We start from the raw sequence: 144179 nt of genomic DNA, 5'->3' as shown, positions 1-144179 counted from the left end.
CCTTTTGCCTGTACAACCACAGAAAGAGCTTTCACTTCGGGTAACCTTTTAGGAAATGTTTATTGATATTTTTTTCCTATCTGTGGTGTCAGCAATCATTGTTCACTTTTTCCCTTAAAAAAAATAAAAACCTATATAAAGAAAAAAGTCAGGTGGACTTGAAAAGCCCACTGTACATTCTTACTGAAGATGAACAACAGAGTTTAACTGAACTTTCACTGCTGTGAAAGTCACTTTGTAAAATGAGCTATTTCCCCAGGCCCACATTTTCCAATATTTTCTTTATAATGTATTTGAGTTTTTTTCTTGCCGACTGGCCACGTTGCCAAAGTCTTGTAGCTGTTAAAACTGAGATTTTGTTATAGCCCATCTGAAATACTGTAAATACTGTGAAGTCTTAAGAGGTGAGATGAGGGACTTTTAAGGGAATTTAGGTGTTAAGAATTATACATTGGTAGCATGTGGATGTTTTCACAGATTATAATGCACATTACTTGTTGGGTTATTCTAATGTAACTAATAAGGGTGTAAAACTATTGCAAGGCCAATATCAAAAAACAGTGATTCTAGAATTTTCTTCCTTATCAATCCAGGTATAGATGAAGGGGATATACATGTACTCTCGTTATAGAAAGCACTACGAAGAGGAGGATAAAGATGACTGGACATTTGAATCTTTTGCAATGTATTTACAATTGGTAGACCGAACCAGCTGTCTCCCAGGCAACCACAGCTCAGTCGCCCCAAACAGTTTAGTCAGAGAAAAACAAGATCAAATTAATTATCTCGTAGTGATGCATATAAACCTGAATCTACATGTCATCCTCCTTCAGAAAGAGCTTGTTGGCTGTTTCTATAAGCAATGAGCACCCAAATAATCTGATTCAGGCTATCTGAGATACTGAGATAACAAAACCAAGAAAGAAAAACAAGCAAGTTTCTGTTGGATTTGTATTTAATTTTTAAAATCAGAAATAGATTTCTTGTACCTAGGGAAAAAGAAATACAACCTCCAAGATTCTAAATACTTGGGTAAGTCATATCAAAGGTTTTATTAATTAAGTACTTCTGAATAAGTAGCATAAAACTGAAGAAATACAAAGCCGCAGAGAGAATGCCACTTCACAGGAGTCCAGAACACACATAAATGGGTGATCACTTGGGCCTACTGAAGTTGCTGCTGTATGGTAAAACTCATCTGCTTTTTATGTAGACCACTCCTAAAATGTGCGAGGACACCTTCAAGGACTTGGCCATCTTATTACATTTGTTTGCAAAACCTGTCCTTCAGAGGGGTTGCCCGTTGCTTCAAAGTCTGAAGGTGTTTTTTTTGTTTGTTTGTTTGTTTGTTTTTTCTTTTCTTTTTTTTTTTTCCAGTAGCTATATTCTATAGCCACATAAACTCATGGCAATTTGAGAATATTTGAAATAAGGAAATGAAATTTTCCTTAAATGGGAATTTACTGAGAGTAATGAAAATTGGAAAAATCAAAGCTACACATCAGCAACCATCTTTCATTAAAAATAAATACTGGCTCCTGCCCAGCATAGGGTGGATCTCTCTTTACTTGCACAGCTTTTTCTGCCTTCTTTTATGAAAGAAGGGTACCACTGAGATCAAACAGAGTACTATTTTTAAGGGTTGTAATTCATAAAAGGCAAGAGAATGCTGGCATTTGAATTTCACTGCCCTGCTCTCCAAACACAATATTTCTTTGTATGACAGGAGTTCATCTGTTCAAAATTGGTAATGTGAGGAATTTGCTTTTACTCACAATTGTCAGAGTTTCTGGTCCAGTTATGGAACATACTAAAGTACAGCTATGAATGAAACAGTCATTTGTAACATGGACAAAAGCTCCAGCTCAATAACAGGGGAAAAAAAAAAAAAAGAGGAAGAGGGAAGAACACCTCTACAAGTAGAGTTCAACCTCTACTAGCTGTTAAAGCAGTAGCAATTATATATTTGTACGTTCTTTCAGGGAACTATTCTTCCCATTTTTCAACAAATACTCTTTCCAATGTTCAGCAAAGCAAAGAGGAAGAATAAAAAGGTAGAAATGGCAAGCAAGAGGTGATGGTACTGAGATAGTATAAGAATTTTATAGAATGCAATAATACAATACAGTAACTACTTTCCTAACATTTTCCCAAATGATAGAGGAAAAATACCAGATTCTGAGCAACCTGATAGTGGCTAGGATGTTGCAAAGTGACTCAGTAGTAAACTCACACAGGCTAAGAATACCCAAAGACTTTTAATGTGAGGTGAATGTAGGATATTATTAAGTAGATTTAAACAAATATTTACATTAATATAATAAGCAATTATCTGTGACAAACTTTCTATCCTAATTTGTATTAAATAAGGGACAACACATGAAAACTTTTAGCTGTTCTGATTTGGCCAAGAGAAATGTTAGAACAAATTACACAAAAACATTTTCCAGTCTTTTCCATTCCATATCTTCTAACCAAAGTTTTATTGCATTTTGGATTCTGCAGACATTTAGGACAAATTTCCTAAAGACTCTTTAGTATCAACACTAATCTATTTTGTTGTATAAACTGTTCCAGAGAACATGTTGTACTGGGTCTGGCTGGAATGTTAACTTTCCCGGCAGCAGCCCATACAGTGCCGTACTCTGTACTTGTAGCTGGAACAGCAGTGTTATCACACCAGTGTTGTGTCTACTGCTGAGCAGCAGTGGCACAGCATTGGGCCTTTCTCTAACCCTGCTAGGGGGTGGGCAAAAAAGTGAGGAGAGAAACATCACTAGGGCAGCTGACCTAAACCAATCAAAGGGATATTCCATACCATGTGGTGTCACACTCAGCAATAAAAGGTGGAAACAGGAAGAAGAGGGGAGGGGTGGGCTCTCGTCGAGAAGACGTCGGTCCTCCTCTCGAACACCGGCTGCGTGCGTTGAGGCCTTGCTTCAAGGACGTGGTCAATCATCGCTCATTTGTGGGAAGTAGAGAGTAATTTCTTTCCTCTGCACTTCCATATCGCTTTCATTTATTTTGTTTGTTTGTTTTCCTCCCTTTTTCCCCTTTCCCTTTTACTTCCCCTTAGTTAAATTGTTTAGTTCATGGTAGTCTTTATTTAATTATTATAATTATTTCCCTTTAATTAAATTATCCTTATCTCAACCCGTGAGTTGTTCTTTGCTTTACTTCTCCCCCTCCTTATCTAAAGGAGGGGGAGTGAGAGAGCGGTTGTGGGGTTTAGCTGCCCAGCACGGTAAAACCACCACAGTCCTTTTTGGCGCCCAACGTGGGGCTCGAAGGGTTGAGATAACAATAGAATTGATTAAACGCATACAACTAACACGCTTGCTAGTAACCATGTTCCTTGCCCTGTTAATAATAGCTTTGTTCATATGTCATGCAATCCGTGTCATATTCTCCTTTCTTCTATATATCCGATCCGACAAAGTGCTACAATCTGTGTTCACTTTTTTTAATTCGTTGTGCTGCCAAGCACTGACCTTGGTTTTACTCTGGAATTCAGGCTCTGCGCTGTTATCATTTGGGTCCCATGGAAACTATCTTTCAGAGAATATTCAGAACTACACTGCCTTCCTTTTCTCATCTGGACACCAGTTTATTAATAATATCAGGAATGGTACCTTTCCCTTCTTTCACAGTGGGCTAATTACAACAGTTTGGGAGTATTTTGAAGATCCATCTGTAACCCATGTATTGCTATTTCTAATTCTGCATAACAGGTTTCATTTTCTCTCTAAGATTAGTCAATTGTTTAGAAAACTTATTTGGGAATCTGTCCCGAAACAGTCTCGTGGTGAGTGGCACGGTGTGTGGGATGATGTTAGCAGATACCTGTCACGAGTGTCTCCTCCAATAGTTTTGAACTTCACCCCTGAGCAAGTGCTAAATCCTAAAAACTTGGTAGAATGTTTGAGAGTTGTATGTCCTGATCCTGATAATGCCGGAGAACAACAGCTTGCAGCATTGTGCTGGGTCCTGGTTTATTCCTATCAAACACTGTTTAACATCATCCAGCAATTTGAAGAGAGGGAGGAAGTCTCTGAATCTGATGACCAAGTAACACATGCTGTGGCTGACCCAGAGGACCAACCAACTATGGTATCAGTTGCCCCCATAGTCAAGTCAAAACAATGGAAACGGAGGTCAGCTCGTTTAGTAAGGGAAGAAGGCTCTCCTAAGAAGGAGGGAGAAGGGGAATTGGCAGGCACCTCTAAAGCAGAGCCATCACAAAAACAGCAGGAAGATGAGACGGAAATCATAAAGGAATCAGAAATCACTCGATCCATATCCCTGAGTGAGATGCGAGAAATACCAAAGGATTATGGTCGACGCCCAGGTGAACACATCCTCACTTGGCTGCTCCGATGCTGGGATGCTGGGGCCAATAGCATACAATTAGAAGGCAATGAAGCCAAGCAGCTGGGATCCCTCTCTAGTGAAAGGGTAATCGACAAAGTAATTGGGAGAGGAGCACAGGCCCTCAGCCTCTGGAGACAACTCCTGGCAGCTATCAAAGAAAGATATCCCCATAAGGAAGATATTGTATATCACATAGGCAAGTGGACCACTGTGGATAAAGGTCTCCAGCATCTGCGGGAATTAGCTGTGCAGGAGATGATTTATAGTGATTTGGACAATGCCCAGACACCTCAAGACCCCGATGAAGTCCAGTGCACAACATCCATGTGGCGTAAATTTGTGCGGAGTGCACCATCAGCACATGCCAGTACCCTGGCAGCAATTCGCTGGGACGAGGGGACGGGACCAACAATGTATGATGTGTCCTGCCAGCTTCAACAATATGAAGACAATCTCTCTGCTCCGCTACAGCCCTGTGTCTCAGCTGTGGAGAAACTGTCTAAAGGACTTGACAAGCTCGTGGAGAAAGTATATTCCCCCTCATCTAGACAGAGTGATACTTCAGCCACTAAGAATCAGCATTCGCCTGCTCAAGAGAGAGAGTACCCAAGACGTACACCACGTGGCACCTTGTGGTTTTATCTGCGTGACCAGGGGGAAGATATGAGAAAATGGGATGGTGTACCTACTTCAACCCTAGCTGCTCGGGTACGTGAACTGAAAGGAAATACAGCAGCAAGAAGAGGGGCTCCTAAGAGAAATGCTGCTCCAGTTTCTATTGGGCAGTACCCCAGAGGCAGTAGAAGAGCTGATGTTATTCTTGACCACGATGAAGGGACCTCTACCTCTCATTTGCCAGAATTTGTGCATTTGCAAGAATTAAGTGGCAGATGCTCCAGCCAGGACTAGAGGGGCCCTGCCTCTGGCCAGGTAGAGGAGAGGGATAACCGGATTTATTGGACTGTGTGGATCCGATGGCCTGGAACATCAGAACCACAGGAATACAAAGCTTTAGTGGACACTGGCGCACAATGTACCTTAATGCCATCAGGCTACCAAGGGACAGAACTCACCTGTATCTCTGGAGTGACAGGGGGATCCCAACAACTATCTGTACTGGAAGCTGAAGTGAGTCTAACTGGGAATGAGTGGCAAAAGCATCCCATTGTGACTGGCCCAGAGGCTCCGTGTATCCTTGGTATAGACTATCTCAAGAGAGGGTACTTCAAGGATCCAAAAGGATACCGGTGGGCTTTTGGCATAGCTGCTTTGAGCACAGAGAAGATTAGGCAGCTGTCTACCCTGCCTGGCCTTTCAGAAGACCCTTCTGTTGTAGGATTGCTGAAGGTTGAAGAACAACAGGTACCAATTGCTACTACAACAGTGCACCGACGGCAATATCGCACCAACCGAGACTCCCTGATTCCCATCCATGAGTTGGTTCACCGACTGGAGAGTCAGGGAGTAATCAGCAAGATTCGCTCACCCTTTAATAGTCCTATATGGCCAGTACGAAAGTCTAATGGCGAGTGGAGGCTAACAGTGGACTGTCGAGGCCTGAATGAAGTCACGCCACCACTGAGTGCTGCAGTGCCAGACATGCTAGAACTTCAGTACGAACTAGAGTCAAAGGCAGCCAAGTGGTACGCCACAATTGATAATGCTAATGCATTTTTCTCCATCCCTTTGGCAGCAGCATGCAGGCCGCAGTTTGCCTTCACTTGGAGGGGCATCCAATACACCTGGAATCGGCTGCCCCAGGGGTGGAAACACAGCCCTACCATTTGCCATGGACTGATCCAGTCTGCACTGGAGCAAGGGGGAGCTCCTGAGCACCTTCAGTACATTGACGACATCCTCGTGTGGGGCAGCACAGCAGAAGAAGTTTTTGAGAAAGGGAAGAAAATAATCCAAATTCTCCTGAAAGCTGGTTTTGCCATTAAAAAAAGCAAGGTCAAGGGGCCTACACAGGAAATCCAGTTCCTGGGGGTAAAATGGCAGGATGGACGTCGCCATATTCCAATGGATGTGATCAATAAAATAACAGCAATGTCTCCGCCAACTAGCAAAAAGGAAATGCAAGCTTTCCTAGGCCTCGTGGGATTCTGGAGAATGCATGTGCCAGGCTATAGTCAGCTTGTGAGTCCTCTATATCGAGTGACTCGAAAGAGAAACTATTTTGAGTGGGACCCTGAGCAACAACAGGCATTTGAACAAATCAAACAAGAAATAGCTCGTGCAGTAGCCCTTGGGCCTGTCCGTACTGGACCAGCTGTGCAAAATATACTGTACACTGCAGCTGGGGAGCATGGGCTCACCTGAAGCCTTTGGCAGAAAACCCCAGAAGAAACTCGAGGTCGACCTCTGGGCTTCTGGAGTCGGGGCTATCGAGGATCAGAAGCCAATTACACCCCAACTGAAAAAGAAATACTCACAGCATATGAGGGTGTTCGAGCTGCTTCAGAAGTTGTGGGTACAGAGGCACAGCTCCTCTTGGCACCGCGGCTACCTGTGTTACACTGGATGTTCAAAGAGAAAATTCCCACTACACACCATGCAACTGATGCTACATGGAGTAAGTGGATAGCGTTAATTACACAGCGGGCTCGAATGGGAAAACCCAATCGCCCAGGAATCCTGGAAGAGATTATGGACTGGCCGGAAGGCAGAGATTTCGGAGTGCCAACAGAAGAGGTAACCCGTGCTGAAGAGGCACCACCATACAATGAGTTGCCAGAAGACAGAAAGCAGTATGCGTTGTTTACTGACGGATCCTGCCGTGTGATAGGGAGCCATCGGAAATGGAAAGCTGCTGTGTGGAATCCCATACGACGAGTTGTGGAAGCCATGGAAGGGGAAGGTGAGTCGAGTCAGTATGCAGAAGTAAAAGCCATACAACTAGCCCTAGATATCGCCGAAAGAGAAAATTGGCCAGTATTGTATCTTTATACTGACTCATGGATGGTGGCAAATGCTCTGTGGGGGTGGCTGCAGCAATGGAAACAGAGCAACTGGCAGCGCAGAGGTAAGCCTATCTGGGCTGCTACCCTGTGGCAAGATATTGCTGCCCGGGTAGAAAACCTGGATGTTAAAGTACGTCATGTAGATGCCCACATGCCCAAGAGTCGCACTACTGAAGAACATCAGAACAACAAAGAAGTGGATCGAGCTTCGAAAATTGAAGTGGCTCAGGTGGACCTAGACTGGGAACGTAAGGGTGAGCTGTTTGTAGCTCGATGAGCCCATGAAACATCAGGACATCTGGGGAGAGATGCCACTTACAGATGGGCTCGTGATCGAGGGGTGGACTTGACCATTGAGGCCATCACACAGGTTACCCATGAGTGTGAGACCTGTGCTGCAATCAAGAAAGCCATGAAGGTAAAATCTCCCTGGAACAGGGGGAGATGGTTAGGGTTTCAATATGGTGAGGCCTGGCAAATTGACTATATCGGACCACTCCCAAAAACTCGCCAAGGCAAACGGTACATACTCACCATGGTAGAAGCAACTACTGGGTGGCTGGAAACATACCCTGTAAACCATGCCACAGCCCGAAACACTATCTTGGGCCTGGAAAGACAAGTATTGTGGCGTCATGGTACACCAGAGAGAATTGAATCTGACAATGGGAGTCATTTCCGAAACAATCTTGTTACCTCCTGGGCAAAGAGGCATGGTATTGAGTGGGTGTACCACATCCCTTACCACCCACAAGCCTCTGGGAAGGTTGAGAGGTACAATGGACTGTTAAAGACTATGTTACGAGCATTAGGTGCTGGGACGTGGAAACAATGGGACACAAATCTACCAGAAGCCACTTGGCTAGTTAACAACAGGGCGTCTGACAGCCGTGCTGGTCCTGCCGAAACAAAACCCCTACACACTGTGAAAGGAGCTAAGGTTCCCGTAGTGCATATAGGAAGGTGGATGGGGAAGGCAGTGTGGGTTGCTCCTGCCTCGGGAAAAGGCAAACCCACTCGTGGGATTGTCTTCGCCCAAGGACCAGGGTATACCTGGTGGGTCATGCAAAAGAATGGGGATATCAAGTGTGTGCCTCAAGGAGATTTGACATTGAGAGAAAACTAATCTATAATCTAAGTTATATGTTGTAGGAAGATGCTGTAGGATCAACGACAGGTCAACTTTGCAAGGAGCCGGGCAGTGCAACAAGGACTTGAGCTAAGCTGGTGCTGGTGTCCAGACATCCAACTCCGCCTGCCTTGAGTGGCCACTTTGGCAGATGAAGACCTAATCATCAACAGTTCTTATGAACATTTTCCAAGAAAGACCTATGGAATGAAAAGATACACCTGCCTATTAATCCTGTCCTGTTAAATCCTTGTCCTGTTAAAGGACAAGGGATAATGATGAGAATGCTTGTATGCTAAAGTATGGGGATCTGAGTGTGACACAAATGTTATGGAATAAGGGGTGGAGGTTGTACTGGGTCTGGCTGGAATGTTAACTTTCCCGGCAGCAGCCCATACAGTGCCGTACTCTGTACTTGTAGCTGGAACAGCAGTGTTATCACACCAGTGTTGTATCTACTGCTGAGCAGCAGTGGCACAGCATTGGGCCTTTCTCTAACCCTGCTAGGGGGTGGGCAAAAAAGTGAGGAGAGAAACATCACTAGGGCAGCTGACCTAAACCAATCAAAGGGATATTCCATACCATGTGGTGTCACACTCAGCAATAAAAGGTGGAAACAGGAAGAAGAGGGGAGGGGTGGGCTCTCGTCGAGAAGACGTCAGTCCTCCTCTTGAACACCGGCTGCGTGCGTTGAGGCCTTGCTTCAAGGACGTGGTCAATCATCGCTCATTTGTGGGAAGTAGAGAGTAATTTCTTTCCTCTGCACTTCCATATAGCTTTCATTTATTTTGTTTGTTTGTTTTCCTCCCTTTTTCCCCTTTCCCTTTTATTTCCCCTTAGTTAAATTGTTTAGTTCATGGTAGTCTTTATTTAATTATTATAATTATTTCCCTTTAATTAAATTATCCTTATCTCAACCCGTGAGTTGTTCTTTGCTTTACTTCTCCCCCTCCTTATCTAAAGGAGGGGGAGTGAGAGAGCGGTTGTGGGGTTTAGCTGCCCAGCACGGTAAAACCACCACACATGTGTTTTATGAAAATAGTAATGCCAAAATATGCCAAAAATGTTTAATGTTGGTATAAAATAATTTGGTATAAATTATAATTGTTTTGGTATATAATAATTATTTTGGTATAAAATAATTGTTTTATGAGTTTGTAAGGTTTATGCTAGTGATGCTGTGCCAGCATCTTCCTACATACAAAGATTTATATACTTATTAAATTGATGTAAGAGCAAATATTAATTATGCGGTGAATCAATGGGCTGACCGGCACCATGAATCATTTCATAATGGATGTCAATAGCAGTGGCAGGCCAAGTCTAGTATTGTCATAGCAGAGTACTGAAGATTATTCTGAAGTACACAGGAGCTCATTTTTCCTCATATGTGTAAAACCTGAGCTGATTCAGAAACTATAGTGTATGAAGAAAAAGAGGAGTAAGTGAAGAGGATGAATAGATGGAACATGATAAAGTACAATAAGTACAATGTTGCTATTCAGTGGGATTTAAAATGTATGTAAGTTTCTGATTAAGAAAACAAAAACAAAAACAAAAAACAAACATCAACAATAAAATACACAAAACACATTTTAAAACTAGTGCTGTGATAGAGGGATTGGAGTCAATGTCCTTATAGATATAGGAGAAATAGATTTTATTGGGAGGGAGAAAGCAATTTTATGACTTAGAGGTAAAGCATTGCTGTCTTTGTAAGCTTAGATACAAGTTAGATTCATGGGCACCTATGGGCAAGGAAGTGTATCACACAGTAAAGTTGATCACTTTACTGGGAGCCTGTTGCATTATTACATTGAAAAAAAAAAAAAAAAAAAGTAAAAACAGCAGCTAGAAAGAGTGAGAGGAGGAAAGAGAATCAATTGTATGACATGTTATTCATGTGTAGTTCTACCTGAGACTGGGGATAATACTGATGTGACAAAAAAGTTCTTAAGTGGAAAAGCTTCACTACTATAACTCAATACTGACTCAAAATTTACTTTGTAGAAGTTCCTCTTTATAATTTCCTTCTTTGCTCTTTTAAAGATGCTTTATTTTGTTTTACTGCATTTAATTAAACCTGATTTATAGAAAAGGCTGATGCTCTAATGAATTTTTTAATATAGGTCCTCCTAAAATAAATGAAATTTTCTTGGTTTCTTCAAATACCCAGGGTATAGGAAGCTTCTGGAGCTTAAGTCCATTCATGATATCAACAAGTAGAAGAGAGCACAGAGGTATCCCTTCCCAGTAGTGCATTTCCTAAAATTCAGATCAAGAAAGACTGAAAAAGTGATTTTGGCCATTACGCTAAGTGTAATGGAACAAGGTATTTTGTCCTTTCCACTCCATCACATTAAGAGAAGGGGAAAAATGGTGAAGGATGTGAAAGAGCAGACAGAGAAGACATTTTATTTATTCTAAACTTGCCATGGCTTTTAATATACAAACTATGTAATGCTACTCTGCACTGCTAAACTCGGCACCTTGTTAGTACTGCTGGTACTGTTCACATTTAAACAGGAGATTCCTATCAGGAAGATCTCTAGAGAATTTTAATCTCATGTCATAGGTACGAGTTTGTAGTGTGACAGGAAGGGTGACTGGGGACTCTGATTTGATTTCCCAAATATGTTGATATGAATTCTCATAACTAAAACTAAAGTGAAGGCACACCAGATGGCATTAAAAATAATATTGCCATTTGCTATAAATGTTTATGCTTTGTTATTGAAGACTACAGTCTTAGCTCAACTATTTAAGAGCATCCTGCCCTGAAAATTGACTGATACATGACGTTTTCCAGAGGGAAAATTCCTCTTCAGAAATACTTTTATCCATAATACTTCTATCCATCTCTGGAATAGAAGGCAACACTGGTAGAGATGAGTCAGTAAATTCTGAAGGCAGTGATTGAGCTGCTATTAGCAACTGGGGATTTGCTGCAGTACTTGCTCCTCTGTTACCTTACATTAACAGAGGATACCCAGGACTTTGCTGCAACACACAACTGCACTTCCTGCAAGGCAACCCAGAGAATTCTCATACCTGGGAGCGAGCTATCCTACTCCTCCCCAAAAGCTAATTAAATATTATGAAAAACAAAGAAAGAAACAAACAAAAATTGGATTTTAACCATTTTGTGTTCCTGAGTAAGAACTGGGGACTTACCTCAAAAGAGAAACAAAAACCAGAAATGGTTTCTGATACTTTCAATGCTTGGATAGTGTGTGCTTTTTTTTTTTTTTTTTCCTTTTGTAAACTTTAATGTTCAAGATGAGAAAAGTATTTAGTCTACAGAAATGAATTTGCAATTGAAATGTAATGTGCAGCAAAGAGAACGCTAATTTTAAGCAGTATTGGTTATTTATATGAAACAGCTAATCAGAAACTAAAAAAAAATAATAATAAATAAAAGGCATTGCATGACTTAGTTTAATAATACTTCATACGGAAAATGAAGCACTTGTAAAAAACTACTTCAAATGAGATTCATGGGCTCAGATGAGGGAAGGGATCGAACGTGTCAGTTGATAAAAAAAAAATCACAGGCAATTTGAAGATGGAAAGAGGAGAAAGAAAAAACTATTGGAACAAATAGATTACAGCTCTCAGAAAAATGCTTAAGGATTTACAAGATAAATGTTTAAATGTTGGCTAACTATGCCTGTTCAGGAGTTAAACAGCAGAGATCACATTAAAATTTACAGTTGGACTCCAAACCCCACCTTAGTCTGGGGTACTTATAAGGACCAATTTTTTTAAATTTTTTTTTTCTATTAGGCACTTGATAAATCTATAAGAAATGCTGTGCCAGGAGGGAGGAGAGACAGTGGTCATGCCTGTTTTCTTGATAAGAAAGGACATAAGTGGAAGCCCCTGGTTTGCTGTTGATGGTTAGGAATGTAGCCTCTTTTTCTGCTACTTTCCTTTCTGTTTTTTCTACAGTTATTTTTCTGTTGTCCAGCTTGAAGCTTTGAGCACTGACTTGGGATTTGGCTTGTGACTGGGGCTGGGGAAAGAGTCAGTCTTTTCTGTGTCCGGGCAGCCTGTGTACTCACTTGCTGTCAGTCTCTCAGCTGGAGGACTGCATCCACATTTAGTTGCTGTTCATCAGGGAAGACACAGAGCAAGTGCACAGATCTATCTGAGGGAAATCTTAAACCTCTAAAAAAAAAAAAATAAAATAAAAAAAGCTATACAACTGGGAGTGATTAAATGAAAGAGTAGGAAATTTTTTCAGCCTAAGGACTGAGGGCAGTAAGCAGCAACACAACTACATAAATGGTGCTAAATTTATTATCCACTGTCATGTCAGCTTAAAATGTGGAAGTAGAATTTCAAATACGACTGGAGATATTTTTTTTATTTTTTTATTTTTTTTTAAGCTGGAAAAAAAAAGGAACCATAGAAATGCAATTGGTAATTGTTAAGAACAAATTGATTTTTAAGAACAATTTAGATGATTTCTTGGAAGTGCACAGGTAGGTACAGCTGGGCTTGCCTTGATGCAACAGAATAAACTACACATGAGGAGATCCCTTCTTGCCTAGACTTCTGCTCTATTATGGCTCCAATGTTGATTTTTTTTGCTCTTATTGTTTTAAAGGAGGGGAAGACATTGGAACATTTTCCTCCTTCACTTTATCCTTTCTCAAAACAATGAGATGATTTATCTGGTCTTAAAGGAGATTTGTTTCTAATAAAATTTGAGAGGTTTGTTAAGTTTTAGCAGAAGTAATCCAATATCAAAAGATAACCATGCAGAAAGTTATGAAAATACATATTTGTTCAAGTGCATTGAAAATTTTCAGATGCATGCCACTGAGCAGGATATATTTTAGATGGGGACATAGATGATTTGAAAAAGCCCCCTTATCTTCCCCCAAAATGGATAGAGATATTTATGAGGCAATGAGAGTAAAGATACCTAGGCTTTTTTACTGAAATGTCTGCTGCCAGTAAGTGAGTTTGTGTGAACATAACTGCTCTCAAGTTGGCAGCTGCATCTGTCTATCCACTTACTGTACCAGCCATGGTCGTCTTGGAGCTATGAAGGAAGATGTATGGGTGGACTAGCAAAACGCTATCTTTTCTGATAATGAGGTGTAACAGCTTGCCTACAGAAATGCCTTTCTGTAGGGTGTTTGGACTGAAAACAAGCCAGACACATCAAAGGAACTGAATCCCTGACAAGACATTTGAAAAATAGGTCTGGGCATACAGAGGAACAAGAACCTAACAAACGGAGAAGTGAATGAAAGTCTAATGGATAATGCCTCCCTCTCTCCTCCCAAATGTTTTCAGAATGGACACTTATTTCTGGAATTCATTTACTGCTTTACTGAATGCTTTCTCTTAGAGGTGTTTCAGAAATGATATTTTCTCTTGAGTGTTCCCCCTACACAGCTGCCACTTTCTCTCTTTTGTTTGTTTTTAATGAATCTCTTTGAAAATACCTTCTGAGAATTAGATGGGTTTGTATAGTTTGTCACCTTCAAGAGCAAAATCTTTACATGTGACAGGAGAAGTAATAAAGGCTGAAGGCTTGGAGTTCGGAAGCTGGTATCATTTTATTTGTTATTTTCTTAAGAGACTTCAAAAACAGAACAAACAGAGCAAATTTATGCCTATAAATGGGCAAGAAAACTGGTAGGGAAGGTCTAGGAGCAGCAACTGACACTTCTCAAGATAGCTGTAGTAAAATTACCTGGTCAAGCAGCAGAAGTTAGAGTCATTTTTGGGTCATGCTCTAAAATGCACTGAAAATACTGAAGTGGTAGTAGTGAAATGAGGGATACATCTAAGTATGCTTCCCTCCTCAGAATTAAACATTAAAAATGTATTCCCCAGGACTTGGTTTCAAATCTCAGTTCCACTTAGCTGTGCTAGTTCCAGGAAAATTGATGGAAAGAACTTGAAAAACATATTAGGAAACTGACTTGCTATGATTTTTTGCAGTAGTTCTGACTGCAGATAAGCAACCAAGAAAACTGTCCTTATTAACCCAGTGTATTTTGCTGAGCTTCCATTTAGATTTTGGTGCATTCTCTTGTCAGCAACATGTACTCTTTGATGGGTTTGTGCTAATGTGTCAGAGCATTGTGCTTAATCAGTTGAGGTGATATGATGCAAAAAGTAAATAATTGAATTATAAGCTTTTTTTCACTAAATATTCTCAGTGCCTCCTTTCATCTCCCCCTGAAAGCATGCTCTATGCTTTTCATGAAATAGTTTTTAATTCATATCCATTCCACTGAAAAATGATATAGTCAACTTTCCAGAAATATATATATATATATATATATTTGACACTACTTATTAGTAATAATTTCTCCATCAGGTCCCTTTCTCCATCAGCAGTCATTTGTAATACCTGACTGTTACTGGGCACTTGGCCCAGAACTTCTTTTGGTCGTTTTCAGTGACCTGAATTTCAAACCTGAAGGCAGTAGAAGCTGTGGGGCTCAGCATCTATGAAAAACAAAGACAAAACTAGCTAATTGAACATAGTCTTCTTAGGTTGTTGCCTGGAAAAAAGTATTTCTATTTTGTCTCCAGAAACACTGCAGTGACTTGTCTTTCTCACTAAAGCTCCACTTTGTAGTGCAAGTTCCAAGCAAAACACCAGCAGATGCATGTCAGTACTCTCCTGCCCTTCCTAGGTCACTGGCAACCAAGTAATGTGATTTTAGTCCCTCTCTAAAGGATTCATACATAGTTGATTACAAAGGACTATTTTCCTGGACTGCAGCCAGAATGTAAGGCTTTCTGAAAGCCACTTTTCTATATGCATCTGAACTTTCCCAAAAGGTGAGGGCTGTGAGGTTAGCTGTTCATCTGCCAACTTCTATAGGACTGACTTACATGAACCCTAATGTGGGGGATTGGTCCTTTGAAACGAAAGGTTAATTAAATGTCTTATATTTTTGAGTCCTACCTTTTCCAACAATAGTGCTGAGTTAGCCTCATTGAGAATTTGAAACAAGGCAACTTGCCTGCAGCAGCATGTATTGTATATCTCCGTTATCTGTCAGGAGTCTAAGAGCCAGAATCTGTAATCCAGCTAAACCTATTTTATTCTATGTTCAAGTGCAAAGTAGCCTTCAAATTTGAAATACTCACACTGTGTGAGGCCAATTTGGGCAGGCTGAGATATTACAGAGGTTTGTTTTCTGTTAGCAAAACTCTTTTGCCTATTGTAGGAATTAAGGAGGGGATAATGTGGTTAAGACATTTTGGAGTACAACTTTTGTCTTGAAGATAGAGAACAAAAAAGCATAATAGATTTGAATTCAGCTGTGTTTATTTACATAATATGATAGCTGTGTTTATTTACATAATATGATAATATTTCGGAGAGAGAAGACTGAACTGGGTACTCCTTACAATTTGTTGCTTATTTAATCATAAGCCTCATTTGCTGAGGCCAAGCCTTTTGGCCAGGAGTGTAATTAAGTTTTCAGCAGTAAGTCTTTCAGAGAAATAGAGCAAACTCTCTATTCACTTTCAGGAGATTGGGAGTACTGTGGCACAGCTGAGAAATCAGCATTTCCTTTCCTAAATTTTTGTGGAGATTTTGCTCTGACATGAACAAAAATGAAAGCAAGCTTCTAAACTCTTAAGTTTTGATAAAAGTCATAACATCAGTCTTAGTCTTATGTCTCATTTTACGATGGTTGTAAGACTTTTTTGCCTCGTGCAAAAAATATTTCCACATACATGGTGAGATTTGTATCGCCACTGTACTGAGGGAACTCAACTGTTCATGTAAGAATTTGCACTGTTTACAGCACATTATAGCCTATTATAGGCTATATAGTCTATAGCCTAAGTCAGTCCTATTTACTGTGTGATGATTCAACAGATACACCGCAAACACCTGAAAAGTCTCTGCAGAGAGAAAAAAACTTTTTAGGGGTAAGTAGGAAAGACAGAGGAGGTTTCCCCAAGATAAGCTTTTCCTCATTGAGGAGTGAAATCCCTAAGTAACCTTATGATCTTAGTGTAAGTCAGTGCTGCTATTGTGAGATTGAATTAAGAATTCACGAGAAATCTGTGCCTTGCACTTCCCTACTCTAACTCAATGCCTTTCCTAATTTAATTCACGAATAAATTTTGTTTAACAAATTCTTCAAGGGGAAAAAAATGGTGTCTCACTGTTCTGGCTTAAGGAAACTAAAAATGTAAAGAAAATAAAAAACATTAGCATTTTCAAAATGAAACAATACAAGTTTTTATTCTGAAGACAGTTGAAAAGAACTTTTTCATGTGTTTATTTTCAGTAGTGCTTTGAAAAATGTGAAAATATTTATATGAAGTATTAAATACTTACACATACCAGTGAATTATAAGATTGCACATTATATGAAAGAACCTAATGTAAATAATTTACAGATCTTAGACAGGGACGATACTTGTCTAGCTGTTGTATTTGACTATGAATGCAATCTATATATTCGTCTATATTCACTCTCTTTATATTTCAACCTGAGTAATAGGTTGAAGAAAATTACCTTTGGGATTTGTATTAACTGCTTTGTTACACAAATTGTAAAAATTACCCTATTGACTGTTAGATTTTTCTTTTGTATTATTATTTATTTATTCATTTATTTATTTTTAAGACTACAAGTCCCTACAGCTGTATCTTTTGTTCTGAACAATAGTTTTGAAACATATATTACAATAGAAGACCTAGAGAAATTCGAAGAGCTAGAGAAATTCAATAGCAGAATTACAGTTTGGGGATAGATAATAAACTTCTAATTACGAATTCAATAAATATATTTCTATATGATATTTATATGCTGTTCTCCAGTTTAAGTAACTTTTAGTAGCTGTCATTTCTAATAAAAGTAACTTTGCAGGATAGAGCATGAGACACCTTTGATGTCTTAGTTTCCCAGATCCAAACTGAGAATTAGGTTGATATTTTTTCCTTTAGAGTCAGAGAACTGTTTATGTGCTTAATACTAAACTTCTATGTAAGTGTTTTCCTCAGTCATGATCTGCATAATTGAAACAGGATTGGCTGTCAAGAAAGCGCAAGGCTTATTTTAGCTTCTGTTGATCTTTAGAACGCAAGCAGCACTGATGCCATTGCTCTGCTGAGGCCTTCTTCTCCGCTGAGAAGAACAGGAAGACAGCCCTTCTTTTCTGCCACATGGAGCTTTTGGCATATGGCAAGTGCTGTATTAAAATGTAATGCAATTAGGGTTTGTATTTAACTTTAACCTATTTTTCCAGGCTCCCCTTTCTCATGTAGTGTGTTCTGGCCCTAATGATATCACCCTCCATAGACTAGCAATTAATTCATAGACATCTGACATGCCTTTAAAATCGATTTGACAGTATAAAAGAGGACATTTTTCTTCAATTGTGCTCTGCTTGATTTTTGAAGAATATGAAATATCAACTGACTGTCTTCCTTTCTCTGCTATAATAGCTGAAATCCTAAAAGAGGCACCAGCCCCAGTGAAATAATAGGGCTATATTTTCTACAGTAACCTCTTCAGAAAACAAAACAAAACAAAACAAAACAAAACAAAACAAAAATGGAGCTCATGAGCATGTTTTAATATATAGTGGGTAAATATAATTTCTAAACATTTTGACTTTTAACTAGAATACTGGATTCTCCATAGCCTCTCACATACTGGGTCTCTATATACTTTTTTGCAAGTGTGATTTGATTTGTGTGAATGCTCATAAAAAGCAAATTTTGATATGATACTAAGATTTGTGTAATCAAAACATGATTTTAACAAGTGGAAATAGTTTACAGAGGTCAGATCATGCAATCAGGAACAGAATCTAGTGTGAGTTTGATCACAACACAAGGACTGAATACTTGAACAGCTCACAGGTTGAAATCTACAACCTGTAATAAATTGACATAATGTTGGTAGCTTGGAGAGAAAAAGGATAAATCAATTAAGTGAATTATCACAATCTTTGTATATAGGTGTTCCATTCGTATCACCATCATGGAGTTTTCCTTGGGGACTTGTATGTTTAAATTACTGAATTGTTTCAGACTCCTAATGGCTACCACAGTTGGAGACTCAAAAAGGAGAAGCAGATAAAGAACAAAGCACTAATCCTGCAAGCTGGGAGGTTAGAAAGTTCCGCAGATTTCCATTTTCCAAAGAATAGAACAGATTGCAGACTATGGCAAGAACTTAGAAATTTATATGGTCTTTTACTGTGACTCAAATAATCCCATTATAAACTTGAGATATCCAAGATAAAACTTCAGACTATTAGAAAGTGCTGTGTGTGGAGGGTGAAGATTCAGGATACTACTCCAGCCAGAGACCTTGGGGTAGAAAGATATGTAGAGTCCAATCAAACTGTATTTAGCACTGTTAAATTACAATAGTGTGGAACAAATGTTATGACCTGCTGCTGACATTTTGTTCAACAGAAAAATGAAAACAAATGTCTGCTATGTTATAAAAGGATACCAAAACTTCAGGGAACAGCAGAATCATAAGAAAGATATGAAATAGCAAAAATACAGTATCAAAATGGGTTCAAAATGCTGCTTCATATTTCAGCAAGAAGAAACTGGCTGAAATAGTGGTGGGTGTTGTTAGGTTCTCCCAGTTGCTGGAGGTTGTCACCCCAAAAGGATAACTGCCACAGTGTAACATCTTGAGACAACTGTTTATGCTGTGTTGCTGCACTACACAACAGGGAATGTTCTGCTGCATCTTCCAAGCTTCAAGATGGTTTTAAGTGGAAAACAGATCAGGAATTTGGGCTGGTGAATACAAGACACAATGTGATCTGTTTACTATTAGTGAGACTTAATGACTCCATTCTGAGTCATGGGCTCAGTGGTAGATGTGGGGTTGGCATGCACCATCAGCAGGGCTGTTAAGAGGATAACTTGTGGTAGGAGTACAAACTTGTGGGGTTTCAGCCATTATGACAGTCTGCTGTTACAGTCCAACCTGTGTGGGAGCTCCTCATAGTTCAGTTGAGGTAAAGGCTATGTGTTGCATTGCATTTAAATGCTTTCTCTACAAATTTGCTGGTTCAGACATTGGGTATTCTAGCACACATAGGTTCATAAAGTTTTGTTTACCCTTCCTCCCCCTCCCATGAGCTTTATTAAAGCTCTGCGTGACTCTAATGTACCAAGAAAATGGAAATAAGCTTACACTGCCTAATTGATGTAATTGTGAATGGTTTTAGGACTGGCTTACTGTCTGTCTTCACCCCATGAGTAGTCCCAGGGGAAATCACAAAGGCTGCAGTATCTATTAAAAACTGCTTGTTTATTCAGGAGAATATGCAGAAAATATTAAATATTCCTCTGTAAAGGATAACAAGATTTCTCACATTTTTAATTAAACTGAAAACTTGTGTTTGAACAATAGACTAGTTTACTTGCTTGGATGCGTGCTCTTTTTAGTTATTTCTACTTATGCAAGAACCCTTTTCACACCTTCTATTTGCTCTCTCTAAGCAGTTTATTTTCAGTTTGATCTTCACTGACAGTTTCTTTGCTGTGTTTTCTGTGCACAAAGAGTAAAACATACATTTCATACTCAATGACTTTCATTTTAGATTAGGAAAACTAAAATACAAAGTGAGAACAAATATAAAATCTTTATGAGAGAGAAATGAGCAATCTGTAAGATCTGCAGTTTAAAAAACTCTGCAAAACCTTTCATCTTTCATCTTCTTACAATGCTGTCACTGGGTGACAGTCAAGTGGAGAGATTTTTCATTTTGTGGCAAAGAAAGGACAGATTTGTGTTTAAGGCATAGACTGAGTCTCAAAGGATTCTAGTTCAGTTTACATCTTTTGGTACAAGCTTTGCATATGTGTCAGTTTAGACTTCACCTTGCCTGTATCTTTTTTCTCTTTTCCTCTCCTCTGTAATATGTGGATCATAGCGTTTCTCAGTCGTCTTAGATGTTGTAATTTAAAAAATGCTCAGTTGCAATGGGATTTTGGGAATTTTGCTATAATCTGAAATTTAGGCCTGATAAGTGTTACACAATAACTCCAGTCAGGGATGCAGTTGTGCCTGGGCCTACTCCTTTTGGGATGGGTGGCTAAGATCATACTCAGTGTATGTTTCTATACTCTCACCTGAACTGTGGCTAAAGTTGGAAAACAAAGAGTTTTTTGAGACGAATTAAATGTGCCAAATATTTCTATTAGGAATATGAAATCTGCACAGCACAAAGAAAATGTTAAGCAAGTTTCAGTGATGTGAGAAGGATGAGGGTATGTTTATATTTGAGTGTGTTGCTATCTTTGATCTGTAAGCATAAGGGAATATTCATCTCTTTGGTGCTGCACAGACAGCACTGGGTATTTCCAGTCCAATGTCAGCAATGTTTGAAATGCAGGTCAATACTGTGAAACACTCTCATTGGAAGCTCATGTTGTCTTACATAAAGACAACTTATTTTGATGCTGTTCACATTTAGTTGTTGTTGTTTTATATCTTATCTGAATTTTACATTGTTAAACTCACAATGAAACCATGTTTCTTTTCAGTTAGGAGTAACATGCCTTTTTTAATTTTAACATTTTTTGTTTGTTTATTATTTTTATGTTGGAAGTATACAAATAACAAAAAATTGTACACCAGGAAACAATGCAAGCACTCTCATTCAGCCTTTTAGACTTATAATATCAGTGAAGTGAAGATTTCTGTGCTAGTAAAAGAGTGAATTAATGATGGTTCTACAAAGAAAACTTTTTTTATTCCAAATGATGGAACTAGGAAGACTTTTTTTTTTTTTTTTCCACATTAAGCAACCTTAAATGGCTCCTTGAAAGCCTTCTGATATTACCTGCTGACAGTTTTAATATCTGTAGGAAAGGAGAGCTGTGTCTCAAGATGACTTTTTGCTTCACCCAGACTCTGCAAAATAGGCTCAAGAGAAAAGGAATTCACCAAGTGAATGGAGAAAAGGATTAAAAAAAGACTTGAACAAATGCCCATTGCATTTACCACTGGCCCCATGAGTAGTACCACCAGACATCATCTTGATAGGGAGAATTGCTTGGCGGGGTGAACCAATATACTTGCTTTTTACTTGCAGATCATGAAGTCTATACAGTAAGAAAGCTCTGCACAGTTGTCCAAAAGTGCTGCAATTGCTGTCTGCTTGATTCTTTTGTCATTCTGTCCTAGAAGGTGTAGGAAATAAATCATTCTTCTACATTGTCAGGTGGGCTCCCTTTCACTTCTTTCTTCTCCTGTGAAAAATAGCTTTCAGAAATACATTTTCTGTTCATCATTGACTCCAAATGGGCATCTCAGTCTTAAAATGAGCCAGCCCAGGGGATGAGTAAAAACTTGCAGATCATCTATAAAGTATGCATCTCTGGTTTGTGGAGTAGAAAAAAGAATTTATCTGAAGAAAGCCTGTACAATGTAAATCAAGACACAATTTGTATTGCTAGCTGAGTGTGATTGCTTGAAGGAGGATTCAGGTCTTAGCTATTGTTTCTTGAAACAGAAAATCTCTTTTTAGATTGAAAATAGAAGGAATAGTGTAGTCTGCCTTTATAAATTACCCCCTAATCTGAAAAAATAAAAAAATAAAAGACAGAATTAAGGCTGCTTCTCCAAATGATGGCATTTTCTATGTTTCTCTCCTTAATGGTGTTTGGCAGTTTGCTAGACAGTTTGAAAACGCAAAAGAATGCTTCACTTGCTCTCAGAACATAACCAGGCAGCATGATATCTCACAAAGAATATTTAGATAATGTTTAAGAATCTCATAAAACAGATTAATTTATTGTTTACAATATTTGCTGCAAAATATTTAGTACAATAAAACTGTACTTATCTTAATATATCTTAATAAGGTCATATACCCAAATGGATTTTTTTTTATTTTAAGTGGTAAAATAAACATATTGTTGCCTTTTAAAGCTTATTATTTAACTTTATATAAAAAGTATGGCAAAGAGAAGATTGTATCACTGAACTGATAATTGTCTAAATTCTGCATGTACCTGTCCAACAATCTGGGAAGAGGGAAAAATACTTATTAGTTTATAAGCAAGGATCTTATTGATATAAGCTAGTTTATGAGCAAGGAGCTCATTGATAAGATCAAAAGGAAGAGGAAGGTTTATGAAATGTGGAAAAAGGGCCTGTCCTTGTGGGAAGAGTATAAAGGTGTTGTCAGGGCCTGCAGGGACGTGACAAGGAAGGCCCACCTAGAGATGAGGCTTGCAAAAGACATAAAAGATAATACGAAGGTTGTTTTTAAGTATATAAACAGTAAAAGGAAGACTGGGGATAATGGAGGTCCCTTGCTGAATGAGGGGAGTATCCTGGTAACGGGAGACACTGAGAAGATGGAGATACTGAATGCTTTCTTTGCTTCAGTCTTTGCTTCAAGGACTCCCCCCGGGACTCCTCAACCCTGGAGGGAGGAGAAAGGGTCTGGGAAGTGAAGATCTCCCCCCTTGTTGACAAGGGAGTGGTTCGGGAGCATCTGAGTGGGCTCAACACACACAAATCCATGGGTCCTGATGGGATGCATCCACGTGTGCTAAGGGAGTTGGCCGAGGTGATTGCCAAACCGCTCTCTATCATCTTTGAAAGGTCCTGGAGAACAGGAGAGGTGCCTGAATACTGGAGGATAGCCAATGTCACTCTAGTCTTCAAGAAGGGAAAGGAGGAGGATTCGGAAAACTACAGGCCAGTCAGTCTCACCTCTGGCCCTGGAAAGGTGTTGGAACAGCTTGTTCTGGATGACATCTCCAATTGGAAGAGAAGAAGGTTATGAGGAGTAGTCAGCATGGATTCAGCAAGGGGAAGTCACACTCAACCAACCTTATTGCCTTCTAAGATGGCATCACCAGCTGGGTAGATGAGGGAAGAGCAGTGGATGTCATCTACCTTGACTTTAGCAAGGCTTTCAATACTGTCTCTCATGACATCCTGCTAGCAAAGTGGAGAAAGTGTGGGATAGAGACAGTAAGGTGGGCTGAGAACTGGCTGACTGGCCGAGCTCAGAGGGTGGTGATCGGCAGCACAGAGTCTGGCTGGAGACCTGTGACTAGCGGTGCTCCCCAGGGGTCGGTGCTGGGTCCAGTCATGTTCAACATCTTCATCAATGACCTTGATGAGGGAATAGTGTCTGCCCTCAGCAAGTATGCCGATGACACAAAGCTGGGAGGAGTGGCTGACACGCCAGAAGGCTGTGCTGCCATTCAGTGAGACCTGGACAGGCTGGAGACATGGGCAGGAAGAAACAAAATGAGGTTTAAGAAGAGCAAGTGTAGAGTCCTGCACCTGGGAAGGAACAACCACACGTATCAGTATAGGCTGGGGGACGACCTGCTGGAGAGGAGCTCTGAGGAGAAGGAGCTGGGGGTCCTGGTGGACGACAGCTTGACCATGAGCCAGCAGTGTGCCCTGGTGGCCAAGAGGGCCAATGGGATCCTGGCGTGCATTGAAAGGAACGTGGCCAGCATGTCAAGGGAGGTGATCCTCCCCCTCTACTCTGCCCTGGTCAGGCCTCACCTGGAGTACTGTGTCCTGTTCTGGGCTCCCCGGTGCAAAAAAGACAGGGATCTCCTGGAAAGAGTCCAGTGGAAGGCCACAAAGATGATACGGGGCCTGGAGCATCTTCCTTATGAGGAAAGGCTGAGAGACCTGGGTCTATTCAGCCTGGAGAAAAGAAGACTGAGAGGGGATCTCATCGATGTGTACAAATACCCGAGGTGCAGGAGACAGAGGGATTTGGCCAACCTCTTTTCAGTGGTTTGCAGGGACAGGACAAGGGGCAATGGCCACAAGATAGAGCACAGGAAGTTCCGCACCAACATGCGAAAGAACTTTTTCATGGTGAGGGTGACGGAACACTGGAACAGGTTGCCCAGGGAGACTGTGGAGTCTTCTTCTCTGGAGATATTCAAGGCCTGTCTGGACGCCTATTTGGGCAGCCTGCTCTAAGGAACCTGCTTTGGCAGGGGGGTTGGACCCGATGATCTTTCGAGGGCCCTTCCAACCCCTTCAGTTCTGTGATTCTATGGTTATAAAAAAAACTTGTAATTCTCTCTTGCCTATCCCTTTTTATGCTAAGCTCTGCTTCCAACTACATACCTCCGTGAATTTGGGGATAGTCAATAAGATCCTTGACAAAATGCAGCAAGTCAAATCACAAAAGATGTTCCCATAGCTCTAGGCTAAGACTGGTCACAATATTCTCTTGTGTACTTGCGTGCTAGACCTCAGTGGGGATTTCTCTGGTACTCCCAAGATGGGCATGTAGGTTATAGAGATAATTACAAAATGTTACTAGGTACTTTATTAAAGAACATTTCTTTTTCTGTTTTCCAATGTACAAGAAGTAAATATTCTTACTGTGTTAATGTTGTATTGATAATGAATAACTTATATTTTTTATGTTTTGTAGAGATTTTTTTTTTTTCATAAAAATTAGTTGTTATAAACACACGTATTCTTTTCTACACACCTGCCTGAAAGCTTCTGTTGAGATCTCCAGCTGTCAAAATGAGTTAAAGCCATCCTGCTATTCATGGAAGGAGCTGGGAAGAGGTAGTAAATCTGTTACACAAGAAAGGACACGCCATAGCAGTGTAGAGTAGTAACCATGCTAAACAGTCTGCCCCTCAGAGTTTGACAGATTCAGTGTTTTCTCTATAAGAGTTCAAGAGGAAATGTGAAAATATAGATTCTGAAGTCCAGATAGATGACTAAGTGCTATGTTTTAAAGCGTTCTGAGTTACCTGGTGTTTTTTCTTCATAAACTTTAGTTCTTTAAACATACTTTAATTAACAGATAAAATTAGATTCATTAAAAAAAATAATAATTAGATTCATTAGATTCATTTAAAAAAAAAGATATTTAAGGGAACTTCAGAAAGAGGATTGATAATTGTTTCTGAACAAGATAAAACTAAATTATAGATAGAGCAAAACACAGGTGCTTTGCTCTAAAACATTCAGGATGGGGACATATTTATCGATTATTTTAAGTGTTGGGCAACACTCCAATGTTTCAGATTTTTGAATATCAATGTATTTCAAATTAAGGGAAAAGAAGAATGTAAACTTCGAATGGTGCTAAATCTTAAAAAAAAAAAAAAAAATAAAAGTAGCTAATGAGATTTTAAACTTCTGGTTTGCATTACCTTGCTGTATTTTCAGATATGTACTTCCTTTGTCTGGTTTCTTTTTATTTTCATTTCCTATTTAATTATTTTCATTTTTTTTTTCTTAACAGTAATAAATAGAGGACTTTATTTTAATTTTTAAACGCATATTATTCCTTCAAACTGATAGTAATTATTGAGCATCTTTAAAGACTGGTTGTTGAGACTGTTAAGAATAAAATGCATTCTTCTACTATAATTTGTATGTCTTTTTTATTAGTATTTTGAATGATATTTTGCCTGTTACCTATGAATTAAACAGAATTAAATAAATTAATAAGACTTTTGTTACTAAAATTGAAAACTGGTACTCTCCCTGTCTGTTTAAAAATGTTCATTGTACTGATGTTCCAGGTAATATCAGAATGTCAATCCACTTACTGGAACTGTGACAAGTTATTTAGGCAGGATAAGATTATTTAATTGTACCAATATTTGAGCTGACTTAGGAACTAGCGTACTTCTCATAGGATTGGTCATAATGCTCTTAGTGTACTGAGATTTCTTTCCTAAATTACTAATTTCTTAATCTGCTGAAATTTTAATGAGGACAAATAACAGGAATTAGGCTTCCAATGCATTTTTCTTTCCTTACCTGGAAATGTTAATTGAGAGTTATTTTTATTTTATTTTATTTTATTTTATTTTATTTTATTTTATTTTATTTTATTTTATTGTTCTTTTTTTTTTTTTTTTTTTTTTTTTGCATATTTTACAAGTTTGCCCAAATAGCACTTCTCAGTTCTGTGGCTATTTTTTTTTTTTTCTCCTAAAAATGGGGTGAAATAAGGGCCTTTATTGAAAAGGAGAATCTTCTTGCACTGTACTCTTCCTTTGCAGCACATATGAAAGGAGAAATCCTCCATGAGTTCAAGTCTACAGAGAGCTAGCACTTCCTGTGCCAAGGGGCCAGGCAGTGTGAGAGGGAAGATGGAAGGGGCAATAACATAATACTTAGTGTATTTGGCAAAATTCTCAAAAGAGTTTTTACAGTTATCTCAAATGTGCATGGGTTGTGAACTTCCACCTATTTACATAATCAACACCCATGTGTCTGCATTAACTGCTCATCTCTACAGAAGCATTATTGTTGCTTCTCCTTGTACAGATAGGAAAAACAAACTCTAGAGGGTAAATTATATGCTCGCACAATTAACTTGTTTCCAGCTTAACCCCTAGGAAATTTTACCATAACATATATTGCTTGTATCAGAAACAGTGTGGCCAGCAGGGCTAGGGAGGTGATCGTCCCCCTGTACTCAGCTCTGGTGAGGCCGCACCTCGAGTACTGTGTTCAGTTTTGGGCCCCTCGCTACAAGAAGGACATCAAGGTGCTCAAGCGGGTGCAGAGAAGGGCGACGAAGCTGGTGAGGGGCCTGGAGAACAAGTCCTACGAGGAGCGGCTGAGGGAGCTGGGCTTGTTCAGCCTGGAGAAGAGGAGGCTCAGGGGCGACCTTATCGCTCTCTGTAGGTACCTCAAGGGAGGCTGTAGCGAGGTGGGGGTTGGTCTGTTCTCCCACGTGCCTGGTGACAGGACGAGGGGGAATGGGCTTAAGTTGAGCCAGGGGAGTTTTAGGTTAGATGTTAGGAAGAACTTCATTACTGAAAGGGTTGTGAGGCATTGGAACAGGCTGCCCAGGGAAGTGGTGGAGTCACCATCCCTGGAAGTCTTTAAAAGACGTTTAGATGTAGAGCTTAGGGAAATGGTTTAGTGGGGACTGTTAGTGTTAGGTCAGAGGTTGGACTTGATGATCTTGAGGTCTCTTCCAACCTAGAAATTCTGTGAGTCTGTGATTCTGTGATTCTGTGATATCTTATTTCAGGCTTGGGATGAACTTCTGGACTTCTCAGAAAGGTCAGTGTTTTGTCCTTAAATTCCCTATAAAGGACAGAATCACAGACACACAAGTGTATTAACTGACTCTCAAATTCCAGAGCTCTGGAGCAGACCTATCCTGTTAATTATTGCTGGATGGGCTTCCTGTATTTTTGTTTACTTCAAAACTTCTAAAATATGCAGTTACAGAAATATGCTTACAGAAAGCCGCAGGATATTTAATGAGATTCTGAAATCTAAATTCCTTCATGGGTAGGGAAGAAGGCTCTGTGAAAGATTTTGGAAGGAAGTTGTTTTTGATTAAAACAGTCTCCTAAACTGGGAGTTCTACACTGTTATTTGGGGCTTCAATTTGTTTCTTTGCACGCAAATGGTAGGGTATGAGGTCAGCCAGAGCTGGAAGGAGGAATTACCCTACCTTTTCTTGAAAGTGAATGCTCTAAAGGACAGAAATCCCTAAAATGTTAATTTAATAAAAAACAGACTAATGTACTCGAACAAGATGACTCTTCAAATACCTTCTGGTTAACTTCTTATTGCATATTAGGAGTTTGCAAGGTGGTTTCTTTCACACATTTTTACTCTCTACTCTAGAGATTTTGGATGGATCTGTAATTTGAGCTAATGCATTTTGCAATGTACCATTCTCACAGGGAAGCTGTCTGTCTATCCAAATGTTCTATGTGATCTAGAGGAAAAACAGTCACTAATGCTCACTCAACTTCATAGCAAATTTTTACTTAGGATATCAGTACAGCAAATTTGGAAGTAAATTATTCTAACAAATCAAAACTAGAGCCATACTTGATATTCTGTGTATTTATTTATTATTTTTTTTAATACAGATGAATTTTTGCTGTAGTATTTTCATAAAATAATTCATAGAAATAATGGGGGAGAAACACTTTAATAGCTCATTGGCCATTTCTTAAGGTGCTTTTTCAGTGTCATTCTGTTGAGTGTTTTTGTTCTGCAATGCTACTATTTCTTCCATATCCCAAGTGTTTAAGCTGAACAACAAATATTTTGTCAATTCATTATAAATTCAGGATTTAGTGAACTAACTTCTCTCAGTTGTCAAGGTCTTCTATCAAGGGGAGTTCACACTTAGGCAGTATCTGTGATTTCTTGACATTGAGAGTCCCCTGAGAGCCACGCAGACTATGCTCAGCAAGTGTATATCATTCCAAAAGAGTTGCTGAAGACTCCTGAGAAGCCACCAAAGCTATTGGATACAGGGAAGGCAGCCAAAAAACGCTCCTGAATTGTTACTCAGGTTTTGAAGGAGTTCATGCAAGTTGTGGCTGAATAACCATTATTTTTGTTTGACAGAAATATTTGAGGAGCTAGAGCATCTGTAGAAGGCACCTTTGTGTACTTGACACCAGCAGGACTGCTGCTATACAGGAAGGGTACAGCTGTGGGGAGACTTAGGCTACAACTACATGTCACCAAGGTTTGCAGGCTGTGCAAAGAAGGGTGCTCTCCAGGGTACTAAAATTCAGTGTTGACAGACTGGGTCTTACTGAGAGCTGGCATTGATTCGGCAAAACCAGGTAAAGTAAAGGCAAGCTTGAACTTAGCAGTTTGTCTGTCTTACCTCTTACTAGCTTCCTAGTTTTCAGTCCATTAGCTATACAGGTTCACTTGAAGTTTCTTTAAAATTTTTCAATTTACAGTAATTTTTCAGAATTGATCTAGAATCACAGAAATCTGGGTGAAGCTGTGAGTACAGTGATTTGTGGGACAGAAACATTATGCACACAAGAAAGAGGAAGTGCTGCTAGACAAAGCAGGAAAGTTATCAAATTCATGTGGAAATTCAGAGAGTACGAAGGAATTGGAAAGGGCAAAAGGAAAATTCCTTTTTCTGTAAGAGATCTCACTGTAGCAGCATGTTAGGAAGCCCTGATATAAGTACAACAACTATCTCAGAAGCAGAATAACATATGAATCTGAATAGATGTGAAATTATAGAAGGGGAAATGCTATCTGTAATTGATGAAATTGTTCTAGTCTTTTGCTCCTAGTTTGAAGGGAAACACTGAATTAAATTTTTAGAATCTATGAATGTGCATTGTCTTTTAAATACAAGCACACATATTTATTTAGCAAAAACATGAGATTTTTTTTTTTCTTTAATCCAACAGTCTTCAGATAGGCTACATTCCCTTTAGCATGTCTATTTGACTTTCAAACAATTTGTAACACAAGCTACAATTTTTATAGATATCATATAAAAATATTAACTGGAAAGGTGTCTCTGTGCTTGTGTCTCACTTTAGGAATTAAATGAGAAGTTTTTGTATGTGTGTGTTTTGGGTAAATTAAAGTTAAGCTTCTCAAAGCAAAATGATTGAATCTGTAGCTAGGCTTATAGCACATCAGAAAATTCTAAAGAAAAATAGTGATGTCAAAAAAAAGAAAACTTCTATCTCATCAGATAGAGATTTCAATACGCTAGTGTCACAAAGCATGTGTCTGGGAAGATCAATATATCTAATGATTTTCATAATGGTTGAATTAAAGTTATATTAATGCTTCTTCATTTCTTATTTCCCCTTTTCTCATTTTGGTGAAGGATATGAATTTTATGTAAGTTGAAATGAGAAAATCTTATCCATCTTATCATACTGTCCTTTTTATTTTTCCTATGACAGAAGTAAACTTTTTTAATATCTGTTTTTTTTCTGAACTAATTTACCATTCTGAAATGAATCATTCAAGGGGGTTTGCTGGTGTGTAAGCAAAGCTTTTAGTTCATGTCTGTTATTCAACATCTTTTAAAGGTCATGAACTTTCTTTTACATATTCAACAGATATACTTTCCATTGTAAATCTTGAATTTAAAAGAAAAACATGCTAATGTGGAAGTAGCAAGTACAAATCTTCTAAAAAAGGAAGAAAGGCTTTTAATTTTTATAAATGAAACAATATATCTCTCATGGATATAATAAGCTGATTTACCTGTGAAGTTTTTCACAAGATTTAATTGAGTTCTGTTTACATAGCAATTGATTTTTTTTATGAAAGACAACACTTGCATTTAAAAATGCCACTTTTTCCCCTGGGTTTTAATTAAGTTTCATCTAGACAGTTCCTGTATTTTTACATTTTCTTCCATGTATTCCTTAGTTTATAACAGGCTTTCTTCTTCCAGCTGCAGAAGCCTATGATCAGGCTTCACTCTTTACCTAATTCTTATCTTGGACATCCCTATTCATCTGTAAATAACATTAACCTTCTCTAATAGTATCACCAAATTCTGGTTCTTTATGCACATAGATGAAACCTGACCCCTAAATATGCTCTAGTTGGTTCAGAGAACTGCAGCCTTCATTATTCTGGCCCTCACAATCACTGTCATTCTGTGGGTTGTATTGCCTCCTACCTTCTCTTCTTGGCTTGTTGCTTTGAGCGGCCTCTTTAGTCCCTTGGTGTACCTAATTCAGTAAATTATTTCTGTTGCTTCTCTAATTCAGTCCTCAGCTGCAGGCTTGATAGGGTACATTAGCTCAATATCAACCTTAGCTTTTGTGTCATATCATGCCTTAATTTCATTCCTCAACTACCATCTTCTCCCACAATGACTGCATTAGTTGGTTCTGCCTTTCCTCTGTTGCATGAGAAACACTCCAGCAAACCTGGAATTCTTTGTTTATCCTCTTTCAAATCCCACTTTACAGCTCTTCTTCATGATCCTACAAAACCAAGCTTTTGTGGTAAAACAGTTCTGTTTTTCCCCATTCTTTTAATGGTTCCATGTACAGTGATGCCAGCTACTAAAATCTGTGCAGTTAACAAAGCTTTCTTGTTCCATTACTGGTGTTATTCATTTGCTGGAGTTTTTTGTAACTATTCTTTCTTTTTTCCTTTTTCTATGTTTTTAGACTGAAGGGCTTTGGGGCATAGTGCAAAGGAGGTCCAAATATTTGTATGTTCAGTGTATGCCAAATATTTGCTGCTATGGATGTGTCATTGTAACTGTTACACACAGAATATTTGACCAGTTCATTCAAGTTACATAGATTTATGTGGCTGTGGAAAAACATGATAGAAATAAAATACTCATATATGGGGCAGGCAAGTGGATTGAAAAAGGAAACAAAACCACCTTGTGTGTGTGTTTGTATATCATGAGCTGGGAACAGTGCCTTTAGGAGGCTTTAGCACTTTGTACTGTACAGCATCAAAATTCTTTTATACGGACTAGTTAGAATATCATCTGTCATTTGTGGTTGCCACATTTTGATGACAGAACTGTTGCTGAGTTATGTTCTCTCTGAATATCAGCTTTTTATGTAGAAACTTAGGACTATATATTTTTGAAGATTTATAAAAGCTTTCAGGGTGTTCTCTATTGATTTGATATGTCATTATGTCATATATGACATAATCACTGGGATATGAATGCCTTGTCTTGGTTGGGGACATCTATATACTCTTGGAACACAAATAACTTTGCCATTAGTGTATGCTTTACAAAACTCTTAATGACCATCTGAATATCCACAGACATATCCCAGAGCTGTAGTAGCAGTCTGCAGTGTGATGAACACATTTTAACAATTCTGCTGAGTGAGGACTTTCTTCCCTAGAATGCAGCTGGAATGGGTTAATGTGTATGAGTGCACATATATATATAAATATGTGTGAATGTCTTTATAGTTCAGTTTCTGAGCAGTTTTATCCTGAATAATAACCCTTATGGTATTGTATATAACCCAAATAGTATTTTTTATGTAACCCAAATGGTATTTTGCTTGCTGTTTAGTTGCTTTGATGGCAGTCTAACTTTACAATACAAGGGTCATCTTTTGGTTCTGTGCTGAATAGCTAATGCAGTCTCTGTTCATAACACAAAACTTTTTGCTCAGAGAGCATTGCATTGTGCTTTGGTATCACATCCTTACTGGTAATTACATGTTTCTCCATGAAATGTCTTTTTGAGTCTCATGTATCTGCCCCAAGAGGAAATTACAAATCACCTAAATCAAAGTGGTAAAAGCCACTGTGTTGGGTCATGAATGAGGAAGGGCTTATGTGCTCTACTTTGTCTAGTGACAGATGGTGATAAATGGTCACTCAAATTCTTAACTACAGGGGTGGCATACTTTTCTGTAATTTTTAACTCATCTCCTTCCTTTCTGGAAGGAGGAGGCCACATTGATTGCTCTTTCCTCAGTACTACGTGCAATTCTGCCATGCCTCAGGCCTTCTACAGGCACATGCGGTCTGCTGGCTGAACTAGTGTTGAGTGACTGAATCCTTAGTTTCACTGGTCTTGACAGAAAAAAAAATAATCTAAAAATGTTAACTGAAATACACTTGACCTCAGCAAATTAAAGGGCTGATTTAGGCTGAGACTCATAGTGATCTGTATAAAAGCTATTTGGTAACAAGAAAAAGATACAGGTAAAAATTGAATTCTTACATGTTTAACATCAGCCACTCATTAAATGGAAGGAACTAACAAAAAGCTGTTATGTCAATGACCACTGGAAAAAAAAAAAATATTCGTTGAACAGTCTGGCAGCAGCTGAAATGCACTTCCATGTGAAAGATGATTGAAACTTATTCAGGGAATGGAGACACAAAGTGGAAAAGGAATAAGTTCTCTTTTTTTTTCTTGTGATGATTCCAACTCTTTTTTTTTTTTTTTTTTTTTTTTTTTTTTTAAGAATAAGATAATCTTAAAAATGCTTTAAAAGATTTAGTCTCCAACCATGAAAGTTACATGAGTGAGCCATTTGACTACAAAATAAGACAACACAGAGGGTTATGAGGATTATAATCAGTTATATTTAGGCGACTGATGAATCCAGCATCTTCAAGATGTCTACTCCTTCAAGTATGATTTTTAACAAACCAATTACAAGAAAACTGTGGAGTTGAGTGCAGCAGTTTTATTGGAAAAAGTCCACAGGTGTGTGCAATTCCTTTATTAAAAGGTTTTCAAATATATTGGACAAGGAGCAATTGATGTTCAGGTTATTCCTTTTTTGTACATTTTTATTTCAAAACTATACAAACATTGGAAAACTTCCTTTTTTTTTTTTTTTTTCTTTTCTTTTCTTTTCTTTTCTTTTCTTTTCTTTTCTTTTCTTTTCTTTTCTTTTCTTTTCTTTTCTTTTCTTTTCTTTTCTTTTCTTTTCTTCTTTTCTCCATTTTAGCTATTAGTAATTCTGTAATGATAATTAAATATCTCCCATTTCAATCTGCAAACCCACATTTCTGGAGGTGACATTTTACATCTTTGACAATAATTAAAAAAGAAGTCAGTCATATTTACATGTGCTTAAGGTTGCATAATTGAGCATCATAGAGGTTCTGAAAACCAGTGGGTAAGTGGGTTTCAAGATTCAGCCAGGTGGGCTGAATTTTTTAAATACACATAAACTGCATAAATATGACTTAGTAGCCAAGACACTCTTTGTTCTCTTTTATTTTCAAGGCTATCTATAAACTGTGTGCTAGCTATGGTGTTAGGGTTTGTTTAGTAAAGGTACTCACTGAGTGAAAAGCATCACTAGCAACAACTATTGCTGATCAATGACATGAATGGGCAGAGAGTTGTATGTAATACAAAACCTAGTATTTCAAAATGAACTTGAAGTCCTTATGTAAAAATGTCTACAATAAAAGCTATTTCCTGACTGGATTAAAGAGGGGAAAAAAAACAACCTTGTGTGAGGAAAATAGAGTTCAAAGAGTTCGACATGGGAAAAAACAATGGAAACACATGGATTAAATTTAGAAGCTGATCTTGCGATGTATAATTACTGGAAATTCAGTTGAAATATAGAAATGTTATCAATGGAAAATGAAGGCTACAACTGCAGCAGACGTATACTATGAGCTATTATATTGGCCATACAGATTTGTCTACATGTTATTTATTTGAATCCTTAAGGCTTCTCTAATGTCTTACATGAAAGTGCTGTCTGCTTGGGTCTTCCATGCATGAGGGAAAGGGGAAATTTTTCAAGGAAAAATGTTTTTAATCCACATTTAAATTACAATAGCACAGCCAGAGACACAAAATAAAAGACAATACTTTATGGTACCTTTGTTTCATTTATTTTGGCCCCCAGAAGATGCATGCACTAGACTTTATGTACTACAAGGTATTGAAATATTTACAGCATTGTACATGTGCTCTTAAAGGGATGGCAAAGGGAAAGGTCTATTTTTATTTTGGTGGGAGTAGAAGTTACTTTCCTAGCTTAATAATACCTATTCAAAGTGAGAGATGACTCTTCCAAAAAGAAAAGCCCACAGAGAATAAAGCTATAGCATAATTATAGCCAATGTTAACAAACTGTACAGTACTTTACCTGGGAATTCTCTCTGTCGCTTCTGTTTGAAATGGCAGTGCCAACTTAAGTGATGTTGCCATGCTCCCCTTGCCCTTTCTGCTCTGTTTCTCTATTCCATCAGGTATAGCTGTATATTACCTATTTATAAGATTTTTATTTCAAATTATTTCAACATGTTGAACAGACATTTAATTCACAACAACCTGATGGTAATTTTTGGACAAATGATATGACTGGTATTTACTGGGTAATGGCACTAAAGAATTCAGACCACTATAAAGCGCATCATAAATACTTCAAGTGGACTTAGGAAACCATCTCTCTAAGAAATTCAGTGAGTAAGGCTCATATCACTGATTTCCTTTTGCATTTAAAGGTAAAGATATGATACCCAATACACCAGGTTAAACAAACAGAAGGCAGTTGGGAAGAAGATGCGGGCATAGGAGTCCATTTTGGCAATGCGGATATGTATTCTTCCATGCCTCCATGCTCCTGTTCGACAATCCTCAAAGCAGCAAAAAAAACTAGCACAGTCCTTGCCATCAAGACACTCATACCCATATTCTTCATCCCTTTCTTGGAGGTGTGTAGCATTGTTCATTTGAATAGTAGCTGATCGAGGTCGGATGTCAATTGTAGGTGCCTAAGGTGAAGTGGCAAAAAAGAAAAAGATGGCAGGAGGGAGACACTCTGTTATTATCACCAGACCAACAGGGAGACAGACTAATGGGCAACATGTGAATGATGGTTCTGTGTGGGATACATGGCAAATTGCTAAGAAGTTCTAATGGTAATATTACCTTGAACTTGTTAAAATCAGTTGTGTCATACACTTTAATTTTACAGGAAAGCAGCACAAATCAATATCAAGTTAACAGTTGTGGACGATTAACTTTAATGCTGAAGTACTCAATAGAGGTTGAAGTAAACATTCAGGAACGTAATTGATGGTATTTTGAATGGATTTTGTTTTAGACTTTACATAGTTGCTTGGTACATGAAGGCAATTTGGGTGTTGCATGTGGACAGCACTGAAATAATCAATTGGAAATGCAGGATTATTTTTAATATAGGGATGGTTCATGTTTAGACATGGGCAAATATATATATGGAAAAAAAAAAGGCAAAAAGTGAGTCTTTTGAATAAGGTTAGGAGAATCTTGAAAAGACTCTACAACAGTTTGAATACATGCAGTTCACCATCTACTAATGTTCACCAACTAGAAGATTCAGTGTGTTCCAGATATTGTGTGGTAAGTATACATATACATATATTTGGAATGAATTGAGCAAATTAAACATTTAAAGTATGATTAAGCAGTTGGTGAACATTAGTATGAAAAGTCTTATAATTTCTTGGTGATAGATACTAGGGTAAAATTACAATAATTTGATTCCATGAGTATGTAAATTTCTTGGTTTTCATTTGATATGTTGGGTTGTGTTTTTTTGTTTTGTTTTGTTTTGTTTTGTGTTTTTGTTTTTTTTTGAGAAAATCTCTGCATTTCTGAATGAAGATAAGATTTAGATGTAGAACATAGATATATTTGCTTATTTGCTGAGAATGTGTTGATCCAGTGACAACATTAATAAACATATGCATCTTAAACCCTTTCAAAACTCTGACTTTTAAAAAATTATTTATTTATTTATTTATTTTCTTAAGAAACAGCATTTGATGATGACAATGAATTTTGTTCAGGTCAATATCAGACCAGATTTGGTTTTATAATTTGAAGCTAAATAGCAAAGTTTAAACAGAATGATCAGAGCTGAGTTCTAAAAGGGTGTAGTGCAGGCTTCTGGTGTAGCTGGTGGCATTGGATCCCATGGGCAATTGAGTAAGAGACAAGCAGAAATGTTTTCAACACATTAAACTCTCTTAATTCATGCGATCCAATAATGTTGGTCACTCTTGAACTTAGGGTAAGTTCAAAACTATAGTGAATCAGTATTTGGGCTGCTGAATCAACTCTACATATTATTTAGAAATACGTAATCATTCTACTTAATTAGGAAGTTGCCTTGGGTAGAATGGATGTCTAATTAAAAACAAACAAACAAACAATAGCACTCTCATGTAAGCTATAATAGTTAAATTCAGCAGTTGCATGCAGTGAATTTCCATTCCAAAAAACTTTATACCTTGAAGGAAAACATCCGAAGAAGCTTTCATTTTGTAGACAGAAAAGAGAATCAGAGGATTTTGTTTTAAATTAAAGAAAGAAAGAAAAGAAAGAAAGAGAAAAAAATAATATAAATTAAAAATATGTTTCTAAAACATAGTCAAAAAGAACTAAATTTATAGAAAGGTTGGGGTAATAGCCATTTCAACAGGTATCTATGATATAAAACCACATATTTTTGTCTTGTAACTGGCTTGTAGCTACATCTGGGCCAAAGACAGAACATCAAACTTCATTTGATCTTTTCATATTCCCGGTAGATTTCATTCTTTTATGTTGGACTGTTTTAAAAGAGGAAACTGATCACAATTTATGAATGCAAGTTTTAGAAAAAAATCTCTTTACCTGGGTGCTGAAGACTGTACTCTTAAGATTTCTAGACTCTGGATTTAGGATTTGGGCATCTGTTATATTTCTGTTTGTCCCTGGATGGTCACCGATAAGTAATGTAAAGAACAATCTCTAACTCAACTCATTTTGAGTTAATCTTTGCTCTTTTGCATATGGAAAACATAGGTGCACACAAAGAACCTGAGTCAGGCCAGAATGTGTCACCCTCCAGAAGTGTTTATTTCTTTTGACCAAAAGAGAGCCTATGATGAAATCCAAATTGAAAGTAAGGTGAAAATTCTTCCATTATGGATGCTTTGCTGGATGTTTACTCACTACAGTGTACATCTGCTATTCTTTTTTTTTTTTTGGTGACTTTCTCAAAAAGCTTCTAATGGTGAAATTATAAAAATAATGTTTAATAAAAGGGACTTTAATACATTTTGTTGTATTTGTTTATATTTGCTATATATTAGAACTAAGAGAGAATATCTTAAGAAGTCCTTGAAGATTTTAGCAGAGCAATTTTTTTCCTAGATGTCTGAAATGGATTTGAAAATATTCTTAATTAATATAAAACTATTGTGTCGTTTTACAGAGGCATATTTGGCTTTTTTGAAGAAGATTGGGTTACTTTTTTCCATCTAGTATTTTACGCTAATTCTTTTCACCTCACAGGTTCTAGACAACACACTTTTCTTGCCTTTTGCAATGGGTTGAAGTTTGTCCTGGCCAAGACAAGCACATATTTCTACCTATCTGGGAAAGATACCAGACCTCTACTGAGGGCATTTCCAGGATTTTTTTTTCACCGTGGCTATTATATGGGTGCATGCTACACAATAATAATCAAAAACAACAACAAAAAGAAAATATAAGTAACATTGCAAACTGTTGCCAAATCACCTTCAAAGAGAGAGAAATAGATGAAGGGAGAAAATACAAGAAAAAGAAGATAAGGAAACAATTAAAAGGAAACAGATACTTAAGGGGGAATTAGAAAAAAAGCACAGTCCATAGGTTGAATATAAAGGATTAAATGTGGTCCTGATACTAATAAAAACAGAATCACATCAATAATACAGACATAAGTTAATGGCAGAGAATATTACTAAAGCTAAAATAGAGAAACTGACAGTTCTTGCATAAAGGTCACAGCAAGAGCTCTTTCTATAACATGAATAAGGGTTTTGGTGGTAGTTGTGATTTGCAGAACAATTTGGCTAAAAGGGCCCTTATTCTAAGAAATTAGTTTCTCTGGCATCCACATAAGCTTTTCGTTATCAAGGTGAATGTTTTTATTCCTAGTAGTACAAAAGAATGGTATATATGTAATAGAGAACTCTCAAATGAAAGTACAGGTTTGAGGAGGGATGTAAACCTAGTTGAATATTATACCTTGCTGGTAAAAAGATACATACTGGATTTTTCTTCTTTTTGTCTTTATCCTTGCTTGGCTTTCTGTTGCTGACGAAGTAGTGCAAAGTTCCATATTCCACCAGTGCAGAGAAAACAAAAATAAAGCAGACTGATACAAAAAGATCCATTGCTGTCACATAGGATACTTTTGGAAGAGATTTACGAGCAATTGTACTTAAGGTGGTCATTGTCAGGACAGTAGTAATGCCTGGTAAATAGACAAAAAACAACAGAAATGTTATTACTTCCTGTAACAAAACAACTTTGCCAGTTGTCTCTGACTGTTTCTGAAGGATGCCTGGAGTTCTGACATACAGCAAAAATGTCAAACAGCACATCCCAAGCAGTGAAATGCGGATACAAGTGAAAGCTTCAAGGATTAACAGGGAGTGCAAATCATTTTTGCATAGTTACTGAGAGTGTTGCCCTGCAAAATATGTTCATTAGAGGGATTCTGGTTTTAAGAATTTCATTTATTTATTTATGTAGTTTAGGTTTTAGGCATCCTTAGTTTATTTTTAACTGAGAAATTGAGTTTTAGGGTTTGTGTACTTGTCTACTTAAACAGGGAGACGAGAACTTCTATCAGAGTGAGAAGTCATAGCAGAGAATAGAAATAGGTCTATTGCTTCAGTTCATTCTTCATTGTATTCTCAAGGCCCATCTAAAACTTTCCACGCTGTTAGGTTAAGTTTCATTTATTGAATTGATATGGGTAATGGTAACAGCGCCAGTAAGAAACACATTTACAGACATTATACGAGAGAGAAATTCATGAAAATTCTTAAGAAAGCTTCTAATGAAGATAAAAATTTAGGAGAGGTTGTGTATATATCTCCATGTGTGCCACATAAAGAAAGAAGACTCTTTCCTTTCTCCTCATTCAAATGCATTCTAAATGTATGCAAAAGATGCTAGCCCCAAATTCCCACACACATTCTTTGCTGCTGGTTATTTAAGTGGTTTGTAAATAAAGCTGGATGGGAGAGTCTCTCAGGGCTCTTTGTGGGGGCCATGCTGTGAGGTCAGATTTCTCGCAGTGCCAGAGTGTTTCTTCTGGCCTTTGTAAGCAATTGTAGTCTATAACTGAGAGCTACTATGACATGCCTCACCTTCCTTTCTCCTTTCAGAACATTATTCCCTGTACTGCCATGTGAAGAACATTAAAAATACATCAGAACATTTAAAATCCATCACATTTTTTTAGGGCAAATTTCATAACCACTGACTTCACCCCCTCAGAGGTATGGATAGACTAGTTCCTAACAGTGGCCAATCTGTATTGTGCATCTAAACAAACAAACAAAAAGAGCTGAATGCATTTATTAATTATCTACTTTTTTAAAACCTGATTTTATGACCTTGTTTTAGTGTGAAAAGGCAATAAAACATTTAAAACATTTTGTTATGGGGCCCACTGCTTCTCTACTCCTCAAGGAATATTCTTTCAAGGGAGCTCTTAAGCAAAATGCTGTCCTTTATTTTGTAATCCAGTGCTCTTTGCTGCATTTTTATGAAGAAATATAACTGCAAAATGAAAAACTAAAATGTTTTTTATTTGTGTGGCTTTAATTTGAGAAGTAAAAAATTGAGTGTTTCTACCTGCCTCCACAATCAGGTTTCCACGTTATTAATTCTTACAGATCCAACTGATTTGTACAAGCAAGTGAATTTGGTATCTCTTAGTTTATTTGTGCAAAAGCATGCTAACTGTGTAGAAATTGCTAATTTGGATTAATTGCACGTCACATTTACATGCATAGGATTTTAGATACCACCAAATTCAGTAGATTTTGTGGTCTGAAGGCTAGATTTGACTTTTGGTCCCTGAAGGTATTACACTCCTTCTTTTAACTGTCACACAGAGAGATTGTTTCATTCTTGGCATTTATTTTGTTTGTATTGCTGACCACTATCATATAGAAGTAGAACAAATAAAACTAATGCATTGTTGTGCCTAATCCAGAAGTGTTTTGGCATTTATAAAATACTACTGTTATCAGAAAAGGGGCAAAAGCTTTTATTAGAGGCAATCCACAATACTCCTAGTCTGCCATAGTAAAATGGAAGAGAGAGAAATATGCTTTAAGTTGCTGTTCCTTGGAAATTATTACATCTTTCTAAATGATGAGAACTTGTGAAAAAATTTCTTTTCTCTTATATTTAGAAACCTCTATAGAGGTGTTAACTGAACATCATAATGCTTGAACAAAAGCAGGAAGGTAAAACAACTCACCCAGTGATGTTCTGGCTGGAACTGCATCCTTGTTAATCCAGAAAGAGACCCAGGACAGCACAACAATAAGCGTGCAGGGAATGTAGGTCTGAATAGTGAAATAACCCATTCTCCTACTCAGGTTAAAGTAAACAGACATGACTACATAGTCTCCTGTAAAATAAAAACATATTGAGATAGGACAATATGTTTAAAAACAGGTCATAGAATTTCTAGGTGGTACGTAGGACTTTCCTATTCTATGTCTGAAGTTATGTAAGTCATACATGTAACTTCAATGTCAGATTGCAAAGGTAATCTTCCTTGCGTACATAGCACAGCAGGCTTCTTCCTTACCATGTCACTCGTCATAACGTGGAGATGCCTGCATAGTCCTCTTGCAGCAACTGACTGACTGATGGTGGTCTGGCACACCTCCAGTCACCACCCTGTCCCTGTTAGCATACTCTCAGCTCTGCTCTCAAATAATGCATGCTTTCAGATGTACTTTCTAAATTATTCAAGTCTCAACTATTTTTCAGGGCAAGGTTGTCTCAGTAATTAATTCTCAATTTGCCTGCAGATCTTCTTTTGTATTATCTCCTCTAAGAGGATTGGAACCCATGTTTACCCAAAATGTACCCAAAAAAAGACTAGGCTATGTATTACTCTGGAGTGCATACAACATAATTTGCATTCAAACATTCAATAGTTTTGTGATTCTATTCTCAGTTTCTTTTTCCCTGTAAAACTATTAAATAAGTTACATCTGGATTCAGGAATAAAGCAATGATTCAGGGTTTTGATGTATTTCTTCTAAACTAAAAAACAAACAAGCAAAAACAACAACAACAACAACAACAACAACAACAAAAAACAACTCTTAGATCTCATCTTTTCTTCAGATTACAGCACTCCTGGGAAATCTTGATTGCAAAAGAATTGCAAAACCCCAGGCTGCAAAAAAACTTCATTGCAATTCTGTGAAAAACAGTCCAGAGAGAAGTCTTGAACTGAAACAGAATAGGATTTGCAAATCCAGAATAAGATAATTTTCCACAGATATCAAAGAGACTCTGTGGGTAATGTGTATTCTGCTTAGATCAGTACCATTACTTAACAGTGAGTTTTCTGTTTTCAGGCATAATTAAAATTTTTATTTCCCCAGAATAATCCCTTTAAATCTAGTCACATAAGAAACTTCAGAGATTGTTTTTTAAGCTCGTGCTTTTTTTTTTTTTTTCCCCAGAGTGAATGTCCCTGTCCCAGGGATTAACTGGTTTATAATTTGTCATTATTATAAGAAAATCAGAAATTTAAACAAGAAAATGGTGTATGTGTGATTTACAAGGCAGTCTGGTTGAATATAAGAAACCAGCTTTAACAATTAGGTGTTGCCTGATTATCCCCTTAATTCACAGATAATCTTGTGTTTGTCCTTCATGTACAATAAACTTCAGCCATAAAACCGAAGCCAGACTCATTCTTCATCTCTGTAGATCATCTGTTAATTTCATAGAAAGTGAATATTTCATCAATTTGGGGAATTAAATTTTATTCATTCACCTTCATATATGCAATTTTAATAATTGGTATTTCAAATTTGTATGGTATTATTTCTTCCAGGTATCTTATGGTAGAGAGAACTTAAAGCAGTAGTTGTATTACTTCAAAGCAAAGTTTCAAAGAAAAGGCTGTTTTCATGTGCAGTGTTGTTATATTACATTAATGAGACAAAGAAGTACCAGAAGAAAAATGTGAAATATAAACCCAAATACATATGAGAATGTAAAAAGTTACAAAAGATAAGATCAGCATTGAAATAAAATTTGGCTGCTTTCTCTCTGCTTTTACTTCTTTTACTCAAGTTGTAAATTCTATAGACCATCTTGTGGAGTAGCTGAGCAGATACATTGGATCCTAGCTAACTACTTCTTTCCTATATTTTGTCCAAATTTTTTTGTCTTGTACTTGGACAGGTCTTTTTGTTGATTTTACCACTCTTGTAGGATCTTTTGCTCAAAAGAATAGAAAATATCAGGATCTATTACAGAAGCCAAAGCTTCATGTTAGAGCCACATCCAAAACTCAGCTGAAACCTGTGCTGAAAAATTCAGCAGATAAAAGCAGCTGACATAGACCAGGGTGTTCTGCCAAGGCTTATGTAGAGCCTCCATGTTCAGTAACACTGTATGCAACTCCAGTCAAATGCTGCTGCGAATAACACACAAATACGCACATGTATACAGAGAGACAGAGTAGCTTCAGTCCTTCCATTTTATAGACCATTTTCACAAACACTGTTTTACCGTGTTTTCTCTAGAAAACCTTATGCAGATTATCTTGGCTCCATGGAGACTTTTTTTTTGCATTTTTCCCTTAATAAAAGTAGTGTTTTTGCATAGTTAAGTTATCACAGTTATATTTTACAACTTTTTATACATTATTTAAAAAATATATATTTTTTTTCAAAATATAACAAGAACTTTAAAATATTAACTAACTTGTAAAGGCCTTGGTCCATTCAGCAGCAGTGAGACATTACTTTGAATTCTCTATTAGGTCAATGACATGCTTCCAATCCCTAATATTCTGTGATTCTGTGAGGATGATCTGTTTACACAGAGCAACAGCAGTATCCTGACATTTGCTACACAAATTGGAGACAGTCCAGGTGGAAGTGTTTTTCATATAAATGAACACAATTCCCACTGCTTTTTTATTTTTATTTTTTGTTTGTTTTGTTTTTAAACACTGGACTTCTTAACCAATTATGTTTAGAAATAGTATATCTCTATTAATATGTTCCAAAAGTTAAAAGTAATGCAATTGTTCTAGATTTTGTTTATCTCTCACTAATGTCATTGCAGTTACTTTTATGGAAGGTCTTTGTTTCCTAATGGATGCAAATATAAAAGTAACAACAATAAGTACCCACCACCACAAAAAAAAATAAAAAAAATAAATAAAATAAAAATCATCAAACCACTTCAGAGTGATATCCACAGGAAATGTTTTTATCAGCTCCTGGAAATTGCAGAGAAAGCCTACAGAATTATTCTTACAGACCTTATTTCTTATACCTTGTAGAATCTGGAACATTTTACTGAAAACTCAAGGAATGAAAAGAGATCGTAAGTACTCTAATAGGCTTTAATATGTCTATGAATGGAGAAGTAAAATCAAAGGAACTCAGAACCTCAGTGTCCAGTATAACTTGCCAGGCAGCGTGGAGGTGACCAGTCTGAAGAAGCATTTAAAGATATGTAAATTCTTTTAAATTAAATCTTGCTTTCTAATCTGAAAGCCTGCTGGAGCTGCAAACATTGTGTTGTGGAGTAAATTCTGATATTTTAGAGAATCTTACTAAAGAAAGGAATAAAGTTAATACCACAGAGGAATTTTATTTACTCCTTACCTTGCTTGGTTAGGATTTTGGGAAGTTGGATGTGCTGATGATTTTTCTCAATAATGAGCATGTGACAGGAAATGCCATGATGAGGCAATGCAATAATTCTTTAATGTACTGAATATCTCTTCTAGCCTTTAACTAATATTAAACTAATTGTAAACAAAGCAATAAGGAATACAGGAGTAAGTGGTGGGATGCTCCAGAGAATCATGGTGCTAGGTGTTGCCTAGTTTATGCAGGTGACGTAATGGTGTAACAGCAGGCCTTCTAGATGCTACACGGTTTTGAATAAGACAATCATTCTGGCAATAATAAAATATTTAACACTATAGAAGCACACAAATTAATTCAAGACCAAAGACATGCAGTTTATCACCTAATACCTGTTGTCATAAAACACACAGTAAAGTGTATTGAGTCCTTTGTGGAATATGGACTTGGCAGTACATTGCTTTAATCCCACTTGTCATGAGATAAAACCATTATCTCTTACAATGGAATCTTGCCCCGGCCCTGTTTTTATCCACCTTTGTTCTTTTCTGACTTTATTCATGGTCTTCTCTGCTCTTCACCTCAGACCAGTTTAAATGCTTGTTGTTATTTTCAGGTTGTCTCTGTGCCTGAGGTCATTTTCACTCCTGGTGTGGTGCCTACATGAAGCTGTCAAGCTAAGACTCAATTTTAGTCAAAAATGACCAGAGTTGATACTTAGCACAGTATTTGCCACTAGCCCTTATTTGGTAAGTTGATATATTTTTTTCTTTATTACTTCATCCTCTTTCCCTGAGCTGTAGCTCTTGTTTATGCACTTTTTTTTTTTTTTTTTTTTTTTTTTTTTCTACAGCAAGGGAGGTTCTCAGACTGCCAGATTGCTGTTTGGAGGACTGATAAATTTTTGGACTTCTCTAGAAATGACTGATAATGCAACCTGACTGTATCTTGGTAACACAGCATAACCAAGATAATCAAGTACTCAAGTACTTAATGTTTGGCACCATAATTAAAAAATTTTGGATTTAGATTTAGCCTTTCACTAGAGATCTTATCATCCTGCCCATTTCATGATGTATAGGCATCATTTTATAGGTCTTTTTTTTTTTTTTTTTTTTTTTTTGAGAAATACTCTATTGCCCTTGAAAAAAATAATCTTATGTTGAAGAGCATAACAAGTCATCCTTCATATATTTAGACATAGTCCCCCTACTCTGTACATGAATATGCATATATCCTCTGTTCATCTGTGTGAGTATATATATATAGATAGACATAGTCTGAAGGTATGATAATCAGTTGAGCAATTTCTTCAGAATTTTTAAACCAGAATGCAGTTCCTTGGGAAGATGCTATTCGGATCATACTTATATGCATGTATAAATACTCATCATATTTTCTACTAAATCCATATTCCTGCTAATTATGTTCAGATCAGGAGATGCAGGGCAGGATTCTGACTTGAGGCACAGCCTCCTCATGCTGCTGGTCTGAATGGGAAGCTGAAGGTTTCTCTTGGCAATAATCCTTGTTACATGTAGAGAAAGTGCATGGACCTTAAATCATATCTAGAGCAGAATATGGTTTGAAAGGGAGATGCATAACATCAGTATCCGGTGATTACAACATTAGTAAGCCCTTACAAAAGGTTGTATTTCAAAGGGCCTTGTGCCATTCTAATTTATTTCTAATTTATGCAGTCTCAAATCAGTCTGAGAACTTTAAGCTCTTCCATATACTTGTGCGATACAGTAATTTGAATACTTGATTCAGGCTCTGTTAGACATTAGGGGAAGTGAATTCATGATTTGAGGAACCATCTGTGCATATGTCCTGGCCTAAGTCCCAAAGGTTCAATAGAAGGGATTAGTCGTGCCAGGAAGCGTAGCTGGGGGGGGTGTACGCTGCACTTGGCTGATTTAATCAGCACAGTGGGTGTGATCCTTCACTGCATCCTGGTTGTGGAATTGCTTATACCTGTGCAAAGCAAATGGGAAATTATACCTATTAGTACTCTCCTTATGCCTGTTTAAGTGACTGTGCAAAGTGTGAGGTACTGGGGAAACAACTCTCTAATTTGTGCTCACAAGTGATTTGGAAGCTAGTACAAATGGTAGAGAAGAGAACAGCTTTCTAATATCCCAGGAAATTGGTGCCTTAATTATAGTTCAGGTAGCAACACTTACAGCCCAGATCATCTCACGCTTACTATTATAAGATTCTGTTTTCTCTTGTTTAAAACACCACTAGTTTTATATTATATAAAAAAAAAATGCAGAAAAGCTTCAGAAAAAATTGAATGTTTCATTTCTGTTAAACATAGTTTAACAGGAGTTTGTAACAGAGAAATTCAATTAGGCAAAGGGCTGGGCTTTTTATATGTTGGCATTTCTGTGAAAATGCTTCATGGCTAAGTTAACAGTTTGGAAAACAACAAATGTGTTCACAGACATAGGAAGTTCTTTGAGAAGTTATAACACTTAGTTTTGTCTAGCCCCATGCTACCTCTGTTTCATACCAGGCTACATGCTACCTTGAAGAGCACAACAAAAACAGATGCATGCTCACACAATGAAGTGTCTCTTTCCTTCTCAAACCTTATTTGTTCCTTTAGACAGTCCAATACGTGAAATCTCCAGAAATTCTCTGAGTGCTGAAAGCATATAGAGCATGAGGTCCTTGCCTCATATCACAGAATCACAGAATCACAGAATTTCTAGGTTGGAAGAGACCTCAAGGTCATCGAGTCCAACCTCCAACCTAACGCTAACAGCCCTCCACTAAACCATATCCCTAAGCTCTACATCTAAACGTCTTTTGATGCTGAATCTGCAGTGGAAGAGCTCTTCTCCCACAAAAACTGGAGGTATTCTATCCCAGGGTCTGAAAATGAGTTTCCTGGAGTATTTGACTACATTGAATATTTTTGCCTGCATATAATTTTATGAAAATATAGCTGTGTTTTAGTAATTCTAATAATACTTGTAATTTAACACGTTTCATCCTTGCTTGAAATGTAAAAATCTGTGGAGAAAACAAATTCTATACCAGAATATTGATGATGAATCAGTAACTGGCAGAAAAAATGCTACCAAGTATAATGTCTCTTAAAAATTTGAACTCTTCCTCTTCCAGGTGCATTTTGAAACCGTTTTTTTTTTGTTTGTTTGTTTATATATATATATATATAAACATATATATATATATAAACATATATATATATATAAGGACAGAAAAAGCAGTGGTATTATGAGCCAAAATCTCTCATAATTTTTCATATAGACCATAATTTGTTCTTTAAGGTCTGATCACTGGCAACTGGGACTTAACATAAGTCACTGTTTATGTAGTAAGTAACAGGCACAATTTTGTTTGTGCAGCCAATAGCAGCCACATGGTGCATACAGACCCAGACTTATACCAGCTGTCCAGATTCCATTTTTTTTTTTTTTTCTTAATTTAAATAGAAACCAAATAGAAAAGAGCAAGAACCTGTAAAAAAAAATTGTTTGGGAAACCATATGAAAATATAGATAGAAATGGAACCTTTTCTCAGTTAACTTATATAAACAAGTACATAAATACATGACTTGTTATATATGGAAAACCCTTTTTAGTTCATCTTTCTGGATGGACTGTATATAGGAAAAATGCAAACAAAAAAAATCGTGCCACAGGAGGGCACTGTCACCTCAGAATGGAAATGAGCAACGATTGTAAGTCTGCCAGTGGAAAACTGAATCTTAAAATTTTCTGATTATTCCTCTTATTGATTTATGTGGCCACTCGAATGGCCTGAATTCTATGGCTATATTAATACAGGAGCATTTACAAGAATATAACTAATTCTTGTATGATAGAAATATTAGCTAAGTAATATCACCTTTGTGCTACACATAATGAGTTTAAACTGCATAAATTGTTAATGAAGAACAACCATGGCAGCAGAATTTATTTTGTTTTGCTCATAAATAACTAATAGAAACATCACTGTTCTCTCTCTCTCTCTCTGTTAACATGGTCAAAGGTCTCATTTTCTGTTTGGTGGAGCTAACAGCTAACACTGTTTTTGTTTGGTTTTGTTTGTTTAAGAAAGAACAGATAAAACATAGTTTAATGGAAAATACATGTTTTCTTGTTTATAGTCATGATACATGGAAATACCATTTTAAAAGTAACAGTTCTATATATACCTCCTTTAAGCTAGGAGCTGTAGTTATAAACTGGTTGCCAGCAGCATTCTAGGTAAGATCAATCTCAGGAAAAAACAAAAAACAAAAAACAAACAACAACAACAACAACAACAACAAAAAAAACACAAGGGAAGGTCACTCATATTGTATTTGAAAGATCAATATTCAAACCCATGACAGACTGTGGGCTGTACAGTAGAGCTCTAATCTTGGATGAAAAATCATGTAAATAGTTTAAGATTGGTGTACGCGTTCTGATGCATCTTCACTTGGCTTTTGTCCTCATCTCTTTTCTTGCCTCGACAGAGCCTGTGTTTGGAATACTTTCTGGCATTTTTGTTTTGGTTGAAGGTAGCAAGTCAGCCTGAAACTGCAGTTCAATTATACATCTTGCACTGTTACTGTGATATAAGGAAAACATAATATTCCTTTCTGAATACATAATTTTCTATGAAATTTCTATCTAATATTCAGATTTAACCTACACAAATGACTCTCTTGTATAACATCTAAAATGACACATTTTGATGTTTTTTTTTCTTTCCACTGGATCAGGATGTTCTTAGGTCTGCCTAGTTCAGTACTAATGAAATAGAGCTTCTAAAATTGGTCATTTCTCACATGAGGAAATGCTGACATTAGCTTCTCCTTGTGGTATGTTTTTACATATGTCATAGTAAAATCATTTGGTCAAAGTCTTTGATCACAGTGTCACATAAGTGAATTTTCATTAAGATAAGACAAATTTAATCACAGTGCTGACTGTAAGCTGATATTTATAAGTTTTATCGGTGTCCACAGCCAGAAAGAAGAGACTCTGGGGAAAAGGCACAATCAGATACTGTACCCTAGATACCTAACCATAACACCTTCTCATTATCTCATCCATTGCCAGGTACCTTTTTCATTGTTACTTTAATTCAGTTTTTGTCCTTTCATTGACTCATTTTTGGACTGCATAAGTGCATACGCTTCAGAAAATAATTAAGTCTCTTTTCAAAACATTCTCTTTCCCTCTGAGGTTTAATAGTGAAATGCCAGTATTGTGTCATAGGAAATCATGATGTGAAATAAAATACTGTGAATATTTAGCCTTTGGGGCAAAGAAAAAAAGAAAGAAAATCTGTCATGGCATTGTATCTATTTGCTTGCAGTAGTCTTGAAGAACTCAGAAGCAGTCTCATTCTCTACCTGACTGCTGGCGCTTGCTCTGCCTGGGTGTTATGTAAAGGACAAGGCAATTCGTGGTCATCACTGATCCAACACGGCAGCTGTACTAAGTGACTTCCATCCCAATTCTAAGTATCCATTTCTAAGCTACGATTATAGCTTGATTATGTAATGGGGTAAAACAACATTAAGACTTTCACAAAGCTTGTACTGTAGTCCATTTATATAAGATTATCTGTGGGATTCAGATAGCTGCAAGCCTGGTTTTCAATTTATATTCCAAAAGATAGATCCTAACTACGTTGAACAGTAGGATGAAGGGCAGGAGATCTACTTTTTTTCTCTGTTTTTAAAGAGTAACTTTTATGTCTGTGAATACATCTGACATCAAACACCTTGATTTCCTTTAGGACCAGGGGGAAAGGGAGCTGAAATTAGTTTGCATTTGTGCGAAATGGCAACCCCAGCTGATGAAACTCCTGTAAAATGAAATGAATCATTATAGCTATCAAAGCAAATGAAATTTCTTTATGTATGACATGACTTTCTGCCCAATAGTTCTGACTTTTTTTTGGTCCTTGGCCACTCATTCCACTTGAAGTGCTGTTTTCTCAGTTTATTTGACAGAATGTGTTCTACTTCTCATTAGTTTCTAATTATAGGAGGAAAGAATGTAATGATGCTAGACAGTAATTAAAATCTTTTATTGTTGTTCCTACCTTCCCTTCGAATTCACAGAGATAAGCCTCACCCTAAGATATTTTTATAGCTGAAAAATATCAATATGTGGAAATGTCTTGAGGGACTGAAGGTAAACTTAAATGTATATGTTTCTAAGGCTCTCTCTGTGAATAGTTCAAATCTGAAAGAAAAATGAACTAAGCCTATTTTTATTTTTTTTCCTTGTTGAGGTAATTACAAAAAAACGATCCTTTTTGTTTGTCTTTGAAGACAGCTAAACTACTACACTGACATTATCAAACACAGGAAGATTTTTAGTGTGCAGGATTAGTGTTTAGATGTGGCAGCAGCATGATGTAATAGATTGCAGCTGCTGTGAAGGAGACATTATGCTCCAGTGCGTAAATAATCTGCAAATTAAAGAACTTTCTGCTCCTTTTCCTGCTCCCTTCTTCCCTAGGAAGCATCATCCCAGCATCCCATTTGGATCAGCATCCCATCAACCTATTTGATTTATTGTGGTACAAAACAGGATCAGATAGATGAGGAAATGTAAGGCTCACAGAAATCTCAGGGAAAATGAAAAAGCAAAGAGCGAGAATTTCCAGGTACCACAACCAGTTGGGATGCTGTTCTGTGCTGGCATCCTGTGTCCTTGGATCTTTTGGATGTCTGGTTGTTTTCTGAACAACCAAGTAAAGGCTGTCCCCTTCAAAAAACAAAACCAATAATAATAAATTAGACCTATAGCTTAGGGCTCCACATGGGTTTAAAGCAAAGATTTGATTAATTTGGAATATTTGAGTTATTATCAGTCTTATAATAAGGTTTTTTGTTTGTTTGTTTGTTTGTTTTTTGAGATGCAGGGAGATCATGTGATATGAGCAAATAAGAAATATGTTTTATCATATTCCATTTATTTCAAGGTATCGAGATGGTATACCCATTTTCTGGAAGTATCTGATCCTTTCTGCTCTTAAATACAGGAGATAGCTAGTTTGTTTCCATTCTTCTATGCATGAAGTACACAATAGACCTGGTACTTCAGATCAGTCACACTATCAGGATTATGAAACTGCTTGAAATAAGAATTGTCAAAGCTATGTACATTTTATGTTAAAAGTTTCAGCAGTTTTTATCAAGGAAAAAAGTACAGGATGCTTTTTTGTTGTTGTTGTTTTTTAACATTGGTGATAATGCACAATGTCTATACTCTGCCATGGGTCTATATTGGGACTTTCTAGACAACTGTGTGAAGGATTTGTGTGAAAATGGAGTGTGGGAAACTCCAGTGATAATAAGAATCATGTCAGATGTTAAAAAAAAAAAAAAAAAAAGTAGGAATGAAGTTCAAGAAAATGGAGCTTTGATGCCTAGATTATTTAGGCTTTAACAATTGCTAACATTAAGTACCTGTGAGAACAAAGCTAGAAGTGAATGGTCAGTTAAGAGAGACAGAGAGATTCCAAAGGGAGTCAGATCTTAGCTGAGCTAATTCCTGTCATAGTGACGTCTCTGCTCAGCTGACGTTAGACTTTGGAGCTCTGTTGTGGTCAAAGGATGAATCTATGGACAGAACCACTCCAATTTCAACAGGAAGACCCATGTGACATCATGCCACTTATGTGCCTACTGCAGACTTCCTGAAAGTCTTTCAGAAGTGGTTGAAAATTAGGTATAAGTAGATACATTCAATGAACTCCACAATAGAAGAAGAAAAAATATTTATTATGTCTAGTCTAAATAACAGACTTACAGATGAGTTAGCAAACTCCCTGAAATTATCAGTATTTCACAAACTTTGTGCATGTCCTGGTTGCTGAAGTGACTGCACAGGACTAATGCAGCTCATATAACAATGCTGCTTGGATTTGCTTTTACATCTTTCCAAATTGTCTTATGGGGCAAAGGCCATCCTGGAATTCCTCTGAAGGCCTTTTTTTCTGAGAGAATAGAAAAGGAATTTGAGGATACTGTACATTTAATCTTTGGTCTTAATGTTTCCAGTTATTTTCAGAACCAAGAGACAGTATTACATAACCTGAGGCTGCAATAAAACTTGATGTTTTCTTCTACTTCCTCTCCAGAGGAGAAAAGGCATGACTGCATGAAGGCAAAGTTTAGCAGGGAAGCTATGGTTTTCACAGATTCGTTCTGTCTTAACCCCCCCGCAGCAAAAGAAATATTTATAAAAGAAAGTCCCACTTGAACACCAGCGTCCTGCTTCCACTGAATGCACAGGCAGATCACTAGAAAGACAGTACGATAAACAAAGAGCCCAAGGGATGCTGGGAGGAAAACAACATGTTTTACTGCTCAACTTTCAACACTATATTTATTTTAGGATCTTAATTTAATTTATTTTTGGCTTTCTTTAAATATTTTAGAAGGTTCCAGCAGCACATATTTAGTTTTAACCCCCCAGGAAACAACTCTACGTAACCAAGAAAAGACTAAAACTCACCCGGGTGTGAGATACCGCAAGGCACAACATCAAGGAGCATAAGTAGCCCAGATCAAAAGCAACTTTCTTCAGAGCTCAGTGTGATCAGCTACCAAATGTCAGGGGCTTCAGAGAGCTAGGGTAGCTCAGTAATAAAAGAAGACCTTGAGCACAAGAAGCCAACACCGATACATATTAGAAAATAAATTGTCTCATTGAAAGACAACATAGCCCAAAAATATCTCAAGGAAGCAGGGTGGATTATTGGTTAGGACACTGAAGCAGTAGGCAAGATATTTTAGGTCTAGTCTCAAGTCTTTCCATGAACAGCTGTAGGGCTGTAGGACAACTATTTATCTTCTCCCAGCTCATCTTTCCTGTCAAGGAGGTTTTGGAACATTTGTGCACTATGTACTTCAACATCTGACAGATTCTGCTCTGAACTTAAGTGAAAATATTTAATGGGAGTGGCTGAGGGAGAAAAAATATTATTTGATGTCATTGCATAATATATGATTTATATTTTTTGTCTATTTATGCCTATTATATGATAATTTTTCTGTGCTTTTATACCCCCAATAAATTATTAATATATATATATATACATATTGTTATTGTCTTTCTGGTGACAATAAAGGTATCAGTATGCATAGGGTCATGCAAAGACACAAAATGAAATAAAATCAGAAATTCTGGCATTAAAAATACAAGCCAGTCAATTAATATTATTAGGATAGGTCTGATACTTTCTTCATTTCCCCATTTTTTTTTTCTTATGATAGAAAGAAAAAATAAAACTTCTCAGTTTTGCCATGTTCATTTCAGAGCTGCCAAAAAGATCAAGTTGAAATGTTTTAAAAAAGGTATTTGTACAACATGAAAGCAAGGTAGCATCTACAGATGATAATGAAAATTCATGTAACAGAATTTTGGAAAAGAATATAGACCCTCATATACTAGTTCTTGCAAGAAATAAGAATATTAAAGATGATGCATGATAGTTAAATTATTGCATTGTCATCTAGGACTCAATCCCTGAACCTTGTCTTGCCCATATTCAAGGTCTGAGTAACCACTAAATAATGTGACATCTGCAATGACTATGGTAATTCTGAACTTCCTGATATTTCTGATTCTTACACAGTACTCCTATAGGTGAATGGTAACCAAATCATACATTTGGAGGTTAATTAAAATTTAAGTAAATAAAATTTTGTATTAGAATTTCTCACTTTAAACTTCTATTTTTTTTTTCCTCTGTTGAATATTGACATAATATATATATGTATATAGCAAAAAGATAACTATATTGCTTACAAAAATGTGGTTTTATCTTAGAGATTCAATGTTGAAAAACTTGCAACGTTCTGCATGGAGTCCTCTCCATCAGCTTCCACTTCTACTTGTTGGCATATTAAATTCCTCAGTAACTATTATTTACCCTCATATTCCAATAAAGGCAGGAAGAGAGGATGTTCACAGACCTTGTTATACTGTGTTCTAATGCTAACTTATTGTTGAAGATTTTCTAGTATGAGTGTGTAGGAATTCCAGTGCATATCTTAGTATTCATTTGCATTAACAAGAAGTAGCTGAATCTGTTTCCTTGTTATATAAAAACAAAACAAAGACAAAACAAAACAAACAAACCAAACCAAACCAAAACAAAACAAACAAAAACAGAAAAGTAAATTGTCAATCCCAGCATAGGCTTTTTAGCATTATCCACAGTATGAACAGTATGCTTTATGCAGACTGGTCATCAGCAGAAAGTTAGCCCAAACTCCCCCTGTTCAAAGGTTTGTCCAGTTTATCCTGGGCATGCCTGTGTATGTAAGGGGAACGGAAGAAGTGAGAATGAGTTTGTGGGTTTTTGGTAGCTAGTTGTGAAATCAACTCATTAATGTTTTAAGAATTATAATAATGGTGTGGTATGGTATAATATTGCTCTTACTGCCCATATGCAGTAGTGTATGGTCTATTTGCATTCCAGGAAAGCAAACTTTGAGCTCTTACTGCTTATGCTGCATGACATCTTTCTCAGTCTGCAGCCAAATGTGATTGCTGTCAGGGTTCCCAGTATTGGTACTACTTGTTTGTGGGCTAGGTAATTTTTCTTTTGTGTTTCTTTCCAGTGCCACGTTATTGTCTGTGAAAAGAATGACTATATTTTTAAGACGTGGACACTGGTAGAATGACCCTCAGAAAGAGGTGACTGTAAGAAACACGTTTCTTAGACTGTCCAGTACAAGGAAGCTTCCCAGCTATGTGTACAACCTACAGAGCTACTTCAGTTTTGAGTCACTCCTCCAATGATGGTAGTGATAGGTTCCATATAGATTATTTTTGAGTCTTTTTTAAAGTCGCACAAAAGTGTATTTTGCTTTCTCCCTCCAAGGAAGCTAAGTTACATTTAACTCTTACAAGTAAATTGAGTTTGGTTGCATTTAACTTGTACAAATAAAATTAGAATTTAAAATTGGCCAATGGTTAGTCTATACTCTGAGAGTGGTCATTCTGAAGAGAATATATAATATATGCCAATATAGGCATATCTGCATATATGTATTTCAGCTTGCTTCAAAGCTCCCATCCAGAATATGGCTCATAAGACTTCATAACAAAGTAAACACTTTGGATTGTTTAGAGAGCACCTTCTGACTGAGAGAACAGGTGAGACTTGAAAGAAATCAATTACCTAAGCTGAAGCATAGGAATCATGAAAAATACGCTTCCTTTGTCTACTACAGAGATATACATTGCTCAGAAAATCAATACATTCTTCTTTATCTTGCATGGTCTGGGAATGGGAAAATGGGAATAATAGCGCACTCTGTCTCAGGGAATATAGACCTGTTGCCTATCTACTTTCTGAGTACGTGCTGTCTCACACAAGTAGGTTCTCTCCCACGAGCTGTAATTTTGTGCATCCTTATATGCAAATGTGCTATACTGGGGCAGGTTACTCCCCCTAATGTACATGTTTCAGGAAGGTATGCAACTGTCTCAAAATATTTGGTGACTACTTGGATTTAGAACTGTAGACTTATTAAGTTCTGTTCATGACAAATTAGAAAATATTGTTTATTTCTGTTATATCCTTGATTTCTTAAAATCCTACTCAGATTCACAATGGTTTTTATGAGAAGAATATGGATCTTTATTTAGGTTTACTTGTTAGGTTATTTAGGTTTACTTGTTTTTTGAGAGTAACTTTTTTATTGTCAACTTTTTGTAAACATCTTAACTTCCTTATAGCATCACTTATAGCATCCAAGTAAACCGTTTACCCCTGAAAACCATTTTTTCCAGTGAGAAATGTGGAAGAATTTGAGATGTTTTATTTCATATTCTTAAGTATATAAATCCATTATATTGCTGCAAGAGATTACTCCAAGTAATTTGGCTATTTGTTACTTCAGAGTTACATAACTATTAAAATAAGACATTCTGAATTGCATTTTTTATAACTACTTAGAACATTTCTTAAGTAAAAATATCACAAATGCATTTGTGTTCCAATTTGAGACAATCCTCTAGGAAATGCGACTGGGGACTAATGTTTGAGAGGTAAACAGAAGCATTGTCATTCTCCTGCTATCAATTTGCCTGAGCACAATGCCTGCTCTGCGAGCAGATTACAAATTGTTTCTAGTTTCTGGAGTGTTTTGTCTCACAGAAACCAGGTGCAAACCTTCAGCAATGTGGAAATTAATCTTGTTCACAATCACAGCTAATGTCACAGCAGAAACATACACTGACAAAAGGAGGTGTTGCAAATTAGTCCAAGGTGTGATTGGTGGGGACATGGAATAGAAACAACTAGCTCTAACAGGACAGTTATTTATGTGCTAAGAAAGGATATGGAAAATGTGTTTGGGTGTATTTTTAACTTATTGAGCTTTTTAGGGGGAAATTATTGGCATTAAGTAGAAAGCAAAATCTTTGGAGGAAAAAAAAAAAAACAAAAAAAGAAAACCTGTCAAACTCAGAATCTCTCCAGCTATCAGGAGGAAAAAAAAAAAAAAAAAAGTATTTTAAAATCAGAGAAAAAGAAATGAAGGCACTGAAGCAGAAGGAACTAGGTTATGGTTAAAATAGTAAATAAGTGTAGAGTTTAAAAAAGTTGGTGTTAGAGATAGAGACAAACTATGAAAAAAGGGAAATGGTAAGATGATCTAAAATTACACTTAATACCAAGTGCAAGAGTAAGGCCACAGATCTGCATGCAACAGGCCTGAAGAGAATAGGGATGAAGAGAATGTTTAGTTTGAAGATCATGCCTCAGAAGAAATAGCTATGAAACATGAATAATTTATAACTAGTATTGCCATTTGAAGTCAAACAGATCGAGCTTAGAATGTAAAAAAATAAAAATAAAAAAAATCTTTAGAGACTACAGATACCATCTTGAAATTTCAGTTATCAGCTTTGCAGGAATAAAGGTAGAGCTTCTAGGTGTGTGTAATCACCCTAGTCCAAATCCTACAAGGTATTTAAATGACTCACCCTTTTCAAGAGGAAACCTTTGAGGATCCATTTATTTCTCAAATAGATATATTCAGGATAGTGTTCACAGCTACAAAACAGGTTCCTCTGGGATTCCATTCCACATCGCAGTGTGAATACCATCATGTTGTATGTTTTCAGGCCATGAAGTGCAACCTCTTAATCTTTTTCAAAAATGTGGGGTTATAACACTGTGAATCCCATGGGTTATGTCTTTTTCAAACGTTGAAAGAGGAAAGTTTTAAAATGTTATGTCCTGCAAAGCTTTAAAAAATGACCTGGCAATATTGGATCTAAAACACTGTGTGGCATACAAAGAACGATGCATTTGGAGTGCCCCAGGACTGAGGTGTGGGAACTAGGGACTGAGAGTTGTCCTGTAGCCTGGACCATACCCTATGCATAAGTGATGAAGGTGCTGAAAACTAGCTAGATCTGTAAGGTCTCCTAGACTGGTTTTTAGAGGAACAGAAAGAGCAGTCAGGCATTGGAATGGGTTGCCCAGGGAAGTGATGGCATCATCGCCCCTGGGGGTGTTCACGGAAAGGTTGGACCTGGTGCTTAGGGACATGGTTTAGTGGGTGATTTTGGTGGTAGGGTGATGGTTGGACCAGACGATCTTGAAGGTCTTTTCCAACCTTAATGATTCTATGATTCTATTCTATGATTCTACAAACATCTGCTGTGTTTGTAGCTCCATACAAACAAAGCAAAGGCCGTGACAGGAGCTAGGCACCAAAAAAAGTTAATATGGCCAAAATAACTACCTAATGGTTTTTGCATTTATCTTTCTATGAAGGCTGCTATCATAAAAGATAAAGAGTTGAGATGCGAGGCTGGATGCAGAATTGATACACTGGTTGTTGATATCTCTCAGGTATAGCTCATTATAGAGATTCTCCATGAGGCAAAGTTGATCATCAAATTACTTCAGATGCCTCAGATTCCACAAGAGCAAAATAATGCAATTGTAAACAGTAACTTCTTACACTCAAGAAAATATTTGTTTTGAAAAGAGTTTTTTTTCCTGGAAAGGGGGGCTGGCGGTGATGGGGGACTGGAAATGGAAATGCCACCCAGTTTATCTTGAGAAGCTAACGTTCCCATCCGGCAAATACAGCACTCCTCTTCCCCAGTGCTGTATGCAGCAGTGGGGCTCCCTGTGGGTTTGGCTCTGCTGGCCCCATTCGCCAGCAACTTTGCCATTCATATCTGCATACAGCAGGTGGGAGAGAAAGAATAGCTGGTGCCAACAGAGCATTTAAAATACTTCAGTACAGTGACTATATATATATATATATATATATTAATGACTAGTTTTACCATGGAAATGACAGCAGTGTTGTTCCCAAACTACACGTCAAAGGGTTCCCAGCAAGATTAATCATAAAAGTTTTATTATTTCTAGTAGTAGTAGTTCAAAAGAAGATGACTGATGGTAGTTTTTGCAACCTGGTATATGAGGTAAGTTCCTTCCTGTTTCTTGATCCTAACAACAGTATGTGAATAACTTTTTAGGCAAAGCAAAGTGAATGTTTGAAAATATGAACACAGCCGTAAACTAAGTTCTCAAAGCAGCTCTTGGTGTGATAAAATTTGTTGTTTAGTTGTATTACCATGAGGTAGCAACACTGATTTTGGACTCCAATTTTACTATAAGAGAATTTATATCAAGAAGAAACAAAGCTTGTATCCCCCAAGTTTGTTTTCCCAAGAATTACAGAGCTGCCATATTAAAAATTATTAGTCCTATTTGCCCTTTTCTAAAAGGCTAATACTTCATTTCAATTTATTTTTATAAAGTGTCTTTTAAGTTTTGTGCTTGGGTGGTACCTGTGACACTCCATTTAGATAGGAAAATTAATTATTATCCTATATTTATCTTTGATTTTGGCTAGTGAATTTGGAATTTATTTGCCTTACTTAGTGAAGTGTGGACTCTCTACATGAAAAATCTTTAGCTTGTGCTGAATTTCCTCCTCTTAAGAGGTGCTAGAGTCAAATATTATTTTGAGAACTTTTGCTATGTATTATTTTTGTTCCCTCCTCAGGTGTGCTAGAGGATCTTCATACACTTGTTCAGTGACTATTAGAAAATTACTATTTCTTTAATTCACACACCAAAGACATATTGTTTATCTGAACTATACATAAGATGATTTCCACTTAAAAATATTAGGCTGAAAACTCGGTCTTCCAAAAGCCTCCCAGTAGTTTCCCGATTTCAGTTTAATTTCTGATGTTCTCATTGCAGTATTTTTGCTCATAGACCTTGAATCCCATCTGGGGCCTGAAATTGCAATGGCTTGTGAAATTTAATTAAAAATGAAACAAATAACAAGTAGGGCTTTTTTTAGAGCTTCAAATCTGGTACTGATTAAGCTTTTGGTGAAATTTAGAGATGCATATTGCCTTTTATCTTGTTCCTGTAAGAGAAATCAAGGCTATATTATCTCAGAACCTCATTGTTTATAATTCTGAATGCACTGATCAATTGTAACTATCAAGACAGAAGTTGCAAAGTGTCAAAAAAACATGTAGAGGGATCAGAAAGACTGTCTTATAATGCCACAATGCTGCTTTCTGCAGCTGCTCCATACATTTCTCCTGCCAAGAAAGGGTAAGACAAGAATTTGGTCTTGTTAGACTCTAGAGAAACTAAGAGAGCACCTGTGAGGAATGCTTCAGCTGCTTAAAAAGCTTAAATTAGGATTTACATGTCCATTAGGCAGTAGGGAATTCTGCCATGAGATACTAATCTGTAAGAAATCAGCCTTCTGCTCACAGAAATGTTCATTTTTCAGTTTTAATTCTCCCTAGACAAAATCTCCTATCACACTGTGAAACAAAAATCCATTTTAAACTTTTAAGAAGGTGACCATAAGGAAGAGTAGGGCCAGAATAAAAGAAAGAAAGAAATTGAGATTTTTTTTCTTCCCAGTTTATCAGCCTCATCAGCAAAGCATTATTTCCAAGGGGTATGGTTTATCCTGGAGCCACCTACTGAGGAAGGGGTGGACATTAAAGCTGGCAAACTCTGCAGGGGAATGTCTGCTTGTGGTTGCTTTTGTACTGAATTGTTTCAGAACTTAACCTCCAGGAGATGTGGTAACTAAATCATGAGGATGTAATGATTCATCCCCCTGCACAGAACAGGCACTACCACCTCAAATGGTGCACTGACCGAGCGATCTTAGATCAGCCAGCTGGTAGGAAGCTCAGGGACAGTCTTAGTCATTACCAAGCTCTGAAATAAGGCTACTGTGACTGCTGAGACTATGTCCACAAAGAAATTGCCCTGTCCTCTGGGGGATGGGAGGTTACCACCGTGCCTTTTCTCTCTGGGGCACTGGTGGGATTTGCTCTCCACACACAACATTCCACAAGTTGACAGAAATTTACTGTTTCTGTATTCCAGTATCCAGCATGTTGATGTTTTCCTTTTGCACTTTTCTTCAGACTTATTTTTCTTCTCTGACTTAGTTTTCACTATTTGCTAGTAATACATTCTCCCCGGAAAGTTCTCTGCTTTTCTCATCAACAGGGATGCATGCTGTCTGCGAATTGACAGATATTGCAGATATCCTATACCCATACTGAAAGACTTTTTTTCTGCATTATTGCTAAACCTACTTCTACTGTTTTCAACAATTCTGAGTTAAAAAAAAAAAAAAAAGCAAAATAAAAATTTTTGCTTTTCTTCAAATTCAATAATAGTTTTTTTTTTTTTTTTTTTTTTTTTTTTTTTTTTTTTTTTTCCCAGAAAGAAAACAAATGGTAACAGTTTTACAAGAACTCATTTCATAGAACAGATCCTTAGATCTGTTGCAAACATAGCTGGAGTGTGACATAGTGTTCTCATAAATTACCCAAGTTATTTATGTTATTTATTTAAGAAATTCAGTTCCAAGATGTTGGTGTTTTCAGTTATGATTTTTTTACCTATTTTTTATTATTTCTAATAGCAGAACAGTAGTTTGCTGCAGTGATATACAAAAGGGCATTTTAGTAAAGTACAAGAATGGTAGGAAGGATGTGGATTTATTTTGTTTTAATGGAAGTTACTAGATAACAGTAGAAAATAGTCTAGGAAGTTGTTACTAATTATTTATTGACTATATGTTTTTGTCTTTTGATTAACTAGAGAAGGGACATTAAGAAAGGTCAAATAGTTACTTCTATGTGTAATTTGAATGGGCAAAGTGTAAACTTGTTAGGATTTTCTGAGCACTACAAAGGAAAAGACTTTGTTGTTGATGTGTTTTTTTTTTTTGATATTTTTTTCTTGACCCATACAGTCACAGAAGATAAGCAACCCTATATGACTGTTACTAATAAAATACAACTCTTTAATTCCTCCTTATGCTCATATTCTCAAGGTTAAAAGAGAAGTGATGAGATTGAACCAACAAGAACACATTATTTGTAATAGTCAAGTTTTTTGACCATTTCATCAATTCTTAGAACTATATACAAGAACAAACAGTAATTTGACAACTTGTTTCATGATCATTCCTGATAATTAACACTGAGACACACAAAAGGTTTATGCATAATGTCTTGAAAAATATTTTAAGATTTTCCTATGTAGAGCATGATACAAGAAAGAATTATTACATAAATTTTATCCTGCAGCTCTTTGGCTTTAATTATGCAGTCTTTGAGAAAGTAGCAAAGAGCTTACTTAATAAACTGTATCGCTTGTAGAGATAAGTGTCATATTTATAGCTTCTGTAATGTGCATCAAAATGAGGACAATTATGTCTTGCTTAAAAAAAAGGCAATACTGAAGCACACTATTTACAAGTAAGAATTTATTTTACCAATACAAATGAGGGGGTTAATGTTTATTAAACAAAATGATAATGACAAATATACGAACATTACAACCATCCTTAGTGCTACGCTACAATGTTGCTCTGTGAGAATGTGCTGTCAACATTATAAAATTGTTCTATGGAATTGCAGACCACATGTATCTAAAAATATAAGTAGAACACTTACGATCATAAAGTCCTGTGGAGAGTGTTAGTTATTTCTACTTACTGCACATTTATTTAACGCCTTGGTTTATTTTCTTTTTGTTTCTCCTCTTTTATTTAACATACCAAATTACAAACTGAAGCTTACTAGTATTGTCTTTAAACTTAGTGGTGTTATATTAGTTTCATTTGCTTTTTAAGTCAGATATTTGGCTGGATTTGAGAATTATTAGCTCCCATTACTGACATCTGACTCTGATAGTCCTGTTTCACTGTCTTGTGTATCCTTCTTCCAATCAGACTTACAACTGTATCTATTCAAATACAGTGATAACCTCCCTCAACAAAACAGCACCTTAGATAAATAGGTTGCTGAAAATGCAATGTAATGCTATGAGAATGAGAAGCTAGAAAGTGTGCTTGCAAACTGAAGGGATTTAGCTGCACAAGAACAGCCTTTGAAGCATATGTTTATTATTTAGGACATGCATGTGCCCCAGGCAAATCCAAACTTATTTCAAATGAGCTATTCCTACACTCTATAAATTGTGAACATTAAACTGTCATCACCTTCAAACATCCTTCCTGAATTTGTTTTTCTTCCCTGAGAGAACAGGAAGGTAATAAGGAAAGTGAGATTAAAGGAAAAAAAAAAAAAAATTATCTGAAAATCATTGTACTAAAAACATATTTTCTGATCATAAAAAGGGTCTGGAAGTGAAGTACTGGTGAAAAAATCAAGCATCAGTGCTATGCTGACCAATTTACAGGTTACAAAGATTACTTCCTGACTTTATAGCTGAAAGGCTGAAGTGCTTGGGAAACCTCCAATTTATTACAGGATTGCTTGAAGTTTAATTATTCAAATAACACAATAAAACATTTGTTTAAATCTATAATTGAAACATACCTATTCACTATGAAGAAAATTACTAAAAATGCTTAAAAATAATTTATTGTGATGCTAAAATAATTGTACATTTATGTTTTTGACTGCTAAGCTATACAGTGATTTGTTATAATTAGATCTGGCATCAGTTGCAAAGAGTGGCATTACAGTGATTTTCTCTTGAGATATTGCAACAGTTTCTGTGAAAGTTAACCAGAGGATGAGGTATGATGATTTTATTACCAAACAAGAATTAAAAAAGAGACCTTGGGTGTTAATATTATTTGTGTAATCAGAGTAATCAGTACCTATGTAAATATATTCACAGATATACTACTGACATCACAGAAATTTGTGTACTAAGTTGCTTGTAGGAGATGCTTTAAGAGCAAGGATTACTCTATTTACTAGTTTTGTCATAAAATAAAATAAAATTAATAAAGTTTAAATAACATTGACAAAACAAAATTTGATGTAATATTAGCAAAATAAAAATTAAATAATATTAATAAAAATATTAATAACTATACATTGCTTTTAATTAATTTACTTTTTCCTAAAATATCAAATTATTTTCTTTCTCTCAAATAAACAAATATTTTTCTTAAATGTACTGTTGTATTATATCCCCCCAATTTTGTTCCTTAGAACAAAATTTCTTCCTTTAGCATCTGAGCTTTTGCAATTGTCATGCATTTGGTTTAGTGGAAATGCTGATAGGGTTCCATATTATCCCTTATTCTCTGGTTCCTTGCTGTAGTGGGTTTACGTGGCAAGGCTTTGGTAGCAGGGAGCCATAGGGGTGGTTTCTGTGAGAAAGATCTAGAAGCTGCCCCATGTTTGGGAAGGGCCCCATTGTTTTCCAGATCCGAGCCAATAAGCGATGTTGTTTTGCGCCTCTGTGAGAGCATATTTAAGACAGGGAAAAAACGCTGCGACACACAGCAGCCGGGAGAGTCAAGGGAGTGAGAGAACAGCCTTGCACATGCCAAGGTCAGTGTAGAGGGAGGGGGAGAGGTGCTCCAGGCGCCGGAGCAGAAGTCCCCTGTGGCCTGTGGTGAGGCCCATGGTGAAGCAGGATGTCCCCCTGCAGCCCATGGAGTACCACGGTGGAGCAGGGTTCCACGCTGCAGCCCGTGGAGGAGACCACGGTGGAGCAAGTGGCCCTGCACCGACGGAGGCTGCCGCCTGTGGAAGACCCCTGCCGGAGCAGATTCCGGGCTGGACCTGTAGCCCGTGGAGAGGAGCCCACGCAGGAGCAGGTGACCCGGCAGGAGCTGCTGCCCGTAGGGGAGCCAGGTTGGAGCAGTTTTCTCCTGAGGGATGGACCCCGTGGTACGGACCCATATCTGGAGCAGTTCTGGAAGAGCTGCTGCCTGTGGGAAGCCCACGCCGGATCAGTTCATCAAGGACTGCATCCCGTGGGTGGGACCCCACAGCACAGGGGACGAGAGTGACCGAGAAGGAGCGGCAGAGAAGAAGTGCTGTAGACTGACCATAACCCCCATTCCCCCGTTCCCCTGCGCCACTCGGGGGGAGGAGGTGGAAGAGGGTAGATGGGGGGGAAGGTGCTTTTGGTTTGCTTTTTCCTTTGTTTTCTCACTTCTCTCGCTTGTTAGTAATAGACAATAAATCTTACTATCTCCTTATGCCGAGTCTGTTTTGCCCGTTACAATAATTACTGCGTGATTTTCTCGTCCTTATCTCAATCTCTTGAGCCCTTTTCACATATTTTCTCCCCATTCCTTTTTGAGGAGGGGGAGTGAGAGAGCGGCTGTGGTGGAGCTCGGCTGCCCACTCGAGCGGAACCACGACACTTGCATTAATCCTTTTTATCCTTACCTAACCTTTCTAAAGCTCAGTTTACTTTGGAGCAAGCCATGCTTTCAGTATGGCAAATGTTCAGAAAGACAAACTTGCTTTCAGGAAGATAAATGACCCCCAGGAGTCTTTGTTCAATTGGGAAATCAAGAGGTTTCTGGCTCCAACAACCCTTTTCTTCAGGGACAGTCATGATTTCACTTTGCTGGGGTGACTCAATTGACATTACTGAGTCTAGGAAAACCAGGATTAAAAGAGCTGAATTACTGTCACTGGAATGTTAAGAAGGCTTTAAAATATTCTCAAAAGATAAAAAGCATCAAAGAGGCTTTCAACTCTATTTATATGATTAGTTGGTGAACTTATATGATTAGCAGGTGAACTTGATTGCCTAAACCTGAAGCTATATAGATACAAGTCTGAAGAAAAAACTCAGATTCTTTCAGTCCATAGGAATTTAAAATATTCTGATTCCATAAGAATAGTCTTTGTTTGTTTTGTTTTTCCACCCATTAAACCTCAAAGATCTAACCTGTCACTGTAACAGAAATAACCAAGCTAAGTCCTGGTGCTCCAGATCCTTTTTTGCATTAACACCCAAGCCCTTCACTCTCAGTTGCTACTTCCATGGCTTGGCAGTTCTCAGTGCTTAACCATCATGCTCTTTCCAAAGGGTCCTACAGCAGCTAACAATTTTAGGAAAATGCATTTCAAATGGGTGCAACTACGCTTGTTAAAGACATGGAAAAGTTCCTTTTTACTGTGGTCAAAACTGAACATAGAATAGAAAACAAGGCCAAAACTAGCTCTTAATAATAAGTATTACTTGAATCTACAAGCTTGCTTGTTGGACATGTCATTTCCATTGAATTCTCTGCTCCCCTGCCTATACTGTTAAGGTGCCATGGGTTGATTTGCTGTCACAAGGGTGGGTGTGTAGTCATTTCAAAAACTACATATCAGATGATGGAAAAAGTGGTGTTTGAATGGATAAAGGAAGTGGAAAGGCACCTGTTCAGATATTCTCAGGTCTCTAGAGGTGCTACCAAGAGCTGAAGTGGTTGGCATAGGAGAAGAGACATGAATGAAGTTGACTCGAATTCTTCACAGACATCCCAGGAGAGGACTCTGTCCCTCCTGCCTGTGCTCATTGCCCAGTTCCACAGAAAGCTTTCAGCTTGTCCCTGTCTTCTGGTCTGTCTCACAGCTGTGATATGGGGATAAATGGATCTAAGGGGTTCTGAGTTAGCAGTTCAGAAAAGGTGTGCGTGCATACGTAGGTTTTGGTTGTCTACACAACAGGAAGGAACCAAAAAGCCTGCTTACAGAATAAGCTCATTTATGCAGCCATGTGAATTCATCTATGAATACTCATTTGCCACACAATTAACCAATTTGGATGAGAAAAAGTGGAGAACACAATAGGTATGGGAGAGAGGGACTTGTACTACATCTCTACGTTTTGAAGACATCATCCTGAGAGGTAGACTGTTTTCAGCAATCTTTTCAGCGTAACTTCAGCAAACATTCATTAATTGCTATAGTTTGATGAATGACTGAACAGACATGAGTATCTGGCATATCTGAGAAATGTTTGTTATTTATATTTCTTATCCTTCATAAGTAATATGCAGGCATAGTTACCTTACCTGTTTTATTCCCTGACAGCAATATCAAACTTGTAAGTCACCACCAAAAACACTCCTCCTCCTCACAGATCATCTGTAACTATTCATAATGGTGGTATGTCAAAGTTAAATAACTCAGTTTATTCTGGATTTGCTTGTTTGTCTTTTTTCAAATAGTGATACACTAGGTATGGCACTGTGAAATAGTGGTTCATAAGAGTAGTTCTGCATTATTAAAACAAGGGAAAGTTTAAATGTCAAAAGAAAAAAGTAATTTACTCACTGGTGCTCTTTCCAGAGAGGTGACAAGAATATTTATATTAATAATAAAATCTTAACATTTGTGAAGGATATCTTAAGAATATTAAGGATATTAGCTTGGAGCTCTGGGTTTCCTTGGAAGCAGCAAGCATAAAAATAGGCCTTTCTGATTGTTGTGTCTGCCTGCTGCTTTAAATATTTCACTCTTCTACAGAGAGTATCAGAGAGCAAAAATGTGAAAGGTAATAATTTCATATAGCTTTTCAAAAAATTAGAATATTGAGATAAATACCCTCCAAAGCCATCAGGAGAACAACAAGGATACACAGGACAAGCTAAGACACTGTGGGTTGAGTTCTCTGACTTACAGCTTACATCATAGTTTTCTCTGCAAATTTAAACAAAGTATGTTTAAACTCAGCCAAAATCCAAATGTGGGTACAGGTATCTTGTGCTTATTCACTAGGTCAATATCTTTAGACAGGGAACAGTTTTTGAAAGGACCTCCCTGCAATGCCACATGCTGTATTCAGCCTGTATTGGGCCCTGGAACAGTGTGTTGGGCTGGCAAAGACTTCTAAGCATGGTGGAAATCCACCTATGGGCATGTTTTAATGCCAGGCCTATTTCCCAACAGGGGGAAATATCTTCAAATTTTTTATGCACTTGTCTCATCATATTTTGACTTATACAGAACTGAAAGAAAATAAAATGGAATTTACAAGTGTTGGCTCACCAGTCTCATGGATTCTGCTCGCCTTGTTAAATTGCTGTTTATTGATTATACTTATAATGCTGTGTATCTAACTAAAAATTCAGGACTGGCTCTGCGACTAAGGTATATGCCTGGTTTAAGAAAGGAAATACCCAGTCACAGAAATGGACTGGGAATAGCAGAAGCTCCATCTCTCCTAAATAATGACACATTTACAAACTTTGGCATAATACAGTATTCAATAGCAGGATGTCCATTCAAAAACACTGAATAATCAGTAGAACTGCATGTTGTGCATTAATTTTATGAAATTTGTTGAAACTTATTGATTGAAAGAGTTCTTTCCTTCTGGTCTGAGGTAGGATCGCTATATTTCTAGCCTGTCTCATATTTCATAAAACCTCTGATTTTAGCATTTCTACAATCTTCCTATGCGTCAGTGTAAATTATTATTATGGTTTTAAAAGAGTGTTTTACTCTCCTGCCTAAATCTTACTTGATGAAAAGCAGCTCATTATTTCTCCCCTAACCCTAAGTGAAGAACATGAGCATTAGCTCCTTGATCACTGGTTATTCTTTCTTCCAGGCTAGTCACATCCTTCCAAATGTTTGCATAGGTCATGTTCTCTAAACCCTTTACTTACTACCATCTCCTGCACTCCCCTCACTTTCTTACAAGGCTACACTTAAAGTCAAACACTTTTTTGAATTAAGAACAACAACTTCACATCAGTTTTTCACCTAGTAGAACAGATATTTCACTCAAATTTATATACAGCACTTGGGGCCATGAATCCCAGAAAAAAAAAAGTTTTTTTGCAACAGTATCACATTCTGTATCCTGGTGTATTTTTGGACTGTCTTTCTCTCTTGCTCTTTCTTGCTCTATCTTTCAGCAACTCCTGACTTTTTCATATGTGTGCATTTTATTATTTCCTTAATAGCATCTTTCACTCTTTATTTTAAGTAACAAATTTCAGATTTTTGAATTTTCCTATTTTATCTTTTTCACAAAGTGCTACATCTCCCTTTTTGGTAACACTCACTTGTGCATTCTGTATTGCAGATCTTGTACTTCTGCATCGCTTGTTGCATTGCAGTAATAATCAGAAAGATTAAAGCTTATCTTTCTTGTTAGTCAAATCAGAGGTGAGAGAGTTGTATAGAAAAACTTCCTTGAAGTGCCTCCTAAGCTATAGACATTTTTATTCTCTTACGTGATTTTGGCTACACTCTGTAATATTTTCATTTTGACATCCAAAGTAAAGAAAAGTGGTGGACTTGCTGCACTGTTTTCTAACCACATTTTTTCCCTGTTTTTAATCCATGGTGAATATGAAAGGTCAGAAATTGAATTTAAGATAGTTTTTAAAGAAAAGCCAAGAACTATCATTATTTGAATTACATGTGGTGTAATTTGAATTACATGTGGTGTGCAATACGAAAAGAAAATATTGAGGATGGGATGAGAATATTGAGGATAACTTGTGTTAGAGCTGTCATTTTTGTTTTTATCTTTATTATTATTGCTTGTTATATAATACAACTTGTTTTCTGTGTTAACTGTCCATTCTCTGCCACACTTACGTTTTAGATTTGTAACATGTAGAACACATATCTAATAGATAAGACACCTTTAAATAACCAAAGGCAATATCATGAACTCTGAACATGTAAAAGAAAAACAGCTAGGTGCCTCAGCATTAGGTTTGAGGTAGGATTTTGTAAAATACATAACAGATTGCTTTGTGAGGATTACTCATGAATGCATCCATCTAAACTTTGGAAACAAACAAACAAACAAACAAACAGAAAAACTACTTTTTTTGTCCCCAAGACTTTCCCATTAACTCGTTCATTTTTTATTGAAGAATCTCAGTACCATTCAGGGAACGGGACCTTACACTGTGAGCCAAAAGGTCACATGACAATTGGTAGTTTCTGAGTAACTGATCCAAGATATGGATCAATTTATGAATAATATGAAAATATTTAAAAAAAATATGAATATATAAAAATATTATCAAAATATGAATCATTTGAGCAATGATTACGAATGCAATTCAATAATACAATAAATCTTAAAGCCATCTCAGTTTATGTCAGGTCAACTGTAATATTTTACATAACTCAAATTATATATTTTAACATTCATTTTATTCCAGAGAATCTAAGCTTAATCACTGCTGTTTACACAACATAGGTGGTAATGCAAAGGCAATAAATATATACTGGTAATATATTGTTAATTGTAGAGACTATCTAATAATTTCAATTAAATGTCCATGGAGCAGCGACTTGAGAGTTAAATTTTCTTAGTGGTTTCTGTTATTATGGACAGCAGATTCCATTAGCTAAGTCATGTCTTATTGCTTGGTCTGTGACTTTCACAGAACATTAGTCACATTGGGATGTTCCGTGTGGAGAGCAACAAGCTGATGATTCTGGATGGCACACTTCAGAGAGACAGACAGAATGGTTTATCTTTTCCGTTTGCCTTATTTTTCCACCTTTGTCTTATTCTAGCTCCTTTTTGCTGCTGTTATCAGGGTTTTCTAACTAATAGGGGGCTGAATTCCAACATCTGGCCCTTTCAGTTAGTCTTATATTTCTGCACTGGTTGCAAAGGAAGAGCTGCAGACAAATGTCACTTCAACAAGTTCATCAGATATTAAGGAGCTTACACTCATCGGTTCTTGCTTCCCTCTGCCCTTAACTCAGCCCAGATCTTGAACATTCAGCTATGACATGACAGAAACGGAATAGCAGGGAATTTTTAGTGACCAAGTCTCAGCCATCCTTTCTGATTCTCTTCTCTGCTCCAGTCATTGAGACAGCGTAGCCCTCAAGGACTTGGACGTGTTAGTAACTGGGAGACAGTGAGAATCAAGAGTTTCTTTTAAAATGGAGTAAACATAGATATGGAAAGTTGACTCCAGTTTCAAATACCTTAATACTACCCCAGGCTCCTCCTGTTTTATAACTGTTCAGTCTCATACACTAACATCTTGTGTTCAGGTTTCACTGGGTTTTGTTGTCACCTAAATGTAGTCTGTGGAAGAGTTGATGGAATTACAGTACAGTCCTCTTTCTGACATCTCCTTAATCTCCTCCACTGCGCCTAAGCTCATATCTCTTCCAAAGCATCACCAGTGGGACTGTCATTAGTTTGTACCTAAACTCCATTATCCACAGCACTGCAATTAGTTGCATAAAGCCTTGTGACTAATTTTGGCTATTTGGGTATTCAAACTCTTGTGTAATCAGGCTGTACATAGGTTGCAAGTAAATCTAATAGCTTGGATTATTTTTCTTTTCTTTTGGGGCAGCTCTGTGTATGTCAGAGTAATTTTAGGTATTTTCTCAGCCCAATTTATTTTTTTTTTTACCTAAAAATAGAAATATTGTACTTAATATAGTTCCCAGCATGCCAATAAGGCATTTAGGTAAGCAACAAACAGTTTTTGGGCCCTGCCAGCTTTATCACAATATTTGTAGGAGGTAGAACACATTCATGACAATCTCTTCTTTTTTTTCCCTTCACTTTCTCATTATTTAGATTCTGCACCTGGATCAAATTTTCTTGCATATCTGCAGACATATAAACCAAAGAGTCAAGGAAAATCAAATTTAAGATAACCACTGGACAAGAAACATACACAGGGTTGTTTTCCAAGTTTTTGTACTCAGAGCTTTAGAGTAGGTCAGGATACTGAGTAGTTCTCATGAGCACTTCTTCTTAGGGGTTAAGGGATGTCTAGAGGGACTCTGCTTTAAAGGACACGCTAACTGCTAATCACTTATTTTTGTTTCAGCAAATTAAAAGGTATAGTGTGTGTCATCGTATTGAAAATTACTGGTACAACATGATGGTAGTGCTACAAGCTTGAATTGCTGTTCCCCGAAAAAAAAAAAGGCTTTCTTTGCATGGGAAACTATCTTTTTTTTCTTTCTGTGCTTCTCTGCTTATTTCCCAGTATGTGCTCACTTCACATTAAGAGAACATGAGAGTGCTTTTGATTCACCACCATAAGATGTGGATATGAAGCTTGTAGTATAAGATTTTATTGCTTTGTATTTCTGGTCAAAATAAGTTTATCAGAGAATCGCTTAAACAAAAATAAATAAATAAATAATAAGAAAAGGAGCAAATAAGGAGAACTTAAGTTACGGCTGACATAAATCTAGTGGTCAGCCAGTGCAGGATGAGATCTTAGACCATGTTTCAGTTTACTGGTGTCTTTTGTGCTGTGCCTGCTGCAGGGGCAGTCTGAGGTGTGATGCATTGCTGTTTATATTTTTGCTTTGAGATCAGCTCCACCATATCATGTGTAATGGTAGGTATTAGCAGCTATGGCTCCCATGCACGCTGCTATCTTGGCCTCTTTTGCAACTGTATTTTTATTTCCCTGGGAAAATGAGAAAGGTCGAATGCTTTCTTGAATAGTTGACTAAATATTTCCTTCAGATAAAATGCCAGAAGGGGTCACAAGGCAAATGTGGCTACTGCTTGGAGACTTCATTCTGTTTTTGCCCTGCTCCTAAGACCAAACATGTCATTGGTGCTTAATATCCAGTGATTCAGGAGTTAGAAGTTGAATTAATTCTCAAACTATTTGTTTGCACTCCAGTATAATGCACAGCAGGCTGCTCTCAGCTCTGGTGTTATCTCGCTCTCCTTTTGAATATAATAGTGATGCTGACCTTTTAGAAATAATTGTGTTATTCTTTCTAACAGATCGGGATATTTCTGTAGTCAAAATAAACACAAATGTCTGAATTTAAACCAATATATTTGCCAGAACAATAAAATATGGTGAAAGTCAAAAGAAACCTGAAAAGAAAAACTGCTTTCATTAAAGTAAGAAATCAAAGACAAGGGATACCATGCATGTACAAGAATATTAATATGTATTTCTTCTTTGCATCCTTTCTCATACTCAATGATTTCCTTTCCACTGACAAATACAACAATATATGTCTAGAATAATGTATTTTCCTGCTTAGCTAGTAGGGTTAAAATTGCCATTTTTATTAAAATCTAAGTCTTTCCTCATTTATCATTTTAAATTCCATTACTTGTTTCCAAGGAGACAAAAATATGCAGGAAAATCATCTGAGACTCTGGCTTGCAAGACTGTTCTCTTTAATGAGAGCTGAATGTGCCCTGTTTTAAGGAGAAAAATACACTTGGAGCTGCTGTAGTAAAGAGGATAGGACTTTGAATTTCATTTCTGTCCAAGCCTAACTTTCTGCTTCTAGGAGTTGGGAACAGAACCGTAAAATATTCAAACCAGTATCAGATTATTACTTGGAGGCTGTGCTGTTTTCTATGCCGAAGCAGGCTAGGAAGTACTTCGCTCACTCACTCCTTGCAGCAGTAGCTTTCTTCTGCCAGTTCTAAGCATTTCTTGGAGGACAATGCAAGAATGGACAATAGGCAACAACTTTTCTTTCTGTGAGTTTCTCTTCAGAAATACTAAACCCTGTATCTTTTCTGTGAAGTGCTAATGCCAAGTTCCAAACAGTCAGAGATTTCCTTCTTTCTAATTCTTTTAATACAATTGTAAATAAATTGTAATTTTTAAAATTATTTATTATATTTTATATTTTATTATTTTTATTATAACTATTATTATTATTTACAATTGTAAATTGTAAATAAATGTGATAATAAATAAATCAGTTGTCTTACCTGATGTGGTCTTCACTACCTCAGTTGTATTTCTTAATCCCGTAAAGGAGAACTGGTAAAGCCTCCAGGACCTTGTGTCCCCCACCTCCACTGAGCTGCGCTTCCATTGGTATATAATCTCTTCTCTTGGGTAGCCATCTTATTGCGAAGGAAAATACAGAATGCTTTGTTTCATAGTCATTGCTAGGATTTTAATGTATTCTGGGGAGTAAAAATACTATTTTCTATTTCTGGAAAAAACTGGAGAAGCATATCGCAAGTAAATTATATATATGTGTGTGTTATTTTCCTCAAGTTATTTAGTAGTGCCTTTTACTTGATGTCACATTTTAGTTATTATAAATTAAAATAGCATGTGAGGTAAATTTTTCAAAAATGAGTTTTTCACTTGTTTGCCCCACCCTTTATTTATAGTCAAAAACTCTTCAGCTGGACATAGAATTCATTCAACCTGAATGCAAAAAGCCAAACTCTTACCATTGCAATAGTAGAGCACCCATGTGCAAAAAAAAAGTGTCAGGCCACAAGGCTTTGATGCTGGAAATAAAAATGTCTACTTTTATGCTAAGATATAAGTATAAATATTAATCGCAGGGGTCCCAGAAGTCACACGTGTTTTGTATAACATTTTTTGTGAACATGTGTGATCCATATACTTCAAAATAATGTCAAAATAAAACTGAAAACTATCACATTATGTCTAGCTAAGAATATAACCTATCTAGCACTAAGTATACAAATATAATTTTTTAATAAATAGTTCAGCATGGGTCAGGAAAGAGTTATCTTTAAGCATGTTACTTACAGCTTGAAAATTCCAGGGGGCAGGAATGGGCATCCATTGGGAAGTTGTGCAACTGTAGCTGACACTCAGCATCAATTGTCAGCCTGAGGAGAAAGAGATCAGGTTATACAGAACACACCTGAGAAGTTTGTACTGAAAGCTATGTCATGGCAAGTAAAACAAGGGTGGTTACTAGGGTGGAATCTGACTATGAAATATGCATATATATAATGAATATAGAAAGCAAAAGTAAATTATTGATACGGATATATTAATTTGGCTATTCCAAATATAGGAAGATATGCTTATTGATAAGCAGGTTTGTTTTTGTTTGTTTGTTTGTTTGTTGTTGTTGTTGTTGTTTTTTTAGTTATTTTGGTCCTTACCATCTACTGTAAAGCAGAATGAGATATTAAAAGTTCTGTTCCTATGCATCTGAAATGGCAGAATTACTCATGACTGGCTAGTCCTTGAGTGGATACACAGGTTTTCTCCTGAGCAGTGACAAGTCTCTGTGTCACAACATGCCATAATGCACTAGGGAAATGTATTTTACATATATATATATATATATATATATATATATATATACACTATTTCAGAAATGATGTGTAAGAGTCCAATTTTAGACATCTGCATCCAAGATAGCCATCTCAGCCATCTTTACATCCAGTGGAAAGAAAGGTGCTCTGGGGATATACTTCATTGCATTCCAAAATAGACATCTGAATTAAATTGGAAGAGGAATGCACCAGGAAGGTTTTTCTCTCCACTGACTATCATTAAAGTCTCAATTATAACTCAAGTGATGTAGGTGCTATAGATATTCGTCACATAGACACATGTGCTTTTGGAAATCCAAAATTAGATTAGATGTATGCCATGCTAAAAGCTCCACAATTTTTCACCAAATCCCTTCCTTGCTTCTAGCTTACACGGATTCCAGTCCTGACATGAGCTGCATGATACATGGGCTGTAAGCAAATAACCCATAAGAAGAAAAGTCTGTGGACAGGAGGGAGGAGGGGGGGAGGGGAAGAGCAGTGATGTTTATTTGCTCCTTTTGTTCATATAAAAACTATATTTTTTTGTTTGTTTGTTGGTGTTTTTGTTGTTCTTTTTTTGTTGTTGTTGTTGTTGTTTTTTTTTTTTTTTTTTCCTCCTGGTTCCTCGGTGTCCAAATGAGCAACTCTGTGAGCTGAGCGTGCTTCCTGGTTCGTGCATGTCAGTGCTGTATGCAGATGTCTCCCTGAATCTCCCACTGGGTGGATGTGTGTGTGTGTGTGTGGATATGTGTGTTATAGAGGAATGCTGTGGCTGCTAGTCAACAAGTTAATATAGTCAAAAGGAAACTTTTCTACATTAGGGATTTAGGAACAAAACTCATTTCTCTTGATACTAAGGGATAATGTGTTTGTGACACAAAAGGAGACAGAATTCTGTGTGCTAAGAACATTGTCCATTCTTTCTCTTCTCATTTCTATCATCTTCAGTTTCATTTGAAGAAAATTATAATATGGAAAAAAAAAAAAAGTTCCTCCTTCAAGTGTCTTTTCTCTGATAAACAAATTTAACATGGTTAATGGGATGGAATCAGATTATGCTACTGTTTGTGTGTGTGTTTTTTTGTGTGTTTTTTTTTTTTTTTGGTGTTGTTGGTTTTTTTTTTTTTTTTTCCTTTTGTTTTCTCTTGTGGAATTGAGTAGATATTCCCTAGGACAAAGCACCACCAAGCTTTCAATATTGCCAAGCATGGAAACTTCACAACCTCACAACCTCCCTAGGCAACCTGTTTCATGGTGTGTCCACTTTCTCAGTAAGAAAGCTTCTTATGTTTAAACAGAATTTCCTGTATTTCCATTTGTGTTTTCCAGCTGGCTGGCACCCAGTCTGTTCTAATGCATAGGTTTATTCATCACCCAATACAGGGCTTTACATTTTCCTATGTTGAAGTCCATGAGATCCTTCTTGGCCCATTTCTCCAGTGTGTCGTGGTCCCTCTGAGTGTCAGCACAACCCTATGATACACCAAACACTTCTCCCAGTTTTGTATTACCTACAGACTTGCTGAGGATGCACTCTGTCCTATTGTTCAGGTAATTAATGAAGACGCGAAGGTGTTAAACAGTATTGACTCAGCACCAAACTGGGGACTACACCTCTAGTGGCTTCTTTCCTTCTTTCATGACAGTGCTCACAACCCTTTGCACCTGGCAGCTCATGAAGTTTTCCATCCACTTTGCTGCCCGGTATTTTAGCCTGTGCCTGGTTCTTCTCCACTGAGGGTGTGCCTCCCTTGCTCCAGGCTTTCCCACTCATCTTGGAAACCTGGGATTGCTGCAGGTTTGTCTTACCAGTAAAGACTGCAAGGCAAAGGCAACATTGTATTCCCAGGGAAGCTCATGGAGCAGATTATCTTGCGTGTAATCACACGGCACTTACAGGGCAAGCAGGCGATCAGGCCCAGTCAGCATGGGTTTATGAAAGGCAGGGCCTGCATGACGAACCTGATCTCCTTCTATGACAAAGTGACGCGCTTGGTAGATGAGGGAAAGGCTGTGGATATGGTCTACCTTGACTTCAGCAAGGCTTTTGACACTGTTTCCCACAGCATTCTCCTCAAGAAACTGTCTGCTCATGGCTTGGACTGGCGTACGCTTCGTTGGGTTAGAAACTGGCTGGATAGCTGGGCACAAAGAGTTGTGGTGAATGGAGTCAAATCCAGTTGGAGGCCGGTCACTAGTGGCGTTCCCCAAGGCTCGGAACTGGGGCCGGTCCTCTTTATATCTTTATCAATGATCTGGACGAGGGCATTGAGTGCACCCTCAGTAAATTTGTAGTTGACACCAAGTTAGGTGCGTGTGTCAATCTGCTCGGGGGTAGGAAGGTTCTGCACGAGGATCTGGATAGGCTGGACCGATGGGCTGAGGCCAACTGTATGAAGTTCAACAAGGGCAAGTGCCGGGTCCTGCACCTAGGGCACAACAACCCCAAGCAGAGCTACAGGCTGGGAGATGAATGGTTAGAAAGCTGCCTGGCAGAGAAGGACCTGGGAGTGATGGTTGATCGTCAGCTGAATATGAGCCAGCAGTGTGCTCAGGTGGCCAAGAAGGCCAACAGCATCCTGGCTTGCATAAGAAGCAGTGTGGCCAGCAGGGCTAGGGAAGTGATTGTCCCCATGTACTCGGCTCTGGTGAGGCCGCACCTCGAGTACTGTGTTCAGTTTTGGGCCCCTCGCTACAAGAAGGACATGGAGGTGCTCGAGCGAGTCCAGAGAAGGGCGATGAAGCTGGTGAGGGGTCTGGAGAACAAGTCTTACGAGGAGTGTCTGAGGGAGCTGGGCTTGTTCAGCTTGGAGAAGAGGAGGCTCAGGAGTGACCTTCCTTCCTTCCTCCCTTCCTCCCTTCCCCCTTTCCTCCTTTCCCCCCTTCCTTCCCCCCTTCCTTCTTTCCTCCCTTCCCCCCACCCTTTTCTCCTTTCTTTCCCCCTTCCTTTCCCCCTTTTTTCCCCCCTCCCATTCCCTTCTTCCTTCCCCCTTTCATTCTCCCCTTCCTTCCCCCCTTCCTCCCTTCCTCCCTGGGCTAAAGTTGCACCACGGGAGGTTTAGGTTGGTTGTTAGGAAGAGCTTCTTTACCAAAAAGGTTGTTAGGCATTGGAATGGGCTGCCCAGGGAAGTCGTTGAGTCACCATCCCTGGAGGTCTTTAAAAGACGTTTAGATGTAGAGCTTAGTGATATGGTTTAGTGGAGGACTTGTTAGTGTTAGGTCAGAGGTTGGACTAGGTGATCTTGAAGGTCTCTTCCAACCTAGATGATTCTGTGATTCTGTGTGATATTCCTTGCCTTTTCTGTGTCCCTTGAGACCAGGTCTCCATTCCCATTTGGCAGTTCACCCACATTTTTCCTAGTCTTCCATTTGTTGAGGATGTATGTGAAGAAACTCTTCTTTATGCTTTTATGTCCCTTGCTGGATTCAATTTCAGATGAACTTTGACTTTCCTAACTCTGTCTCTGAGAGCTTGGACAGTGTTCTTGGTCAACTGTTCCTGCTTCTGCCTCTTGTACATTTTCTTTCCACATTTGAGTTTTGTCAGGAGCTTTGAGTTGACACGTGAGACCTCCTTGCTTAATTTCCTGCTGGTCAGAATGGACTGCTCTTGAGCTTGGGGGAGCCAATAAAAAATCAGCCATCAGTCCTGGAGCCCTCTTCTCTTCAGCCAGGATTGCAGATTTGCAATGATACTATCACATTTCATTTCTGGATGAATCCTAATTGCTGCTTGCTGTGACTCATCTAGACAACTAAACATACATAAACATTGGCTAACTGTTTCTAAGATCTATCAAATATATCTCTTTCTAATGAGGGAAACAGTGGTTTGAAGAAAAAGGTTCCAAGTCCAAAGAGACATTGGTGTAGCAAAGTCCAATTTAACATTTCAAAAGTGAACCTGGGATATTCTTTATCAGGTTAACTTTGATTTGCACTGGATTTCAATTCCAATCACTCTCTTATATCTTCTGGTGATGCAATGTGTAATGAATGTAAAATAACTATGAAATAAGACTCCTTTTTGTAGTTCAAACATTTATAATATTAAAAGGTTGTCTTAAGGAAAGATTCAAAACTATTCATTGAAATGCTAATGAATATACTGTCCTGAAACTTTCTTTTTTTGCCACCCAGTAAAACAAAAGCAGAAAATCCATAACAATTTGAAAACGTAGTTTAAAATTCAGAAGGTCCTAAGCCTGATAATTTTGACTCTGTACTTTTATTTTAAATTATAAGGTCTCTTGAATAGACACCTCCTTTATCTACATTTTACTTACAGCCAAATATTACACCACATTAGAAAAAAAAATGCACCTAGGCTTTCCACATTTAGGAAATATATTATGATAATTGGGAATGTGCTTTTTAAATTAGTAAATGTTGCATATGCAACATTTAGATGTAGGCATGCATATAACAATTATTTACAAGACTTATAAGGAAAATCTATCTCAAAAGAAAAACTATTCAGGCAAGTGAGAAATCTGGAGATGAGCATACCAAGTTTAGTTTGTTAGGTATTGACCTAAGTCATAAATAATCAATCTTACAAAGAGAATCATTATTTTCATTAGATATTTGAGGAATTAAATATTTTCTCAGGTAGAACTTCATCTAGCTAAGCACTAATCAATTCAGAATATGAGGCTTCTGGTGTTTGCAGTACCTCATTTCTAACATCTATTTGATTCAAGGATATTTTGAATTTTTTAGTTTAACCTAATAAAAAGGTAAAAGACAGTATGGACCAAACTACTGGTAAACAATAGAACATACATGAAAATGAAGATGAATTACTATAACCATGCTTATATTCTTTTAGTATAGAAATGTAACTATTTGTGAAGGAAGACAGAAAAATCTATAGGTAGAAATGAAACCATTTTAATTTATCAATATCAAATATATCGCATTAAAAAAAAACACAAAAAACAAAAAACTTTCTTTCCTTTTTCAGGGTTGTCCACATAAGTAACAGGAAACAACACTGTTTTTTCCTTTGGATTAAGGTCAAGTGATTTTAATTCACAGGAGCCTTTTCTTTGGTTTTCCCTTGAGAAGTTGAAATTAAAGTCAGATGTAAATACCTCAGTGTGTACAACACTCTGCCGTCATTCCAGATCCTGAGCATCCTATTAGGAGTTGTTATCCAATGAGCATCAGCTTTCTTGGAATTTCGGAAAAATGTATCTGGTATCCAGATCTTCCCAACCATGTTGCTGTTTAATCTGAGCACTTTTATAGTGCTGTTGAACTTCAGACGTCTGTCATACCACGTTTGGGCGAAAAATATATCAATTGTATATTCCTGTTGTGTTAACCAGAAATACTGATGAAAACATAGCACTCAGCATTTCACATTACTCCTGATATGCTTTCCTTAACTTCATAAGAAAACAAACAAACAAATGTGAAATAGAGAAGAAGATACTAGAACTGATATATTTTTTTTTTTTTGTGATTTTTTGAGGAGATTCTTTATCAAAGATTGTTGTTAAACAAAACAAAACAAAATCATTTTTTGTTTGTTTTTGTTTTTGTTTCATTATTTTCCTGCTGACAGGTTGACCTAAAATAAAATAGAGTCATATTTGTATTTACCTTTCTGATTCCGTGTCCCCACACCTTAACCCACATCTGATCAGGTTAGAGAACAATTTACTTATTCCCTTGGATCTAGGACAGGTAAGATTTGAAGTGATTTGGCTAACCCAGTTGCCTGTGACCCTCCCCAGTTAATGTCAGAAGTGCTGAAGTCTTGCTTTCCCTGGTAGCCAGTCAGCAGCCAGTCAGCAGCCAGAAACAGCAAAAGAAATTGCAGAATGAAAAAGAGCGATGTAAAATTTCTTGCTACACTTGAAAACTATTAGAATGAAGAACACATTGTGGTGCTAAGGCTAAATCACTTTCCATCAGCTATATGAAGATAGAATTAAAGTTTTCTTTATGGAACTTTGCTTTTAGGATCTGAGCTTTTTACTTTTATCTCTTGGTGGCAGGAGTAGTAATATCACTGGTGAATGCCTTTGCTTGATTTGTAGCAATCTGGAAGGTCAGTCCTACAAGAGCTAAACTATCAGAAAGCACTGCAGAATACAGCACATGGATGTGCAAAAACTGTTATTATTCACAGCTCAGTTTTGCTGTCTCATATAGACTCATAGCTCATGCAGTCCTTACATCTATAGTAACAATAAGCTTTTAAATAATATAGGTATAACACAACATTAAAATTAATGGAAACCTTGTAATGCCAAAAATTCAACCTTGAACATTGTAGGAAAATGTGGCAATCATTTACCTACCATATTAATAGCATTCACTGGCCCAATGCTATTTACATACATGTCAGTGTGAATTACTGTTGGTTTAACTGTAAGAGAAACAACAAAAATCACCACCATGAATGAAGGTCAAAACCAACTGCAAGAGAATGAAACAAATTAAAAAGATTGTTTTAATACCTCTGTTATATGTCTATGGTTGCCTCACATTTAAATGTTCATATCCAATAGATAAATAGATAAATTTACAGAAATTTCTCCAGCTTGAAATTAGCTGAACACACTTTGAGACAAATTCTTATACAATATATTCTATCAGAACATATTTACTTATGATATGAGAACAAATACTGAGACCAGCGTCATTACTTTAGTGAGTCATATCTCAGTGAATATGTATATTTTGTGTCAAATCGCTGCAACACATCTGACAAAACACTATCAACGGAAGGAAATTTATTCCTCTTACAATTTGTTGCATCACCCATTTAACATTATAATGCTGAATGCAATGTGACTGCTGTTGCCTGCAGAGATGCCTGTATTTAAGTATCAATTTCATGAACCCAAAGTAATATTAATACTCACGGCTCTAAAGCAGGAACAAAAACAGTTGCTAGATTAATTTATTTTGAAATTACTGTAGCTTTATTGTTCTCAAATACCCTGACTAAAACATATTTTTTTCCTAGATGTTTTCTTATAAATGCTTACTTTTTCTCTGCTCTTTAATGTCTTGAATTCGAAGAGTAAGGCACAGTCCTCTGTTCTTTAGACTACTCGCATATGATGAAGGTTAAACATTCACGTTTTCACTCATCATAAAATGTCCTTGGTTTATAAGCCTCTATAAACTTGTTAGAAACAGTTTCTTTCATTAACCTTGCTGTTCTATGCATTCCTCTGCCTGCCTGCTTCATCTGTGAATTCTCTTTGTGTTTTCCTATAATCTTACTTCTGTGTCCTCTTCCACAGAGGTATTGTCTGGCTGTTCTGTACACACATAGGTCCTTCTCCTATCTACTCAGGAACCCTCATCTCTCAGATTCCTCAGTAATCAATAGAGAGGAATACCCTTGCAAAAGTTTTTTTTTTTTTTTTTTTTTTTTTTTTTTTTTTTTCCCAGTTAAATAAGACTTCTATTGTGAGTCTGAACTTGGGTGTATAGACTTTTATAAGTTGTGGGGGAAATCTATGGAAATCAAGTCAATCTGCTTGATTGCAGTTATTCTTTGTGAACCCTTCTTTCTCACTGTCTCATTTCCCAGTCACTTCTTGACCTGCTGAGCAGAGACCCAAGGGGACAGCTTGGAGCTGGGACAGGGAGGGTCAGGCTCAGTGTTAGGAAAAGGTTCTGCACTGAGATTGTTGTCAGTCACTGGGACAGGCTCCCCAGGACAGTGGTCACGGCCCCAAGTATGACAGGGTTAACCTTCAAGGTTACAAGTGTCCTGATTCAGCAAATCATGATGGTTTTGTTAGGTGTCTTAGGCTAGATTTAGCAACCTTAACAATTTATGTCAGGTTCCAAAATCATGGGTACTTTTTGTGCCAGTGATGTTTTACTACATCTTACTTTGTTTTCATAGCAACTTTCAATGGATTCTGCTACCTGTGTAGTATAATATGGTATGAAAAAGCTTTCTCTTCACCACTCAAAGTTGGACTAAAAAGAAAACCAACATACCTCCTATGTCAGGTCTCAACTTGTTGTCATATCCTTCTAGCAAGCCGTTTAAAATAAGAGTGACATCACTCTCATGAACTTTGGGAGTCAAAACCCAAGTCTTATTTGAAGTATAATCTTCATAATCATCATCTCCCTTTTGGGTGGAACTGTAAAAACAAATAAAAACAAAGAAATGCAAAGCCTTGAAAAAGATGAATTTACAGGCAACCTCTTTGGACACGGACAATACACATATAATTCTGGTTTTAGTAGTACTGTACAAAGCATTGAAAAGTAGCCTGCTTTATAAAAGGAGACTCACAGTAAAGATGTCACATAATAGTTGAGGTTACAGTTCACTTTAGCAAAGTTTCCTTTTAATACAATTGAGATCACACTGTCTATTTGAAGAAGCTTCAGTGTTTCTTACCTTTGGCATGTCTATTTTTTCTCTCACTGACTCAGGTTGGACCTCTTATAAAACAAATCTATTTGTCATTGTTATGTAACTCTCCACCAAAATATCCCTTAGTATGTACACAGTGTTGTTGCATTAGTTTCCTTTGGGAGAACAATTTGATGGAACACATTACTGACAAGGCCAATAATTAGATTCATTCAAACATACTGTCATACAGCTTTTCTCCATTCTGATGAACTTGAGCTTATTGTTCATTTTGGAAGTTCAGCATAAATTTTTGCCGGTGTTTTTGTTTTCACTTTTGCTAAGCAGAACCCAGAGAATAAAAATAGTCTACTTCTTTTTTTTCTCCCCCCCCCCCTTTTTTTTTTTTTTTTTTTTATCTTCTGCTACTGAGCAGTATCGCAACAGATCTAGTAAAATTCATCCATCTTAGTGTGGTAAAAGGGCAAGTTGGGCATCAGAAATGTGTAGACTAGCCTTAATGGATGTTTTACTTTCTTGAAATCTGTGCCTCCAGTTTCCTGAGGAAAACATAGAATCTAATTTACTGTATGGCATCAACAGAAATTTTCATTTGAGAATGTCGGTGGTAATCAAAGCTGAATGGTGCTAGGCAAATGTGAGGTTTTTATTTAATTTATTTATTTGCATAATATGCTAGTGCCCTCCTTTCCTGACCTGCTTCTATGACAAAGTTTAAACACTACTGGATATTGAAATTCTTAGTGATATTACAAATGTTTTAAGCAAGACAGTGGGTTTCGGTATGAGTAGGTTAAAAGCAGAAATTTTCATTAATATTCCTGTGTCAGCCTGAATCTCTACAGTCTCTCCTGTACAGCACAGAAGTGGGAAAGAGTGCAGAGAAGCAGATTTTATGGGGTCTGGAGCTCATGCTTGACACGTGATTGAAAACAGACATAGCAGACCATGCTTATGAGTGTGATAGAAAAGGAACAAGTAGTCCCAGATGCTAAGAGAACCATTATGCTAATACAGACCTTCTCTCAGTCGAGGTCTTGCATGTTCCTACCTACAGCACTATACTGATGCATCCTGATCAGACCTACCCAGCGTGGGTGGCCCGAGGGCTTTCCTGTGTTGAGCATTTGGAAGCTGTAAGCCAACTGCATAAATACAGTTTAATAAGGAAAGAGGCTTTTGTTTCTGTCTTCCCCATGAACCTAGCTTAACAGAAAAGAGCCACAGCACCTCTTCATATAGAGCTCTTTTTCCTAGGAGGTGCTGAAGGCACAGAGAACTTGGAAGCAGCATGGCACTGTGCATAAGACACTGGCAAGTGGGAATTAACAATGTGCATGAGAGAGCAAGTCTTGCATTACATTGAGTTGAGCTTGCTAGTGAAGCTAGATCGATTTATGCCCTCAATGCTTGTACCAAGTACCGCTGACTGCAGCCTCCAGGCATCACCTAACCCATCCTGCATCAGCATTAACATCTTGGAGCTTCAGCGTTCCACATCAAACAATAGGCAACCCAGCCTTCTCTCTTTGGCTGTACAGACTGAACCTGTAATGTATTACGGGCAATCGAAGGCTGAGTTTTAACAGGCAACGTGCTATATAGTATTCTGCTGGTACTAACAAATGGACCAGGATAATTAAATCAGTGAGGGAACTGTGTTTATTCAGCTGTCCAGGGTTCAGAGATCTACCTGCAATTCAAAGGAACATAACTGAAGCAGGGTTCTCCCTCCTGAAGGAAAGGAAATCCTTCTAAATAGAGTCATTGCAAACAGAAGGCATTAGATTATATGTTTTTAGTCTGCAGAGTAAATAAATAAATAAATAAAACCTTTATGTATAAAACCTTTACACCATACTCCTGTTGTAAAACCAGTTAAACATGCCTTTTCCAAGAAGAAATGTTTTTCTAAGTGGAAAAGAAAAAAAAACAAAACAAAACAAAAAACAAACAAAACAAAACAAAACAACAACAACAAAAAATAAATCAAATACCTCCTTTCACAGAGACAATGAGTCTGTGAATATACAGGTGCTGAAAAAACATCAAAAGCTAAGCAGCTAGTTAGTAGAGTCTGGTATACTGGACAGTGTGAAATCAGAAGGTGGAAAACCTTGTGCTTGTCTGGGACACTTCTCAAATCTACAACAACCTTATTAAATAGCAGCTTGAAGGCACTAAAACTTGCATTTCCCTTTTGTAACGATTTGTAGGAAAGAAATAGCTATCTGTTTGCTCATCTGCCATCCCAAGCCATTTTGGCACTCTATATCTCAAAACACAGCAAATGTTTTATGAGATTAGTGTGAAAGAGAGGGAAGGGAACAAGGCCAATGCAACTAGGGAAAAAGGTCACTGAATTCCATCTTTTATCTGAATTCCAAGTGGATCTTAAGTCAACATGGATATCCAGTTGCATAAATATCTGTGTCTATAAAATTGAATACCAGCAAAAGCAATCAGAGGTGCATCTATATCCAGATGGGCAGGGCTTTAGTTGTGCAAGTGCCATTAATACTAATGAAAATATAAGGATAAAGCCCTTTTCATCTCCTTAAGACTTTCAGATCAGTCTTTCTGATTATATGACCTAAATATTGCAAGTGCTTTTAATGTCCAGAAAAAAAAAAAAAAAAAAAAAAGATAATGCCCAGATTACACTTAAATATGTACTGAAATGTATTTTTATTTTTGACTGCTAGACATTTTCAGGTCTATCAATAGAGGTAAGCAAAACCACATCTGTTTACCTATTTGCAGATTATAGTACATTTTTTGAAAGTTAGCGTTTCAGACGCTGATGCAAAATCTCATTCTGAGATATTCCCACTTCTCACATTAGTGTTGTAACAAGATGTGTGCAAACCAATCTGCTGATATCAAGTTTTCCTATTTGTGAAACATGATTCAAGGGTGTCAGAATATGAACTTGAGACTTCAAATAGTAAAGAAATTAAAGGTTAGAAGGTACTTTTAAATTTAGAAGGTGCTTTTGAAGGTCATCTGGTCCAGTCCCTTCTCAGTTTGCAATATGGGCCTGCAAGAGCCTTTCATTGTAATTACTTATATAAAACCGTGATAATACCTGAAATTCAGGGGGGTTCTTTGAATGTGTCAAATTACTTGAAACATATCATCACAAAGCAGATAGAGGGCAGAAAAAATGTTAGTAAGTATTTATTGGTGCATTAGTTTTTATTTGTAGTATTTATTATTGCATTAGTATTAATTAGTGCATTAGTTTGGACCATGGGAAACTTCGTGGATGGATGACAGCACAAGACTGAGTTGCTTGCTTCATTCATTTTGTGATAAAATGCATAAGATCTATAAACTGGTAAATCACTATAATTGCATACAAATGTCATTCTGCCAGTAAGGTTTTTAAAATGGCAGGATCTAACAAGTTCTCATGTTTTTTAGCTTTCTCACTATATTAGTCCTACTTCTACATTAAATTAATTGTTCCTTGACTTCTATCATTTAAATAGCTCTTTGGAGTCCTCATTGGTAAAGAGTCGTGGTAAATGGAGCCAAGTCCAGTTGGAGGCCGGTCACTAGTGGCGTCCCCCAGGGCTCGGTACTGGGGCCGGTCCTCTTTAATATCTTCATCGATGATCTGGACGAGGGCATCGAGTGCACCCTCAGTAAGTTCGCAGATGACACCAAGTTAGGTGCGTGTGCCAATCTGCTTGAGGGTAGGAAAGCTCTGCAGGATGATCTGGATAGGCTGCACTGATGGGCTGAGGTCAACTGCATGAAGTTCAACAAGGCCAAGTGCCAGGTCCTGTACCTGGGGCGCAATAACCCCAAGCAGAGCTACACGCTGGGAGAGGAATGGTTGGAGAGCTGCCAGGCAGAGAAGGACCTGGGAGTGATGGTGGATAGTCGGCTGAATATGAGCCAGCAGTGTGCTCAGGTGGCCAAGAAGGCCAACGGCATCCTGGCTTGTATCAGGAACAGTGTGACCAGCAGGGCTAGGGAAGTGATCGTCCCCCTGTACTCAGCTCTGGTGAGGCCGCACCTCGAGTACTGTGTTCAGTTTTGGGCCCCTCGCTACAAGAAGGACATGGAGGTGCTTGAGCGGGTGCAGAGAAGGGCAATGAAGCTGGTGAGGGGCCTGGAGAACAAGTCTTACGAGGAGTGTCTGAGGGAGCTGGGCTTGTTCAGCCTGGAGAAGAGGAGGCTCAGGGGCGACCTTATCGCTCTCTATAGGTACCTCAAGGGAGGCTGTAGAGAGGTGGGGGTTGGTCTGTTCTCCCACGTGCCTGGTGACAGGACGAGGGGGAATGGGCTTAAGTTGAGCCAGGGGAGTTTTAGGTTAGATGTTAGGAAGAACTTCTTTACTGAAAGGGTTGTGAGGCATTGGAACAGGCTGCCCAGGGAAGTGGTGGAGTCACCATCCCTGGAAGTCTTTAAAAGACGTTTAGATGTAGAGCTTAGGGATATAGTTTAGTGGGGACTGTTAGTGTTAGGTCAGAGGTTGGACTCGATGATCTTGAGGTCTCTTCCAACCTAGAAATTCTGTGATTCTGTGATATAACTTTAGCACAAACTGGGATTACACCAGCTAAATGTTCAGGACCAGATTCTCCATATCTTTGCTAATGCACATCATCCATACTTTTTTTTTTTTTTTTTTTTTTTTTTTTTGCAATACCACCTGGGCAACATTTGGTCATCATTCATGCAGAAATTGTCATCTCTGGGCAGAGATACCTACTGTAGCTAGGAATGGGTTCTCCTACCAAGGAGTGAAAAACTATAGAGATGCACTATTTGATTGGCATAGTCTCTTTTACAGAATCCTCAGCATTAAAAACATTATTTCTATACTGGAAATATGTTAAAACTGTAGCAGATTAATTCAGTCAGTCTGAGAAGATCTCTGCTGTAAAATCACCGATACCTTAGGGAAAAAACAAGGTTTTTTGTTTGTTTGTTTGTTTGTTTGTTTGTTTATTCTCCTTATCTTCTTTTCTGAATCAGAAGACAGAGCAAAGCCTGCCAGTCAAAGGTTTCATTAATGTGTTGATATACTCTTCTCTTAGCAGTCCAAAACTGTGCGCGTCCATGTAACAGTTTTGAAATCTATTCCTCCTCTCAGTAGGATCAATATGATTTCTTTTCTTTTTTGCTTTCATTTCCCTGATGGTAAGATTTAGACCAATGCAAAAATAATCACCTTTTTAGTAAAATTCAGAAAACACATATATTAATGGTACTTAGCTGTCTTAAATGATTATCCTTTGGAGTCATTTGATCTAAATTCTTTAGTTCAAAATTCAAACTAGAGAATGGATTATCTTTTTCAAAACTACCATGTTTACTAACTTAAAGTCAGAATTATAACTGTTGATGATCTCTGCTGTTCCACAATATTTCTGCATCAAATACATTCTTATATAACTTTCAGAAGAACCATATGTAGCATTGGAAAGACACCACCATTTGTCAGTAAAGATGCACTTCTGATTGCTTAAAATTACTGGCAGCAGCAATAATTTTTTTCTCTAAACTGAGGGAAAGATTGGGCACATCTTGTTTCATTAGTGAGCAATCACCCACAAAGGATATTCCTCCAAAATAAGGTGAATATTAATCTATAGGAATATGATTTTCACAACTGGTTGCTTCATAACTTGGATAATGACATAAGCAGTAGAAGGGAAAAGATGCTTTTCTCTGAAGCAGAAACCTATCATGATTGCTCAGTCTTTCAATACTCAGATGTGAGCTCATGTATTCTGTTGGTCTAAATCTCTAAAATTCCAGTGACTTCAACCAAGACATGGTGATTTATACCTGCTGTGGTTCTGTCCTTTAATTTTCTAAATTTAGAAAATGAATTTTAACCATTTCCAAGTGTTCTGTTATGAAACTTCACACAAGAGTCAATTATCCCTGCTGGAATCTGCTGGCTACTGCACTGCTGTTTGCAAGCAGAATCACAGTGGTCACAGTGCCTAAAGAAAAAGACTTTTAGCAGTACTGAATAGCCAACAAGTAATTAGTTTAACTCCAACTAAAATTTATCTGTCCAAAAAAAAAAAAAAATCTGAATGATTTTATCTTTTATGCTAAGTAGGCTATAGAAGCTACAGAGCCCACAGGAGAGATTTAACAAATTACTCATGCATACAGTAAATCTCCACTTATAGCACAAATGCTTTCTACCTCTGAGTGAAGAGCTGAAACAAAGCTTGCTGCTTTACTTAACAGAATTGTTTAACTTAATGAACAGTCAAACTACATTCATTCTCTGCTGTACATAAAAAATTACTGTACTCTATGTTATACATTATTCATGATAATAATACTGTCACTGGGAGGGAAGGACATATTCCACGTTCCCACTGCAGATACAAAGATGCTCTATACATACAAGATATGTGTAGTGAATAGCACATTTTCAGGAGATTACAGTGTCTGTGGAAATCTAACTGTATCTATTCTCTCTCCTTTTGACTACTGATCATATTTTAAGTAAAAATATCTCATTTAAAACAGATTTATTTATTTTTCTCATGAAGCACTATGCTCGGTTTTCTCTCCCTGCTCACATCTGTTCTGTCCGTTTGTAGTGTTTAAACCCAAAAGTTGTGCTCAGGACCAGGCCTCCCATAGAATCACAGAATCATGTAGGTTGGAAAAGACCTTTAAGATCATCAAGTCTGACCATCAGCCTAACACCTCCAAGTCCATGTCCCTAAGCACCACATCTTCACGTCTCTTAAATATCTCCAGGAATGACAACTCCACCGCTTCCCTGAGCAACCTTTTCCACTACTCTTGGCCACCCTTTCTGTGAAGAAATTCTCCCTGATACCCAAACCTGCCCTGGAGCAACTTGAGGCTGTTTTCTTGCATCCTAACACTTGTTACCTGAGAAAAGAGACTGACATTGACCTCACTACAGTGGTACTTATTTCTGTTTTACTATTAAGTGTTCACTACAATACCCAACCATATTTTTTTTTTCATAATTGTAGATCATGTAAATGTGAAGATTATTCTCTTCCCAAGTAACATACTCATGAGTTCCCACATCTGAGACAGAAACTGAAGATAATGCTTTGCTTAGAGTAGAAGATAGAAAATCCAGTTAGCCATCTGAAGTTCCATAACAGGAAATGGAAACTGCATTGGAAGATTTGGGCTTAAAAATCAGAGAAAAGTGTTTACTTGTCCTGCTCCCTCCTCTTAGACCTCTGGCACCAGTGAGACCATGATTCTCTTATCTGGATGGAGTCTTATTCCAGAAGGACTAGACCGAACCATGAAATGCTGAGTCACATTGTTTCCAGAAAAGCTTGTTTCAGACTCAGCCTTTAGAGTTTATTAACTGTATTTTGGCCAGTTGTGTTAGTCATGGGGTGAAGGAGGCTAAAGAAGTTCACAACAGGGAGAAAAAAAATGGTTCTTACCCCTACTTAATGGTTTGGGTAGATTTTAGGTAGGTCACCTGTGGTTCACAGTTTATTTCCTATGCTACTGGTGCAGTTATCATTCCATGAAGTATTCTAATCATTTAAAATATTCAGAAACTGCTCACAAAATGATCAGACTAAAGTCTTGGAAGGCTAGTGTAACAGCAAATGCTGGTAACAGCAGTAAATGGCACAGATCTGTGTAGTCCCATTCACAGCCAGGAGTACTGCTTGAATTTTTTTATCCTTCCTAAGTCACAGAGGTACTGAGGCATACAAGGAAAAGTGATTAAAATAATACTACAGTTTTCACAAATAAATTGCTATAACCAAAACAAAATTAAGTAGGGACTGAGTACACAGGTCTCAGAGGGAGTATTTAGGACCCAGTATCTCTAGAACAGGAGAGATGAGTGCTCCCAGCAGATGACTTTTCAGTCTTTACAGTATGTGAAGACCCTAGATTGCCAGCAAACAAACAAGCATTTCTGAGAATTATGCCTACTTCAAGATTTAAAGGCTGGCTGGATTCTTTTGAATATTTACTTTGTTTTCTACTGAATAAGATGGTACCTTAAAACATAACACCTAAGTAACATAAATGGAGCAGATTATCTTGCGTGTTATCACACGGCACTTACAGGGCAAGCAGGCGATCAGGCCCAGTCAGCATGGGTTTATGAAAGGCAGGGCCTGCATGACGAACCTGATCTCCTTCTATGACAAAGTGACGCGCTTGGTAGATGAGGGAAAGGCTGTGGATGTGGTCTACCTTGACTTCAGCAAGGCTTTTGACACTGTTTCCCACAGCATTCTCCTCAAGAAACTGTCTGCTCATGGCTTGGACTGGCGTACGCTTCGTTGGGTTAGAAACTGGCTGGATAGCTGGGCACAAAGAGTTGTGGTGAATGGAGTCAAATCCAGTTGGAGGCCGGTCACTAGTGGCATTCCCCAGGGCTCGGAACTGGGGCCGGTCCTCTTTATATCTTTATCAATGATCTGGACGAGGGCATTGAGTGCACCCTCAGTAAGTTTGTAGATGACACCAAGTTAGGTGCGTGTGTCAATCTGCTCGGGGGTAGGAAGGTTCTGCACGAGGATCTGGATAGGCTGGACCAATGGGCTGAGGTCAACTGTATGAAGTTCAACAAGGCCAAGTGCCAGGTCCTGTACCTGGGGCACAACAACCCCAAGCAGAGCTACAGGCTAGGAGATGAGTGGTTGGAGAGCTGCCAGGCAGAGAAGGACCTGGGAGTGATGGTGGATAGTCGGCTGAATATGAGCCAGCAGTGTGCTCAGGTGGCCAAGAAGGCCAACAGCATCCTGGCTTGTATCAGAAACAGTGTGGCCAGCAGGGCTAGGGAGGTGATTGTCCCCATGTACTCGGCTCTGGTGAGGCCGCACCTCGAGTACTGTGTTCAGTTTTGGGCCCCTCGCTACAAGAAGGACATGGAGGTGCTCGAGCGAGTCTAGAGAAGGGCGATGAAGCTGGTGAGGGGTCTGGAGAACAAGTCTTACGAGGAGTGTCTGAGGGAGCTGGGCTTGTTCAGCTTGGAGAAAAGGAGACTCAGGGGCGACCTTATTGCTCTCTATAGGTACATTAAAGGAGGCTGTAGCGGGGTGGGGGTTGGTCTGTTCTCCCATGTGCCTGGTGACAGGACCAGAGGGAATGGGCTTAAGTTGAGCCAGGGGAGTTTTAGGTTGGATGTTAGGAAGAACTTCTTTACTGAAAGGGTTGTTAGGCATTGGAATAGGCTGCCCAGGGAAGTGGTGGAGTCACCATCCCTGGAAGTCTTCAAAAGACGTTTAGATGTAGAGCTTAGTGATATGGTTTAGTGGAGGACTTGTTAGTGTTAGGTCAGAGGTTGGACTCGATGATCTTGAGGTCTCTTCCAACCTAGAAATTCTGTGATTCTGTGATTCTGTGATCATGACGTATATTTTACACACCTTCTTCTAATCATTCAGCAACTCATATCATTCTTGTTGGCACTTGTCATCCATTTTGAGTAAAGCAATCCTATTCTTAAACCCTTTCACTGATGTCTTAAATATTACATGGCAATGAAGCTTTTTTAATAGTCACTGTAAAACAGACCAGTTTATCTCACAGTTATTCTGTATCTGCCCCAAGATGTGCACTCATATTAGCTAGTGCACCTGATCACATCATAAAGTTTAGCTTTTGGTAGTTATATTTAAAGCATCTATTTTCCATATTTACAGTTTCTGTAGAATTTGGCTATAGCTAGTGTGTACAGAGAAAGGTTGAAAATGAAAATTAATCTTAGTTTAAATTTTATTTGCTGCTTATAAGTTTTTGAAAATTATTATTTTTTTCTTTATTATTATTTTTTTAAAGAAAACTTTGGGGTCCATTTATTGAGAGTGTTATACATAAAAATTTTGGTTTATAGTATTTACTGTGTTTTCTAGTTTGCTCTACTGAAAAATTGCATTGTAATTTTTGCATTATGCAACTGATTGATTCAAGTTGTGAGTAAGCATGATAATGATTGTCACGTTTTAAATATTGATTGAAGTTGTGAGTAAGCATGATAATGATTGTCATGTTTTAAATATGTCTAGTATAAACAAAATGGGATTTTGACCAATTATCACTAAGATTACCAGAAGCAGAGATCAGTGTTAGTGGCCCTAAAAAGGAAACAAAATGGAATGCAGGCTGAAACATAGCATCTAGTCTGGGATCAGTTTATCCAGCAGAAAGGTGAGGCACATTGGCTAAATATATAGATAAAGGATTTCTATTGTCAGATATACTGGACTAGGATGATGTAGTGGACCAAAAGTGAATTATACCATGATATAAGACTTTTGGGTAAGGAGAGGAAATACATACCATCCCCAGAAAGGATAACAAAATGTAGAGGTATGAAACAAACTTTTATAACCAGTAAGAAAAAAGAGTGATAATTATAAAACCAAGCTCATATAATTCATTTTGAATGGCCTGAGCTAGAAGAGCAGCATTTATACTTGTAAGAACTCAGATGATTCAGATAAAGTTCTGTAATTTAAAATGATCATTTCAAATATTTTTTTTTATTATTTTTTGAGCTGAAATTTTTTATAAATATGTTTTATTTTGTTTACATGAGGTTATATAATCTACCCATTTCTCTTTTTACTGTAGTTATGGCTACACATTTAAGTGGCAAGTGAAGGACAAAATTAGGTAGAAATGAACAGAAACTGAGAAATAATTTCAGTATTTTTCTGCATCATAATCTTAGCTTGAATTTAGCTTTGACTTTATTTGAAATTATCTAGGCATATCTAATTGTAAAAAGCATAACCTTGGAATTATTTGAATCTCAGAAGGTTTATTTTTTGGTTTACCTCCCTCTTTCTCCCCCCTGCCCCTACCCCCTCCCCCCCCCCCCCGTTTTTTTTTTAATTTCTTTTAAAACTGTTTTATGTATCTCTGCATGTGAAATCTGAGGCTCATGGGGTATGATTGTTGCCTATTGCTATTACTCAGCTCCTGTAGATTTGTGCTATAGCTTGGAGAGCTCAAGAAATTAAGTTAACAACCATTACTGAAATGTGATCTGAATAGGTATTGTTTAGTGTGAGTTCTCACCATTTGTTCTGGCTGCATTTTTTTTGTATCTAATTTCATCTGCTACTATTATATATAATTTCTCTTCTCAAATAAGCTACTTTTTTTTTTTTTTTTTCCAGAAAAGATTACTTTAAAATCTCATTGTAAATTAATAGGAGAAGCATGGAGCTTAATGCTATTCTCAGTAAAATTAGGAAAACATGAATGCCCTGCAGCCACCTATTTAAACAATATTATCTCAAAAAAAAAAAAAAAAAGTTATTGCTCAATTAGGTTTGAAAAATAGAAGAATAAAGATTATTGTTCTGTAATACCTTGTAAGGTACTCATATTCATACTCTGTCATGATACTTGCACAATTTTTCTGTATTTTGCCATCATGATACTTTCACTTCTGGAATCAATCATTCATGATGCAGTCATATTTACATCATTATCTGCCACTATTTAGAAACAAACATGTAAAATGCTGGTAATTTCAGCATTTTTTTCTTACTGAATAACCCTCCTAAACTTTTTATTTAAGATTATTTATTTCTTTATGTATTTTTATTTTATATGTGAGCTTCAAAATTCAGGTGAAACTGAATATAATTCCTCATTAGACTGAAATGTATCAGGGAACGTTTTCATCTTCTATGTCTAAATACACAACAAAACACTGTAGTGTGGTGTTCCCCATGTTGGGCTGGGAGTCAGGAACATTGGATGCTAATCCCACTTAAAGGACTAGTGTGCTTCTTGCTCTACTGACTCAACTCATTTAAGAAATACTCAGCTAATAATATTCCACTGTATAGGGCACTTTCTGATTTGTGTCTGACAGCACTGTGATGAATATTATTAGAACAGCAAAGCTGTAAGCAATTATAACAACAGAAAAAAAAATCTTGCCATGCTTCACCTAGTGTTAGAATGGACTGCTTAGCTAAGATGAGGAAACAAATACCTCAAGCACAGCCTTCTCACCTTTGGAAAAAAAGCTTTTGTTGGACACACTTGTTTTTGTAATTAATGAATGGGAAAACCTGTTTATATGTGAAAACTAAACTTTTTATGTCATTCTTTCTTTCTTTGTGCGTGGTCTTAACAAGGTAACAATAAAAAAAAGAGTTTGACATGAAGATTATCACCACATCAGTGCTACATAATACCAAACTCTGAATAGCATATAATCCAGACAGAAATGACAGTGCAATTCGAACATAAAGAAACAGATCTTGAAAAGCTCTACACAGGTCACATAGTAATAATAATAATAATAATAATAATAATAATAATAATAATAATAATAATAATAATAATAAAGATTACAGTTCTCATTTTCTTACAAGGCTGAACTAGGGTGTTTCTATTATGGCTTACGTGCAGGAAAGTGAGAAGGAACTTATTTTACACAAGGAAAACATTTATTGGTGTTAAACTTATGTAAGCATGCATGGTTGAAGCATCTCTGTAGCCAAGGATATTACAGGTAATACTTGTTACTAGGAGCCCTCTCATCCAAATCAATGTCCTTCATTATAAGTTTTTACACTAGACCAGGTTTCTGACTAGGTTACTTTTTAAATCTGGGGGCATCCTGACCTTGTGTGAGAGCAATGGTGTTGAAGGATCTGGATTTTAGAATGTCGAAGACCTAAATAAACAGTTCATTTAGACACAGATACATGGAAATGAAATAAGTTTTCTAACAATCCATGGTGTCAATATTTTTCTTCTCTTCCTTTTAATGTGCAATTCATCAGTCAAGCTTAAGATATCAGTCAGAATTAAGGAATTCCATCCTGGTTCCTAGAATAGGCATTTGCATTCTGACAAGTTCTGTCCTCAGATTTGCTTATGCCAAATTGAATACTTTCTATGGCTTTCTCAGCAGAGTTCCTGCTAAAGCAAACTCTTTAGGTTTTCTGCAATTTCCACTTCTGCAAAATGATTAATTTAGCTAATTGAATCATCTTATTCAGATATGTTAACACAGTATTGTTGAATTCAAATTTGTTTCTGTCACTTGGAGAAACCTTTGGACTACAACTTCTACATGAATCTTGGAACCTAATTGCCTAGGAACCACATGATTTTCTTAATGTAAATGTGTTTTTTGCTGAAAGGTGTTGAGCAAGTTCTATCAACTGTTCTTGTAAGCATATATTATGTTTACAAAATAAATACATAAATCTGCGTAGTTATTTGTGTTTGGTGAAGACTAGGCATTACTGTAAATGGCCTTATTATGAAGGAATAAGCAATCATTATCTGTGTCTTACTGGAAATAAGGCTGCATTGCTGGGAATCACACTTCCATTGCTCTTAACAGCCACATTATAGCCCATAGCTTTGTTACGTCAGGTGTGTCAGTTAACCTTAGAATGACTGGGGAACCAGGCAACAATAAATTTAAAAACAATATGGGTTTATTTATTCATTCAGAATATATTCTCAATTCTCAATTCTTGCTTCTTTAAGATCATGGAAGTATCATTATGAACATGTTTGTCAGATAGAAAATGCGTCTTGAAGAGCGAGCTGAATGAACAGCAAGTAGTTGCTTGATACATGGCTCTTTAACTTACTTATCATGAAGCTAACTCATTCACAAAATGAGTATAAGCAAATAGTGAATATTAAACTTTTAGTTTTTAGCAATGCTTTTGATTTCACTTCAGTTTTTATGCACAGTAACCAGTTGTAACCCATGCAATCCCACTTAAACCAGCTTATACGTGTATCATGCAAGACGCTGTTTGCACTCATACTCAAAAAACAGGCTGTGCAGGGGTGGATGTGGAGTTTAGTCCTGATCACAGGTTAGATGTGTGATACATTAAGAATGTAAGTGGCAAGCTAAAGTCTTTGTGTCATCTGCATAGAAGAATAGTCAACAAGTGTGCCTGATTTTTTCCCTATGGAATGCATTAATTTCAATAAAAGGACTATATTGGTTTTGTTATGAAATTACGATAGAACCAGCCACAAGGAAAGTCCATCAGGATGGCTCAAGTCAGGGTCTCTTTAATTTTCTAGAATGTATGAACATACTAGCTTCTGGATAAGGATTGTTAGCACTTCTGCTGTCATATGCAGCTAGACAGGTATATATAACCTTTAGCCCTGTCAAGTGGCACCTGATTTTACAAATCTCTTCCTTCGTATTTGAGCTGGAATAAATTTTTACGCTCCCCCTCCCCCCCGCCAAAAAAAAACAAAAAAACAAGAAAGGGGGAAGGGGGGTCAGAGTGTAATACTATAATATGGTTAGAACTATATTTCAGTCTCTTATTAATAAATAAGAAATAGGCTGTCCCACTCAGAGGGAATGGCTGGTTGTGTTGCTTCCCATCACTGAAGGCAAGAAAAACTTCTGTTTCCAGTACCATGTGAGAAGAGAAACGTAACCTTTTCCCATTTTATAAGATGTCCAATGCTATTTTGCAGTGAAGACCTGGTACATTCTTCATATATTTTAAACATAAATTATTCAATGAAATAATAAAGAAGAAAAACTTGTAAAAATGTTGTTTCTTAAGCCCTTCCAGTTTTAAATCACTTTACAGAAGAAAATCATATCCACAAGCATTCACAGATCAATCTTCAGTATATATCAGAAGAAAGAGTGATTATCATTGCAGATCTGCAGCAGTGAGAGATGTAAACTAATTTTCTATTAGTGACTGTGAGCAAACAGTCACAAACAGAGAAAAAAAAAAGAGAGAAAAAAAAAAAAGAGGAAAAAAAAGGGGGGGGGTTTCTGGACTCATGTTCAAGCCTGTAGCTATTACTGCAGGGACTGGTTTTCAGAGAATTTTCAAAGCAGCCAGGTTTCATTGAGTAGGATCTGACACATATATAGCTGTGCAGAATTCCTTTCCTTCTTTGCACAGGAAGAAATTATTATGAACCCAAATTTCATTTCTGCAGGACTGCAGTTCAAAGCAAAGATACAAAGAATCCCTTGGTGAATCCCAAAGTGTCCCTTTGTCTTTTGGACAAACTCAAACTCAAACTCAAACCAAGTGCAAGGAAAGACATTTGGTTCAAGGGTTTAGAACAGTTGTTCCTCGACTTAAACAACAGAGGACTTCTGAAGGCAAAACTTTCTGGAGACCGTCCTGGTGATCTCACCCTGACACTGAAGAAATGAATAAATAATCTAAGGCTATCTCAGGCAGTCTCACTTTCATTAAAGGTCCTTTAAAGCTGTAATGTGAAAGAATGAGTATTCACTAGAGCCATCAAAGTATCCAGACTCCATGGGCATGGGAATCATCATTCTGTTGTGCTCAAAATCTTGTTTGTGGGCAAAAAGGAAACACACCTTACATAACAAGCCAAGAATTTATTGTGCTTATAATAGGAATCTGAACAGTCTGACAAGAATTTTTAGTAGTCCACGTGTAATTATGTAAAGAAATAATATGTTTTTGCAGAAAAAGATTCAATAATAATGATACAGTTAAAGTTGTTATATACCCAGTTTTTAGTTTTTATGCCACTTCCTGATGTTAGGCTCACCCTTTTCCTGCTCCTGAGGTTGGTGGTTTCATAATGGTGGTGGTGAGGTCTTACAGTGAGTTGCCACCATCTGGCATCTTTTGCTGGAAGAATGGTCATGTTGGTAGTTTCCTTCTTCTCACCCCAAGATCCACTTGGGATCATTTTTCTTTCTTTCCTAACATGTTTTTAAGTCTTTGTTCTTCCTTCACTGGCATGCAGCTCCACATTATATCCAAGCTTACTATATAAGTTGACCTTGTTAAATACTATTTCATGATTCTTTTTATTACCTTGAAACCATATTTATCCTACTCTTTGGCTCTACAGCCTGTTGTTAGCAATGCCAGCATACAGAAAAAGATGTAAAACATGTACTTTGGATATCTGTTACATTGAAAAAATCTTGCCATCAATTATATTCAGCTTTTTATGCAAGATTTTTTTTTTCTGAAAAAAATGCTGAACTGTTGATGATAATTAATAATAATAAGATTACTCAGCACTTTATTTTAATGAGAAGAAACTGAGTATGGATTCACTTAGCTGTTGTCTTATTTCTTTCTTCTTGTTTCTTCTATCAGTCTCCAATAAACAAAATGTAAGGCACATAATATGCAATTTTTACCTATCTCTCAAGTTTTTGACATTTGAGTGGGCTGGGTGTAATGATCATTGCAAAGCCTATCGCCCCATCCCTTATGTTTAAATGTGACTATTATCGCTAGTCAAAACACCAGGAAAATAGGAGAAATTTCTATTTCACACACATACAAACATATACTTCCTTCCTTCCTTCCTTCCTTCCTTCCTTCCTTCCTTCCTTTCTTCCTTCCTTCCTTCCTTCCTTCCTTCCTTCCTTCCTTCCTTCCTTCCTTCCTTCCTTCCTTCCTTCCTTCCTTCCTTCCTTCCTTCCTTCCTTCCTTCCTTCTTTTTTTCCAGAAATATTTTAACACACCTTTTTTCACTCCTTGACATAAATCAGCTTGGAGAAAAGGAGACTCAGGGGCGACCTTATTGCTCTCTATAGGTACATTAAAGGAGGCTGTAGCGAGGTGGGGATTGGTCTATTCTCTCATGTGCCTGCTCATAGGATGAGGGGGAATGGGCTAAAGTTGTGCCACGGGAGTTTTAGGTTGGATGTTAGGAAGAACTTCCTTACCCAAAGGGTTATTAGGCATTGGAATGCATTGCCCGAGGAAGTGGTGGAGTCACCATCCCTGGAGGTCTTTAAAAGATGTTTAGATGTAGAGCTTAGTGATATGGTTTAGTGGAGGACTTGTTAGTGTTATGTCAGAGGTAGGATTAGGTGATCTTGAAGGTCTCTTCCAACCTAGACAACTCTGTGATTCTGTGATTCTGTGATAAAGTAGGATTTTATTTTATAAATTCTCATTGCACTGATTATGATCAAGGAAGTCTCTCTTTGTAAAATTTTTAAATTTGTAAATTTTTAAAGGGAAAGCTGCTAGGAGCATATTTTAGAGTTAGAAGATAGGCATAGGGAAAGATGGATGCCTCATAATTCAAAAACAGGGCAGGAATCAGAACAATAACTGAGTATGAGCAGAAGCTAAGAAAGTTGTCTGAGTGAGTTTGATTAATGTGTGGAACTGGCTATGAGGGTCAGAAATAGCAGTAGATGTAACCATGACAATATTCCAAAAACATACTTAGGAAAAACTGTGTTGGGAACAAAGATGATAGGGTATAACTATTACTGATATATTTCTGAAATTCGTATAAGAGATAAAAACACATTAAGGTCTCAGAGATGCAGACTCAGGTAAATAGACTTTCAAAATATTTTTAGCAATAGAAAGGTACAGAGTGCAGAAGATATCGCAGAGAATGATGTTAAGTGGAGAAAGACCTACAGAAGTGAAAATGTATTCTTCAGTTTGAAAGATTACATAAGAGGATATATATATTTTTTTCTTCACTGTAGCTCTGTATTGTGGCTAAATCGAAAGATCCACTAAATGTGCTGCAGAGCATTTTTCACACATAAACCCAAACATCCATATGTTCAAGGCCACAAGTTCTAGCACCCAAGCAGGTTTCCCTGGTTCTTTCTGAGAGCCCTGTGGAGTGTTCACTGTGGCCATGACAGTGATAAGTTTTAAAACTCAACAGATGCAAAACCTAGCAGTGAAAGGCAACTGCTATCTGATTTTGCTGGCTCATTTTAAACTAGTCCATTCCCAGCTGTGAGGTCTCCATTTAAGAGCAGCAGATACAAATGGTGGCACTTATGGGCAATGTACTATTTGTGAGCACCTAAGCTAAGTCCGTGGAGATAATTAGGGTATCAGCACAAGCATCATATTTTCTAAGAATAAGATGCAGATGGGTTTAAGAACCCATTTTCTATGGGTGCAGAGAAGGCTCTTCAGTAAAAAAATGTAGAACACCTGACAACACGATGGTGCTTCAGAGATTATGTGTGTACTTTTCAAACTGCATGATCAAGATCTATTTAAAAACAGGAAGTCTTCTAGTGGCTTGAGCGGAAGCCAGCTGGGACCATCAGGTGAGGATGGAGACCTGAAAACCTGGAAAGAAGGGAAATCCTTAAAATTACCAGAACATGAGCAGAAACTAAGGAGGGATGGAGATGTTTTACTAATTATAACATATTTTCTACATGGCTAAATTCACATTCACTTTTACTTGCTAAAGTTCCAACAGCTTTTTATGAACTGTGGATTTTCGCAGAATATCTGATAGGGTACTGAGAAGAAATTTCACTGGAAGCCAGCAAAAGAAGACTTTTACATGCAGTTTGTTCTCCTGAATTCCTAGGGAATTTGGCAAATACACCTCAAAATATTTTCTTAAATGAAGAACAGGTGCTGTTCCAAGACTTAAAGTTTTCCAGGAGACATAACTGGAATACGTTTAACTGGCAACATTGGCATTTTTACATATCCCTGTCAGATTTCCTGGGATTATGCTCTTCATCCTGCTTAGTATTCTGGTTCCTGTTCAGAAAACCATATCCAGAAATACATAGCAGAAATACATAGGTAACAGCCACTGTTTCCTGAAGTGTCATTGGCAGACACAACATCTCCCTTAAAATAATATATTCTTCACATGCTCTTTAGAGTTTTTGCAGATAAACTAAAATAAGAAGTCCTATTTAAAATATGTACTATTTATGACTGAACATCATTTGATTATTAAGCTTCCATTTCTTTCATTAAATCTTTTTGATACTGTTTTATTGAGGAGCTCAGAGCATTGTGTGTTCAGGTAACAATTGCAGATAACAAATGTTTCTCATTCTTTAATCTGAATACATATTGTAGTGAATTTAATCACCTCTGCTGCTAATCTACTATAGTGAGAATAAAGAAATACTGCTATGGGTACCACAACACAAGAATTGATTTTACAGATGTAGTAGGTTTCCTTTCTTTTTTTTTTTCCTTCCTTAACAAATGTTGTAATTAAAGCTGCAAATTATTTTCAGTTCTAATACACTCTGAAGCTCTTCATACACTCAGAACATTTTCAAAGTTCTCATGTGAGCTACAATTCTTGGTTTCTGGCCGATGAATAATTGTTTTGCAAAATGTAAAATAAAGTCCACTTTTTGAAATCTGTAAGGCTAAAATTATTCCTATTCCCTTTTAAAATCATATCCATATAGGGTTTGTTTTCACACATATAATCCCTAGATGACTGAGTAGCGAATTATGGAACTCAAAAAAGTAACCATTATGGAGACAGAGAAAAGGGTTAAAAGTGGTTCAATATAAACAGCAAATAGTAACTTGGAAATGCTTCATTTTAGTATTGAGAAATTATATCTCTCTAGAAGCCATGTCAGCATAGAATCACAGCATGGCTGAGGTTGGAAGGGACCTCTGAAGTCCAACCCCTTTGCTGAGCAGGACCACCTAGAGCACATTGCCATGTTGAAAGACAAAAGGAACGCTGTCCTCACTGTGGGAAATAGAGGTATCTTAGCCTTACAAACTTTTTGACATCCAGGAGGCAGAATTGTGGATCTGTATCATGATAATCGGTAGAAGAGAAGAATATTTTCACGTTGCTAATTGTGGGATCTTAAAAATTGTGCTCAGAGCCTGATTAGATATGCTGGACCTGGAAGTTAAGAATTTGCTCCTAAATATTTGTGGTGACGTAATCTCATGTGCTGCACTAGAGATTCAGTAAGGTTTTAAGTCATTTTAAGCACATAATTTAAGTCTTTAAAGCTGCTTACTAAGGTTTTTGAGCTTTTACTATGGAAACAAGGGAGAGAAAATGAAAAAAGATATTAATGATGTAATGCTGTCTTTGCCCCAAAGAGTTTACAAATATCAATATAGGTTTATTTACTATAATGCACTCTTTGACATTAGTTAATTATTTTGGCCCAATAAAAGAGCAACAGTATTTGTGATTGTCCTCTAAGGACAATCCTCAAAGCATTTTACTACTGGCAAACTTCCCCTCTTCCAAATCCTCCCCTTCCAAGAAAATGGTGATACCTTTACTAACTTATGAAATGAAAGTGTAGTACACAAAGAGATTTGGGTTCACAAGCCTCACTGGCTGTAGAAGCAAAATGCATCATTTCAGTTATTTATATGAAAGCAAAAAGGTGTCTTTTCAGTCTTCAGGTTCACCTACTAAGACTGTTCCTGGCAATATAAATATTATTACACAGATAACATGTCTCATATCTTCCAAACCTTCTAATCACATCACCACTTCTTCAGCCAAAGTTGCTTACTGTGGTAATGGATTTGCTTTGCTTCTTTCTCCTTTTCCTGCATAACTGTGAGCTACCATCAACTTTCCCATTTGTTCTTATTCCACAGTGGCATGCTCCCTTCCCTCTAAAATATACTTACTAAAGGTATACACAGCCTAATTTCACTTAATAGAGAAGGTTGCCCTGCATTTTGTCTGTTAATTTGATCATAATAACTCACCCTTCTGAGTCCTTGCACTGGTTTCCTATCTGCAGTAATGCCAGTCTTCTTGTCAGTATGTTCAAAACACAGTCTAATTCCAGCCTTCATTTCCATATACCCTTCAGTTCTGCCTCCTATTCACAACAGTCTTTCTGGGCTGATAGCTAAAGCCCTTATTCTCAGTAGGAAGTCCCTTTAAGAGCTAACAGTGTTTCATCTACAGAGATTCAAACTGACAGTAAATTGAATTGTATATCAATTATTTGGTAGTATTCTTCATTCACTAACATCTGTCTGTTTGTTTGCCTTTAGTGTGGTATCTTTCTGGGCAATATTTTCTCAGCTGTTTTGAAAATATTGGTCTTTAGTACAGATCAGCATGAGCCAATGATCTACATATATACCTATATTATTGATTTTTATTTATTTACTTATTTTGGTCAGGGGATTATCTTTCTTCACATGGAGGCAGTTTGAGTGCCTAAATTTAGGTAGAATGGCTCTTTGGCCTATAAAAGCAGAAATCAGGATAGCAAAAGAGGAAAGATGATCAACCTTTATGAACCTAATGAACCTTAATTAACTGTGCTCCCTTGACTCCATCACTATTTGCTGTATACCCAGTTGAAGTTTTTTAACTGTTAATCTACTGTGTGAGGTCTTTTGTGCCTTCGTCAGTGCAAAAAAAGGAAGAGTATGTCCTATACCTCCCTTTTACAGGTTGCATGAGAAATGACTAAGTGACCAATCTCATAACTGACTTAGAAGAGCATAATTTAGACTGGTTTGGTAGCTTTCTCTGTCTTTACCAACCATATGCACGGACCATTGAGGGCCAGAAGTGCACCTAATAACATATTGAATAGTATATTGATTAGTTTAATAAGGTTTTCTAACAAACATTACCTCATTAATATTAATTGTTCTTAACTGTTTTTATCATTCTTCCTGTTTCTGTTTCTTTTTCCCTCTTCTCTTGAAAAATAATGAAATATTTTTATTTATTTTTTTTACAAGATGAATTAAGCAAAAGTGCAATTCAGTAGGTAATCCTCAATCTGTTGAAGCAGGCAGATTTCTGTTTCTATCTGAAGATATCTTACTACAGATTAACAAAAGCTTCATCTGACCAGAGCATGCTATTTGTGTTACACAATACAGCACTGAATCACTATTGAAGGAAAACATTTTCTGATGTCACCCAGTGTTTTCCAGGGAATTCTGTCAGAGAGTTATTCTGGGTATGCATGAGAACCTTTTTAAGACACATTTCTCATCAGTGTATAGAACCATAACTATTTTTCTGTTAAAAAAAAAATTAAAAAAAATTAAGATGATAAATGGCTCAGAGAACAGCTAGACTTTCATCTCAAGGTTTCACACCAAAGTCCAAGATGGCATTCAGTGAAAAATACAATTTCATATTTCATGATTACCTGCATCGTTTGGAATAAGCTAATGCAAGCACAAAAAGTAGATATCTTCTCTTTCCTTTCCTTAAAATGTTCATTGTTAGCCTTCATTCCTTTGAGACACTTTTCTTTCCATATATTGATGTTTTATTTATGGTAATAATCTGTATATGTTGGTTTAGGTTGAGTACAAGTGCTTTTTCTTTAATGTTTTGCTGTCTGTCTGTGAACAGATGAAAGTTATGTCTTGTAAGAGTAATATTTAGTTTCATATACAATGGCCAGATTTCACAGTTAGGCCTACGCATTGTGTTGTACATCACTGATTATGTGTGAAAATGTCCTTCAACTAAATCTGAAAAAATATAACTGAGCCTGTAGGTAAGAAAATATGACTTACACTTAAGTGAATTTCTTTCTTAAAGATAACCATTTGTTGCATTGGGATTCTTGCATAAATTAATGAAGTTCTACTACCTGCCATTGCTTTGGATATATAAGAGGTTAAACTAATGATTTTTCTGGGTCTGATCATATATCATGTCAGGTCTCTTGCATCTGACATGCCACTAGCAGAAATTAAAAGCAAAATATTGGGGAAAGAATGCTTTTCTGGTAAAATCTCTGCTTCCAGAAACATGCAGCTGGAGATTTCCTGTAACAAAATCTTGCCACTGAGTTCAATGCTCCTTGATGTACTTCTCTTGGTTTTGAACCTCTGTAAAACTTCAGGCTCTGCAGTTACCTCACTGGCTAGAAAAGTAAACTTTCCTTAATTTTTCACATAGCTAATGATAATTTATTCAGGCTTTTTATAGGAGAAAACAAATAATGCTTCTGTAGTGAACTTCCTTCTGGTTGCTTAGGACATCATATGAAAATTCATTATGCTGTTGAAGTAGTCATTTATATGGGAAGGTGTTTGCTAAATTTCTCTTCTGCTTATGCAGTCACTGAATTATTTCTCCTGATGGTTTTCAGCAGCATTAAAGCCTCCCATTTTTGAGAGTAGTTGTGTTAAAAATATTATCCAGTTATATAAATAAGAGGATATCATTGTGTGTCAGACTGAATATCCAATATTCAGTCTCATGAGACTCACATATTAATTTCCTGGCACAACTGTACAAATAACCCAGAATCACACTCGATGATTATCACCCTCAATAGCTGTCTTCAATTTATCACCTTCAGCCCTCTTCTTCAGCCACCTCAGTTTGTCTCAGCAAACTGGTAGGTGCTGGGACTTGTGAAAATATGTACCCACTATCTTCCTCTTCCAACTCTTCTATGAAAAAAGATGGAAAAAATGATAGTTTTTATATAAATTTCTCACATTGAAGTAGATGATTACACATTATGTTATAAATGAATTTCTAACCATATGACAAATTTAAATGTAAATATTATTTTCTTGTTTCCAAAGATAAAATTAAATGATATTTTCTCCACCTCCTGGCTTATAGCAAACCTTAATTTCCTCTTAATTGGAAAGGTCAAAATTGCAGGTTACTTCTGGACATAACAGGAGAAAAGATGGACTCAATTCAAACAACAACAAAGCTCCTACTGACTGCACTGGAGCTCTTCCGAGCCAGGAGCTCACCTAAATACCTGTAAAGATAATGTCTCTCTAGGTATATATGCTTGGAAGATTCAGACTCTCATGGCCTGATTTTTGTTAACATTATAATGATCTGGGCTACAATCCAGAATCAAATGGAAGAATGTAATATATACATTAAGTTTTAAGTCTTTAGAAGTCACTAATCATGTTGAGTCTAAAGTCTAAAATCAGTGAATTTAGAATGGACCATTTAAGCTGTTCCTTTTTCGTATCACTTTTATCCTTCAGCTAAAATAGCTCTTCACCTTTTCACCTGCTTTTTTGTGTTTGTTTGTTTGTTTGTTTCTTCATGCTATGGATATATTCACTATGGTTAATCATATTCCCTAAATTCATTAGTGCTCAGCAAGTTTAGTTTTAGTCTCAGTTAGTCTCAGTTAGTTTAGTCTCTTGAAATAGGCTCTTCCTTACCTCATAATAATATAATAATAATAGTTTTCTGACTATGGCAATGGATTTCTTTTTCCTGCAATTTGTGGTTCTTTCCTGTTACTTTCTGCAGGAATTTAGTCTTTTATGAAATGGACGTTACTTGTTCTAAATACACTTGCTCCACCTTTGCACACAGAAGCATGTCTCTACTTGCAGTAAAGTTACTTGGACACCTATTTCTATCATTAATTGTTACATCTATTCCAAAAAGAGATAAATATACATGCATCTTGGTCTTTTAGTGCTGCACAGTCTCCCTAGCTCTTGATCAGAACAAGAAAACAAGTTCTGCTCTTCAACAAAGAATATTGTTTATATCCAGAGTGTCAGGACAAAACCTTCGTGAGACTTAAGATCAATGTATGCTATAGTTTGTTGGCTGAAATGGCATGTTAGGTTTAAGCTGATCTTCAATACAGAATAAATTTCACCCTGGCAGACAAACAGAAAACAACAACAACAAACTGTTTATAGCTATTGTAAATCAGTTAGCTGGAATGTAGATTGAGAGCTTTCTGCAGAGTAAAAGCATTATACAGTGTAAGAAATACTTCTTGAAGATTCTTCTGGAGTTATAATTTAACTTTGGGCTATTTCCCAGTTCTTAGCTCTAAACACATTACATATAAGAATTCATACTCTGTAGGTCCTGGCTTTTCTCTCAGCGAGAGACTGACTTCATCTGGTCAAGTGTTAGTGAGAAGATTAAACTGGGTCCATGATATGAGGAGATTCCTAAGACTGCAGAGATGTTCAGCATTAGCTGCAGGATAGGATGTTGATTTCTCAGTAGACATCACAGGGAAAATGCAAAATCAAGCCTTACCATCCGTGTCAAAGGGAATTTATAGTGCAATAAATGTCCATAAGGAAAGTGCAACACTAGATAAACTATGAAGCATCAAAACTAAAAAGAAACTTCACTTCTAAAATCTTTGTGTGTGTGTGTGTATACCAAGCCCAAATCCATATTAAGCGAGCCTTCAGCTAGCAATGTACTCTCCCCTGCCATTCTGACATAACCTACTTGTTCTGTACAAGACTGAGTAGGGCTGCAAGTGCAGTAGTTTGTAAAGCAGCAGTTCAGACTGCATCAATGATGCCGACAACCACAGTACACTCTAGGTATTCTGTTGCATGTTTTCAAAGAACTAATGAACTATTATTTTAATACAAAGTCTATATCTGTGAATGTATAAACATTTTATAGTTAGAATGGCTGAACAAAACCAGGGAAAGGTATAGGGTGCTGAGCTAACTTAAAATGGGTTAGTGCATCTCCAAGTTGCAGGAAAGTGCCATTTGGGAGTCTGGACCTGGGTCCTTAGGATGCCTCTTCTTTGGAGATTACTTTTTATACATTTTATCTAATCTTCTAATAACTCATGCTTTTAAGTCATGATTCAGTGCTTTTTTGGAGCAAGTGGTGGTCATTACTAAGGTACTAAAGTGTTTAAGCATAGTGGGATGGAGACCTGCAATGAGTTTCCTGTGACCAGATACGTACTTCCTTTGCCTTCATACATTCACTCCTGTCAATCTTCTTTCCTTTTAAATTTTTGGACAATGTTACAGAGTTTCTTGACTTATAACAACTGAACAAATATATCCTCAACAGGAAAACAACATAATCACAATTCAAATCAACAAGATATTTTTTTTCCAGATAGCATTGAACTAGAACAGTTTAAATTCATGACCAAAGACATGGTTTAGATGGCCACTGAGAAGACACAACATGAATTGCATGGTAAATATTACAATTAAAGATTAGATTCATTTCTAAAGCTGCTGTTAGTTTGTTTATTTATTTATTTACTATTAACAAGTTTTATTTCTCAGATTTTCAAGGATTCAAACTTTTTGAAAGGCTTTCTAATATCACTTTGCATATTCATCAGAGTAATTTGGAATACATGAATATTAGTATGCAAGTTATGGTTATGTGGAATAGCCAAAAAACAGAAGTTAGTTAAAGGGTTTAATACACATTTCCAAACCATTATATACTTGAAAGTAGGGAGAAAATATCTACAATATTTTATGCTCCATTAAAATTACTAAATAGAATGTTATTTACTTGTTCTAGTCTGCTTTATACCATTGCTTTTTGCAGTCTTTTTATTAGAATCATAGCTGTTCCAAATTCCTTCTCTGAATCAGTATGAATGTATCACCATTACAGCTGATAACTGATAAAAGTCAGGAATGCAGTATGGCTATGAAAAACTCAAAGGCAATCTCACTCTCCTTGCTACCCCTGAATTTTTCAAGTAGAGTGAAGGTCCTGTGTCCATGCAGTCTCAGCTCTGCTGAAATACACGGTGGTATATAGGCCAGTCAGCACTAAATCTGCAATTTCATTGTACAAGGATAAAGTCATCATTTAACAGCATTTATATTCACAACTTCTGTTGTGGTGCTTCTTTACAAGGGACTATTCCTTGTTGAGAAATTGTCTCTTGCTCAGCAACATCATACTCCAGTAATGCTCCAGGTGACTTCCACAGGACCTCTGACTTTACAGAAGTGCTATGCACTGCATGAAAGAATTGGAAGCTAGTATATGAATAACTACATCTGCAAGGTTGATTCCAAACTGATGTTAGCAAACTTTACAGTAATTCTAAATGACTGTTCAGCTCAGGGATATTCATGCCCCTCTTAATCATTGTTATTATATCATGTACCACACGGTGCAAGAAACCAGCTGACACTGCTAGTGATTTACAGGAACAAAACAATTTTATTCATTTCCATGCTGTGTAATTTGCTAAGAAAAATATGCTCATTCATATATGCACCAAGGTATTTTAGAGTTAAAATGATTGTCTTGTGCTTTTTTTTTTTTTTTTCTCCTGATCATTCTTGACAGTTTTCAATTTTAGTTATTTAGTTGTAGCATAGAAACATTGTAGAAACGTTGTCATTCCACTACTTGGGCACTTCCAAGGAAAAAAAAAAAAAAGTAGCCACTGTCCCAGCATTACTCTGCACTGCGTGATTTTTGTTGTCAATGAGTTAGAGCTAAGGACTAGACAAAAATAACAAATAAAACCCATATGTAAACAGTACACAGGGTATAGCTTTCAATCTATCTGAAACTTTGCTGGTAAGTGAGCTTTAATAAATGCAATATTCATTAATTACTTATGTAGTATACAATAAGTTTAATCAAATATTATTTCCAATTAAACCCCATACTGATATGTGCAAATATTAAAGTATTCTATGTACATTTTTAAAATATTGTCTCAAACCCCGTATTATGGTGCACAGACATTTGGAATTTGGTTTGACTCATTTTCTATGAGTGTTTCAGTCAAAAGGGTGGGCTGCACAGTGCTGTTACACTGGTTTGAGTGATAGGATAATGGGGGAACTTAACTTTATGCAGTATTTGCAGCACAGTTAGGAACTTATGAAATTTTGAAAGAAACGCTTCCTAAAACTTTAGTGTGCAGAGTTGTAAAGATGTACTGTGTGAATGTTATGAAACTAATGATATAAAATCACTGTAAAGGTAATGTACCGCTGTGCTATAATGTGACATTTATTCTGAATTGATTCAAATCATGGTTTGTTGCTTTCAGTGATACCTGAATAGTGCCCTAACTTTCTTCTTCTTTCTCTGATCTTCCAAACTATCAACAATTGTGAAACAACTAATTTCTCCAGAGAATAACTTCTTTTTTTATATTTAAATAGGAAAAACCTCTGCACAAAATTAACAACCAATTTATGTTCAGCTACTTTGATAAGATTCTGCAAATAGTTTAACATCTGTGTGTACTGACTGTTTTCAACACATTTATTTACACACATAACATGGAGCGCATGTTAGTGTTCAGTTACATTGCCCTATAAGAATTTAAATGTCCAAGACAAGTGACACATAATACAATTATATTGCCCTCTATCTGATCTGTTTGATGAGTTTTTAAGAAAGAAAAGTTTTCATTGTGGCTATAAATAGACACCAAGTTCAACTTTCCTAACTCTCTCTTGGTCCATGATTTCCCAAAGGTAACATTAATTTTTCTTCCACAACAGGAAGAGAAAGGTGTCTTGATTATTAGAAATAAAATCATGTTTTCATGTTGACTCATTGAAAATATTTTTGTAAAGCACTAAAAATAATTTTCCTCTTTAATTGTAACTCCTTAATATTACTTCTCTGTCTGTTTTTCCTTAAAATATGATGTCAGGAAAGTTTCAGAGCAAACCATCTTGGCTATCAGATGGTTATGAACAGAAAACAGAACATTTTGCTGAGCTAAAAGTTTAATTTCTACTATGAAGAGTTTCTTTTAAAGCTTATGAAATAATTTTGGCAAAATTCTGTAGCTGAAAAGTGAGTGAAAATAAGCGAATTAAACTATCAGGGATCGTTTTAGTGGAAGTTTTACAGTAAAATAATCTGAGACTGTATCTGTGTAAAGTGAGCACTGTCCAGTGGGAAAGAAGGAAGAATTACACAGAGCAATACAAACACAGGTACAGTCACCTCAGCTGAAGTCCTTAGGTGAACTGCTTTCTTGAAATCCAATAAAAGCTCGTTTTCCATTGCTTTCTATTCACATAGTAATCATAAAGAATTCTTACAAAATCAGACATGCCTTTTGCTTGTCTGGCTTCTGACAACAAGGTCTCTTTTCTGGTAGGCTCACTAAGTTTTATTTCACTTTCTACTCCATTTTCAGCCATTTTACATTTAATTTTAGGGGAATTCTTCACAAAGTTATTTGTTTGTGATGAAAGCTACTGTAAAATCCAGCAACTTTTAATTTCCTTGGTCAGTAATTTTTGTCTTTTGTTTTGCTTGGAACTAAAGTCCTACATCTGCAGCTACAAAGTTCACTTTTTTTTTTTTTATTATTTAAAAAAAAGCAAACAAAATTAACCCACTTTTCTGTATGGCAGTGTCTAAGGAAAAGAAAGGGAGCAGAAAGAAGGTAAATCTGAATGAGAAGCCTGTATGACTACAGCATTAATAAGAGAAAAAGAGAGAAAAAGGAGTTGGTACTAACTTCTGTAGTGTATAAATGTCAACAAGGCTTGTGCAGCTGTGAGGAAAAGTCTTGAAAGACCAAGTACTTTACAATGCAATGCTACTTGCTCATCTAAACTGTTAAATGTACAGTCCAGAAACCTTTGTAAGAATGCCTGGTTCAGCATATTGCTTGGCACTGCAGTAGTACTTACTCTCCCCCTCCACTTTCTGCACATCCATATACAAACTCCTTCTTCCTCTGCTATTAAGATTTTTACCTCTTTACATTTATGTATACAATACACACATGCAGCATCCTTGCACATGTTGTCTTCAAACAGTACATGTGTAAGCACGTGGGGGTAAATGTTACTGTAAATATTTGTCTAATCTGACCGGCTATGTGATTTGCACACTCTATTACATCCCACTGCTTATTTCATCAGCATTAAACACATCTCAGTAACCAGCAAATGCAGGCAGCAGCTCACTATCTGCCTTCAGAGGTTTTGCAGAGATATGCATCCCTGTCCTTGGTCCTAAATCCTTGCACTGGCTCCTTACAGAACAAACATACAGCGCTTCGGAGCCCAAAGCCCAGGCACGGCCATGATGTGGCTGCTTAGGTGGAAACAAGCGTGAATGCACGGACATTCTACCCACAAAACACAGCTGCATTATAACTCCATGCACTCTAGCAAACAATAATTCAGAGGGAGAAGGCTTCATTAATATGGCACCAAATTCCATGAAACACCCGGCATGTACCACCATCACACACACCCGCTGCTCACACTCCCTGTCCGTTTCAGAGCAACCACAATTGTAAGAGAAATAAAACATTAAAAGATCTCATCTGCTAGGAGATAGATGAATGTAATGTCGCTATCTAAACCTCCAGCATTCTCACGACAGCTCTGTGAATTTGAAAACAGCATCTTCACCCCCAGCCCTCCTCCCCCCCACCCCCCCAACAAACAGAATCAGAAAGCACATCTTACCACTGGATGAGAGAGAGGAACACAAGTGCCCACACCATCATTTTGAGAGAAAATGCAGGATTCAAGAGTGCAGTGCTCCCCAGGCTTGTTGGATTTGGAGGAATCATCTCTTTCTCTCTCCCCCCCCCCAGCCCTGTTTTTTCCCCTTTTCTCTCGGTTGCAGATGGATCCGTCCCCTTCTTTATTTATTTATTTATTTTTTGGTAGTGGTTCTTCCCCCCCTCCCTACCAGGTCCCGTCAGTGGGATGATACATTGCGCCCAGCTGCGGGAATTAATATGCAGGGGGGGGCAGAAATTAGATCTGCACAAGCCCTTTGCAGATATAATCAAAAAACGTCAGCTCAGGCAGCAAGCAGCAGCTTCCAGATCTAGGGCAATAATATAATTGGGAGAAAAGAAAAGAAAAACCGCACATACACAAACACTCGCAGAATAAAAACAGTCAAGGGAAGGAGAAACGCATACACATGCACACATTTACAGAACCACTCACATACATGCAACAATCCGATACAGCAGTGGAAAGGGTAGATGAGAGAAAAGAAAGAAGAGAAAAAAAAAAAAAAGGAAAAAAAAAAAAAGAATGAATAAAGCAATGGAGCTCCTGCCTGAATGCAGATTAACTCTGAGGTCAAAGTGGAAATGATGCACTCTGCTGCAGCAGCACAGATTAACACATGCGTGGTGTCAGCCGTGGTGCTTTTTAACCTTTGATTACACATATGCAGGCAGCCTGGATTTTTGCTTTGGAGGCAAGAAAGATTTGGCAGGCATAAAAAGGGAGGTTGGAAGGAAAAGCTTGCCCTATGCTGCTGAGGATCCTCATTTTTCTAAACAGCTTGGAAATCGTGATTGCAAAGGGGAAAAAATAAAAGGATGGATCGGGGGAGTGGAAAAGGGAGGGATGGTTGTTGCTAAGTAACTCAGGAAATGGGGAAAGCAGCATTGGTGGAGTCAGTATCAATGAGGTGATTCAGTGTGTGATAGGATTAGGGAGAATATGCAAGGTCTTCATCTCCCCTCCCCCTAATAAAATCTGGCTAGACCAACACAGGAAATGCTTCCTGGACAAAGGGGAAACACTAGATGGCTATAAAAGCTGGATCTTGCCAAGTTTTGGAACCAGAATCCCAGGTTCCATTGTACAAACATGAATTTTAGCTGCTATTAGGGAAAACAAAACAAAACAAAACAAAACAAAAAACTATCAATAAAACAACAACAACAACAACAACAAACAAACAAACAAACAGAGAATCTCATGATTTCCCAGAGGCAGAGCACCTCATTCTAAAACAGACAGTTGGACCATGATCCACAGTAACAAATTTTTGACCCCCCCCTTTTTTTTTTCTGTCTAAAAGCAAGGCAAATATAGACAGCATTAAGCCTCCTCAAACCTGCTTACAAACCAGAGCTTGGTCTCCAGATATAATCATTAGGAAATGGCAGCTGCAAGCTGATATTGTTTCAGTTCAAAACCCACCCCTGTGAAGCTCTAAGGAGAAAAAAAAAAAATCTTTTAAGGAGTGCTCAAATGGAGAGCAAGTGAAATGCTTCTCACAGAATAAAGGTAGCAACATTTCTATCTGTTCTGAGAGTAGCCTGAACCAAATTTGACACTTGGATCCTGCTCAGACCTGCCAATACTTGGGCTAATCTGGTAACTCCCAATGTCCAAATGCAGAATGTAATTTATCCATCAAAAACATATAGGTACACTAGTTGCTTTCCTGGAATCTCAAAAAAAACAAATATCCAGCCTTCAGCCATCACATTTAACTACAACAATAAAAATGCGATCAATGTTATTAGTTGAAATAAATGCATTTTGGAAATGGCTGTTATCTTATGTGATAATCTCGAGCCCATATCTAACACATTCACTGCATGTTTATCGGGGGTTCCAAGCAAAATACCAAGTTATGAGCCCGTTTCTTAATATTTCCAGTCAATGACCTTATTCTTAATTCAGTCACTTCACCAATCTATGAAATACAGCTACTTCAAAGATAAAATGCTATAAAGTATTCCCAATGGTCTCCACGTATCTCTCTGTGTATATATGTATGTTTGCATATTTAAATATTAATAGCTCATAGTTCATTTCATTACCTGTGAACATGCCACCTTTGTGTGGTGTGCTGTAGTCTCTCTCATCAGTTATCAAAACATCCCTGTGAAAGTTAACAATGTTGTGTGTGTTTTGATTAGGGAGTTAAAATTGCTTATAGCTGATCTAAGCATCTGAAGCATGCAAATGTTATTGTCTTAGCTATAGCACCTCTGTCTCATGTAACATAGGAAATATCAACTTTACAGGACAATTTACTTACTGAAATTTGTCCCATAGCAAAATGTTTCACACCCATTCTGTCTAAAAACTCCCTACAAAATTGTTCTGCAGATTTACTCCAGAGGTCCAGCTCATTATGCTCCTCTAGAGAGGCAAAGAGCCTGCAAATGAAGAAAAATCTTCTGGTGCCAACACCCAATTTTTATTTTATTTTATTTTGTTTTATTTTATTTTATTTTATTTTATTTTATTTTATTTTATTTTATTTTATTGGAGGGGGGGAGGGGACAAGGGGTCAGGTTTGTTTGTTTGTTTGTTTGTTTTCCCTGGGCTTCCCATCACATGTAGCTTATCTCAAAAAGAGTTAGTGTTATATTAATCCTCCACTGCTTGGAGTTCATTAAGATGTACAGAAAAATAGCCCACTGATAATATTATTCTAGTAGGTATGTTATTATTATATATTATCTGTACCTTTCTATTTACATTATTAATTGGACATCAGTGGTCTTTCATGTTTCATATGACGATCTATTGTTCACCTCACTTTTATTTTCAGATGTATGCCGTTGGCCTTTGGGCATCAACTTAGATAGTGGAATTAGGGTCTTTGGCATCTTGTACAATCAGCAGACTATACAAAGGCCAAGTCACATTTTTCAGTGCTCCTTGGTAGTAGATACAGAACTAACATAATTTCAGTACCAAAATATTTGACCATGAGTCCTAAAAATTACCAACCAATAATCAAGGAATAGACAATTTTTTTGCAACACCAAATACAAAATCATCCTGCAGTTCTTTTCAGTCTTGGCTTGGAGGAAGAGAAAGCAAAAACAGATTTTACCCTTAATACATTTCAATATTATAATCTCTGGTTATGATGATATCCCTTGCAGGGAAAAATATTGTTTATCTATAGCAGATGTAACTGCTCCAAAAAACAAAAATCTTGTTGCTGTGTTCTATTTGAACATGTGGTCTTTGAAGCACAGGCTTCTGCTTTTTGTGCCTACAAACTCAAATCAGACAGCAATCTTTTGGAACTCCATCATAATAAATTATCACAAAGGACCAAATTTACATGAGGACACTGCCTCGTGTCAAATGTTTCTCTGACGCTTTGTGTGTGATAAATCAATCCCACGTATTAACTTATCCCTGAGCACAAATGTGGCATGTTCATAGCAAATTACTTAAAGGTTTTGTATGGAAAAAATATAATGAAAAATAATTAAACAAAGAAGTGATTATTCCAAAAACATACTTTCTGTACAAGACTAGAGCAATACTCACAAGAGAATCCTATTGTACTTTGTCAGACATCTTGTTCATTTACAAACAGGCTCCCAGCTCCCATAGTTTTCCTGAGCACTCTGTATCGTTAAGCCCAAAGAAAATCTGTCTCTTCCTTACCACTAAAATGATTTTTCCTGTGTATCAAATATTGCATCATATGTTACCAAAGAAGACAAAAGGGTATATGAGAAAAAGTAAATGAAATATATATATATATTAATGAACTCACATCAACCCATCTACTCATTCACTGCTCCCAAAGTAGTTTCTTCCATGGCTGAAAGCACCCCCTTTGGCTTGTGGAAAGTATTGGGATGGGATGGGATGGGATGGGATGGGATGGGATGGGATGGGATGGGATAGGATAGGATAGGATAGGATAGGATAGGATAGGATAGGATAGGATAGGATAGGATAGGATAGGATAGAACAGGTAAAGTACACTGCCAATGTAAATAGATTGCCAAGTTATCCACAGAAAAGATAACATACATTATTTTCCTATCTGCAAGTCCTTTCTGTTTCAGCTTGTTATTTCTTTTGTGTTACATTAGACAAGAAAGAAAGAAAGAAAAAAAAAAAAAATATATATATATATAAAATGTTCTTAAACTTAATTTTCTACCTTTCAGGTGGCTGATAAAATCTGAGTAAGAGATTGGCTTTTATAGGTCATGTTAAAGATGGTTTCTCAAAGGCAAAATAAAAAACAAAACAAAAAAAAATCAAAACTTCTTCGTAGCTAAGCTTCCTAGTGATGATTTAGGAGACACTGTTAATTTCATGTTACCTAATCTTATGATTCTTAGAGAAATATATGGAATGTTTCAAGTTATTTTTATCCAAAAATAAAATACCTGAGTTACAAAGATCAAGAACAAAGTAAAACAAACAAACAAACAACAAAAAAAAGCCATTTGAACACTGCATGAATATAAAACTTTAAGAAAAAAAAAAAAAAAAAAAGACTTCCTTAAAGCTAAGTATAAATTTCATGGTATTTCATGGTAGTAATAGTAACACTGATAGAATTTTGGTTTCTTCCAAGATTCTCCTAGCATAGTGAAGTCAATAAAAAGTGTTCCTTAGGCTTTGATACAATTGCTGACTTTTCCCAAGGCCCACCTTCTAAAACATTTTCTGTTTACTAATAGGTATATACATTTTTATTAAAAAATGGAAAAAACTAGAAATCAAATGAATCTTGCAGAACAAATTCATCTCTTAGAAGAAAGATAGCTCGTGGTTTAAGTGGCTATAACTGTATGTATGTCTGTGATGGTGTGTGTTTGTGTGTGTTTTCCTGATAGGTTATTATCTCACAGATAAAGAAAATTCTCTACTAGAGGAACTGCTAGGTCTGACTACTTACTGCCAAGTAAGGGACTGTGGATGGAGATTTCTAGAACTAGAAGACCTAGTGAACTAGGTTTAGTTCTAGTTCTAGTTCTAGTCTAGTCTAGTCTAGTTCTAGACTAGTTCTAGGTCTTGTTCACTTTTAATTCATTTGCACAAAATATTCCTAGATATTTTGTGAAGAAGTTGTATGTACATGGACTGAAGAGAAACTACGCTTTTTAGTGACAGACTGAAATCATAGATTAGGAACATTTATTTATTTATTAATGGAGAGGAAATTTTGGCCATTTCAAATATTTTTGTTTGTTTGTTTGTTTATTTGTTTTTGGTTTTGCTTTAATCAAGTCTAACTAAACATTACTGCAATTAATACATTCATACCAAGGCTAAGTAGACGAACTCAAAACTACAGTGCTTCACGTATATACAGTCCTCTATATTTTGGCAAATGTAACTTAAATCTAATTATTTGTTGTGATATAACTAATAATAATCACTTCGTAATATTAAATCTCACTACTTTCTCCTGGTAAACACTGAATGTAGTTAGACAGATTGCATATCATTGTGTAGAAGATGGATATTCTAGATTGGCAAAGTAGGACTCCAGATGGATTTAATTTTTTAACTGAGAAAGTAGAATTTAAACATTATTTCAGTGTTATTTTTTACAATTAAGATGATTCACTTAAGCTGCTAGAGTAAAAGAAAACTGAGATGAAAATGGCAAAAATAATAATTCTTTCAAGAAAGCAATCAAGCTGGGGTCAACTTTAAGGGTATTCAACCTATCAATTTTATTAAAAAAAAAAAAAAGATTTTATGCTACTAGGGAAATAATTATCTATGTGTTTTTAGAATTATTTAAGAGGTTAGCAATAAAGGTTCTATTTTCTAAAATATGTACATAGTAGTATTTCATTTTTTTACGCAAATCGATTTTTTTTCAGAAATATTTAAGCTGTTTCACCAGGTTTCTATTCTGAGCAATTGCTTTTTGAGTATCTGACTTACAAGAAAAAATGCTGGTAGCCTAAATGTACCGAAAACACAATCCCAAAATACCGTGTTTGTTTATGTGCTTTGATCTTGTGTTTAAACATTAAAGAAAATATATTTTTTGGCTAAGAGTTCTCTAACTGTACTTAGATTCACAAGCTCCTGCCAGGAAAAGCCTTAACAAACATTATTTTTTACTATAAATATCCAGCATTATTTTATCACAAAACTCTTTCAGTAGACTGCATTCCCCTTGTCCCTTTGACAGTGACCCTGTCAAAGTTTTCTTCTCAACCTGTAATATACTCTTGAAGACCTAGTTCCATTACACTAACTTCTATGTGAAGAAATCACCATATCAAGAAACTTTGTAAGGAACACAATAATGGTTTTCTAAACAGTACCATTAATGCCTAAGAGAAATCTCAACTCCACAAGAGTTTCAGAAAAGCATTATTATCAGGAGCTGTGTATTGTTACATATTCAAATGTGTATTAGTCTTTAGCAAGGTATCTTGCACGTAGTGTGTTTTGAGTGTTTTTATACTGTATAATGAATGAGCATAGGTCAAAACCCTGTGTTCAAACTGTAGCTTTCTCCCTGTACCTTGTGCTAAATGTCTAAGATGAAGACCAATTTTTTTTTTTTTTTGTGGTGGTGGTTTCTGCTTCTTGTTGTCAAGCACTATACTGAAGGGGAAAGGAGAAAGTTAGAGATGTCCTCCTCTCATTTCTGAAAGAGCGAGGTGTAACAGCCAGGTAATGCTGCTGTTGCCTCTGGGATTACACTAGAGCCTGTTCCCAGAGAAACGAGGGAACAGTCTGTACTTTCAGTGGGATGAGTTCTGATGAGTTCTGTTCAATCATTTCCAGTACAGTTGTGATCAGTGATCTTTCAACCTACTTGTGTACTTTTTGGGGAAGTTATCTTTCAGTATCTGTATGGGATAAACAAATTTATAACTGCATGTATTCTGTACTTAGCAATGAGAGAAGGAAGAAATGCAACATATACATAAGAAACACTGAATAGCACAGGGAAAGACATGAAAAATGTGGGAAGAACATTTTGAAAGGGTACTTTCAGTAACTGTTTTCTGATATGCATATGTGAATATTGGAGTGAAACCAAACAGGTGTTTAAATCATCTAAGAAGCAGCACATTTGCTAGACCAATTTGACTGGGGGACTACGAAGAAAATGAGGGGTCTGGAGAATCTGTCATACAAGGAGAGGCTGTGAAATCTGGGCCTGTTTAGCCTGGAGAAGAGAAGGCTGAGAGGAGATCTTATCAATGTATATAAATACAGGGAGGGTGTCAATAAGATGGGGCCAGATTCTTTTACAGTGGAGCTCAGTGTCAGGAGAAGAGGCAATGGGCACAAACTGAAATACAAGAACTTCCATGTGAATATGAGAAAATTCTTTACTGTGAAGGTGACAAAGTGCTGGAACAGGTTGCCCAGAGAAGCTGAGGAGTCTCCTTTTCTGAAGATATTCAAAACCCACCTGGACGTGATCCTGTGCAAAGTGCTCTGAGTGACCTGGCATGGCAGGGGCTTGGATTAGATGATTTCCAGAGGCCCCTTCCAACCTCAACTCCTCTATGATTCTGTGATTTTTTCTTTAGTAATTCAACTCAATCTTTTTTAATTTTCTTTGTAGGCTGTGATTATTATACCTTTTGAAAATTTAAGATTTTTTTCTGATTTACTGTTACAAAAAAAAAAAAAAAAAAAAAAACACAAATAAAACAACACTTGAGGATCCTAAATTCAGTTCATTTAAACTGTGCACACATACAATATTATTTTTATTCCCAGATGAAGAATGAAGCATGTTTCATTCATTTATTGGATTCCCCTAGTCTATAGAACAGCAGCAACACCAAACACTTGGTTTCTGCACAAGAAAGAGAAAATAACTGACCTCAGCTATCTGAAGACTTCTTTCAGAAGTACTTTATCAGTTTTTCTGCAAATACCTATATTTTGTGGGGAAGAGTAAAGTCTGCAAATTCCTGACAAGTAGCTACTACAAAAAGCAGCTAGAAATACATGCTTATAATAAAGCCCAAGTTTAAGTTTCACAACTTTGATGAGCATTAAGAGCATGTTTAACTGCTGTCTCTGACATCATCATCTAAGTCCATGTCTTTGCACAGAGAGGTGTAGCCTTTTCTTTTTCATTAATTCAACAAAAGGCCACTACTTTATGGAAAACACTTCAGCCTCAACTAATGTCAATTTTTAGAACTTTAATCACTGTTTTCTCATTAAAATTTCAGCATTTTGTAGGATCACATTCCATAAAGTGGATGCAAGTACATACTGGAAAACAAATGCTACCTAATAACAATACATATGTGTTCGGAGGAAAGGAGTACACATTTTAACTCTTTAGACATTGTGTATGATGTTTTCATGAGCAAACTAAGGATATATGATTTAGTTCTAGAAATCTTTTCTGGAAAGGTTATTTTCAATGTATTTCTTTTAAATTGGAGGTAGGTACTCAGTAGGATTTGTCATGTTTATTTTGGAGTCGATTTCTAAACATTTTCGTTAATGAACTAGATGATAGTATAAATAATATCACATTCAGTAAGGATGACAACCTGGGGCTGGATGGGATTGGGTACTGTAGGGAACAGGCTTAGAAATCAAGAAGATCTTCAAAAATTTGATTAAAAAAAATAATAATTCATGATGAATTTCAGAAAGCTCAGAAGGAACAGACAGAAGTCCTTAAAAATGGTTTTGACAGAGAAAATAACAACAACAACAACAACAAAAGTGTTTTAATGCACTTTTTTCTGAGAGGAATTCTGCCAAGTTTCCTAATCTGTACTTGTGGAATGAGGAGGGGAATAGCTGGTATTTCTGCCTCATTGTATGATAGAGATTTGTCACAGCTTCTTAGGTTAATTATCTTTGGAGAAAATAGGAAAAAAAATAAAAATCATATGGGAGGAGTTTCAGAACACTGAAAGAGCTTGCTTAAGTCAAATATGTATATAAAGTCTTTTCAGTGTTTTTTTCCCATGACTGATACAAAAGTTCTGTGTATAAGTTGTAGCTGAAGGCTTACATTAAAAAATGGTCTGAAGTTAAACAAATAATTTCTCAGATAAGCTTTTAAACATAAAAGTAAAAAGTCAATATCCTACATTTCTTTGTAAGAATTGATAGAAATTCATTCATTTAATAGGTTGAAGGGCATTGAAAACATTTGAAGCCACTAAAAAAAAAAAAGCATTTTTCACAATTTAGCTGAGAAAAAAATAATGAGGAAAATGACACATATTAAAGGTAATGAGAAATTAGGCATATGAAATAAAAAGCAAATGGAGAAAAAATAACAGGAAATTGGAAGTATTGCTTACAAGATTAAAAGAAAATCAGGAAAAAAAGTGTTTTCCTATGATGTTTTGTAAAACCTATAGCCTTTTTTCATCTCTGCCTCTCAAGTTCTGTTTTCTGATGTGAAAGCCTATTGCTAAGTAATGATTTTCAGTAACACATTGCTCACATAAACGTTAACCGTACTATGTTTCACATTATTTTGTCTTGCACTACTTACAATGTACTCAGAACTGTAACTGCATCTCTTCAAATTGCTGGGGCTGCAAAAGTCCTAGAATCCTTTTATTCCCCTTTTCATTTCCAGTCTACATTTTTTTTTTTTTAACAGTGAATAGTAGCATTATTCTCTTTCACTGTCCTCTTTTGCACCTATAAATGACATGAATAATAACATAAATAACAGGATCATATAATAATAAAATAGAAATGAGATTGGAATTAACCCTTTTCCATTGAAGTGTGGGTTGTGTGATGACCTGAGTTGCAGTTTAGATTTGAGCCTTTACCTATATTAGCAGATTTCTGTTTCAATGTTTCTCTCTGTTCCAGGTGTTTAATAACACTAATGCTCCAAAACAGTTCCATATCATCCACATATGTCACTTAGTAAGTCAAATGTAAGCAGAAAGAACTGTCTCCCCTACTACCTACTACTGTTTATTTTCTCAGATTAAATGAGGCTTGAGGAACTGCTATGAGTTCCTACAGTGACAGGAAGTACAGAAATTATAAGGATTCAGGAATTTACTCTCTTCAGCACTACAAAGCTCTCAGAATTGGGACTGATTTCTCTGAAGACCTGTCATATAAAGATGTAATTCAGCATCAGGCTGAAAGCTGAGGTCTGGGTACACTGCTGGGATGTACTCAGACTCAGGTGGGAAAGGACCACATGGGTCTCTCATCAGAAGCAGTATCAGCAAAAATTCAAACCAGGTTTTGTCTGGCTGGGTCTAGAAAAGCTCCAAGGACAGAGATTTGACAAACTCTCTGGGCAATTCATTCCAATCCCTAATAGCGAATTATTATTTGACCTGTTTGGATTAATGACCCCTTTCTTCAGTGCTGCCTTGTCTGCTACCTTGCTGAAGGTCCTGGAAAGCTGCTCCATGTGCCCAAACCTTCCCTTCCTTTGGCTACGTTCATGGCCCTCTGGAGACCCACTCAAGTTTATTTAAAAATAAAACTCTGGTGCCCTAAAAATGATTCAATGCTCCAGATGCGGTCTAATGAGTGCCAGGTAAAGGGGAATGAAAACTGTTAATACTTGTACCCTTTATCATTTCCAGGGCATGCTCTTGACTCCCATTTCTTCCTGCTCTTCTGCCCATCAGTTCCCAACCCTTGGCTGGCAGATCAGTCTATCCTATGTGCAGCATTTTGTATTTGTTCTTGTTGAATTTCACAACATTCCTGTTTTGTCATTTGTTCATTTTATTGAGGTCTCTGTGAATGGCAACACATTGACCGCATGCCCTAGTGTGGTGTTGTCCACTAATTTGATGAGGGTGTATCCAATCTCCTCTAGTACTGAATTTTATTAAAAATAAAATGTGAAATGTGAAACTTCTAGATAAAAACAGCCTGAGAAAAACTATAATCAATATTTCTTTTATGTTAAAGAAAATTATTTTTGGGTGCCCACTTTGTATGCTATGTGATCTGTACAACTTCCCCTGGTGGAAGGAAAAAAAAAAAAAAAAAAAAAAGATCATTGTAAACTGCTTTCTATTTCAGAAGTAGCTAGTTCTGTTTTCCAGTTCTCTTATTGTAAAGGCTGTATAATCAGAGGGCCTGATTTTTATTAGAATTAATAAGTTCATGTATCAACACAATCCCATTAGAACTTCAGTAAATTAAATTGATTTTAGAGCAAAAAAAATTGTAAAAATATTTAAGTTCAAATAAATTTAAACATATAAAACACTCTAATGTCTAGTCAGGTTAAGATAATTATTATTAGCAATGGTAATTATTAAACAATTGTGCTATTAAAATTGATAACATCATAACCCAAATTAGGCAGCATTGCCTACTTTGAAGTCTGAAGGCCTTGAGATGTGTTATTGCAGGGACTTGGACTAAAGCAAATATTAATTTATAGATTAAAAAAAAAAAAAAAGGCAAAACAAGAAAAGTAGAATAAATGTGTCCACTTGAAAATAAACTGTTCTGTCCTCTGACATAGTACTGATGTGCTAGTGAATTGATATTGCAAGAAACCATTAGGAGGAAGCTTTCAAGTACTTTTTAATTATTGGATTAATTTTACACTCTCCTCTTACTTTAGAAAAATGTTGCAGAAACATTTGATTATTTTCATTCAGAAAATATTGGTTTATTTTTTCATATTTTTCCCAAAGAAAAAGCCAAGAAACTAATGGACTGTACACTTTCATCTTTGTCAGATGATGTCAACAACAGTGATCTCAAAATGAATCCAGAAATAAAGGGCAATCTGCTGTTTTTATATCTGTCTGTCTAGCAGCAGGCACCAGCATCTTTTAAAACTAGGAATTCAAAATAAAATGATGTGGCTGGTTGTTTTTTGTTTGTTTGTTTGTTTTCAGAGATACTTTTTAATTAAGATCCGTATAATTTCAGAGCAAACTCCTCAGTAACAGAAGCAACTTGTTGTGCCTCTGAGGTAGCTATTTGCATAACCACCAGCAGAAATTTATTTATTTTTATATATTTATTTCTTAATAATTCATCAGGGTCTATGAAACAGACTAAGAAAAACAGAGAGAGGTGTGGCAAAGCTCACAAGTTCAGATCCAAAACTGAAATTTCACAGACGTTGGTGGAGATGTGGGAAACCAAAAATTCAGAAATTTTGACAATTTTGACTTGCATTAAAGCTAATTAGCCTACTGTCCCTGAGACCATTACTTTGGTTGTTGTTTTTTGTTTTTTGTTTGTTACATCTGAAATTTATTTCTTTCCAGTCTTGAAACAAGCTTACCCTATTGCCCAGAGTTTGTCTTTGAAGTACCAGGCAGGGAAACAGGCACCATCACTTCTTGGACACCTTTCTCCCTGAAGGATGAGAAGGGCAAGGCTGTGCCCCTTTCTGCTAGCTCCCAAGTATCTCCACTAAAGCTTCACTGGTGGGAGGGGAGAACAAAAAGTGGCCTTTTTGCAGGCAGACTGTGTTGTTGAGAAATGAAGGGTTTTAATTAAATGCCACAGTTTATGGTGCACTGAAAGATGCACTCTTTATGAGTGTAGTTTTTCTTCTGAAGGTAAGACCATTCTTACTCTTGGTTAAACAAACATTGTTATTTGAAAATACTCCACTCAGTTAGGTTTCCTAGGTGTTCATTCCTGTCTGCTGCTGCAGAGTGGATATAGAATATGTGGACAGCTTTTCCAGTGAGGAAAAAACCGACTTAACACTGTTTGAAAGAGACAACAGATGGGGAGACTATTTCTCAAAATAATCCTCCCTAATGGACATTGCAGTCACAATCCTGCAGAAAGAAAGAGGGAGAAAAAATCTCTTCACAGCATCTGTGAAAGGCAATCCTGGGAAAACAAATAAATTAGGCTCTTTTAAACAGATAGATGACCACACATGACCCAGAGTTGTTTATACATGTTTGCTTATTTATATCCTTTCATTTTATTTATGGATGGTTTAACTGAATTTTCAGATGTGTTCTGTCACATCACATTCCCAACCCTGATTCTTTTACACTGTTCAAAGTAGGGACAGAAAATTTGCTTAAGCAGCTGGGGAATTCTTGGCATCTAGACCCCAAAGGTGCTGGCCAAGTTTAGGCCAGCCATTTTGCCTTTTATTCTTGTCTTTGTCCCCAACATAGAAAGCAAAATGTTAAAATAGAAAAATCTTTTTTTTCTTTTTTTTCTTTCTTTTTTCTTTTTTTTTTTTTTCTTGAAATGCTATCCATATATGCAAATATTTCTCATTACTTCTGTTCTCTTTCTCCTCTTGGAAGTGAATAAACTTTTAATCTGTAAAACTTCAGAGAGTTCTAGCTCTGTCCCCATTCATTTTTACTGTAATTAAATATTTTTTTCTTTATTCTATTTATTGATCTGGGCAGTGTCTCATATATTCCTTTGTAGTGTTTAGAGGCTAATTATAATACCCATTCTGCACTGTAACATCTCTGTATTTAAAAGTAGACCTTTTTTTTTTTTTTTTCTCACTGCTCTCTTTTTCAAAACTCTTGCATATTCAAAATTGCATATTCATTGTTTGATTGTGTGTATTAAATTGTATGGAAATAAACATGGATTTTCCCTGTAGCAAAATGTCACAGAATGAGCTTCATTACTGCTAAAATGAGTTAAACTAAGGGAATGCAACAACATCAGAAAAAGTATGCTGAAAATAGGAATAAGAACAGATGGCCTAAGTTAGCATTTTTAGATATATTACATAAAATGGTAGGAGGAAAACTAAAAAGGTAAATTGCGAGCTTTTTAATAGTAGAAATATTCTGTGGATATTCTCTTTTCCAAGCTCATCTACAGTAATAAAGTAAATAGATGGCTTTAATAAATGGCAGTTATTTTCTCTGTCCTGTGTGGAAACTGTAAATCTCAGTGCTAAATACTACCAGTTTCAACATGAAAGTGGTTAATCAGTTAAACTGGAATTGCAAGGATACTCACAATGAGTATCTACGTTTTGTGGCATTTTAAGACTTTTGCATGTATTTGAAAGAAAATATTAAGCAATTATTTTACACGATCAGATCTGCACTATTCATTTGCAAATCAAATTCACAGTAATAACCATCAGAGATACTCTGCCACAATGTGTCTCCAAAGCAAAAAGAAGTGTCTCTAGTTCCTGGCTTGAAGCTGTTTACTGCACTTCATGCTTAATTTCTTCAATATCAAATTGTTTATTTAGGAGCACAGCTACTACACAAAATTTTGTAACATTGCCAAAAAACTGCCAGTTGTATTCAGGCAGCACTTCTTACTTTACTGTGAGAAAAGAAAAACAGAGTAGAATCACTTGCATAATCTACACTGTAAAAAGTTGTTCAACATAGTGGCTGTGACTAGACAAAAGCTTTGCCTTTTTTAAGTCGCGTACAATGGAAACTGGACAGATCCTCAGAAGATTGTTAAATTGTCATTGGCACTGTATTTAAACAGAGCTATACATTTAAAATTCAAAAATACAGATCATGTTCAAAATGTAGAAGACATACAATGGTTGTGAAAATGGTCCAGGTAATGTTTTGGTAATGGTTAATAGTCTGCTGGACAAATTTCCAGTGAAATATTTTAGTTGCCAGCATGAATGGGATCTTTGGATGTATAACCTGGGGCAATTTCTTACTCATAAAACACTTTGGAAAGATACTGAGTTACTGGAAAAGACATGAAACGGAGGTCATGGGAATGATCTGAAGACAAAGTCTTAAACTTGTCCTAGAGTGAGACATACTAAAAATCCTCTCTGTTTTATCCAAAAGAGTTAAGAAGGGGGACTATATGAGAATCTAAAAATGTTTGGAAGAAGGAGAAATTTCTGATAGTGGAAGCTTTTAAATTAAGCACATTAAAGACTCAGTGGTAAGAAGCTGAAGCTACGGTACATTCCTACTAAAAGCAAAAAAGATATTACTAAGATCTCACCTGTTTTTTATTTTGCTAAATTACAAAAATGTATACAATCCCTTACAATGCCTTATTGAAGTAGTATTTACTTAATCCATGATTTTTATGTACTTCAGTGGTCGTAGCAGGTGCCTCAGAGAAAAACTGGAAAAATTTTGCAAAATAATCTGATAATAAATGAATGTCTTCCTAAATCCTAGAAATTTGTCATGAACTGAGATGAGACATGTTTTGTTCTGGAGGATAAAAGACAGAGTTATTGATCATTTTATTGCTCAGGTCTGAGCTACTTTGAATCCTGCTCATAGATCTGAATCCTACATGTAATTTAAAATTATTTTCTCAAAATTGTGTGGAAAGGTTTATGGCTGCCAGTTCTTGTATTTTAGCTGATGAATTTGTAGGTACCTTTTTTAATTTTCATAAGTAAGGAAGAATTAAACACATGAAGCACTTTGGTGCTTCAGAGTTGGGAAGGAGAGCTGTTTGTTAACAAGCAACAGCGTGTTAATAAAAATTGTACCTTCCATCACAGCAGAAGCCTCACTAGCAACAACCAACAGTGTTCTGAAAGCTGTTCTCTTTATGGGGAAATAACATGTCACCTACAACCCTCTCCCACTAGTCAGTCACAACATTTCAAGTGAGCATCAGCTCTGTATGCTATGTCCTGGCTGGGCTGCATTTCTCATCTTTGTGAACTTTCCTCCTTTCTGAGTGTCTGAGGATGTTTCCTTCTCTGCAGGAAGGTGAGGATTCACCAGCCAGTGATTCACCACTTTCCCTAACACCTCTTGATTTGCCCCCAGCCTCCAACCTCTTCCCCACCAAGGTGACGGGCCCTTTGCACAAAGCTGTGCAGGAAGATAACTCTTACACATATCTCCTTTTGCTCACTCTGAGCCCTAGCCGTATCATTACTGAGCACTCCAGCATTCATTGCTTTTATAACCATTTCTTTCACCACTTTCCAAAGAGAAGAGCTTAGGGCTGTGTGATAGGAGTAGGACAGCAGGACAGCAGGACAGAGTTGGAGCTGTCCTGCTGCCCCCATCCTACCCTGCTGCCTGGGTGGGGCTGGGGCGGCCATGACTGCGAGGCCCTGCCCTGCCTGCCCAGGTCCCAGAGGTGCCCTGACAGACTTTGTGAGCAGTTACAAGTGGCAGTGAAATCCCCAGATGAAAGTGGTTTTATTCATTTTCTGACTTCACCTCATTTGTACTATGAGGAACAATTATCACACAAAACAAGATACCAGTTAAAAATTTGCTTGTTGGAGATTCGTGTATTTGTTTAATTTTTTAATATTTCATTTAATGGGGATAAGTACTGAATGAAGCAAAGATTATTTTACATATCAATACACATTCTGCATTTTAGGGATTTCTCTTAGATCCGTTAGTGCATGTTTGCAGCAGTAAATCAATTAAGAATGAAATTGTGCTTGATATGAGATTTTGATTTGTCAGAACACTCTTACATATTATTTACATGCCCACAACTTTTACGAGCCTCATCAGCTAGGATGAGACTCATAGTAGAATGCAAATTGTAGTAGTGTTGCTGACACTTAGGAAGACTAGGTGCAAAACTGGTCACCATGGTCAAAACAGGTACCAGGCAAAAACACAATCAGGAGCATCAGGAGCATCCTGACAGCATCCTGACAGCACTTGTATTGTGTCAACGTCACACAGGAGCTGAATGATTGTGTCAGGAGTCACACGTCTCAAAACATAGGTGCCCTCACCTAAAATTGCAGTTCACTTTAGGCCTTCCAATCCTTTTCTGGAAATGGCCAAACACACTGAAAATATAAATAAAAACAAAGGATGAAGAAAGGGGAAATTAAATATATATATAAATATATATAATATATAAATATTATATATTTTTATATAAGTATTAAACAATGTAATATTAAATATTAATGTTAATATTGTAATATTAAACAAATTATTACAATGAGCCATTTAGTTTGGCTACAATGCATCTTTTCAATTAGAAAAGATCCACGCAGCTGTTCAGAATATATCCATAAACCTCTTTATGGCTATGCCTACCTCATATATCTGGAAAATCAGATATTTTCATTATATTCACAACTTTGAGCAGTGAATATAATGTAAGGTGCTCCCTTACATTGTAAGTAGTCATTTTCCTTTACCTGTTGATGTCGTTGGCTTCCAAAAAATAAAATAAATAAATAAATAAAGTTTTTATTATTTGTTTACAAAATATTTATTATTTGTTTTTAATATTTTATTTGTTTTTTATTTGTTTTTATTATTTGTTTACAAAAAACTAGTCAAAATGTTATAGGAATAACATACCTTCCATGAGCAACTATGGTTCATCTATGCAAAGAGTAATGAATGTTTATTTTATTCTTGATACAGGTTTATGACACTAGAACTGTATCATAATTATGACAAAAATATATATTTGATTATTCTTTTACATACAGATGTTCACCTCTATCTCATGGAAGACTGATAGCATAAATCTTTCATTTTCAAGAAGGATAATTTTATTTTTTAACAAAACAATTCTTATTTAGGGCAGTGGTGGAGAGGAAAATCTGAACTAAAGAGTCAATCAGAAATTTCCCCATTGTAACTGAACCATCTGGAAATAAGATTATCTGTTAAATATCACAGTTTGTGGTAGAAATGTTCCCAAAAGCTCCTTTCAGACTCTTCTGACCCAGCAATGTATGTCAACCATATCAGAGGGAGACAGTCTCTTGTGGAAACACCATAAACAGACCTCAAGGTGAGGTGAAGAGTTGAATCATTGTTGTAATCATTGTATTTCTACATTCTATAATGTAGAATCAGGTCTGAGTGGAAGAAAGCCTTTTTAATGGTCAGTTATCATCCATACAGCAACTGCCTAAATTATGTTAGCTGTTGTAGTTGTAACTTCCTTTCTGAGAAGAGTGCTGCATTGTAATAGAACATTCATTTCATGATACAAAAATAATATCCAATGATCTTTTGCACACTGTCTCATAGTTTAGGAAGTTAATTCCTAAATTTACGACAATTTAAATTAAGATTATCCCTATTAACTGAGCAGATATTACAGGAAAACTGGTGAAATAAAACTAGACAAAAATCATGCCATGAAGATTTTCTGCACTGAGCATTTTCTGTATCTGTGTTCCTGGAAACTTTTCAACCATTTTGCTGTATATATATGCTACAGTATATGTATACAGTATCTGCTACAGTCAGGAAAATCTCTGCTGCCAAATCAATTAGTTTCTTCTTTTCCTGTTGGCTTACACTGATTTGAGTTAAATCGTACTGCTGTAAATATTTAAGGGTTTATAAACACAGTGACAGTAAATATGCATAGCTCTCAATTCATTGACAATTAGACTGTCTACTCTGAGGAGGAGAGGGGAGAGTAACAGTCTCTTTGCGTATTCTTGATTATTGCCTGCATACCACTGGTAAAATTTTCCTTTTCCAGCTGCCTTTTGACTTCCTAACTGCTGTTTAGCTTTATTTTCACTCTCATCTTTTATATTTTCCCTTGGTGATAATACAGTTTCATTAGAAATACATAATTTGCCACTATTTTGAAAATAAGGTTCAATAATGCGAACAAACAAGACATGTATCAACTACGAGGATATTTCATTTGGGGATAGAATAATGAAGCTTAGCAATATAGAGATTTTTTCGCATGATTATTTACCATTCTTACTTGGACTTCATTAGAAATTATGTTGCAAATGGCTGGTATTAGGCTGGAGGTAAAGAATGGAAATTTTGGCAATATTTCAAAATACCCTTCAAGAATCACAAATAAAAATTATTAGTAATATAATAAACTTGTATTTTATGTGCATTGGGAATAGAAATTAGATACAGCAATTTTCATGACAAGTCACATGCTTAAAATATATATATATTGGTATGCATTCAATTTTATTTGTATATGTTCAATTATAGGAATAAAAATACTTCATGGGTCAACTTTAAATCTGTGTACATGAAACATTCACAATAAATACAAAGGACTATATGAGTTGACATAAATACATTCATCTGTTAAGTCGTTTATGGTACTTTTTCTGTCAATTTCTTCACTTTCCACACAGAAGGATTATATTTTACTTTCTAATTGCATTTATTCTTTTAAACTTTTTATTTTTTAATTTTTTTTTTTCAGAAATGAATGGAGAAACTTTTGTATACATCTTTTATTCATAAAACTGTTTCAGGGATGGTCTCAATTCAGCTATCTAACAAAAAATAAATTTCAAATAAGAATTAAATTAAAGCAATTAAAATCTTCATATAACTTGAGAGTTGTTTGTTTTTGTTTTTGTTTTTTTTTTTAATATTATTATTATTATCAAATGCTTGAAGAAATAGCATAAGCAGGGAAGAGTCAGATTCACAAGTTGACAGGGAAGATCCTCCCTTATTATTCAGGAAAAAAGAAAGAAAAAAAAAAAAAAGGGAGGGAAGGAAGGAAGGCAGGCAGGCATTTAAAACTGTCATTTATCCAGCATTTTCTAGCACCTTGGTTTATTTCCTTCTGCTGCATGAGGATATCTGAATGTAGAGCACCTACAAAAACCTTCTAACCAGTGCTCTGTGGGGTAACATGGACTAAGGTGCTCACTCACCATTTGCCTTGTGTGACGCTATTAAATGTCATGAACTCTTTTAAACAGTTACTAAGCTGAGAATCTGTAGTGTTGCTATCAGGATGGTCTCATTGTTTCTAATCCCATACCTGAATCAAATAAAAATGAGAAAAATGATTAGGACTTAGATCACTTACATTCTGTGGAAGTATCTTTACCATTTTTTCCTGGTAAATATCAGCTTATTATATAACTTATTTCTGAGGGTAGCTGGTCAAGAAGGAAGTAAATCCGGACAAAGATGTTCTGCTTCTAGGCTTGATCCAAGAGTGACACATAAAGTAGAAAACATACAAGTAGGTGAGACATGACATGCTTTCAGGCAATTTGGGTCCTACCTCTTCTGGCACAGATTTTGTGTCTCATTTCCCCATCTATAAAACACAGTTAAAAAGGATGCTTCTCTATCCCTTCAAAGTATATTATAAGGTCTCTGAGGAAATAAACAATTCGTGATATGTTCATGAAATACGTATGCCAGTTCTGTTCTCAGGTGTGAGAGCACTATTACAATGTAGATAAATTAACTACCAAGAACTAAGATTAGGTTTCTGAGTGCTAGAGAAGTCAACTGTCTACATTTTTCCTCTTGTGGTGAGGACCATAGTGGCTCTCTCTTTAGCTCAAAATCAAGCCAGATCCTCTTAATAAACCTATGACATCATGACAGGAGTTACTGTATGCAGATTTGCCACTTGTAATCAAATCATCATTTCCTCTATCAGTTTGGTAGCATTATTAAGTAACACTTACAAGTAATCTTGATGATTAAATGAGCTGTTCTTCACAACAAGCACATAATTTTCTGATTTCCACGAAGAATACAAATCAAGACATAATGACGTAAGTTCTGTATTTGGCACTTTTATACTAGTCATAATAACATTGGTTCAGAGTTTTACTTACTTTTTTGCCCATTTCTTAAATGTTCCTATTTCTTCTAGTATATTTTCTTTAGCCTGTTTATTTGATTGTGAGGAATTATTTTGCCACTAGTGGCAAGCCTGACAATGATCATGAATAAGTATACTTGCTAGTAGAACAGGAAAAAAGGGTGGCAAACATGCTGATTCATTTAGTCCTATTGGTTTCTTTCAGAGTTGTCAGCCTTCATTGTGATATCAGATGGTATCTCTCTCTCTCTCTCTCTTTTTTTTTTTTTTTAATTTATTCAACAAGCATTATCTGAGCAAATGGAAAAATTGTTCTTTTCACTCAGGCAGGCCTCACACTCATATGTTATCCACACTATGTCTAAATGTTGTTTGGAACAAAGAAAGTCTCTCATTACCCTTTGTTGAAGATGTTAACAAAACATGAGAGGTATTTGCTATTATAGCTTCTATAATAAATCACAATCACAATATGACTAATTTTCATTGAAAACGGAATATATGGTCTCTTAACCCATTTGCTTGTAATTATATATATGAAATGACAACTCAGTGTATGATGGACTTTTCAAATATGTCTTTATTTGTTTTCCTTTGATGCACAAGTGTTGAATTTTATTGTCTGCAAATAAAGGGTTTTAGCTGCTACAGTGATGCATTCTATTTATTAGCTTGGCAAGTAAGACTCAATCACAGATGGAAGAAACCTAGAGACATTTTGTCAGCAGGTAAGCACATTCATATCTTCATCCAAATATATATTTTATGATCATTGAGAGCTAAATTCCTTATTTGTAGATGTTTATGCGTTTTGTTGTTGTTGCTGTTAGAAAAGATAGAATTTTTGTTTTTAAAAAGAAAATGATTTCAAATTGATTTCTCAATCAGATTTGAGACCTGATTCCTATCACATAAGGGTCATATACCTACAAAAATGCTAGGAAGCTGTTTGTTCTAGATTTTCTGAACTATATATCATGAACTAAATGTTCATGCCTGTAGCAATAACATTTGCAACATATATAAATTCAAGTTTGTTTCTGTCATTCAGTATTTATATTAAAATAAGACTCTCATGTTTACGCAATATACTTTCTACTAAACAAACCAACAACCAAAAAAAAAATAAATACAATTTTGACCTTGTCTGATTTCATTTATTGCCCCTTTTCTAGAAATGAACCAGTCATATGTTACAAGAACATTTACAAAGGTAATTGTAATTGTGACAGTGCTCACTTCCAGTATCTGCAGGTAGTAACCACATAGCTGAAAATACATGACATTGTGCATCCTTCAGAGATTAATAACACACCTCATGTTTAGGTGGCAGTAGTGAAATTATTAAGTCGATAAGCAGAGGACTAGCAGTCTGAACGGAGCTCTCCTAATCCAGAAGTACAATAAGAACTTTAACTTTACTAGCTCAGAGGACTGCATACAAGAGAACAATTCAGCCACCTTTATTAACAATTAAAAAAAAAACTGTAAAATTCTGTACATTTATAGTTTGATGAATTTAATGAAACAAATCAAGCATTTTATTTATCAGTGAGATTTTTCTTTCATATCATATAAACCTAAATTACCCTATTAATCCTATTATCCATTATAATCCGTATAATCCTATTCATCTGAACACCTTTACACCTGTTTGTAGATTTCAATACCAGTATGTTTCTTTTCCTTTTGCTTGCTTAATCCTTGTTGCTTTTTCCTAAGATACTTTTTTTTTTTTTTTTCATAATGTATTAACACATTCAATAGTATATTTCAACATGAGCTTTTGAAAAACTCAAGAAATGATGGTAGGAATTTCCAAAGTGTCCTGTCTTATTCAACAAAGAAAACTTTTTTCAATTCTAAATGCTTTATTAAATCTATGAGTTCAGGACTACTCAATTACTAATATCATCAGTTCTTTTAAAAAATAAAGATATATATATATGTTCTATTCTGGTGGCTGGGAAAATAGTATTATTGTTCAAAAATCTACAATATGTTACCTGGTTGTTCTTTTTGTAGCTCAAATTCAATTTTGGATTATGCTTAAAACTATCTGCTGTATTCTTGGTATCAACTGCCAAACAAATGATATTCAGGAAAACTGAAACTGCTAAGCCTCTCATGCAGATATTTGTTCTAAATGTTATCCCTAATTTTAGCACTGTTAACATTGTAATCTTGCAATTATACAGGGGCATATACAGCATGACCTGCAACTAATGTATCTGGAAACGGTTTTCCCTCCTACAGGCTTCTATTTCAAATGCTTCATGAAATCAGAAGGTATGTAGAAGTTATTCTAAGCTGGTAGCCCACCTACAACATGTCACTGTGGATTGCTGAAAAGTGCTATTAAAAATGGATTTAAGGTGAAGAGTATAGGAATCATTATTACATTTGTTGTGACGGAATTTGTAAGCTGTTCAGCTTTGTGAGTCAGTTAAAAGCAAAAGAGATAAAGAATGTAATATGTCAATCCACAGCTTCACCAAAATAATTTCATGAGTTAGTATTTTGCCAAGTGCCAGATGGTCAGTGGCTTATCTGAGGGCTTAGATAATTTATTGAAAATCACATTTATTTGTTTCTATCAAATTCTAATTTATGAAAAAATTGAGGTCTTTCTATCTTCCTGTGCAGTGAATCATAGAATCGTAGAATGCTTTGAGTTGGAAGTGACCTTGAAGATCACCTGGTTCCAACTCTCCTGCCTTGGGCAGAGACACCTCCCATCACGCCCGGTTGCCCAAGGCCCCATCCAACCTTGAGCTCTTCCATGGATAGGCCATCCACAGCTTCTCTGGGCAGCTTGGGCCAGTGCCTCACCACCCTCATTGTGAAGAATTTCTTCCTAATATCTAATCTCAATCTACCTCTTTTAGTTTAAAACCATTCCCCCTTGTGCTATCCCTCCACTCCCTGACAAAAAGTCCCTTCACAGCTTTCCTGTAGGCCTCTTTTAGGTAGGCCTCCATAAGGCCTCCCTGCAGTTTTCTCTTCCATAGGCTGAACAATCCCAACTCCCTCAGCCTGTCTAACAAATAAATGAAATGAACAAGCAAATGAAGAGACTTTACAGTGTCTTTGGCAGCTTTGCTCAGTACTTGGACAGGAATTCTTGGGGTAGTTGAACTTGATGGTAGGACAGGATATGTTGAATGCATAATGACTTTCCAGTTCTGAATGCTTAGAACTCTAGCTGAGAGTAAGAAAAATTGTTGAGCTGGGCCTGACTGATACAAAATTCAATAGCATATCATTCTGCAGACCTTGACAAGACCAGAATTTCTTAGTTCAATAAAGAAAACATCCTTCTTTGCAAGGACAATTACGGTATTCCAAATGGTGATGCAGGTGACTGTGCAAAGGACGGAAGGGACAAAGAGGCTCCATATGACCTTTCTTTTGCCACCCCAACAGCTCCCTCTATTTTTTTGTTTTGGTTTGTTTGCTTTGATTTGTGTTTTTTGTTTGTTTGTTTTTGGAGTTGTTTTTGTTTTTTAGTTTCTAAACTCTTGTTGCTACAAAGTGGGTTGATTTCTTAGAAGCAAGGGAATAGCACTATTAATTGTCACAGATGCTAGAGGTGTGATAAAATTGCATGGTAAAAAATGGCAGTTCAGAAAGCTTAAGTATCTGAAAATTAAAGTTCTGGACCCAGGATAAACTTTCAAGAATTGAGCGCAGCTACGGAAGTTATTGGTGAGACTCATTAACTTCTATTGCTTCAGAGTTTATTTCTGAGCTCATTCTTAAGAATCCCATTGTATAATAATGAACATTAATGGGGTTTTCTAGATGTGATTTTCTCTAACTAGGGGATTTGAAAGAGAAATAGAAATGATTTTCACAATGGTCTGAAACAAATCCAACCCACAGAAAGTGCAATTTCATTATATCCTGTAACTGTTCTAATTGTTCTAACTGTTGTTCTGTCTCCCAGCAATGCCCTTGTTGCTTGGCTGTTTGCCCAGGTGAACTGTGCTCAGATAATCTTCAGTTTTGCTTGAGAGGTGACGTACAAGGAAGGAAAGTATTGGGTTCGGTAATTAATTACTCTATTTAAATTGCAGGTAACTTCTCTTAACTGTTGGTTCTTTGGTACCACTGGGTAAATAACACCTTTATGTCTCATTAAGAAGAAGCCAAAAAAATAATAATAATCAGCATACAAACAAAAAACAAACAAGCAAACAACAACAACAATGACATAATGAAATATGAAGGGAGATTGAATAGCTAAGAAAAAAGGCATATTATTGAAGATGAGCCTGATGTGAATTTAGAGCTGGCAAGAAAGAGAAATTAGAAACAGAATCTATTTGTATTTCATAGCATAATAAACAACAAAGTAATGCATTGGGAGTTACTTAGGAAATCTAAGAACTTGAGGTATTTAAAGCTACCTTAATGTTTAGTAAAAGTACTTCAGGCTATGATATCGCTCTGTTAAGGCAGAATCTGTCTTTTGGTGTGTACTTTCACTGCTTTTGATTTGGGATTAAGATTTTACTTTATCTCCCAGGCACTAACATAGGATGGAAAAAATAATATTACACAGAGCACTATGAGAACTAGGAAAGTAACTGCTTCTAACATTGGGGCTCCAATACTCTATTAAATTGTATTTGCAGATGGAATGTGCTGTCTGTCACAGGAAACCCATGACATTTTTAATCTTAGCTCCATATTCACAAAGATACTATCATCTAATAGTATATTGATCTGCTGAAATCAACATGACGTAGATTGCAAACTAATATTGGGTATTTGGAACAAGGATCTCTCCTTTGGTCACTGGGAAGTCAACAGCAGAGAAAGTAGTTGAAATCAGACTCCTCAAGGCCTAAACTAAAAACGTGACTGCTGGCCTTTTCCTTTGAAGTCTAAACAGCAAAACTGCAGTCAAGAAATCTTAGCTTGAGAGAAAAACATTGCATATAAGTAGTGGGGACAGACAGACTCTAAATCTTTGTAGGAATCAGGTCTGGTAGCTTTATTTATGTTAGAGCATGTTACTTATTTTACTGTCATTGTCAGTCCCTAGTACTGTTGTTGGGCTTGGACATACGGTCATAAGTGCAAGAAACCTACTAATGTTTTCAAAAATTAAATACTGCACTTACCACAATAGACTACTGAATGAAAAGAGGAAGAGTTGAATTAGATTGAATTAGACTCCGCTGAATGTCTTATATCATAGCAAAAAATAAAATTAACTGGAAAAAAAAAAAAAAAAGTAACCCAAACCCCACAGTCTTAGATCTAATAAAGAGAGAGGAACAGAAAAAATGTGCTAGCTCTAAAATTAATTATTCTAAAGGGCAGGGACCCTAAATGGAAACTGTAGGGCTTTCCATAGTAATATTATAACCTGCATGACAGTACTGTGCCCAAGGGTAACAGGAGGTAACATTCATTATATTATATACATGATTAACAGAAACATTGATAAACACAATTAATCTATCATATATTAAAAAAAAAATAAAAATAAAAAAATAAAAAACATTATCAAAGACTAGAGAGAAAAATAAGTAAAAAAATCTGAAAAATCTTCTCAGAATGATGTATTACTTTACTATTCTGCTGAATATGTACATGTATTCTGGTACTGGTTTTAGAAGAAGCACTGTGTGCCAGTTTGGGGTATTTAGTGTGATATTTAATTTAAAGCTGTGGTTGACTTCTGGAAAATCTAACAAGCATTTAGTTTCATTTATTAACATCTAAAGATGCAGTATTCATCATCAGTGGTTTTAATTAACGTTCCCCTTCAGTAATGATATACAACAGTTAGGTGACCTTGACAAGAGAACATTCCACACTATTAAATAATAGACATCCAAAAGATTATTTTGATTTCTGTTTCTGCCTGATTCATTCCTTTCACAAAACTTGTTCTTAGTAGAATAAAGCCACACATGCAATAAGGTAATTCTTTGAATTTTAATCCATTTTGCTTTAACTTTTAAATTGAAGTTTAGCTTCCTTTGAGGGGGTTTATTACTAGATATTACTTCCTGATAAATTGTTTTTGTCCACTGATTGCTTGTGCTCTGGAATTTTTCTCATGTTTTCCACATAATTCTTGTAAAACACAGACCATAAGTTACTAACATTAGTAACTAAATCGTACCTATTTATAAGACAAGCTGTGTAAGTACTTCTCTTCAGTAGTTTGGAGGAAATTATTCACTGAATTTAATCAAGAGACTAAAGGGAAAAATACACTTGTCTGCCACTTAACAGAGAAATGATACAAAGGTAGAAAAATATTCTGTAAGGTAGAGAAACATTCAAGGAAAATATTTTTATTGTTAAGGATTTGATTTGACAAGTAGTGTTTAATTCAGAACTTCTAGGAGAGATAAAGGTATTACAACAAGAGAACATTTTGTCTTAAAATTTTGTTCTTCAAAGTATATAATTTCAGAATTTTATTCTATGATCAGTGCCAGTTATGAACAGTATGGGACTAATTCATCATAGAGTTATTATTTCTGTGCTAGTCACATGGAATGGAGAAACCTCATTCTGGACACAAATGTATTGGTCATAATTTCCTTCTTAGAGTGGATTTTTTTTTCTGCATCTGGGTACATTGAAAGGCTTGCAATAAAAACATGATGAATAAGGAGACACAGCACTGGCCCCACTGCGTTGAAAATAAATTTCAAGCCTTCCACTTTCAACTTGCTCATCACCTGCTAAAATAAAATGTATGAAAGATTTTAGACCAAGATTTGCTGTTAGTTATATCAGGATTTGCTTTTACCACATTTCCCAGGAAGCTATTTCTGAATTCACATAGGTTTTGCTCTATTTACAGTTCTTATTTATCTATTTATTTAGTGGTAATGTGTAAACAGCAAACAAATATCAGTGATAGCATTCACTTAATATCAGAACGTACTCTGTCCTCAGATTGTTCCTCATGTTCTTTCACTAGTGGAAAATTTAACTTTTTCTTAGATTAGCTGTAGAAGTACTATAAGGTTGCTTATTCTAACAAAGTTGATAGAAGCCATCTCCTCTTATTCTCTCTTAAAAAAGAGATGACAACTCTAAAACTTATTTTCCTTTTGGCAGTGGATAATAGGGCCTTTCTCCATGTGTGATTTACTCCAGAGATTTACTGTGAGCCAAATGTGGAATCAAAGAATGTACAGTGAAATCATTAGAGTTCTTTTTTTCTACATTTAAGGCTATCTTGTATTTGACCAATTGAAATTCCTTTTATTATCTAGCAAGTTGTTTTGATTAAAGAAGAAGAAAAATAAGGCAAGTTCCTTAGACAAACTTTAGGGGACCAGGATATTCAGATTCAAAACATTGAGGAGTAGAATTCATCAACAGGAATATTAGAGAAATTGACAACTTTTCATATATACTTTAGTTACTGCTTTACTTTCAGGGTCTCATGAATTGAATTTGTTCAGGTCATGGAATAATCTGTTCCTTTGTGATGAATTATAAGATCAATATGAAACAAAGATGAGCTCTTTTTGCTGGTTAGATCTTGAAAATGATGTCTCATTAGAGTCACTTCTTTGCTTTTGGATGCATATCAGTCCTTGCTTTTACTGATTACTTAATTAATGACACATCGGGTGAGGAAGGTATTTTGGAAATTGCACCCCTAAATACTTTTAAAACTCAACCCTGGAGTTGGAGTTGTTGGAGTTGGAGGAGGAGTTGGAAGTAAGTGTTGTAAATGTAATGTGGGTCTTTAGAGAATTTGTCTGCAGAGGCGATTAAAAGGAAGTAAATGATCAAATTTCAGTTGTCATTCTGTTAGTTGCCATGTAATGGATAAAACTATAATAACAATCTTTTTGTTGACATGTTTTACTTATGTTATTCCTCAGGTAACCTAAAGGTAGCATACAAGCCTATCTTCTTTATATCGAGTGCAACTGGTACTTCTGACCATGACTAGTTTCTTTAAAAAAATATGTATTTACCTTCATAGGTTTGTCAAGACCTTGTTTTTCTTTTTAAAGTAAAAAGCCTAATTCAGTGTGATTTCTTAAAGAATGTTCAGTAATAATACACCTCTGGGGAAAAAAAGTAGCAGAATTACTTTGTGTGTAATAATTTACACAGTAGCTTTTAAACTTGTTTTAGAAATGAGCATTGTATAAGTAAGGTAGATTTTTCTGTGGATCTGAAGTTATCTATGCGTATTTGAGCAGTTTCTAGCCTGTTGAGCCGAAATGATTGTATTGTGTCAATAGAGTTGCATGTTAAAAAGGCTGATAACACATGCATTCAGAAGACATGCTGACATGGTAGTTCAGTATTAGTTGAAATTCTATAGGTAGTTGAAGCAAAACTCACATATTTTTATAGTGAAACCACTTCTAGTAAAGAAAGCTGAAACAGTTACTGTATCTACTGAAGGTCCATGAAAAACTCTCTAAAATGATACCTTTCAAATATCTCTAATCTCTTTTAATTTACATTACTGTCTCTAATCTACTGTGACTTCTTATGCTCCTTGGATCCCATAGGGAGGCAATCAAAATATAACTGAATGTTTAGTGCTTTTTGCTCTTGTGAGATGAGGGCCAAGTGAAGGCTACTCTTTTGATCCACAACGAATAAGCAGAATATCTCACTTTTTGTGGCTGTTAAACTTACAGTAACAGCTAAAACATTCCTCAGTGTGACCAGTAATTAACAGCCACTCATAGTATTAAATAAAAACCAAATAAAAATGATGCAGTCACTAAAAAACACATCATGTGGCCTGTTCTTGCTAGGTTGTTTAGCCATGGCCTTTATGTGTAACCAAGCAGTCGAAAGACTGACCTGTGGTGGTGGATTAACCTTGGCCAGCAGCCAGGTGCTCACCCAGCTGCCCCTTATTATCTGGATGGAAGGAAATAGGATTAAAAAAAAATGGTGGGAGAGACTGTTTATGTTACTGTCACAAAGAAAGCAGACTCAACTTGAGGAAAACTTAATTTATTGCCAATTTAAGTGGGTAATGAGAAATAAAGACAAAAAAAAAAATACAAAACAACAACAAAATAAAACACATTTTCCCTGAAAATCTGCTCCAGTGGGTGTTTTCTGTGGGCTGTAGTTTCTCTCTGGAGAAGCTATTCCCACACACAAATCCTCCACAGGCTGTTTCTGTCAGGAAAGCCTGCTCAAATGTGGGCTCCCCATGGGCCTGCAGTTCTGTCAGAAACTTCCACCTAGGCTCCAGTTTGGCTATCTGCTCTATTGCTGCCTCTTCCTTGAGCTGCAGGGTTGTCTGGGTGTGGGCACCTGGAAGCAGTTCCGCAGCTTTGCTGCTTGGGTCAGTCAGAGCCAGGTGCGGCCTGTGTGGCGCAGTCCCAGCCTCTCCTCCCCTGCAGACACCCCATTGCTGAAACATTGGCATCTACACCCAGTACACCTTGTGGCTTTGTAAATAATGCTAGTCAGCTTGAGACAAGGAGATAAGACATCCTTTTTTTTTTTTTTTTTTTTTTTTTTTTTTTTTAACCAGGTAATAGGGTAAGTAATTCCCAGTAGTTGAGTTCAAGATACTTTTTTTATACCAAGCCTGTTCGCCCATGAACGAACATCCAATTCAATAGCAACTCCATCTTGTAATTTGCTTTAATTGTTCTTAATATTATAAATTTTAAAAAGTAGAATAGATTAATATTACTAGCTATATAGTAAGTCAAAACCAAATTATTACCTTTGGATTATCTTTCTGCAACTGATGGTTTAAAAGCAGGATGGCAGGCATATTTCATAAAGAGAGTGGAAATGGGCAAATATGGTGCAAACATATAAATTAGGCGTGTAATATTAGTTTGAGAATTTGGTAGCACCATTTAAAAAAAAAAAAAAAAAAAAAAAAGTGAAATTTAACTTCCAGATTTCGTGATGATTGATTTACTATGGTTTATTTGAAATATTATGATCTGTCTATAAAAATAATGATTTGTACACTTATCTGTCTTTCCAGACTTTTATGGGGAAGCAGGGCATCTGTTGATTTAGAAACTGCTTGAACTAATATCTCTGCAGGGTCTGTCCAGCACAATCACTGTAACTGTTATGCTGCCTGAAGCTATCCAAATGTCCAATTGAAGGAACTCAATAATTTTGCTGTAACTTTTGTAAATGCTATCGATGAAACTTAGTTAAAGCAGCACCCTTTCTGCTCCCATTCTATTTTTGCACTCATTTTCAAGTGTAACTTAATTGAGAGTAGGTATCTTGACAAATTATTTCTAAGTGCCTGAAGTTTTCATTGTAACAAGTTTTAAGTATGATGTTTGAATTATATGCATGAAATTGTATTCAAATGTGTTAAAGAACAATGCAATAGATGTTCAGCAGCATTACTGGAGTTTGCTTCCTGGAGGACTGGCTAGCATTTGAGGTATGGGATTAAGATCAATGTGTTCAGGTTTAGCTCCCATTCAAACTCACTTGTTAGCTTTAATAAACCAGTATGCTGCTTTAGTTTAGTTATCTGTCAAGTAGGCATGACAGCATCCATCTTAACAGGTTTTTCTGTGGCCTCATGAAAAGAATATCTTTTTCTTCATATTTGTTTTAAAGATGTACAGCAGCAATGTGGCCCAGCAGCACTATAATAATTTAATAGATACAACGTGGAGGGAATTCTGTATCTAAGTGGCTTGACAAATACACATTGCAATGTAGATCTGAAGGAAGAAACTTCAAAACTTAGTATTTCTACTGAAATAACATCT

General features: G+C 36.6%; 1 protein-coding gene across 4 annotated transcripts; it reads right to left on the bottom strand.

The window, feature by feature from the left end:
- Positions 1-35168: 35168 nt before the first annotated feature.
- Positions 35169-113057, bottom strand: GABRG2 (gamma-aminobutyric acid type A receptor subunit gamma2; the record flags this gene model as incomplete). 4 transcript variants are annotated; one of them, XM_084295199.1, is made up of 10 exons in its annotated part: positions 35169-35444; positions 36947-36970; positions 38739-38944; positions 40973-41125; positions 73342-73479; positions 74147-74229; positions 79767-79987; positions 80985-81052; positions 82651-82799; positions 112951-113057. In XM_084295199.1, 10 exons carry the CDS (start codon positions 113055-113057, stop codon positions 35169-35171), a joined length of 1425 nt encoding a protein of 474 aa, XP_084151325.1. The 4 variants fall into 4 exon arrangements, with proteins under 4 accessions (XP_084151325.1, XP_084151328.1, XP_084151327.1 ...); XM_084295202.1 differs by lacking the exons at positions 36947-36970; positions 112951-113057 and having other exon boundaries at positions 40973-41122; positions 82651-82786; XM_084295201.1 differs by lacking the exons at positions 82651-82799; positions 112951-113057 and having other exon boundaries at positions 40973-41122; positions 80985-81041.
- Positions 113058-144179: the final 31122 nt, after the last annotated feature.

The sequence above is a fragment of the Netta rufina genome (assembly GCF_964035555.1).
Source record: "Netta rufina genome assembly, chromosome: 14".
Taxonomy (NCBI): domain Eukaryota; kingdom Metazoa; phylum Chordata; class Aves; order Anseriformes; family Anatidae; genus Netta; species Netta rufina.
The sequence above is the reverse complement of the archived record's forward strand: the minus strand, read 5'-3'. Positions and strand labels throughout refer to the sequence as shown.